This window comes from Lineus longissimus, chromosome 16 (genome assembly GCF_910592395.1).
Source record: "Lineus longissimus chromosome 16, tnLinLong1.2, whole genome shotgun sequence".
Taxonomy (NCBI): domain Eukaryota; kingdom Metazoa; phylum Nemertea; class Pilidiophora; order Heteronemertea; family Lineidae; genus Lineus; species Lineus longissimus.
In genome coordinates, this window is record NC_088323.1 from 8,069,479 (window position 1) to 8,213,657 (window position 144,179).

The 144,179-nt window shown below is 40.7% G+C and overlaps 8 protein-coding genes and 2 long non-coding RNA genes across 12 annotated transcripts; 5 read left to right on the forward strand and 5 right to left on the reverse strand.

The window, feature by feature from the left end:
* Positions 1-9,112: 9,112 nt before the first annotated feature.
* LOC135500829 (uncharacterized protein F54H12.2-like) lies at positions 9,113-9,787 on the reverse strand. Its single transcript, XM_064792488.1, has one exon. It carries the CDS (start codon positions 9,785-9,787, stop codon positions 9,113-9,115), a length of 675 nt encoding a protein of 224 aa, XP_064648558.1.
* A 22,491-nt stretch (positions 9,788-32,278) lies between these two features.
* On the reverse strand, positions 32,279-32,680 carry LOC135500831 (uncharacterized). Its single transcript, XM_064792490.1, has one exon. The coding sequence runs from the start codon at positions 32,678-32,680 to the stop codon at positions 32,279-32,281; it is 402 nt and encodes a 133-aa protein (XP_064648560.1).
* Positions 32,681-34,771: 2,091 nt separating this feature from the next.
* LOC135500890 (uncharacterized) lies at positions 34,772-36,858 on the forward strand. The gene is made up of 4 exons (XR_010449533.1): positions 34,772-34,815; positions 35,674-35,737; positions 36,038-36,103; positions 36,509-36,858. It is a non-coding gene; the product is annotated as an uncharacterized LOC135500890 (long non-coding RNA).
* A 413-nt stretch (positions 36,859-37,271) lies between these two features.
* On the forward strand, positions 37,272-38,335 carry LOC135500832 (P2X purinoceptor 7-like). The gene is made up of 2 exons (XM_064792491.1): positions 37,272-37,765; positions 38,152-38,335. Exons 1-2 carry the CDS (start codon positions 37,272-37,274, stop codon positions 38,333-38,335), a joined length of 678 nt encoding a protein of 225 aa, XP_064648561.1.
* An 8,927-nt stretch (positions 38,336-47,262) lies between these two features.
* On the forward strand, positions 47,263-50,907 carry LOC135500333 (uncharacterized). Of its 2 annotated transcripts, XR_010449419.1 has the most exons (6): positions 47,263-47,547; positions 47,647-47,706; positions 47,820-47,864; positions 48,188-48,278; positions 48,422-48,513; positions 48,795-50,907. It is a non-coding gene; the product is annotated as an uncharacterized LOC135500333 (long non-coding RNA). The 2 variants fall into 2 exon arrangements; XR_010449420.1 differs by lacking the exon at positions 47,820-47,864 and having other exon boundaries at positions 47,264-47,547.
* A 1,992-nt stretch (positions 50,908-52,899) lies between these two features.
* Positions 52,900-63,320, reverse strand: LOC135500895 (uncharacterized). The gene is made up of 4 exons (XM_064792606.1): positions 62,499-63,320; positions 60,424-60,513; positions 59,848-59,980; positions 52,900-59,217 (listed from the first exon to the last, which is right to left on the reverse strand). Exons 1-4 carry the CDS (start codon positions 63,247-63,249, stop codon positions 59,106-59,108), a joined length of 1,086 nt encoding a protein of 361 aa, XP_064648676.1. The 5' UTR covers positions 63,250-63,320; the 3' UTR covers positions 52,900-59,105.
* An 80-nt stretch (positions 63,321-63,400) lies between these two features.
* Positions 63,401-74,742, forward strand: LOC135500894 (cilia- and flagella- associated protein 210-like). The gene is made up of 9 exons (XM_064792605.1): positions 63,401-63,559; positions 64,793-65,010; positions 65,878-66,051; positions 67,142-67,347; positions 68,007-68,217; positions 69,133-69,218; positions 69,808-70,000; positions 70,559-70,723; positions 71,448-74,742. Exons 1-9 carry the CDS (start codon positions 63,517-63,519, stop codon positions 71,802-71,804), a joined length of 1,653 nt encoding a protein of 550 aa, XP_064648675.1. The 5' UTR covers positions 63,401-63,516; the 3' UTR covers positions 71,805-74,742.
* A 2,195-nt stretch (positions 74,743-76,937) lies between these two features.
* Positions 76,938-81,963, reverse strand: LOC135500248 (hydroxyacylglutathione hydrolase, mitochondrial-like). The gene is made up of 6 exons (XM_064791575.1): positions 81,891-81,963; positions 81,004-81,217; positions 80,243-80,360; positions 79,351-79,557; positions 78,889-79,070; positions 76,938-78,168 (listed from the first exon to the last, which is right to left on the reverse strand). Exons 2-6 carry the CDS (start codon positions 81,171-81,173, stop codon positions 78,078-78,080), a joined length of 768 nt encoding a protein of 255 aa, XP_064647645.1. The 5' UTR covers positions 81,174-81,217; positions 81,891-81,963; the 3' UTR covers positions 76,938-78,077.
* Positions 81,964-83,057: 1,094 nt separating this feature from the next.
* LOC135500105 (late secretory pathway protein AVL9 homolog) lies at positions 83,058-107,921 on the reverse strand. Of its 2 annotated transcripts, XM_064791310.1 has the most exons (14): positions 107,754-107,921; positions 106,464-106,584; positions 104,453-104,610; positions 103,561-103,717; positions 102,283-102,432; positions 100,178-101,484; positions 99,846-99,980; positions 98,522-98,660; positions 91,568-91,594; positions 88,675-88,755; positions 87,744-87,858; positions 87,435-87,488; positions 86,812-86,879; positions 83,058-86,174 (listed from the first exon to the last, which is right to left on the reverse strand). In XM_064791310.1, exons 1-14 carry the CDS (start codon positions 107,820-107,822, stop codon positions 86,083-86,085), a joined length of 2,673 nt encoding a protein of 890 aa, XP_064647380.1. In that variant the 5' UTR covers positions 107,823-107,921; the 3' UTR covers positions 83,058-86,082. The 2 variants fall into 2 exon arrangements, with proteins under 2 accessions (XP_064647380.1, XP_064647381.1); XM_064791311.1 differs by lacking the exon at positions 91,568-91,594.
* A 374-nt stretch (positions 107,922-108,295) lies between these two features.
* On the forward strand, positions 108,296-120,552 carry LOC135500834 (sugar transporter SWEET1-like). The gene is made up of 7 exons (XM_064792492.1): positions 108,296-108,318; positions 109,947-110,058; positions 116,951-117,028; positions 117,543-117,666; positions 118,283-118,441; positions 119,893-120,012; positions 120,439-120,552. The coding sequence occupies exons 2-7, from the start codon at positions 109,970-109,972 to the stop codon at positions 120,550-120,552; spliced, it is 684 nt and encodes a 227-aa protein (XP_064648562.1). The 5' UTR covers positions 108,296-108,318; positions 109,947-109,969.
* Positions 120,553-144,179: the final 23,627 nt, after the last annotated feature.

A 144,179-nucleotide genomic window follows, 5' to 3' on the forward strand; every position in this document is an offset into this window, starting at 1 on the left:
GTGTCTGTCTCTATTACCATTTTGGTCAAGGTAATCCTTTTTGTAATATGAATTAAAACATGATCTGCAGTTACCTCTATTTCCGTTTTTACCAAATTCACCATCACTTAGTAATTTAATTTCATAACATTTATTACATCCCTTGATTTTACTTGAACCACATTCTTTACAGTAATCAAGTAGTTTATTACGCCTGTTCTTTTCAAAATTAATTTCAGGTTTCTTTTCACAGCACTTAACACAATAAATTGTAGGTTGATTTTCCATGTTTTGATTCATCATATTATTCTGATTTATCATATTCTGATTTTCCATGTTTTGATTTTCCATGTTTTGATTTAACATAATCTGATTTAAGATAAACTGATTTATCATATTTTGATTTAACATAATCTGATTTATCATATTTTGATTTAACATATTATTTTGATGCAAATAATACAAAAACTTCTGAATATTTTGATTCATCATATTATCATGATTCATCATATTATTCTGATTCATCATACCATTTTGATTATCAAATATTGCTCCCTCCATTTCTTTCTTTATTTAGTAGGACATTTTTTTTTTAAATTACGTTTTTCGAACTTGTTCTTGTGACTTAAGTCACTTTAGAGACTTTATTTCATTTCAATGATTTGATATCAGAAACTGGTAACCATTCATTGAACTTATCACTGTAACCCTTCCACTTCACTAATCCGTATTTCTTGCCTTCACTGGTCTTGTACCTGAGGATTTTCTCGATCTTGTACTCTAGCTGGTCAGGATTAGGAACATAGCTCAATTCCTCTTCATAGAAATATCCTTGAATTTCTTCTTTGTCGTAATCCTCAAGCTTGTAGACGATAGGGTGAGTAAAGATGATCTGTTTGATTTGGAACACCTCCTCAGTGTAGTTGGGCATGTAACCTTTACCGAAAATGGACTTGTACTTTGAAATTCTTACACTGTCACCTACTTTGTACTTTGGATCACCAAATGTCTCTTTGAGGTGAAGACCGTAGAGATTGTACCACACTGTTCCTTCGTTTTCCATCTTTCTGGCGTCTACAGGTTTCATACCTATTGATGAGTGAAATGTGTTATTGTAGCCGCTGACCAGGTCATCCAGAACATCAATCCACTTGTCAGTCTCCTTAGCGGTGAAATAACGCCACATTTTTTCTTTAAGGGTTCTATTGAATCTCTCTACTACTGCTGCCTTCTTATCAGATTTTGTGGAGAACCATTCTATGTCATTTTCTGTTAAGAGTTCCTTGAAGTGTTTGTTGTAAAATTCTTTACCGTCATCAAACTGGATTTTCGTTGGTTTTGCTTCCTCAAATATCACTTTAAATGCATCTCTGATTTCTTCTCCCCTCTTACTCTTAACTGCTAGAGCCCAAGAAAAACGACTAAATAGATCTATGACTGTTAAAATGAATCTGAAACCCTTATTCGGACTTTGTCCTGAGAGCATAGCTCGATTCTTACTCTCGAATTTCTGCATGTCAACCAGATCAGCTTGCCACTGTTGATCGATGTACGATACCATTGTCTTCCTGAAGGTGAATTTCTTAATGGCCGGTTTGTGTAGTTGGTGAGTTGGTAGTGTTTCTAGAAATTCTTTCACTTCTTTTTGTTTAATAAGTTTTCCTGAGCTCTGCTCTCGTGACGAAGTCATATCTTCCTTGACCTGTTTCCAGATTTTACTCAAAGAACTGTAAGCCACGGGACTCTCAGGGTTGTAGTACAAATCCCTTAGATACTGCTGTGTGTCATCCTTTACATCCATTTAAATGAGTGAAGTATTTATTTACGAGCCACACAATATGTTAATTTCTGGTGTTACCAATTGTGGTAAGACATATTTTGCCCTTGACCTCTTAGAAAAGGAGTATCGGCACAAGTTCCAGAACATAGTCATTTTCTGTCCAACATATTTCAACAATAAGACATATGAAAGGAAATGGATTTACCAAGACAAGAACGTCTACATAGTTAATCCCGAAGCTGTGGCCAGTAATTTGGACCTTGAGCTTCAGTTTGCTACTCTGACCTTTGCTGGTTCTAACACATTATTCCTCATTGATGACTGTGCTAATTTGAGAGACACAAAAAGAAGGTGTTCGAGTTATGTAATCTTGCCTTTTCCGGCAGGCACTACAATCTCACTGTTTGGTTACTAGTTCAGAAGTACAATTCAGTTGTCAAGGACTACAGAGAGAACATAAGAATTTTAGTATTATTTTTTAATAAGGATGAATCAGCCATGAAAGATGCCTTAGAAGAAAACAGTGTTATTCCTAAGGAGAAAAGACAGTACTACATAGAAGAACTTAAGATGAAAAAAGGATCAAAACTGATCATTAGACTACAACATCCATTTGGATTTACTCTTTCCCATCAAAAATCTTAGTCCCGCTTCTGATCGAGCTATGCTCTCAGGACTGTGTCCGATCATCAGGACTGTGCCCGATCAGTGGTCTTAGTCTTTCTAACCCTAGTAAAATAATAAATTATTAACCCTAAACCACTAAGTCCTAGGATAATCCATAGGTACTCGTATTTCTTCATTTCATCACTAGGTTGGTAGTAATCACTTAATTGTGGTCGCTGAGGTAGTACAATAGTTCTTTCTGGATGTAAATGATTGTAAACAGTAAGTGCTGAATCAGTATTGTTAAAATCAATAGAAGCGTCTCTTTCTCTCTTTAATTCAAGATTAACAAAGTCAATAGTACTCTTTCTATGCTCCTCCCATTCTGTGGAGGCCTTCTGTAATTGCTCCTGAGCCAAATCATGTCTTTTCACTTCATCTTCATAACCGTTTTTGTCTAGTGACTTGAAAAGGTAACCGGATCCAGTGAATGCTAATCCATTGATTATTGCAGATCCAAATAACATACCAATGCCATCCATTTAATTCCAGTGAAAATGTTAATTCCAGTGAATTTAATGATGTGTCGCTGAGAGCATAGCTCGAGTTAATACCAATTGGTACTGTACATTATGACCATTAAGATCGATGATGTCACCTTTTTCATCAGTTAAGCGAATATTCAGCTTATTGAATCTTGGTTTACAGGGAATTGCTATTGGTTTCTCAAATGTGTATGCTATTAAATCTCCAAAATTAGCTTCCTTTATTGGTCTTGTGGTTAGCACATCAGATGCTTCACCATTACTTAATACACTATTAGATTCGATTATGTCACAGTGAAAAACAAAATGGTTAATTGGTCTAAAATTGATGGGTTTCTGGCGTACAACATCATTCTTACTTTTATTGTCTAAAGGGTAAGGCCATTCTGATTTCATGCCAAATAATTCATTACTTTTACCAAGAAAATAGATCTGATAATGCGCCTCATTTTTTCTCTTTAGGAAGTGTAAGATGGCCTTACCTGTTGGTTCTTCAAGGTCAAATCTGACAGCACCTCTACTCATACTATTTTCTTTCAACTTATCCGCAAATACTTTTGAAAAGCTCTGTAGGTCATAGAGACCATCTGGTAGCGTAATCTCTGCCACATCAAACCCCTTAACTTTGATTCGGTTATTCTCCCTGGCTGCACTTATGTTGTAGAATGTACAAGGTATTACTGCAAAAGTTAAAGTGATGCTACATGCATCCTGAATTTCAGTCTTGAGATTGACTGTTAAATCACTTGAACTCTGATCTGGATAGTCACTTGAATCTATGTTCATTACAGTAACCATTTAGTTAAGTAAATTTTCGTTTTCAAATTTACCTTTTATCAAATAAGTAAATTATTCTTACTTCATAATATTCCTGGGTAGGATTCCTTGATCGTAAAGGTACTCTAATGTTCCATTACTAATAGCTACAGTTCCGCCCAGTTTAAGAATTTCCTCTAGGTTGGCCTGACTTGGGGGACCAATATTGATTCTCAAGAACCTTTTCAGTAACATAGAGTAACCAATTGTTGTTGATGCCAACAGTAAACTTTGATACAGTGTATTTATGATATCTTTCTTTCCTGGTGTATCCATTTAATTACTTAGAAAATCACTAGTAAAACTCATTTATCTAGTATTCAGTGCTGGAGTGAACTTTGTTCTTGCAACACCTTAGTGTTGGAGTGAACTTTGTTCTTGCAGCACCTCAGTGCTGGAGTGAAGCAATCTGAGAATTCTGAATGTTAACCTGGGAGTCAGAAACCACGAATATGTGCATTTTGTATGGTCCCTTTCCAGATTTCTTTGTAATAGATAATTGAATACCATCTTTTGTGTTCTGGAGCTTCTTTCCTGATCCGTGTAGACGATTATCTTCAGAAGTTCTCAGGTCCAACCATAAACCATAGTGATTAGAATCACCATAGTATTTCTCCATGGTCATGTAACAGTCATAAGTTTTCTTCAAATCTTCAGACATAAAATGTTTCTTGATCTCCTCCCATTGATCCATCATTCTCATTCCTTCTGGGAACACCTGATTGGCAACACCCTCTATTGTGATCTGCACTTTACTTATGCTAGGGTTTTCAAACTTCTCTGAATCTCTAGCTCCATCTACATAGTCAGACACAAATAGTAATAATAATCCTTTAATAGACATTCTTGGAAAGTTGATGTTCTCATTAATTAGTGTTTCATTAGCAGTAACATTGACTGTCTTAAAATGGTCTACCCAATCATAAAATATTGAGAATCCAGAATTGTACTTGTTACTCAATTGACTAGCAATCATTTTGTTGGTTACGGTGTCATATTCAAAACAAATATTCTCTAGTTTGTAGCCCATACTTGATGTGGTTGCGGTAACTATGATCTCTTCCTTTGGTGCTAATGTGATTTCAATGATAACATCTTCTTGAATTGGAAACTTGTAAAATGGAGCATGATGGTGAAATAATTCAAAATCTAACGGTATTTTGTACTTCTTGTCAAACACTTTCTTTAATGTCTTTTCATTAGCTGTTTCTCCAGTGACATCAGCTTCAGCGACTCCTGATCTTAATTCTCTAAGATTTTTTGACTGAATACCCTGAAAAACTCTATCATTTCTTTCTTCTTCTGTAAACCACAGATCTTTAAATGTAGAATAATGACTGTATTCGTCAAGGTCAAATATCTGCTCTGTTCCCCACTTAACCACCATCTTTGAGATTAGGTTTCTACCAAGATTATTTACAACACTATTTTTAGAATCACCAGAAATGGTTACATCAGCAGACAGATAAAGAGATTTAGGTACAAAGAATGTATTCTCTCGCAATGCCGGTATTCTAACATACAGTGTTTCTTTGGGATTTGCAGATGAGGGGTTATGAGTAATGATATGATGCTGCCTCTCAGCTTTCAAACCAAGTGGAATCTTATGTGCCCTTTCGGTATTTAATAAATATCCTGTTGCCATTTTCTATTTATTTACTAGTAAAATTATGTTACATTTTCCAGGCAAAATTAAGGCCTCTAAAATTCATGGAGCGTGGCTTTATGCCACATATGGTAATTGATAAACTATTCTTTATTGTAATATTGTAATATCGGCTCTCATTAGCAATTCAGTCATGCGCATTTTGGTCCTTAACAACGATCCCTGTCAGGAGGATGGTTGCTATGCCTATGTAAACACCTTGGTGTGTTTTGTCATGATGATCGTTGGACACATGTTCGATTGCGACATCTTTCATTGTAACATCTAACTAAACAAGCTTGACATAGGCCAGACTCGAACCCGGGTATTCTGCGTGATAAGCATATGTTATCCCACTAGGCTATTGAACTTTCTATTTAGATCAATAACATTTATGCCTATTTAAAAGTAACATCTGTTTAAGGTAATAAGAGCGCCTATTGATTATGCGCGTCACAGCTGTCATGTGATATCTCATTCAGTGTGGCACATGCATGGGAATAGGGTCAATTTCTCTGCTATTTTTTAACGGATATTTGCAAATGAGGTATCCTTGGAAAGCTATTGACGTGTACTTTCTGTTGGAATACAGTAAGTCATGATTACATTAACCCATTGAGCTCTAGTATTCCCTTACCATTTCATTGACCATTTCATTGCAACGCTTCACTGGGAATCTCATGAATGATAGAATATATGTATTGTGGTGTCTGGTTCTTAGGGGTTTCTAAGCTATTTTGAGACAAAAAGGCCTGTAAGGGCTTTGGTCAAAATAGCTTCAAAATACCTATATTCCAGGCAAAATTAAGGCCTCTAAAATTCATGGAGCGTGGCTTTATGCCACATATGGTAATTGATAAACTATTCTTTATTGTAATATTGTAATATCGGCTCTCATTAGCAATTCAGTCATGCGCATTTTGGTCCTTAACAACGATCCCTGTCAGGAGGATGGTTGCTATGCCTATGTAAACACCTTGGTGTGTTTTGTCATGATGATCGTTGGACACATGTTCGATTGCGACATCTTTCATTGTAACATCTAACTAAACAAGCTTGACATAGGCCAGACTCGAACCCGGGTATTCTGCGTGATAAGCATATGTTATCCCACTAGGCTATTGAACTTTCTATTTAGATCAATAACATTTATGCCTATTTAAAAGTAACATCTGTTTAAGGTAATAAGAGCGCCTATTGATTATGCGCGTCACAGCTGTCATGTGATATCTCATTCAGTGTGGCACATGCATGGGAATAGGGTCAATTTCTCTGCTATTTTTTAACGGATATTTGCAAATGAGGTATCCTTGGAAAGCTATTGACGTGTACTTTCTGTTGGAATACAGTAAGTCATGATTACATTAACCCATTGAGCTCTAGTATTCCCTTACCATTTCATTGACCATTTCATTGCAACGCTTCACTGGGAATCTCATGAATGATAGAATATATGTATTGTGGTGTCTGGTTCTTAGGGGTTTCTAAGCTATTTTGAGACAAAAAGGCCTGTAAGGGCTTTGGTCAAAATAGCTTCAAAATACCTATATTCCAGGCAAAATTAAGGCCTCTAAAATTCATGGAGCGTGGCTTTATGCCACATATGGTAATTGATAAACTATTCTTTATTGTAATATTGTAATATCGGCTCTCATTAGCAATTCAGTCATGCGCATTTTGGTCCTTAACAACGATCCCTGTCAGGAGGATGGTTGCTATGCCTATGTAAACACCTTGGTGTGTTTTGTCATGGATGATCGTTGGACACATGTTCGATTGCGACATCTTTCATTGTAACATCTAACTAAACAAGCTTGACATAGGCCAGACTCGAACCCGGGTATTCTGCGTGGTAAGCATATGTTATCCCACTAGGCTATTGAACTTTCTATTTAGATCAATAACATTTATGCCTATTTAAAAGTAACATCTGTTTAAGGTAATAAGAGCGCCTATTGATTATGCGCGTCACAGCTGTCATGTGATATCTCATTCAGTGTGGCACATGCATGGGAATAGGGTCAATTTCTCTGCTATTTTTTAACGGATATTTGCAAATGAGGTATCCTTGGAAAGCTATTGACGTGTACTTTCTGTTGGAATACAGTAAGTCATGATTACATTAACCCATTGAGCTCTAGTATTCCCTTACCATTTCATTGACCATTTCATTGCAACGCTTCACTGGGAATCTCATGAATGATAGAATATATGTATTGTGGTGTCTGGTTCTTAGGGGTTTCTAAGCTATTTTGAGACAAAAAGGCCTGTAAGGGCTTTGGTCAAAATAGCTTCAAAATACCTATATTCCTACCACCACAATACATATATTCTTAGCTCCCAAGCAACGAGGTCTGTCCTCTTCGTCTCGCATGGTGGCCGGGTTCGTATAGCGCGGGAAGAGGAGGACAGGACAACTCTCTTGCGCCACCCTTTTCCTGATGGAAGGGTGGATATTTTGACATGCACATGAAGAAAGAATAACTCATATACGACGTATTTGTGATATGAAAAAAAACTTTCATTTCTGTTGTCTTTTCACATCGTTTTGTTAGATTTTTCTTCATGCATAACATTTTTATATGCTTAAAGACCCAGGCGCGTCCGACCTCGTGACAAAAATGCAGTTTTAGACATGCTTATGCATTTTTATTCTGTTTCCCTGATTGGGTTTTTGATGACGACAACACATGTACATTGTATGTGTGCCCGGGCTGAGAGTTTGCTTAACTCACTATATAGAGGAATACATCTTATTCTTAATGCTCTTGGTCTACGTACATGTTCACCGCTCGAGTATACGCGTTTTATTTTTATAATAGGGGACAATTTTAGCGTCTGATCGACTGCATCCTTTACAACAGCAAAGGTAAGAAACATTTCATTTTCTTCATCGGTCTTACTCTTTTGACATTTACATAAGTTGCATAGTAAGCAATGAAACCTATATCGGGGTTTCAGATGAGCTCTAAATAAACCGTTAAAAACCACACGCGTGCAACTATCTAATTCGTTAATAATTTATTTTTTTAGGAAATTGCTCATCAGTTCGTCAAAAAAAAATAAAAAATTACTCAATTTAAAAATCTATACTTGCTCGCGTATGGTCTTTACATGCATTCAGCCAACAAGTTCTACAAATAATATTCATTTTACAAGAAGAGATACACATTATTAATGGATACATGATGCGCTTGTTATATATGCTGTCAGTCTGCCCCATACAATATCTCTTTTAAGCTTTTTGCGATGTGGAAATGGAGGAAACTGGAATCGAACACTGCTTTATGATCAGCGGCAAATGTTTTTGTCACAAAATTGTTCACCATTTCATCGTTTTCGTTCGAACGATTCTTATCAAAACTGTTCACTATATCTCGCATGGTGTGGCTTCTACATTTTTGGAAAATATAGTAAATAACGTGTTGTCCACAAACTGTACTGAGTGGGTTTTGGATCATGCGTGTATTTCGCCTGTAATGTTTTCTTGTGCCTAGAAAATCGTAGAATGTTGATACAGCTGGCAAAAAGCCGTACGGATCATAATATTCGGGTATTTGATTTGGAGAAAAGTAAAAACCAATCCAATGTTTGCCTTGACCGGAAGCGATGTCCGTATTCACAACGTATGCACATGGTTTTCTGTCTCTTGGCTCTAACGGCAGTGTATCAGCCGCGCAAACTTCAACGAAGGTTGTTCGTGTTTCCAAATGTCGTTTGAGAAGACGATCGATTTCCTTATTATTCATTGAAGGTGACTGTGCGATTGTTGTCAATTTCCACAATAGCGTCGAATTCCATATAAACTACAATAGTTATACTCTTATCGGCTGGTTCTTTCAAACGAATGTCAAGACTTATGTTTCCTTCACGTACCAAGTTGAAATTGGAACCGTTTGAATCATCTGCTAACAGGTTGAAGACGTAGAGAGCGTATCCTTTCGGATAATCCTCGTTCGTGTTTATACCTATTCCCTGGTCAGTTCCCCAAACGTTAGTTCCGTGTAATACCGTGAAGTAACCGGGTAGGAACTGATCGTTGCCGTAATCGAGTTTGATCGTTTCAAACGGTACTGGCGTTCGGTTTTGTCGCAACGTATTACTCGACACATTGAAGTGTTGAAAGTTGAACGGGTTCTTGTCCAGCGTTCCGTTGAAAGCGTCGGACTCCACCAATCCTACGACGATTCTTCCCGGTAAACGACCCTGTAACAAGTTATTTTCTGACAAATCCGAACGGTTGGCGCCACGTGTATAAAACTTCATTTGAACCGATGTTACGGGATATTTGGCGGGTCCTTGCAAAAGACGTTCCTCATGGCTAAGGCGAACATGTTCGGCAATAGTTTTGATATTGATTTTCAAAATCGCTTCCTCCAAACTAATCGTGTACTCCTGGTTGTTATCCTTGGCCATTAAGACAAAACTGGGGTCTTGTCTCACCAATCTTACCGTCAGTTTTACTTGACTCAGAATTAATTTTTTCTGCGCAAAGAGTTCGTTGTGAATCTGCCCAAGGCATTCTACCGTTTTACTGCCTTTTGTCCACTTAAAGCGAAGTAATATGATAATGAGGTGATAGGAATGTAGGTATTTTGAAGCTATTTTGACAAAATCCCTTACAGGCCTTTTTACCTCAAATTAGCTTAGAAACCCCTAACAACCAGACACCTCATTATCATATTACTTAGGGAATACTACAGCTCAATGGGTTAATTCCCTAAAATAAATGGCCTTTTTACTGTCTTCATTATCCAAAATTCAAGGAAAAATTCAAGTAAATTAAATGTATTATCCAATAGCAAATCAACATAAAAGTAAATTCACCTATGACTTCTTTAATTTAGAAGTAACTGTTAACAGTAACAATTTCTTCAGACTACAAGAAACTAAGATAACACCTGGGTTTTTGAGCCTGAAAAATAAGAAAGACTGTCTGCGACTGGAAAAGAATCCATTATCGTTTTACCAGAACCAATTTAACATGGCTGTTTGGTTTGCTACTACCGGTTGTGGTATTTCAATAGATGATCACTTGAATCACAGTGATCCATTGATAAGGTCAATTTACAGATTTCATGTTTACTATCAAATATTGAAGATCATGAAGAATCTAGAGATACCAATTCCAGGTGAAAGTGATTTCAATGAGACAAACAATAACATTAACCGCAGGAAACTAGGAGGGTTATTGAGTGAATTTGGTTTAAAAGACGAATATGATTTCTCAGTGTTTGAAAGTAATGAGGGGTGGACTTCCTGGAGTGTACCGGATTACAACCCGAACATAACTGATCCCGGATATTACATTAATGATTCTAAAATAAATTTCTTCCTCATGCAAGTTCATGAAAATAGAATGCCACCAATGTTTAAATCTGATTGGGATGCTGGAATGGCTAATTTCAAATATCCAGATACCTTCATTAAGGATCATGTCAGGAGACACAAGAATGTATTTGATGTAATTACACAAAATGAATGTCAAACCTATCAACAATTCATGATATTTAAATCAAATGGTTTCTCTAATCCTGGAATAGAGAGGTTGAATGACACAATAAGAACATATGTTTACTGTATTCTGGGTGCTCAGGCGTTGACCAGAACACCAATAATTGGAGTAGCGGGTACAGAATTGGATGCTCAGAAGGAATTTAACAAACTATTAAAGGACTCGATTAATCAACATCCTGATATTCCCACTTCAATTCAAAGATACCAAAAAGCAGTGAGTGACACTCATACAAGACTAGATTATGTAATAGCACCAGGATTGTATGTCATAGGGTCAAATATGGTACTCGTTATTGGTAAGCTGGATAACTACAATAATAACATTTTAATAGCACCAAAAAATGCTAAACGGACATTAACCACAAAAAGACCTTACCACCACCACTGATGGAAGGAAATAGTTCTAAGAAAATAAGAGTTAAGAGTAGTGTTGATACTGTCAAGACGGACTTCGTCCTGAGAGCAGAGCTCGAGACCATGTCATACACCAAAGAGTAATGTTGAATCACCAAAAACAACTGAAACATCAAATAATACTCCTACTACTAAACGGGACACCAAAGTTGAGAGGGAGGATGATACTCATGAAACAATTAAATTCATGCTTTACTCAGTTGTTGGTACATTGATTGTTTTTATGGTTAGATAAATAAGTAATTATGGCTGAAGGAGGTGAAGATTATGAAATGGATGATTACGATACTTATTACGATCCTGATGTGGATGATCCTAATACAGGTGAAATCAATAGAAATTTTCAAGATGACGGCACAACATACAATACAGGTAATACAAACTTACTACTGAAACTTCATTCACTACAACTCCAGGTAGAGTAAGAGGTATTGATCCGCAACTAGAGCAAGAGAAGAGTTGGCTACTATTTAAAGAGGATAAACTTGCAAAAGCATTGGAAGATACAAAATGGAAATATGACAAGAACAAACTGAGTAATCTAGCATCACGTATTTATGTGTACAACGAAGATCCTTACTTCTGGCCAACAGATGAAGAACTCGCAAACTTTACAGAACCACAAAAGGAAAATATGAAACCAATCACTAATCCTTTTAATAATCAGACTAGCTTGATCATTCCTTTAACTAAGGGTGATAGTAAATTCTTTGCTGAAAGCACATTAAAGTATAAGTTTGGTACTAATTTTGTTAATTATTTAAAAGGTATGATTGCACCTGATGAGCCAGCACCTATGGAAGGACCTAGAATGGCACCTATGGAAGGCCAGGAATCAGTAAGTCAAACACAACCGGTATCAACTCAAGCTGTTGAAACACAGTCACTAATTAATGAGGTAAACAGTTCAAACCAACCAATAGTTCAACTGATAGATTCTAATGATGATGAACTTAAAACACTGGGTTTTACTGAAAACGCTTTGAGAGAACTTAGAGGGTTAAAACAGGCTGGTGATGATCTAGCTGCAGTAAAGAGAGATAAGGACATGCAAATAGAGGAATTAGAAAAAAAACTTCATAATTTAACAAGAGACTATGTAAAGTATGTAGAAGAAGGTTCTGAAGATACGGGGGAGTTGAAAAAGCAAATAGATGAACTAAATGACAAATTGTATGAGGAAATGTCAAAGGTATGGAGGTTAGACAATGACAGGGAGTCACAAACTAGAAGAATTAAACGTTTAATTGTTGATGTTCTAAAGAAACCAGATTCAACTATTCCTCTAAAGGACAGAATAAAGTTACTTTTTAAGACGTATGGTGTAACCATTAGCGCCATAATAACAGCTGTTGTAATGACATTTACAACTCTAGGTCTCAGTATCAGTAGTGCTTTAAGTGGTGCCACTAAATCTGTAAAACCAACTCCAGGACCAGACCCAACTCCAGGACCAGACCCAACTCCAGGACCTACACCAGAACCTGGGCCAGGACCAAAACCATCAATACCAGATAAAGTAAAAGAAGGTCTCAAGAAGTTTGCTGAATGGCTAAAAGAACTGGCCAAGAAATCAGCTGCGGCTTTACCGGGAATCATCGGTTCTATCGTATCATTTCTCCTGAAATCAATTGGTGCAGTTGTTGGCTTTCTAGCTGAACATCTGATCATAGCAGTTATTGCTATTGTGAGCTCAATAATCTGTGGTTTAATTGGGGGTGTTAAAGCCTTAAAATCACGTAAAGCCTTAAAATCACGTAAAAGGTCTTAGGTGACCTTCTATAAAAAAAACAATGTTTAAAAAAATAATTATCATGTAAATATGAATAAATACATCTCATTAAAAGATTATTATTCTAGTGAGTGGAACAATGAGAATCTTAAAGGATACATTCGTCCTAGGGTCATGGATCGAGCTATGCTCTCAGGACTGCGTCCGACTAGAAATTTTAGTGAAGAAAATGACAGCAAGAATTATGACAGTGGGAAATTTGATAAGCCTACTCGAGCTATGCTCTCAGGACGAAGTCTGACTGAGACACACAAAGTAGTCCTTCCAAAAATGAAAGAATATGACGTCAGTACCAACACTAATGCCAAATTCTGCCGTAATTGCAAACGTTGGACACTTTTTGAGTATCAAAAGAATTTAAATTTAGCCAGGAACGCCGCTAAAACTGTGAAGTATCAATTCTGCATTGTTTGTAATGCAACCAGTTATGATGATGATTTTAAGACTCTTGAGATCAATATTGACAACAAGATTCGTTATTTTGACATTATTCTTAGAAAGCTTGGATGGAGACGTTTGTCTGAATCGGTTCTCAAATATTTAAAAGACTTTGTGGAAGGGTATTTACAGTGCTACTTTTCAAGTCACAGAAAATGTCTTAGTAAGCAGAGATATGAAAGTACAGTCCACTTAGCTTTAAAAATGGGTATTAACACTCTCCCCTCTAAGTTACGGGAAAAGGGGTTACATGGCGAGGCCATACTTGTTGAATTTCACTGTGGGGAATATGACTGGTTTCTTGCCATTGAATTTATCAACAGGGTTATTGGTAAACCCCAATTAACAGATGAGAATATCACTGACCTTAGACTAGTGTACTATGCTTTCCTTAGATTTCTGCATTACTGTGGTGTGAAGGTCACAGTTAACTACAAGGTATTTTTACACCAAGCCTTTAAAACGCTGAAAATTGATTATGTAATATTTAGTCCTTTTTTAACCAACAAGGAGCGAGGTTATGATTTGGAGAGATTATGGTATGATTTCACTCAAAGTATTTTCTTCCAGAATTACAAGGTTGAGAAGGAATATGACCAGGAAATTGACAAGCAGTTTGACGTTTTATTGAGTGCTAGTGCAGGTCGAGACATTAACTGCATCAGTAGTATTAAGTTAGCACCAGCCTGACTTTGTCCTGAGAGCATAGCTCGAGCTAGTGTTAAGTGCAATAAACTTGTGAAAACAGCATTTTGCACTTAACACTCATTTTTCTATTATTTTAAATGAACAGTCAGCAAATGAATAGTCAGACATCATCTGTAATTGAACAACAAATGAAACATATTGGTGTTATCAATCAAAACCCAGTAGGACTTCGTCTTGAGAGCATAGCTCGAGTCGGTCGCAGTCCTGAGAGCATAGCTCGAGTCGGGGCTTCTAACCAACAGAACACTGGTAGTTACCAACAGAACAGTACTAACTTTCAACAGAACTGCACTACAAATCAACAAGTTTCAAACAAGCAGTTGAATAGTTCAAATTTAGTTACTCCTAGTCAAGGAATAGTCAATTCTAGTTGTCAACTAGGATCAACTAGCAATCAACAAGGTTCAAGTAGCAATCAACAAAATTTGAACTATTTGACTGATAGTGGCCTTAAAGCCAAACAAGACTTAGAAATTTTAGTTGCAACTGGGAAAAGCAAGTATTTACTTAATAAACAACTAACTTTAAATGACTAAGATAATATGACAGAAAAAGGAACTCTTAAAACACCACAGAATCTATCAGGCAAAGATGGCTGCCAGACTTAATGATTCTTTGGGTAAGACAGTACTTAAAGCTTACACTAAATTATCAAGGTGGTTATTACCAATAGATGACGAGGATGATCTTTACCATGACCTCAGAAATGATTACATCGTTACCAATGAACTTGACAAATGGCTTGGATGGGTTAGTATCAAAATGGGAGCACTAACTGCACTTGCTTCAACAACACTTATTACTTTAGGCCATTGTCATGAGGAATCATCAATGAATACATCGGGTATGACTGTCTCTGAATGTGACAAACCAATAGATGAAAGTCTAGATATCACAGGTAGTGATGATAAAGAAGACTAAATTAACCTGGTTATGAGAACATAGTTCGAATTAAATTCGGCCAAGATAAATGGAACTTGAAACTGTAACTGATACTACTCGAGCTATGCTCTCAGGACAAAGTCCGACTAAAGTTTCAGTGTCTAAGAAACCTCGATCAGAGAAACAATTAGCATGGTCTAGAGAACTGGGTAGAAGATCTCAGGAATTTAAGAGGACAAAAAAGGATAAGACGACATTTAAAGTACAGTACTCCTCCCCAAACAACAGAGTTGTGGAAAAAGAGGAAGAAGAAGTAGAGGAAGAAGAACCACAATCTCAAAATACTGATGTATCACTGCGTGAATCTACCAGTAATACCTATGTCTATGTAGGTTTAGGTGCAATTATTTTAGCAGCATTTATCATGTTTAAGAAACTTCCTAAAAAAGTAAGTAAAGAGCAGCGATCAGGCTTGAATCGAGCTATGCTCTCAGGACAAAGTCCGAATGAAGCAGTCATGAAGGGATCACTCATGAAGGAGTCAATTAACCCTCTTGTTAAACCTGTAGTTAAAGAGAAGAAATGTACTATTCCTTTAATGGAATGATCTCATCAGGTGGTCAGACTTCGTCTTCAGAGCATAGCTCGAGTCCGAGGTGCTTGTCTTCACCACAAGAGTTTAACTCTATTCGGACTTTGTCCTGAGAGTTTAACTCTATTCTTAACTCTAAAGAAACCTCTGTTCCTCTGAAATTAACTAGCTTACCATTCTCATCAGTGATTTCGAATTTTATGTGATTAGTACACTTATTTATCGTTTTCTTACAATTCGGTTCATATCGCTGCATTTTTATTTGGTCACCATCTTCTACAGGTATGATGCAGAAAATGTTAGATGGTTTATTGTTGTAGAGGGTCTTAGCTTTGTCAACCAAATTAGCTTGCAGGAATAGATATTTCCTGTAAAAGTTGAGTGGTCTTGTGGAGTGGTATTTTCCTTTCTTGTTGAATTTAGTTTGCTTAAAGCCAAACCACTCATTCACCATACCGGTTAAGTTTGAGGAGAATGTTTTGTCAGCTGGTGTATTATTTACAATACCATAAACTATGCTATTAAGGTAAAAGTATTTATCCTCTGTAAGTTCAAGGGTTATGTAATTATTGTTATCACAGTAAATTTTCACATGGTTTATTCTATTTTCTTTTATGTTTGTTTGCCATACCTCACAAAACTCACTTAAACTAAAATGTCGAGAGTATGGAAATGTGTATTGTCTGTTTTTTATTATTGTTCTAATAGAGGGGTTATCTAAAAAATTCTCACAAAATTCATCTGGCGTCGCATTGGGTGTATGGTTAATGTCTTCAAGGCACTGTTCTATTATGGTTGCATTCAGTTTTTTATTTCCTTTAAACTCTTTGTAAAGAAACATGAATACTTGGGCACTCGCTGGTAGAAAATCAACTGTCCACCATGAATTGTAAAAGGTTATCGATTTCAAAGTAATGGATTTTATGTCTAATTGGTCTGTTAAGTAGTACTCAAATTTGGCTTCATTACATTCTTGTTCACTGATTATGAAGTCCATTTCTATTTAATTCAAGAGATTTATTGAATTTAATAAATTTTAGTCTAATAAAATAGAATGACTGATAAGAATCAGAAAATACTTTGCACTACATGTGACAAGTACATATCATACAATAATATGGCCATTCACAGGAGAACCAAAGGTCACCTGACCAAATTAAATCCGGATTACGTCCCTATTGCTCAACCCCGAGCCCAATCACTGATCACTAAAAGTATGGATAAGAAACTTGCATTTGAGGAAAATGAGCTAGATGGCATAAAGAAAGTGAGTGGAGTAGAAGTAGTAAAACAATTTGGCAAGCCTGTAGTCACCATTAGTTTGAAGATTGACAGAGAAGCTAAACAAGTGTATGAATACAGAGAGAAATTAGAGGAGGTATTATTTCAACTCAATGATTACCATCACAAAATAAGCATATCAGTATTTGCTCAGTTTTATCGTCAAGGTGAAAGTGTAACCCGGACTACGTCCAGAGAGCATAGCTCGACACACCCCATACAGTCACCAATGGAAAGCATAATTTCAAGGAACCAGGCAATTTATGCCATAACCAACCAGTTAAACTACATTAAGACACAGATTGAGGAAAGGTACTTTCAAGGGTCTGGACTTACACTGAACAAAATAGAGTCTTGTAACATGACCATCTGTTCTTACAAGAGGTGTAAAGGTGGTCATTACACTAAATTACCATTTAAAACAAAAGCTGTAATCAATGTGGAGTCGAATGACAATAAATGTTTTCTCTGGTCTTTATTGGCCGCTAAATATCTAAAAGAAAATCCTGAGACGGACTTCGTCCTGAGAGCAGAGCTCGAGAGTACATTCAATATCACTACTGATATGCTAGAAATGACTTCGTCACGAGAACAGAGTTCGAAAACTACTGATATCAAAATCGAGCTATGCTCTCAGTACGGAGTACAAATAGACTCATTTCCTGTATGTATTCAAAAGGATATCCCTAAGATAGAGAGTGATAATAATCTCAAAATTAATGTGTTCAAGTTAGAGAACGAATGGGCTAAAAGCATTTATGCCGCAAAACTAGAACCTCTCTACCTGTCCAAGAATTATGACGATGATGATGTCATTGATCTGCTCTATTTCAAGGACCATTTCATGTACATAAGAGACATCAATCTTTTCTTCAGGTCACTCGCTCATAGAGTGTATCTTTGCAGGAGATGCATGAATTACTTTTAAAGGAAGTCTACACTAGACAATCATAAAAAGAAATGTGGAGAAGACGATTACTGTAAGATTAGTCTGCCTCCACCTAACAGTAAATGGTCACAGCTTAAATTTGAAAAACACTCATTTAAAAATAGAGTTCCCTTTGTAATCTATGCTGATTTCGAAGCGATAAGCACAACAGTCAATGATAACACAACTCAGACAGATACCACTGTTACCACTAAAAAACTATTCAAACAACATGCATCAACTGTTGGTGTTTATGTTCACTCAGACTACCCACAACTTTACAGTAGCCAGTATGTGTCTCACAGGGGTGCTGATGTTGTAGATGTGTTCTGTAACTGGTTAATCAGGCTGGAAGAACAATTCTCTTATTTATTGAACTGTAACTTTCCTCTAACAATGACGAAGTCCGACTGGCAGAGATATCAATTAGAAACACAATGTTATTACTGTAATCAACCTTTAGGGTATGACAAAGTCAAGGATCACGATCACTACAGTGGTAAATATCGAGGTGCTGCTCACAGCTCATGCAATTTGAATGAAAATAAAGCCATGTTCGTTCCAGTATTTTTTCACAATCTTAGTAATTATGATTCACACCTGTTTATCAAAGACTTAATGACTAAACTACCGAAGTACAAGAAACTGAAATTACTTGCCAAAACAGCAGAGGAATACATCTCATTTCAGTTCGGTTGTTTCAGGTTTTTGGACTCGTACAGATTCATGCAGTCCAGTTTAGACAACATAACCAAATCAATGCTGGATGATGACTTTAAAATTACGAGACAGAAGTTCCCAAATACCATTGATTTTAAACTATTGAGGAAGAAGGGTTCAGTACCTTACTCTTTTTACACATCACATGAAAGCTACAATGTCACTTACCTAGAAAAGTCTATGTTTTTTGACGAATTGAAAAATGAAATGGCACCTGATTCTGCCTATGATGAGGCTAAGGTAATATGGGATCATTTCAAGATCAGGAATCACGGTGAGTTCATTGACCTCTACCTCAAAACTGATGTGATCCTTTTAGCTGATTTATTTGAGAAATTCAGGGATGTCAATTTGAACTACTTTCAGATAGATCCATGTCACTGTTACTCGGCACCAGGCCTAACCTGGCAAGCTGGTTTGAAGTACACAGGAATAAACCTAGAACTACTGACTGATACCAACATCTTACTTACTTTTGAGAAAGCAATACGAGGTGGAATTTCGGGTGTTATGGGAACAAGACATGTCAAGGCAGATGAACACCACAAACTACTCTACGTAGACGCAAACAATCTTTACGGATGGTCAATGATGGAACCTCAACCCTATGGTAGTTTTGAAATGATAGATATTGATCCACTCGAGCTATGCTCTCAGGACAAAGTCCGACTTAACATGAATGTTATCAGTAAAGAGCAGATTATGGCAATTCCAAGTGATAGTGAAGTAGGCTACTTCTTAGAGGTGGATTTGGAGTATCCAGGAAATATTAAATTTAAGTCAAGGAACTTTCCATTCTGTCCCGAATCTCTCTTTATTGAAGATGATGAATTAAGTCCTTACCAGAGAGAGTTACTTGGCGATGATAAAAGATCAAATGTAGAGAAACTAATACTAACACAAAAGGATAAAACTAATTACATAGTGCATTACAGAATGCTACAATTTTACCTCAAGCACGGAATGGTACTTAAGAGGGTTCATTCGGTGATATGTTTTCAACAATCAAAGTGGTTAGCACCATACATTGATTTTAATACTAAAAGACGTATGGATTCTAAGACTGATTTTGAGAAAGACTATTTCAAGCTCATGAATAATGCTTTCTACGGAAAGACTTGTGAGAATGTAAGGAACAGGGTGGAAATAGAATTGGTAACGGACGGGGAGAGAGCCAGGAGTGTAATTGCCAATCCCAGGTTTTCATCGATATGCGTATTTGACGAACAGAATGCTGCTATTAGCATGAGGAAAACATCAATGAAATTCAACAAACCAATCTACATAGGAGATTCAGTACTTGAATTGTCTAAATTATTAATGTATGAATTCTATTATGAAGTTCTTCAACCGTACTTTGGTGAGAAAAATATTGAACTACTGTATCTAGATACAGATTCCTTTGTACTTAACATTAATACTGATGACTTAACTAAAGACTTAAAGGAGTTGAAACACTATTTTGACTTCAGTAATTATCCAAAAGATCATCCACTCTATGACACCAGTAAGAAGAAGGTGCCAGGTTATTTCAAGGATGAGTTAGGAGGAGTCGAGATGACTGAATTCATTGCCCTGAGAAGTAAGATGTATGCTTACAGGACAAAAGATTACGATTCTAAGAAATTAAAGGGTATTGCCAAGAATGTAGTAAAGAGAGATATCTCATTTGATGACTATGTTGATTGTCTTGAAAAGAGTATGTCATTTTACCACAAGATGAGACACTTAAGATCAGATAAACACCAAATCTATTTGGAAGAAGTTGACAAAAAAAGCCTCAGTCCTTTTGATGATAAGAGGTTCATACTTGGAGATGGAATAAGAACGTTACCATTTGGAATGTATTATGAAGGCTACATAGATTACAGCGATTCAAACTTCGCTTGAGTCGGACTTTGTCCTGAGAGCATAGCTCGAGTGCAAAATCTTTATTCGGACTTTGTCCTGAGAGCATAGCTCGATTAAACTAATGAATATGGTGGCGCTGATGGTAGTGGCACTGGCGGAAATTCACCCCTAACACCGAAGTCATGGTGATAGTGATAGTGATACACCACATTAGGATTAGGACTATTTAGTCCGACTTCGTCCTGAGAGCATAGCTCGAGTCGAACTTTGTTCTCGGGACTTTGTCCTAGTCGGACTTTGTCCTGAGAGCATAGTTCGAGTCCTGTTTGATTTACTGAACTTTTAGTTTTTCTAGCATCTCTGTCTGAGCTATCTTTTTTCCTTCTTCTAAAAAAGTCTTCTTTAAAGACTCTACATCAACAGCTGAACTTGCCTCCCTTTGTTTTTTCCTAATGGCATTTTTCATCGAAATGTATTTTTCCTTTTCTTTGAGTAATAAACCGAATTCCTCTGTAGATATGTGAGAATCGGTTAAGGCTTTACTGACCAAATCATTGATTGTGTTCAGTTTTGAAATTGCCAACATTCTGATATTCTCATGCTTTTCAATTTTTTTAAGTATGCTTTTCTTCTGCCAACTTAGAAATGAGGAAAAAAGGGCGCTACCAATGGTCACACCACCCAAAGCTAAACCTATCGGTGCGGTGATGACACCAGCTAATGCTGAAATACCAACTGAGCCAGCCGCAACGCTTACAAAATTAAGACTATGACTAATGCCAGTAATTACGCTAAATGCCTTTTTGTACTTTGAAAATATCTTTCTTCTAAATTCAATCTCGCTTTCTAAGAAACTCTTAACATCACATATTTGTTGTAGTCTGAAAGCCTGAGGGTTACTTTCTGTATGCTTTTCAGACCTTTCATAGTTTAATTGACTTTCAGAGTTTAAATTACTTAAATCTGGATAAACCTTGTTGTCTCCATCCATTTAATTAGTGGGAATAACTAGAATCAGTTGTTCTGTCATTTCTAGTGTTTAGTGTTGATCTTGCAGACACTACAGGTTTTTGAAGTACATTAAATTTTAAAGGTTTTTCTGACCCAGCAGGCCCAGCAGGTTTTAAAGGTTTTTCGGGACCAGGCTCCAACTTTGACTCTACTTCTGCCTCTAATTCTCTATGAAATCGTTCTAATCTTTCTTTCCAATTACGTGGTCGTTTTGTGTAACCCCAAGTTCTATTCATTTATTCAGAAGAAATAATATTAATATTATTTATTCAGATGAAGATAAAGATGAAAATTAATTAAGTAGAAGGATATCGTTAAATTCTGGATTATCCCAAAAATACTTGTTTGTTATCCTTCTCCACTCGTTTATCACGTTTTCATCTCGATAGTCAAACCAGTTTTCATTAAGCTTATTGACCATAAAGTTAAATGAGCGGTCCAATTGCTCTTTGAAAATACTCAAGTCTACTGTAGCACTCTTCTGCCTGTTTTGTGTTTTAGACATTGGTCGAATGTTAAACCAAGCAAAGCACAGTTCAGGTTTATCTTTGAATTCCTTGATTGGTAAGACATGATCCAACTCTTCTTCTACTATTGGAGATAGACTCCTCTGGTACTCTAACCACTGTGAGAAGAAACTGTCTGTACATCCTAGATTGAATGATGAATTACCAGTCAGACTTCGTCTTGAGAGCAGAGCTCGAGTCGGACTTCGTCCTGAGAGCAGAGCTCGAGTACACTCTCCCTTAGAAATGCGGTTAAGACCAACCCTAATTTTGTGTCTGTCTCTATTACCATTTTGGTCAAGGTAATCCTTTTTGTAATATGAATTAAAACATGATCTACATTTACCTCTATTTCCATTTTTACCAAATTCACCATCACTTAGTAATTTAACTTCTCCACATTTACCACATTTCTTGGTTAACGTACCACATAATTTACAATAATCCAGTAGTTTATTACGTCTGTTCTTTCCAAATTCACTTTCAGGTTTTGTTACATCGCACTTAACACATTTAAATGTAGGCCCTGAAACTACTGGTTGATACTGATTAACAGGATACTGATAAACAGGATACTGATTAACAGGATACTGATTAACAGGATACTGATTAACATTGACAGTACCATAATAGTTAACGTTAAATATCTGTCCTTCCATTTCTAGCTTGATTTAAAGGATAAAAAGATTTTAAATTAAGGATTTAGGCTTTTTATTCCTGAAATTGGTAACCATTCATTGAATTTATCACTGTATCCCTTCCACTTCACTAATCCGTATTTTTTACCTTTACTGGTCTTGCGCCTCAAGATTTTCTCTATCTTGTACTCTAGCTGGTCAGGATTAGGGACATAACTCAATTCCTCTTCATAGAAATATCCTTGAATTTCCTCTTTATGATAATCTTCAAGTTTGTAGACGATAGGGTGAGTGAAGATGATCTGTTTGATTTGGAATACTTCCTCAGTGAAGTTGGGCATGTAACCTTTACCGAAAATGGACTTGTACTTTGAAATTCTTACACTGTCACCTACTTTGTACTTTGGATCTCCAAAGGTTTCTTTAAGATGTAGGCCGTAAAGATTGTACCACACAGCTCCTTCGTTTTCCATCTTTCTGGCGTCTACAGGTTTCATACCTATTGATGAGTGAAATGTGTTGTTGTAGCCACTGACCAAGTCATCCAGTACGTCAATCCACTTGTCTGTCTCCTTAGCAGTGAAATAACGCCACATTTTTTCTTTAAGAGTCCTGTTGAATCTTTCTACTACCGCTGCCTTCTGATCAGATTTTGTAGAGAACCATTCTATGTCATTTTCTGTTAAGAGTTCCTTGAAGTGTTTGTTGTAGAATTCTGTACCGTCATCAAACTGGATTTTCTCTGGTATCACCACAACTGGTTTAGCTTCTCTAGAGCTTTGCTCCTTTGACGAAGTCCTGAAAATCACTTTAAATGCATCTCTGATTTCTTCTCCCCTCTTACTCTTAACTGCTAGAGCCCAAGCATAGCGACTGAATAGGTCAATTACTGTTAAAATGAATCTGAAACCTTTATTCTTACTCTCGAATTTCTGCATGTCAACCAGGTCGGCTTGCCACTGTTGATCGATGTACGATACCATTGTTTTCCTGAAGGTGAATTTCTTAATGGCCGGTTTGTGTAGTTGGTGAGTTGGTAGTGTTTCTAGAAATTCTTTAACTTCTTTTTGTTTAATAAGTTTACCATCTTCCTTGACCTGTTTCCACATCTTACTCAAAGAACTGTAAGCCACGGGACTCTCGGGGTTGTAGTACAAATCCCTTAGATACTGCTGTGTGTCATCCTTTACATCCATTTAAATGGGTGAAGTATTTATTTACGAGCCACATAACATGCTAATTTCTGGTGTCACCAATTGTGGTAAGACATATTTTGCCCTTGACCTCTTAGAAAAGGAGTATCGACACAAATTCCAAAACATAGTCATTTTCTGTCCAACATATTTCAACAATAAGACATATGACAGGAAATTGATTTACCAAGACAAGAGCGTCTACATAGTTAATCCCCAAGCGGTGGCCAGTAATTTGGACCTTGTGCTTCAATTTGCTACTCTGACCTTTGCTGGTTCTAACACATTATTCCTAATTGATGACTGTGCTAATTTGAGAGACACAAAAAAGAAGGTGTCCGAGTTATGTAATCTTGCCTTTTCTGGCAGGCACTACAATCTTACTGTTTGGTTACTAGTTCAGAAGTACAACTCTGTTGTCAAGGACTACAGAGAGAACATAAGAATTTTAGTATTATTTTTTAATAAGGATGAATCAGCCATTAAAGATGCCTTAGAAGAAAACAGTGTTATTCCTTAGGAGAAAAGACAGTACTACATAGAAGAACTTAAGATGAAAAAAGGATCAAAACTGATCATTAGACTACAACATCCATTTGGATTTACTCTTTCACATCAAAAATCTTAGTCCCGCTTCTCATCAATGGTCTTAGTCTTTCTAACCCTAGTAAAATAATAAATTATTAATCCTAAACCACTAAGTCCTAGGATAATCCATAGGTACTCGTATTTCTTCATTTCATCACTAGGTTGGTAATAATCACTTAATTGTGGTCTCTGAGTTAGTACTATAGTTCTATCGGGATGTAAATGATTGTAAACAGTCAGTGCTGAATCAGTATTGTTAAAATCAATAGAAGCGTCTCTTTCTCTCTTTAATTCAAGGTTAACAAAGTCAATAGTACTCTTTCTATGCTCCTCCCATTCGGTTGAAGCTTTTTGTAATTGCTCCTGAGCCAAATCATGTCTTTTCACTTCATCTTCATAACCGTTTTTATCTAGTGACTTGAAAAGGTAACCAGATCCAGTAAATGCTAATCCATTGATTATTGCAGATCCAAATAACATGCCAATGCCAGCCATTTAATTTCAACGAATTTAATTTCAATGATGTGTCGGACTTCGTCCTGAGAGCATAGCTCGAGTTAATACCAATTGGTACTGTACATCATGACCATTAAGATCGATGATGTCACCTTTTTCATCCGTTAAGCGAATATTCAGCTTATTGAATCTTGGTTTACAGGGAATTGCTATTGGTTTCTCAAAGGTGTATGCTATTAAATCCCCAAAATTTGCTTCTTTTATTGGTCTTGTGGTTAGCACATCAGATGTTTCACCATTACTTAATACACTATTAGATTCGATTATGTCACAGTGAAAAACAAATTGGTTAATTGGTCTAAAATTGATGGGTTTCTCGCTTACAACATCATCCTTACTTTTATTGTCTGAAGGGTAAGGCCATTCTGTTTTCATGCCAAATAACTCATTGCTTTTACCAATAAAATAGATCTGATAATGCTCCTCATTTTTTCTCTTTAGGAAGTGTAAGATGGCCTTACCTGTTGGTTCTTCAAGGTCAAATCTGACAGCACCTCTACTCATACTATTTTCTTTCAACTTATCCGCAAATACTTTTGAAAAGCTCTGTAGGTCATAGAGACCATCTGGTACCGTAATCTCTGCCACATCAAACCCCTTAACTTTGATTCGGTTATTCTCCCTGGCCGCACTGATGTTATAAAATGTACAAGGTATTACTGCAAAAGTTAAAGTGATGCTACATGCATCTTGAATTTCAGTCTTGAGATTGACTGTTAAATCACTTGAATTCTGATCCGGGTAGTCGCTGGAATCGATGTTCATTACAGTAACCATTTAGTTCAGTAAATTTTCGTTTTCAAATTTACCTTTTATCAAATAAGTAAATTATTCTTACTTCATAATATTTCTGGGTAGGATTCCTTGATCGTAAAGGTACTCTAATGTTCCATTACTAATAGCTACAGTTCCACCCAGTTTAATAATTTCCTCTAGGTCGGCCTGACTTGGGGGACCGATATTGATTTTCAAGAACCTTTTCAGTAACATAGAGTAACCAATTGTTGTTGATGCCAACAGTAAACTTTGATACAGTGTATTTATGATATCTTTCTTTCCAGGTGTATCCATTTAATTAGGATGAAAATCTAATGTTGTAGCGAACTTTGTTCTTGCAACACCTTAGTGTTGGAGTGAAGCAATCTGAGAATTCTGGATGTTTACCTGGGCATCAGAAACCACGAATATGTGCATTTTGTATGGTCCCTTTCCAGATTTCTTTGTAATAGATAATTGAATACCATCCATTGTGTTCTGGAGCTTCTTTCCTGATCCGTGTAGACGATTGTCTTCAGAAGTTCTCAGGTCCAACCATAAACCATAGTGATTAGAATCACCATAGTATTTCTCCATGGTCATGTTACAGTCATGAGTTTTCTTCAAATCTTCAGACATGAAGTGTTTCTTGATCTCCTCCCATTGATCCATCATTCTCATTCCTTCTGGGAACACCTGATTGGCAACACCCTCAATTGTGATTTGTACTTTACTTATGTTAGGGTTTTCAAACTTCTCTGAATCTCTAGCTCCATCTACATAGTCAGACACAAATAATAACAATAATCCTTTAATTGACATTCTTGGAAAGTTGATGTTCTCATTAATCAGTGTTTCATTAGCAGTAACATTAACTGTTTTAAAATGGTCAACCCAATCATAAAATATCGAGAAACCAGAGTTGTACTTATTGCTCAGTTGATTTGCAATCATCTTATTAGTAACCGTGTCGTATTCAAAACTGATATTTTCAAGTTTGTAGCCCATGCTAGCTGTGGTTGCTGTGACTATGATTTCCTCCTTTGGTGCTAAAGTTATTTCAATAATCACATCTTCTTGAATTGGAAACTTGTAAAATGGAGCATGATGGTGAAATAATTCAAAATCTAATGGTATTTTGTACTTCTTATCAAACACTTCCTTTAGTGTCCTTTCATTAGCTGTTTCACCAGTGACATCAGCTTCAGCTACTCCCGATCTTAATTCTCTAAGATTTTCTGATTGAATACCTTGAAAAACCCTGTCATTTCTTTCTTCTCCAGTTAGCCACAGATCTTTAAATGTAGAAAAATGGCTGTATTCGTCAAGGTCAAATATCTGCTCTGTTCCCCACTTAACCACCATCTTTGAGATTAGATTTCTACCAAGATTATTTACAACACTATTTTTAGAATCACCAGAAATGGTTACATCAGCAGACAAATAAAGAGATTTAGGTACAAAAAATGTATTCTCTCTCAGTGCCGGTATTCTAACATACAAAGTTTCTTTGGGATTAGCAGAAGAGGGATTATGAGTAATGATGTGATGCTGCCTCTCAGCTTTTAAACCGAGTGGAATTCTATGTGCTCTATCTGTATTTAATAAATATCCAGTGGCCATCTTGTATTTATTTACTCGTGAAATTAATAATAGTTCCAACAGCAGGCCTCTAAAAAACACTTGGCGCCACTGTAGTATTGCTCTTTACTGTGGCGCCACATGGTGTCAAACTGGTACATCATTCCACTTACTACACTGGTAAATCACACACACAACTGCGGTGTGTTGGCTTGATCATGCACATACACTATAGGTGGCATGCAGTCTCATTACCCATAATTCCTATCATCTTGGCAACGGACATGCGCAAACGATCACAGTTTGTTTTGATAGCAACGGGCAAACCAGTGTTTGCTCGTTGTACAATGACAACAATCTCAACTTCCTTGGCAACCGGCAAACACTTGTTTGCTCGTTGTACAATGACAACAACTCGTTGTCATGTTCATTACCCATAATTCCTGTCATGTTCATTACCCATAATTCCTGTCATCTTAGCAACGGACAATGTTTTGATAGCAACGGGCAAACCAGTGTTTGCTCGTTGTACAATGACAATCACAACAGGAAGTTGTCATCCTTGGCAACCGATTGTCAGCGACATCTTTCATTGTAACATGTAACTAAACAACCGACGCAGTAAACAAGCTTGACATAGGCCAGACTCGAACCCGGGTATTCTGCGTGGTAAGTTATCCCACTAGGTATGTTATCCCACTAGGCTATTAAACTTTCTATTCGATCAATAACATTTATGCCTATTTAAAAGTAACATCTGTTTAAGGTAATAAGAGCGCCTATTGATTATGCGCGTCACAGCTGTCATGTGATCTCTCATTCAGTGTGGCACATGCATGGGAATAGGGTCAATTTCTCTGCCATTTCTCAATGGATATTTGCAAATGAGGTATCCTTGGAAAGCTCTTGACCTGTACTTTCTGTTGGAATACAGTAAGTCATGATTACATTAACCCATTGAGCTGTAGTATTCCCTAAGTAATATATTAATGAGGTGGCTGGTTCTTAGGGGTTTTAAGCTAATTTGAGGCAAAAAGGCCTGTAAGGGATTTTGTCAAAATAGCTTCAAAATACCTACATTCCTATCACCTCATTATCATATTACTAAGCGAGCATTGGCGCCTTTGTTTGCACTTGTTCCTGTTTTCACGGTATTACCCTGTAGATCGGGGTTCGCTGTGTCCTTGTAATATCCACCAATTTGGAGCTGGTCACTTTTTGCTGCCTTCGAGAACGAGAGGGTGGACTCGAGATACGATCGATAGCCGTACATCTGATCGTGCCCCCCTACCTGTCTTCCATTGGCGTAAACTTGTTTGAAATAGCTTCCGATAAAATAATTGATGGGAAACACCAGCGATTTATCGGGAAATGGGTCCGCTGTCGTGAGTACCGCACCATCTTTGTCCAGTATCCTGAATTTCAGATACAAAAAGCTGTCTCCCAAATTCAAATATTCGTCTTCGGCGGCGTTGACCCTAAATTCAATTGGACCACCCTTGTCCAGGGAAGTGATAGGATGGAACTCTTTGAATGAACTGTCCTCTATACTCGTCTGTGTGGGCTTAACTTCAAAGAGTTCCAATTCGCTACGTCCGCAATAGTCCGTATCCAATAGCGACATGATAGCTCTTATATTTTAGCTGAAGAAAATGTTGCCTCCCTGTTGTTGTCGTCGGTTTTTACGCGATTTTCTCTTCCTTTTTCCTCCTTGGGACTCCTGGGCCCCCACATGGGTTTTTCCTTGTTTTTTGTGTCTTTTGGCCGTTAAACTCTGCCCAATTTCTTCATCTGTATTATCCGGCGCTAAGATATGACGCTTGATCCCGCCAACAACTTGTTTTTTAACGTTATGTCCGATTTCGTGTAAGCTTTCTTTTCCCCTTTCCTTCAGGGCGGTTTTAATATCTTTTTCACCGGACACCACGTCCGAATGCGCTTGAGCGCCCGATTTCAAGAGGCTCTTTCCAGCGCTTACGGCTACCTTTTTTATGGAAGGAACCACGACTTTTTTCAGCATCGGAACCACTGTTTTGAATATTGAGCTGAATATGCCTCCGAGTCCATGCCCATGCTGGTATAAGCTATCTCCTCGAAAAACGGGAAGCCCAGAACCCGTCTGATAGTGTCTTCGATATGCGTTTGAGTCCGGACGGTAAGGAACCAGCACCATGATGAATTTGTCCTCGAACGATTTTACAGGGTGAATGTTTGTTTCTTGTTTTTAAAAACACGATATTTTCCCCTCACAAACCCTTTAAGAGCTAGGTGCGTTTTTCCCACTTGGTTATGCGGTCCGATTGTTCTTCTTCTTCGTTTTCTTTATGACTTTTGTCAGGACTAGCTGTTGATTCCAATAGAGGACTCCATGATTTGTTTTGGGACCAATTGGGCACAGTTTGTACAGGCCTTTTTTTTTTACTCCCGAGTATAAGTGCTTTTTCCCTGGTTTTACTCAGACGTGACGAGCGTCGTTGCTTCGGTATTTCTGAATCCTTAAACAATTTTGGTGCACTTGTAGCTTTTTCTTGTGGACTCATGGCAAAAGATAGAGGTATTGGCAAGCCCATAACCGATGTTTCCTTCCTTTGGGCTGCTTTTTTCGCCTTCATCAACGGCGAAAAGACACCCTCTTCTGTGCTGATGCTCTCCTCCAAGGTGCGCCCGCGAGTGGAGATAACAATTTTGACTTCCTAATAGCGCTCTGAATTGTTGTCAATTTGGAACCGTCCTCATCAGCGACAAGTTTCGGTTTTTTTCTCTCTGATAGTAGTGGGGGTGTGTTGGTAGACGGTCTCTTCATTTCCGGTGTATAGGCTATCCATCCCGGCGGCACTCCGATCTTCAAGAAGGCATCTCTCAATTCGGTGACCCCCGGCGGGACAACGTAGTTCATGCTCTCCGGCTTCATTAGGAATTCAATGTTTCGTACGATATTTGTTTTGGGTAACTTTGTTCCCTCGATTATTAATTCGTAGCTGAACGGATCCCAGTCTATCGTTGAACGGTGATGTCTTACGTAATTTTTCATAATGTCCTTAATAAAGGGGTGGTGTAATTTCAAAGTGGGCGCGATCAGATCGAGTACATTCTTTTCCCCGTAATCCGCTACGCGATCGAATAAAGCTTTTGTCTCTCTTCTTCGAGCCTGACTGAAAAGTTTCATTTTTAAATCGACCGGTAGATTGGCATATTTTTTCGCCACTAACAGTCGATCCGATGAAGGCTCCTCCTCCTCCTCCTGCTCCTTGTCATATGCTGCCTCGTTGCTGATAGAGTTAAAGGCTTTCGTCGTTGATGAATCGTAACTGTTAGTCGGTATGTCTGCACCGACCATCGCACAACGACGCTTGTAGACTTCCAACGGAATTAAGATACATTCCTCGAATCCCCCTTTGTCCTGTTGTCCTGAATATCTGGCCATTTTGCTGGCTAAAGTTCTACTTCGAAAACGGAGGAAAGACTTATTTGCCGATTCCACCGATCAAACTGCCAATCGCCGAAACGGCCAGTGGAATCAAGGCGCTCAAGAATCCTCCTTTGATGCCTTCGGTCGCCAGTATGTCTTTGCGTTGCTGCAGGCTTGTTCGTGGGCGAAAGAGCTTCTGTACCATAGAGCTGTGTTTCTGCAATTTCCTGATCTTATCCGCTGAAATGCCGCTCACATTTCTATTACCCACGTTGTGGATGCATTCGAGCAAAGCGTCCATTTGCCCCGCGTTGGCGATTTCCAAGAGTTTTGCTTGATTCTTTTTGCTAGTTTTGCTCAAGAGCGATAAAAAATCGATATGACCGGCGGCAGTGGAATCGCGAGGGAGATTCCTCTGCCTATTATAAGACTGTCTCCTCCCCGTTCCTTTGCGTCTCCCCTTCTGTTTACTCCGAATTAATTGCTCCATGAGGTGTCTATTATTTGGTAGCATCTTAAACTATACTGGCACTGGTAATATATAATTGTACGAAACGATCTCTTTTGACTCAATGTTTATTGTTGTCTTCTCACACACCGCATCCAAACGAAGCCTATCACATTGTTCTTAGCGGGTTTTTTTTTGCCAAATTCGCTTACTATTGTTGTAAAATTTTCGTGGTACAAATATTCTTTGATAGTCTCCGAAAAGGTCTGTCCTGAAGCGAATCTCCTCCGGACTATTTTGAGTGCCGTCGACGAAAAGATATCCGTTCGGTTTTGAAGTTGCCTTTTCATAGATTTCCATGAAAAGCCGTTGGTTGGCCGGCATAATCCTGGAGCCGAGATGACGGGCTGTAGATTTATCTAATGGACTATGGAATAGCACGTAAATATGGGCGCAGCGTTGTAGAGTAATGCGTTCCGAGCCTTGGTAGAACATATTTTGCATCAGAATTATCCAGGAAAGTGAATTATGATGACATTTTCTTGTCGCCATATCGGAAATAGCTTTGCTCTTCGAGACATCCTCCATTAAATCGTCGTAGATATGCAATCCGAACTTCTGCTCTCCGTTGTGCTGTTGCGTGTGAATGTAATCGTCCATATTTTCGGGTAGTCCTTGAACTAGCATTATTCGCTTTCTCGTCGTGTCACTTTCAATTTCAGCCACGGTTTTACTTCGCTGCCCATAGAAGAGATATATGTAGTCGAATGGTCTTTCGAAGATACGACTGGCATTTTCGATCAAGCGCATAGTAAATTCTGTTTTCCCGCTCAAGGGCGCCCCTTGAATTATGGCCCCAAAGGGCAAAGCAATTCTGCCGTCGAAACTTAGCCTTTCTTCCATCATGATAAAGAGGGCATCTCGTGTAACTGGTTTTTTTAACAGTATACGATGAGATGATGTGGACATCCGTCTCAATAAGTTTCTTTCACAGTCAAATTAATATGAAACGCGAGCAAGCTCTGATGATGATCGAAGATGGCTTGGCAATCTCTCACCGCCTTCAGGCCTCCTTCCTTCGTGTCGATGAGTGACCCCTCCTCTGTTATGTAAGGGAAGTCACTTGTCCTTTGTCCACTTATTCGTCAAAACTCGACGGCCAGCCTCTGTAGTGTACGAAGAATTGGAGCTTTCCCTTGCGTTTCCGGCGTTTTAAAATATCGGCGTGATAGGTTTGCTCATCCGTTGGCATCTCAATTTTCTGCATCTGATGTTCATAAAACGAGCCTTTGATCAGTTCTTGCTGTAAGTCATGCAGCTTATAGGTGGGTGGCTCTGTCGCTCTGCGATGTGCGACAACAAAATTCTCTTCTGTCCATTTGGCAGTCGATCCTTTCTCAAACAGGCTGGTGGGAATTCGAGCGATACGAACTACGTCCCCGATTTGGAAACGAAAAATGGCTTTTTTCGGAAATTCCTTTCTGTACAGTTTGTCCCATAAATACTCTTCGTGTTCAATCTTCACATCCTTGGGTTTCATACCGATTACTCTGTGAACGCTTGCATTGTAAGCAGCCAGCAAATCGGGCAGTGCTTCCAACCATCGGTGTGTATTGCGTTGCGTGAACAAACGAAACATTCTGTCTTTCAACGTTCGATTGAATCTCTCCACTAGGGCCGCTTTGGGATGACTGTAGACGGAAAATAGTTTAATCCCACGCTTTTTTAAAAGGCTTTGTACAACACCATTGTAAAACTCACCGCCTTGATCCACTTGAATAAGTCGCGGTTGGCGTTTTAGTCTTCTGAAAATATCCTCCAGGGTCGAAGCTACCTCGCGGCCAGTTTTTGTTTTCAAGGGTGCCGCAAAAGCAAACCGTGAAAATACATCGATTCCGGTCAACAGATATTTATAATTCGAATTGCGAGCGGCTATTTTATCGAGCGAAACTAAGTCTAATTGCCACTGATCATCGATTCCCCTTGCAATAGTCTTTCTGCGCGGGAAACGCCATCTCACCTTTCGATGTAAGGTATAAGTGTCTTGTCCCCTGGACCAATCTTTAACATGATTTCTTGTAATCCAGGGTCGACGTTTTTCGCTTCCCTATAAAGTCTCTCTAGCGAGGAAAAGCCGCCGGCGAATTTGCGGGCTCCGTGTAAATTTCCGTCAAGAAAAGATTAATACGATCTTTTTTGTCTTTGTTCGTTTCACCCATTATCACTCTTTTAAATAGTGTAAAAAACTTATCGATGGATCTCTAGTCACTGCTTACGATAATGACCGCCTCATCTTCATTGTTCTCGTTTTCACTACCGCTAGAAGCACTTGTGTCTGCCACGCTGTCCGAATCAGGTTCCGACTTAAAAGGATATGTTTTTTGCGCTCCTTTTTTGCTCCTAGCTTCTTCCTCGGTGTTTCCTCGATCGGGAATACGGGAAAGGCCAAGTAACGCCACCGTTAATCTCAACGCGTTCACATGTTCAAAAACCCAGCCCGAACCTTCGTGTAGATAGGACTCGCATTTCGAAATGATTTCTTGAAAATCTGTCTGTAACAAGTCTTTTAATTGGCTCTTATAGAAAACTTGTTTTGTATTGGTGCAAAACCAGGGTTCCGATGTGCGTTTCTCATATTGTCCCTCGATAATGGATCCATCATCTGCCACGACATCGACTTCTTTGCTGAATAGAACTTGAACCTCAAATTGATACTTAAGAGCGTTCTTCGCGTCAGTTAGACTATCAAATTCCTGAGAAATGTGTTTATGAATAAGTCCGTTTGCCTCCCTGTGCAAAAACTTCAACAAATCATTTGCAACGTGTATATTTGTGTGTTCCCATTGCGTTCCCAGATTGCCTCGGAATGATTTTTTTAAACGAAATTCTGCTTCGAGCGCCATTATCAGAGAGAGAAAGAGGTCCTAAAATAGACCTCGAAAATCACTAATTTTCAAGCCGTCCTGCCGCAAACGGGTATCGTCTCCGTCAACCTCTATCACTTTAATTCCTTTTTGTGTTTGCAGATGGCCTGGTGATCACTTCGGGCAACTATTTCTGACTTTGTATGCAACAGACCTGCAAATAGGGCATTCGTTTTCGTGCAATGCTTTCATTAGATCTCCGTGGCAGCGCTCTGGACGCAAGGGCCCAACGCGCCGCGTAGCGGCAAAAAAGCGAAGCTGGCGAAACATTTATAACGGGTCACCGTCACTTATTATTGGACTTATAGCGCATTTACGGGGTTGCAACTATTTTGCTTTATAGTGTCACCAGGAAAGAAAAGCATGCGACCTAACGCCGATCTATTTGTATAAAGTGATAATTGGAAGGTATATAGTAGGAAATATCAATAAAATAATCATTCCATGTTGTCTTTTGAGGGCATTTTTGATTGTAAAAAATATATGTGTACGTCACCGTAGTCTCTGCAATGATAATTTTATCAGAGCAGTCTCGCGCAAGTAGAAGTTCTTTACCTATTAGTTCTTCACTTGTTAGTCTCAACGTCTGACGCAAAGCCAGACGTTTTTCATTACGATTTCACTACGATATTTGACAAGAAGGAGCAGTGCGCGAGATATGCTAATGAGCAGACTTCCCTCGCTTGAGTTTCTGAAGAATGTTCCATATCGCGCAAAGCTCATCACTACTGATTATGACAGGCGTGCAACGGTAGGTATCTGCTCCCCAACTTCCACCCTAATACGGTACAATAAGTTACCATTTGATGGGAATGGGACAATGCCCTCACTGTGTATGGAGTCATAGGGATAAGAAGACATTATTCATTAGTGTTGGTACAATTGTTTTTGCCCAAAAAGCATGCGCATTCAAAAACAAAATATGCAAGGTATCACGTACATGACCATGACGACGTGCAGAAAGTGCACTGGCCAGTGCATACCCTATGGCTATGTACTAGTAAACATGGTAAACATGAACAACATCATTATTCATCGGCAGTTCATTTTACTCCGAGCTTTTCCTGAAACATATAGCCATGATGATTAGGCCTACCATGTACCATGACCAATAACAGCACTAGATCATGTAGATGTCAACAAGTTCACATGAACCGTATAATCCCGCATGGCGCATGTGGGGCATGCGTCTAAACCAAAGCCCCAAAATCACTTGTTTTGGTCTATTTCACTTGTGTTTCCCCCGTCTCCCAGTCCATAATACATTTACAGTTTACAATCCCCGATCATGGCCCAACAAAAGGTCATCGGTTGACTAAAGGAACACAACTGTTCAATGGATTTATAGTTGAATGCGATCAAACTACGTCTTTTCAATCGTGGATTGTAAATTTAACCCCATGGGCCTAGGGAAGGCCCTATAACAATACTTTCGACACAGTTATTATCTCCGCTGCCTCCACCATGTTACACACAGTGCTCACTGCTGATTCTAAAATGCGCCACCTAGTCAAAACAGGACATATGTTCTTCTAGGAATAGATCTCTTTCCAATATTTCGTCATTCCGCTATCGTCATCACCTCATCATACTTTCATTGACATTACAGGCACAGATCCACAGAGCACTCTTCAAATCATCTACACAGTGGTTATCCAACTAGGATTATAAAGGTAATTTCTTAGCCCCGCACAGTGGGTTTCAGTCTTGATAAAGGGGCACTATTGCTAGCAGCTAGGTAGGCAAGATAAAGTTAGACGAAGTAGCCGATAGGGGTCTCTCACCCCTCAAAGTCCGTCACAACTATTCAAGCTTGTACAAGGAATACATGCAGCGCTGACTCTAACAAGACCCAATGGGAATGTCGCACAGTCATCTGTCAAAAACAAGACCTATGTTGCAGTATGATCTCTTGCCAATATTTAATAATTGCACTATCGTCATCACCTCATCATACTTCATTGACATTACAGGCACACATTGACATAGACCACTGTTGCAGTCAACGACACAGTCGCTATCCAAGTAGCATTATAGAGGTAATTATCATTATCATACCTCATTAGCATGTGAATCAATCACGTCGCGTCCTTTGCGATCACGGCAAAGCCTCATGGAATAATGTCTTTCACCGTTGAATAATTTTTCATATTCCATGCCTACAACTTCAATTTCTTCATATTCCATGGCTAGAAGTTCAATACTAATATAATATCCAAGATAAAGTTACAAGAAGTAGTCAATAGGGGTCTCTCACCTCTCACTGTATGTCCACACTATTCACGCTTGTACGAGGAATACATTCAATGCTGAATCTAACAACACCCAGTGCCCTTACTCTGTATATTAGTCACTGGAAGATGGCCCATTTCACTCCTTGCTTCTACTTCACCTATAGTCTCATTGCAAACGCCTCAGTTCTATGATATCACATTCACTTTCAGCTGTCATGCAACGCAACAACTGTGCTATCTGCCATCGCACATCAACGAAGAAGTGCAGCCGCCCACATTCCACCTCACGTCTGTCCGACTAGCTGCAATCCTCGAGGGCGCCCCACTGTACCACGATTTCACTACGATGTTTGACAAGAAGGAGCAGTGCGCGAGATAGGCTAATGAGCAGACTTCCCTCGCTTGAGTTTCGGAAGAATGTTCCATATCGCGCTAAGCTGACCACTGCTGACCATGACAGGCGTGCATTGGACTGGTACAGGTTGGAACTGAACATTGAATATGCTGGTGGTGACGCTTTCTGATGAGAAGTTGGTCGTGACTGATGCAGTATCCTTGGACTTGTCCACAGCATCGTTCAATCATTGCTCTCTGAGCTGCCTTGATTCTGTACTTACCCAAATACTAAGACCAAATGCCTGTTGACTGTGCTTTAAAGGATAGCTCCTGGAATAAATCACTATAGCGATAATCGGGAAAACTAACACACCTGCATATTCCGTATATCATTATTATTCCAATATAGGACTGTATATCGCACAAAAATTTGCGTTTGTACCAATAAAGGTGTTTTTAATCCACTAAACACAGAGTTCATGGAGGGCGCCATTTTCTCACTTTTTTCGCGATCTCTCCTCCAAAACCGGAGAATCGTGACGTCACGGGTGCAATTCACCGCATGTCAGTACAATAGGATTCGTACAATAGCCGTCAGCTGATTGATATTTTGAGATCGTTTTATTGTATTGTAATCATGTCGGATTCGAATGATGAAAACTATGTTGACAGCAGTGACACTTCGATGAGCAGCGGGAGTTATGAAGATTTGGATATAGGGGGAAATGTAAGTGTACAGGGCTACCAGTTTGAGCCGGAATATGAAGAGGGGGAGCTTGCCGCTATGGCTCAAGCTGTTGAAGATGCAGCTGGACCCGATATTGATGGCCGAAATGAGGACGTGGATGGGGTCGCCGATGAGGACCGGACCACCCTCAATGTTGAGGAGTGGTGCAAATGCACACACTGTGATATTATGGCTACACATATTGAGTGCATGTGCTGCCATGATCAGGATGTAGTGGCAGCCAAGTTTGAGGACCCAGACAGTGGGGACGTTTTGATGGAATGCATCACAGACCACCAGGACTTCGTCCCCGTCTGCCTGAACAGGGCAGTGATCGAAACAACCATGGCCCGGCTACATCACGCCTATATCGAGAGGAGGGATGACAACACTCCGACAAACAAGTAAGGGGCTCAGAGTCATGGGCTGTAGCAAAATTAAAGTCAAAAGAAATGAACAATTTTATTTTTTCCCATAACAGGCCAAAAAAATTTAATTTCTCTTTGCTTCAACAAAATTTGGCAATGGCATAACATTCACAGTTAAGTCATTCTTCTCGAGGATTGCTAGAGAATAACTTCTTCTCTAACCCCCACCCCATCACTTTTTACATGGGGGCCTCAGTAATGAGAAGCAACTGGCATAAGATAAGAACTGATTTTATGTGAATAACAAGCAATTTTATTGAACATTCATGGTAAATGTAAATATAATACTAGTGTACAAGATGAACTGAATAGGTTCCTGATAAAAAAATAAATATTATTGGAGTTGAATTTTCTTCTTTCAGGTGCCTCAGGCATGGGGCCTACCGTCAAATGATCTTTTGGGCCCATGGGTTCCTCGGCCGGAAAGTTCGTCGTGTCATCCCAAGTTGTGTGGTGAAGCGTATTCGGGAGGTATTCCCAGCTGCAGATGGCCAATATGTTGGCTTTCTTGAAGCCAATATGGATGACCTTGACCAGTCAGACTGAATTTCTTCACGCTCACTATTTATTTGGTATCCTAGTCCAAAAACTGCTGACACATTTTATCTAAAGAAGAGGATATAGTGCAATCAAGGACATTTTTCAATTGACTCCCAGTCCAGAAGACGGTTACCTCAGAAATATTTCACTTTTAGAATACTATGCACTGTAATCTATCCTGGATGGCATCCCCTTACTGTAATTGATCTCTAACCCGGGCCAACCATGAGACAAGGGCCTGTAAAAAAACTTTAGAAAAATGCATTTAAATATTTTTTATAAATCTATTTATGAAAGGGTCCAAACAAGAAGTGGCCCCAGAAAGTTATACACTTGATGTTATACAAATTCAATAAAGCATTCTTATTCAAAGTTTAACAAAAGAGACTAAATCATTTCATTATTTGATGGCCTGAAAGACCAATAAAATATGTTTTTTAGCTTCAAAAATTCCCCCCAACCCAACCCACCCTACATGTCATGTCTGTTCAATTCCCACCTTCGTTCATTTGATGAACCTAGAGTATCGGAGCGACTCTTCAAGATCAGGTCTTTCAACAGAGGTTATTCTCTGTGGAAGGATTGGCTCCAACACCGGTGTGGGTTTTGTGCCAGACATGACATGTTCAACCACAGTTGTCATCATTTTTGGGAGGTAAGCATAATCCTTCTGCTCTTTTACATTTTTTGCAACCCAATGGTCCCGTCCCTTGGGACAACTGTGGTAATAACGTGGCTTCCCTGACTTGTTGGTGATCTGTTTGCGCTCAGAATGTTCATTGTGATCCAATGCAACTAGCTGGGTCCTTGCAACCATGCCCTTGTAAGAAAAATGCCTGCTCTTTGGCATGTATTTTATCATCTCTGAATGATACACTTCTAGTATTCCTGTGTGGCAGAAACTACTCAGTTTACCAACATCTGCCAGTAATCTCTTGTCATTGACAACAGTTGCCAATGCTTTTAGTGAAGGAGAGTCTGGTTCAAGCCATTTCTTTTTTCTAGACTCTTCGTCTGTGAGGGGGGCATGGTTACAAGCATGAAACATGGTTTTGTCCCCCCATTCATGGATATCCTGGACATGATACAGGATGGATGTCCATATCTCTTTCAACAACACAGGGTCACCCTCACAAGACGCAGCTGAAAACCAGAGGTGAACAATGATAGCCTTGATCCATGGACCAAGAGGGCGACAAGCGGCTTTCTTGACAGCTTTGTTCAGTTTTTTTGAAATGCTTTTGGCAAAGTGCCAGACGTCATACTGATGGTTAATTTCTTTGTAATTAGTTCGCATCATCTTTGAAATCTGGGGGTGGCGGTCAGTAGCCAAAACTCCAACTGTAATTTTAGAATGTTTTAAGCTGTCAAGGCAGTCGATGAGGCCCTCTTTCTCCATGTTGCAGCTCTTCAAATCAGGTCTAACCTGTTTCAAACTGAAATCAATCACCTTCTCATTGGCGGCCCCCATAACGGTATACGTACCATACTTGGCACTGTGTCCAGGTGAGTCACACCGTCCATCGCCAATGACAGTAATTGACCTGTCCTGCAGGGCCTGAACAAGCTTGGACCTGTGCTCTCTCCAAGCTTCATCTACCACAGGAAAGAGGTACAAATTCTGTTTGCCATGAAACGTTGATTTTGTAATAAAGCGGATGTTCATTAGTTTGGCAAATTTCATTACAGAGGTGAAAGTATTTCCAGTGAAGAGAATTGAGGCAGCCAATGAAATGTTCCCAACTGGAGCCTTGTTGCAAACAGGCTGGGAATGCCAGTAGAAGACATGGTGGTTTTTGCAAACCAAACGAAATGTGACTAAAGAGCCACGCTGAATTTGATTCTTACAAATAGTTCCAAACTTCTGGCCACAGTCTGGACAAGTGCCATAAGATAGGAATATATCTAATAGTTTACCCTCGTACACAATGAATTTCTCCTGCTCAATGTAATCACCAGCACTATTGGAAAATTGGTCCTCGTCTAATATATCAAAGTGTTTTGCACAATCATCCACCTTCCTCGCTGTGGTAGGAAGCTCGAAGTCAGAGTCGTCACTGGTAACATCAGACTCTGAGGTAGCAGCTAGTGCATCGTCTACATGTAAATTACTTCCTCCTCCAGGCAGAAGCTGGAACAGAATTTTTGGTTTTAGTTAGAGACAATATCAAGAGCAAAGCGATCACTCACATTCGGGGGGGGGGGGGGGGGTATTCATGAACACATTTAGCTCCATTATACCGTAATGTACATGTACCAGAAAATAATGCTTGTATAACAAGCCAACCACCTACACATACATCACATGCACACTGTTTGTTGGTAATGGTAAGTAAATTCCTATTCCTCAAAGCTAGGAAGCAGCATTGGTGACAATGAGCGTCTTTGAAAATAACTAACCTGGCATGATTGTAGCACATCTGCTGAGCTGATATCAGGACTGAGCTGAGGAGGTTGCAAGTCTGCTTCTCTTGTACCTTCACTGCTTGATCTTGGTCGGAGAGTGGAATCTTGATCCGGTTGATTAGCCTGAAAAGTGGGAAATGTCACATTACTACTAGTACATCAAAGCTTTTGAATGTTTTTATTACTGAACACGTATACTTTAAACCATTATTTGAATCAATAAATGGATTGTTTTTTTCTTTAGTAATAGTATATTCATCATTTGGGGTACAGTAGGACATTCTGCATTTGCCTCATTGTATGCTGTATGCTTACTGCTAATGTATACAGTACTTTTAATAGGTAAACATGATTCATTTCATGAATTACCATGGTTATTGTATTTCTATTGTTACATCCAAATCTTTAGAAGTTAGGATTCATTTTACAATTACCTTACTATAGGAATGATCATGCTGTATGACCTCCACTGAGCCATACAACATGCCATCTATCCTCTGCATGAATGCCATATCCCAGTCTGTTTGGGTATCAACATCATGCTTCACTGGTGGTGTGGTGGGGATGACATCGGCATCTGGTGGCGTGGGTGGCTCGGTATCATTTTTTCTCCTTTTCTTCCCAACCGTTGGGGTGTTGCTGACTTCACTTGCTTTGCTGGGGCTGTCTTGAAGTAATGACTGTACAATCTGGAAGTAGAGCAGGACTATTAGTAAATCAATGTAAATACACAGTAAGAGTATATACTTGAGTGGCTGATGGAGCGGTGAGGGTAGCCCGCAACATGCCAAGCCCCATGTCTGTCGGGGTATGATTCATATAACTAAGGCACACAGGCTATGCCACAGACTCAAAAGTAGGGGTGCTGTGGTACTGGTTGTGGCTTTTATATTATTATAGTGCTTTTGGCAAGGAAAAGGTCGGTTTAGATTTCCATGGTTTTGCTGGTCATGCTGGGCTGAGCCTAGAGTCGAGAGACTGCATATTCTGAAGGTCTAGGGCTTACTCTACTGCCTTCGTTTAGAGCTAGGCCTAGGTCATATTCGTTTTAGGCCTAGGCCGTAGGCGTATGGCTCGGCCTTCCTATATTATAGTCCTAGGGCTACTACACCACTAGGCTACTTACATTTTTTTGGGTAAGCCTTTGAATTCTGTCAACACTTCTTGGTCGTTTTGGAGTTCTAACCTTGACTGATGATGCAGGAGTCGAAATCAAGGCACTCCCACTTGCACCGTTGGCGGAATTCGATGATGAGGACGGGGTGGGCGAGGGCACGGGGAACTGGCCAGGCTTGCAAAGGGTGGGCACTGCGTCAGCTCTAATCCAAGTTTTCGGGGTCTTCCTTCCAAATGCTTTGGCCTTCAGCTCACCTTCAGATTCAAAACAGTCTTTCTCGAAGTGTAGCTCGCAAACTCGGTCATTCTTTGTGAATGTTTTCTTTCTTTTGTCTAGGTCAGCCCGCCGAATCGCATGCAACCATTTCCTAGAAAGTTCTTCATCTTTCAGTGGCCACTGTTTGAATCGAATTCCACTCGTCACACCGGACATATTCCCACATCCTGGGACCATGCACCGAGGCATTTTGCATTCAAGCAATCAATATATTACGCGAATGTCCAAATAAAACGAAATTAGAATGATTTGTACAGTACATGCACATGCAGTAAATAGTACAAAATAAAACAACAATAAAACATGCAATAGTTGCACAATTATAGGTCGAGGAGATACTATGAATGATTTAAGACAGAAATAGTGAAATCAGTGAGGCAATGCAGCAGATCTAAGTTGGAAAAAATCAAAGACGAATCTTGCAGATGATGTTGTTTTGGCTGATCAAGGATTTTCCAGATTTTCACTACACGTGAAGAAACGGATATTGACATGGATTCACACACTGCGCACGCGCGAAAAGCGGTGACAAGCCCATAATATGCACGATCGGGGCTTCGGAATTTCAGCCAATCACTGCCATTGCACACACCGCGTCATCACCGAGGGAAATTTGACTCAAAATGGCGTCGTCCATGTCAGTAAAAAAGGCACTATTAATATCAATTTTTCTTCCTGAACTATTATATTTCTTCCACTTTCAAAAGGTTTGTGGTAAAGAGGAATACTCATTTAATATATTTCCATTGTTTCGTTCAAAAAGGCTGCCAACGATTTATTCCAGGAGCTATCCTTTAAGAGAGACTGGCGCCATGCCTAGAGATATGACTGACCCCTATTGGCAAATTTGTATGACTTTATCTTGCCTACCTAGCTGCTGCCTATAGTCTCCCTTTAACTGCGGAACACTTCAGAGTCGATAAAATGCCATGTTCCACCTTTTAATGTGTTCAGACCGCCATTTTCAAAATAATCAAGTCAGGACACTGCCTTCTAGTCTCATAATAAATTTTGCTTTCCTCAATAATAACATTTCTTCTTCTTCAATGCTTTCATCATTCCAAACTTCTCCTCTGACTTTTACAGGGGTACAGTCATGGCAATCAAAACCCAAATACTGAAACCAAATGCCTGTTGACTGTGCTTTAAGAGAGACTGGCGCCATGCCTAGTCTCTCTTAAAGCACAGTCAACAGACACCAACCCCCTCAGACTCAGAAACCACAAACGCCCAACCCTTCCTGCTACCTTAATACTTCTGGTTTGCACCAACAGCCCAGAACTGCATGCGACAATTTGTGAATGTAACGGAGAAGATTTCTCCGCTGTATGTAAGCTTACTCGTTATAAAACCTCAAAGAGCGTTCTCGGCTGGTATTTTCGTCAATTATGTACGGATTCTGCCATCCCTGATGGCTTGAAATAAGCGTTTCTGACATTTGCGTTGTTCTTCTGCAGTCATATTCGTATTATTCGTGCCACAGCGCAATATCTCCGAATCTCCCAGATAATGCGTCAAATTTCGTCCGATGTACACGTGTCGACGAGATGCTAACAGCCACTCTTCGAGATTTCGAAAGCCCATATTACCTAAATTGAGCGAAGAGATATTAATAACACGCCGCATGATGTTTGAATATAAAGCTTTGATGAAATCCGACGGATTTAGGCGTCTGGTGTGCAAAAAGGACATTCGATTGCTTCTTGTTGGTTCAAATGCAATTTTCTCTGAACTTCACCGTAGGCTCTTAAAAAGTTTCGAAATTCACGCAATTTGAGTGAAATTCGGCGGCACTTGTCCAAGCTTTGTATTTCTAGCCTATTCCTTCTGGTGAAATTAACAAGCAGTCCTACTGCACGGAGCGAATAGTAATATTCTTCGTCTGAATGGTGTTGGCGCGAAAAAGCATCTGTTAACTGTTCACTCATGCACAGCATCTCTTGGGCTTGTTCTGAAGTCAGATCGATGCGGTTTTCCGCGTCGAAGTTAATAAGCGATATTTTTTGCAACCGTGCGTTGATGGGTGCTGATATGCGGAGGGTGACGCGAACACTAAACCGATACGTGTAAACGTTAATTTCTTCTCCCTCTGTGATAGAGCTCTGACGTTCCATCTGTCGCTTAAAAATGATTCTGTCCTGGTTTTTTTATGATTTGTGCTATTTACAAGGCCAACGGGTAATCTAGCTCTCGTCTGCCTTTCATCTAGTGGCGCCGCTGGCGTCGAATGTGTAATGTCACAATGACTTTACCGAATTTAAAATCGATTAGATTTCCCATATCGTCGCAAATGTTAATTTCTATGAATTGAAAAAACTTTGCACTCAGGGGTCTGTAGCGTATTCTTTCAAACGATTTGGAGAGATATTTGCCGTGTTCTTCCAGGCGTGTGGGTATCGTTCGTAGCAAGGGGACAAAAACATTTCCCACTTGTGCTGGCTTTACTAAATTCGAGTAAAAGAATAGTGCATACTTCGAGGACATCAAATCACATTTTCGTTCCGCTACAACGCGATAAAAACGCGACAGAGGGGGTAAATTCACGGCTGCCTGATCTCCTTGTAAACTAGACGTATCATCATCATCATCATCATCATCCATACTTTCGTCTGACCTGCCAAAATCATCGCTTGTAAAAGTGCGATCGGTGTTCCCTCCTTCGGAACTTTTTTTGCCCACAAGAGGGCCCGCCGTCACTGGGTTTCCTTGGCCGAATGTTCCCCCAATACTGTCTTTGCCAACAGTGTGTACTGGTGTCGTTTTCTTAGCCTCAGAATTACTCTTGGGTATAATAATTTTTCCATCGACGTGAAAATATTTCGCCTTCGCAAAACCGAGCACTTCTGCCAAGTAAGTGTCCATCAAAATGGCTTCGCCGTGTCTCAGTTTTATGGCTACGTGTTGGCCCCGCGTGAGAAGAAAATCACCGCTCCACTGAACTGGTTTCTGTCTATTTAGCGCCGTTATCAAATCTTCAATTGACGAGACCCATTTTTCGCTCTGCGCGCAGGCATCAAGCAATACGGGCGCTTTGTCGGGTTCGTTTAAATCTGCCAGCGCTATCTGGTAAGTACACCTCGCTCGACCAAGAATGTGCGTGGTAGACCTCCGCGATGCCACATTCGTATGCAAAAGGCGACATCGTGAAATCGAGCGGCTTCGCCAAAGGAATCCTAAAATTCGAACTAGTGTTGGGCCGTATTTGAGGGGCACACGATATACGTATCTTGTTCCTGCTCCTCCATTTGGTCACGATTAAAGTAAGCTATCCTTGAAATATTCTTAGTAAATGGTAGGCGTCTAGCTATTGTCTCAGTTAGATTTTGACGTAGTTAGACCCTTCCTCTGGCACGAAACAGAATATATCTTGCATGGCGCGATAGGCGACAAGATCTATTTGTAAACCCGAAAGAAGGATAGAGTAACTCTTCTCTTGTGTTTTCTTTCTTTCATCAGGAGATGTGTTCTTTCTTATCAATTGTTTGCTTACTAATGATTGCAACGAAAACAATAAAAGATCAGGTAGTGCAAAAGCTCTTTGCATCGTCTTCCAACAGGGACAGTCGACTCTACATAGGGGGCAGAGATTCCCAAAATGACAGACACGTTCTAATACATCTTTGATCGAAGTCAAGGCAAAATCTGGACATCGGCAACTCTTATTTCGCCTACTAATATAATGCATGTCTGATGCCGCAGTAGACTTTAGTGAACGGCTCCACCCCAAATCATGGGGCTTCTTTTTCAAAACATCAGAGGAGAATTGTGCTCTCATAGTGACAACAACACAACTGTACTTTGAGCGTTACATTTGGATGGTCCGTTTTTATCACAAGCTCATTTCACGGCTTCTTAATTTCTCGTAGAATAGCCGCCAGTTGATCCAAAACCGCCTTGGCCGCGCGGGGTTGAGGGCAATTCATCTTAGGATTCTCGAATACGTGGTATAAGGGCTCTTTCGCAAATAAGTTGGGCCACACGATCGCCGTGTCGAATACGAAATTCGTTTTGCGGATGATGATTGAATAGCAAAATACCCAAATTGCCTCTAAAATCGGAATCGATTACACCTGCGCCTACGGCTATCATATAGTTTAAGGCTAGACCTGAGCAAGGTGCGATTCGACCATAACACGCTCTCGGAAGAACGAGTTGTAAATCTGTGCGGACAAGTTGCGAGCAACCGGCCAAAATCGTGTAGTCATGGGCGCTAGCCAGGTCAAAACCCACTGAATGTGCCGTCGCCCTTTCCGGAGCAGAAGCTAAGTCACTCAATTTGTGAAAAATGAGTGTTTCAACTTCATCATCATCATTTTTTTCATCCACAATCTTTGGTCTATAGAATAAAAGTTGGTCGTCTGACATGATGACGAAATGCGCACCAACAAAATCAGTCGTATTGAAAGCAACGATCGGCGATGCCAACGCGTTGGTTAAATTCTATCGTGTCACATCATGGTTAAGAGAAAAACCACAACAGAAAACACCATTTTGCTCCTAATAGCCTTGTGACGAGAATATGCTGGGCCTACTCAAATGATTTTCTCCACGAAGTAGAACAAATTTGCTATTGAAAAACAAATTACTCTTCGTGCCAAGTTGACACAATATCTTCCCATTGTTATTTCGTGGACGAGATGTAAGACCAACTCATTATCTGATTGCAGAACTAAATGTTCTATAAACTACTTTGCACAGTTTACTTAGTTGATGAGTTCAAGATCACTTTGATAAAACACAGCGCGCTAGTTAGTATGTCAATGAGCCAAATCAAGCTCTTGTTTAAATGATTTTTTGGCGTCATTTCAAAAAGGTAGAATGTACTAGTGAGAGGCTGATTAACCGGCATGTTAAATTAGGCCTTTTTCCAGCCGTTCTTGGAGCGATAACAATTGTTTTTGTTCTAGCAACAAAGAAAAAACTCTTATGAACTCATTCTCTTGGCATCATTTCTAATACGCACAATCTAATGAGAGCTATTGGGTGACCGAAAGGTGAAGTTAAAGTGCCTAATTGTTTTATAATGAATCCTGAACAGGAAAAAAGTCATTTTCGCACTTACTGGCTGTTATTTCGGCCGAGTTTTATCAAATCTGAGCTTGGATCTGTGATGAAATATTAAGCGCCCTATATAATCAGCGGGAGATTGTTCTTGAGAATAATTTCAAAAGTGTCTGGAGGTGCCTTTATCAGTTCGAAGGGCTTTAGGTCAAGGATTTCGTTTGTAAATCAATACGAAAATATTCTATTATGATCTCGTGACTCCTTGCGTGGCAAACTACACTTCTAGCCCCCAGGATTGGTCAAAAATGGAATATTCCAACCTTTATTAAGAGCTGTGAGGGCAAAATTTCCCCCATTTCGCATGTGCGGGCAACTTACGCACACACATTTTGCTGAGAAGCAATCGGGATAAAAGGTAGGCCTAATAACTGTTAATTTTCCGTTTAGTTAGCAGCTCGACTAAAAGTCTTCAGAAACAGACTTAGTAACATCCGTCCATTATTTTCTCTTTCAGAGGGATGGTTTATACACAAGCGCCCCAAAGCCGAGAAACATTATGTTATCGTGAATCAAGGTAGGACCTTCATTTTTATAGTTCTGTCGGCTCAGTATGATTTTGATTCAACAATAATAATCATCTCTCCTTTGGGAAATGAAATAACATGCGACCCCATATTTCTCTTCCAGCGCCATGCAGATATAAACAGCCCTTGCTGCCCGCCCGATTAACAGGTAGGCCTATTTGGTTACTCACAAGGACACACAAAAATATTGTCTCTACTAAACGAAAGGCTTTTATTTGTTTTTCAACTCATCATATCATTTCTATTTAATTTTCCAGAATAACATCTCAACAAAATAGACAAGCGCTAAGGCTGATTATTTATACAATGCGACAAGGACACGCTGTACTTAGTCTGTCTGATTACATCAATTCCTGATGATGTGGTGTAAAAAGCAAAGAGCACGTCGTTGGAACAAAAGCGTGTGATACATGATCGTAAGCGATATTCTCTGACAGCAAACTAACGTCAACCCTCGTTTTCTCTTTCCAGACAGCTCGACCTGATGTTTTCACAAATCTTTCAACGGATGAAGCATGAGTGTACAGGAATATTCAAAAGGGAATTACATGTAGGAGTATTTGTAAGTACATATATATTCATTCATAAAAAGTATAACAACAGCAACTGTATGCACGTGAACGCGGTACAATACTTATAATATATAGTTCCATAAAAAATTCTCTGACAGCAAACTAACGTCAACCCTCATTTTTCTCTTTCCAGACAGCTCGACCTGATGTTTTCACAAAATCATTCAACGGATGAAGCATGAGTGTACAGGAATATTCAAAAGGGAATTACATGTAGGAGTATTTGTAAGTACATATATATTCATTCATAAAAAGTATAACAAAAGCAACTGTATGCACGTGAACGCGGTACAATACTTAGTTCCATAAAACAGGTTATATTTCACTTTGGCCTTATAGAGCCTTCATTTTTGAAAAATATTTCCAGACAGTAAAAGCGCTTATGTTACACGAGGTTTACTGACATTTCCTACTGGGTTAGTAAAAAATTACACATTACTTTACATGATCGTAGGCGATATTCTCTGACAGCAAACTAACGTCAACCCTCGTTTTTCTCTTTCCAGACAGCTCGACCTGATGTTTTCTCATACACATACAGTATAGCCTCAATATATCATTCAACGTTTGGAGCGTGACTGTGTACTACAACTGTTTCATTCACTAGTGTTTATGACTTCAGGAATTCTAAAGGGAATTACATGTAAGACTGAGTATGTGTAAGTACAGTATATAATCATTCATAAAAAGTATATACAACAACAACTGTAAGCCCGTGCACGCGCTGGAAAAAACTTAAGTTTCTTCCATAACCTCCATAAAGCTGAATGAATGATACAATAGTTAGTTCCATCAAACAGGTTATATTTCACTTTGACCTTATAGAGTCTTCATTTTTTGAAAAATACAAGTTTGAAATATATCACTTTTCCAAAAAATATTTCCACACAGTTAAAGACGGTTATGTTACGCGACGTTTTACTGACATTTCTTACCGGGTTAGTAAGAAATTACACATTACTTTGCATCTGCGAAAAAATATAGGCGCTTGGCTCGGCTTGAAAGCGAAAATTTCAAGAAACTTTATGAACACATTTTGATAGAAATACATTCTTGTTTGACACCACGGCCGCCAAGACGAAAGCTTAAATTAAACGGGAGAATTGTTAATATTCAAGGTAATTTTCCAAGCAGTGCGTTAACTTCTTGTTTTAGACAACGCGACGTACAGTCGCTACCATATTTTGTCGCTTTTTACCTTTACAAAAAATATTTGGCAAAGAAATACGAAAATAAAACAACCGCGCGCAGCTTAAAACAAACTAACTCTTCGATAAGAAAACCACATTTGTAACGAAACACTTTAAAAGAAGCTTGCTGGAGCTGACACGCCTTTGAACAATTAAACGTCTCTTTAAATAGCCCCTTCACGCTATCAAAAATAAACAACAGAAAGAGAATTGTTATTCCTTCTTTCAGAAAAATGCCTCAGTGCATCATCTGTCAACTACGGGCAGAGGGATTCAATACTCAAACTTTCTGCCCCTTTGATGTCCTACGACAAAATGGGGCGATTTTAGTTCATCTATTGCAATATGACGATTTTGGTTTCAAAGAATACTTTGAATACACGTGCACAAAATTCAGACCATCGAGAGGATAGGTAGGGATAGAAATAACATGACTCTTCGTATCAAGTTCGCGCGATATTCCCCACGAGGGATCGATTCAATGTGGCCCTCGTCAAATGCAAGCGCACTGGAGCTGTACGCGTGCGAGACGGTCTCTGTCGAACAGGGGGCGGTTTCACACCCGTGCCCACAGACATTGTTCTTTTCATTCCGACTGGACATTTTGGTATGATCATGGGGCGGAAGATTTAACCTATAGTCATAACATTTGTATTTTTCCCGCCGTCGTTGAAGCGGATTTCGAAAAACCAGTGACAATATAAGTTCGAAACGAGGGTACAAAACCATACATAATAAAAAGCGGAGACTGTATCGCCCACTTACTTATCCTTCCGTGCGGTAACATGCATTTGACAGTAATTCCTGCTCCCAATAATAGGCGGTGCCGTAAATTTTAAAGGATCACTGCCGGGATCACTGCCGGGATCACTGCTGCTGTTGTTGTATATATTTTTGTAAATTAATTACATAGCCTGTACTTTGAACATCATGTCTCCAAAACGTTATGAAATTTACGAAATTTATCGGCCATGTATCTGCAAAAAGTAAACGAGCAGAGGCGTTAGTGTATGTGTATTACTATGTATCATCGTGTCTTCCTATTGTATCATCCTGGTGTATATGTCTATATGTTCATGCTGTAAAGGGCCGGTGGCCTAAAAATCAGTTGAAATAAATTGAATTGAATTGTATTGATAGACAAACCACAGGGGTGCCGCTAAGTGAAGACACGTTTTGAAATTAAGAAAGTGTTCGCTGCTAAAATTCCCTTTTTCTCAGTTGTTTATAAGATCATGTTAAAAGATTGCCACTAAGAGTTCCCACTCTAGAGAAGGAGCAACGAAATGAAAAGGGAAAACGAACATGCATGATGCGCTTCAATATGTCATGTTCAATATTGCTCTGTCGCTATTTCTCTTCTGGATTTGAAAATGTGTACTTGGAAATTAGAAATAAAAATGTTTTTCCATATCACAAATACGTCGTATATGAGTTGTTCTTTCTTCATGTGCGTGTCAAAATATCCACCCTTCCATCAGGAAAAGGGTGACGCAAGAGAGTTGTCCTGTCCTCCTCTTCCAGCGCTATACGAACCCAGCTCGGTAACCTGTATGGGAATTAAGACATCCGTCTTGGTCATTCATCGGTAAACGTGTGGATGTGTGTGGGAATAAAGGCCAGTGGGTTTAAAGGGGAAAGGAAAATAGAAAATATGAAGCAATGAATCGGTTATGACACTGCTTTCAATGGTCGCTCAAACAATGATCTGAAACAGAGGCGAAATAATCTGTTTGAAACGAAGTAAGCCACAAAGTTCATAGCTGAGTCGAACACGATGAGAAGTAAACCTGTCTTCCGAGCGTAATTGTAAAAGAGGATTATCATCGGGGAATGGAGCGCCAGCAAAAAGAACTACGGCCCTGTCTAGACCAGGCAATGTTTCACAAATTGTAAACAAGGTTACAAGAGAGATGACAGTCATTGTGGCCTGCATCTGGCCGCGCTCTGGGCGTTCTTTGTTCGCCATTTTGAGTCGTTTGGTCATGGGTTTTTTGACGGAAATGATAAGAATGATGTTCATGGTATATATGAGTATCATAGGAACGAGGACTGTTGCTAGTATGTAATTCATTTGGCGAAAAACATCGGAATCTTCTCGAGACTTCAACTGCTGTTCTATTACCCCGTTGCACTGGTTTGGCCTCCAGAAAAGATGTAGGTGGTAAAACATGGGACGAGGGATGGCCGAACATAACGCCACGAGAATAATCAAGAACACGATTATTCCAACATTACCCTTGGTACAGCGTCTCCTGGCCCACAACGGGAAATTCAAAAATCGCTCAAAGGTAATTAAAACGATTAACCAACGACGAATAGTAAAAGGGTTCCGTAGCATACGCCAGAGCTGACGCTAACAGGTGGTCAGAGAGAGCGAAAATTGCAGTAGTAACAGTGTGTTTCTTTGTGGTAACTCTTCCATTCCAGTCTTCATCTGTCATCATGAAAGGAATGTTTAAGTTCAATAAATTAGAAAATTGTTCATCCATTTTGATAAGCCTATTACAGAACACGTCTACAACATCAACGCCCCTGTGTGTATTCACTAGTGTAGAGTTTTAGATAGTCAGAGTGAACAAAAACTCCAACTGCTGTTGCGACCGATCTGTTTGAATAGCTTTTTGGTTGCTTCATTAACAGGGTTAACATTATTAACTGTCGAACTTTGTTCTCTTGACGAAGTCATAGGGTTAACAACAGGGATACTTATTGATTCAAAATCAGCATAGATCACAAAAGGAACTCTGTTCTTGAATGAGTGTTTTTCAAACTTAAGTTGAGACCATTTACTATTCGGTGTTGGTAGACGACTGATCTTGCAGTAGTCATGTTCGCCACATTTCTTTTTATGATTGTCTAATGTTGATATCCGGTAAAAGTAATTCATACATCTCCTGCAAAGATACACTTTATGAGAGACTGACCTGAAGAAAAGATTGATGTCTCTTATGTAAGTTACATGAAATAATTCACGAGATCCGATGTTTTGATTGGTTGATTTATGGTGCACCACAATTCCTATTTATGCCGTGGCATAATTCAGAATTTTGTCCACTCGAGATCCGATGTTTTGATTGGTTGATTTATGGTGCAACACATTTCCGATTTACTTCCGTCCTCCATAAATGACACTGCCACAATTCCTATTTATGCCGCGGCATTTTCACGAGATCCAAGGTTTTGATTGGTCGATTTATGGTGCACCACAATTCCGATTTATGCCGTGGCATAATTCTGAATTCTGTCCACTCGCGCCAGCCACAGACGGATAGAATTTTGTTTATTCAGTGGTAGGCCTATGGCTGGAGTAGCTCAATAAATTTCCGTGGAAGAAAAAGAAACCAGACAAACCTGAGTGATGGTCCCTACACCACTGGGAGGCGTGTGGGGCCCATAAATAGAAAATAGTCATGTAGGCTATAATACAGTTTATCATTTATTCAAACAAATTACAACATTGATATGTGTACAAACAACTAATAAATAATAATACGATTTAACACAACAGTCTAGTTTATTATCATCCTTTTCACTTTTCAAGTGAGGTGAGAGGGCCTTTAAAAAAATATTTTTGGTCAATTAAGAACAATATGCAACATATGCTAACCGCTAGCGTATTTGGCACCAAGTCAATATTAACACACGGTCAGCATGCTGTCTCTAGACTTTATGTCGGGGTGTTTTCCTTCATTCAAAAAATAAAGTGCACATCAAAATCAACCAAAACGGACAGTTTCCGCAGAAGGGGAATTTCACCAGGAATAAAATTTATGAATAATGAAACAATTCTGATTTGCAACAGCTGCAAAATTAGTAATTGCATATGGAAATTACAAAAAAGATTAAAATTGAATGCAGGCATAAAAGAAATGCAGGCGGGGATGACTAAATAACGTTTTTTAAATGGGGCCTACATGCGATACATGTACATAAAATATCTTGATAGAGGGGTTACATGATTCTCAATGTAAAGTGTCTTTCGACCATGTTTTGGACGCAAGGTTCTTGATTTAAAAACACGCCCACTTCTCGACACTCGGCATAAAATCTAATGAAATGGTCCAGGGACCATGTCCCCCCCCTCGGGTAATGTTAATGCATGTCATTTGCAGTGGATGGGGAGAACAGTTTTGGTCATTGATATCAATTTTGCGATCTTGGAGAAAGAGGTGTGGTAGTGCGCAACTTGTATGGAGAATTTAAAGATTTCATTGAATTTTTAAGAGGGCCACCTGGCGGCCATGTTGTTAACGAGATTCAGGGTTATTGTAGAGTGTACAATAACATGTTACATTGAAATTGGTTGACATCTGTTCAACAGTTTAGGAGTAACCCGACTTCGTTGAAATTTCAAGATGGCGGCCATATGTGTCATCGGATTTGACTGAAAAATTTGGATATTGTTAAGAATACATAGATACATAATCACATGAAATTTGGTTGCAATCCGATCATTAGTTTTAGAGTAATATGACTTTGTTTAAGTTTAAAGATGGCGACCTGGCGCCATATTTGTCATCGGATTAGACTGAAAATTAGGGACATTGTCAAGAGCGCAAAGATACATAATCACATGAAATTTGCTTGCAATCAGACCATTAGTTTCGGAGTAATAGGACTTTGTTCAATTTTCAAGATGGCTGCCTTGCAGCAATATTGGTTGACAGATTTGACTGAAAATTAAGGATATTGTAAAGAGTGCAAAGATACCTAACCTCATGAAATTTGGTGGCAATCCGATCATTCGTTTCGGAGTAATAGGACTTTGTTTAATTTTAAAGATGGCCGTCTGGGAGCCATATTAGTTGATGGATTTGAAATCAGGGATGTTGTAGAAAGTTCATAGATATACAATCACCTGAAATTTTGTAGCAATCCAATTATTAGTTTCAGAGTAATAGGACATCGTTTAATTTTCAAGATGGCCGCTAGACATTTCCTCAAGTTTAGAACCTTCTCGCTCAAATAGAAACGAAACGTGCCACCTCTCGGTGATTCCGCGAACTTTGACCTCTGTGACCTTGAAAAGTAGGTCAAATCAAAAACTGGTATGACATGTGATGTTTATTTGCTCGGAGTATCTACCAAAGAAATTTCATGAAAATCCCACCAAAATCACGGGTCCTATTGCATGTTTAATGTTTTTGCATTAAGCCCCCTGGTGGCCAAACCAAAGAATAATTTTGGAATTAAATTTGGTGTGAATTGCCCAAGGGCCCAAGGGTACATGTGTACCTCAAACGGTTATGAAATGTGCCACGCTAACATAGGGCACCGGTGGCGGCCACGTAATTGCATACATGTAGGCTCACCGGGTGAGCAAAAAATGAAAACTGTTTTTCGTTTGTTCTAACATTTGAAATATTTTCCCTCTAGCCAAACCAGGTCATAATTAATTGACAGCTTTTTATGAAAATCTGGTTTTATAGATTTATTATGGGGAAAACTAGCTTCAAAAACAACTTGAAGATGGAGATCCTTTCTTCTTGTATATTCCAAATTCTTCAAAATACGGCATTTATATAATGGATAGTTACAGTCACAGATTGGCAAGTCCAAATCTGGTGTTCACAGGCTGGAGTCCAAGACCTGAATACCATATACAATGGGTGATTTCAAAGATGGTTTTGGTTTTAGTGTTGGGTGTTAGTGCCCCTAAAAACTATGTCTGGATACGACCAATTCAAGGTTTTAGTTTAACACCAACACCTGGTTTTATCTAAACACCTAAAACCTGGGCTGAAACTAAGAAGAGGTTTTTTTTCCCCAGGTAAAACTAACACCAAGATGGACAGAGATAAAACCTTGGAAAAACCAAACATGCACGTTGTTACTGTAGTTTCACTATTGTAACCGCTTCCGATCTATATAAATTTGGTCGTCTTCTTTCACATCATTATTCCCATCAGCGTTCAAAATACCAGCAACTACTTCTTGAAATGGTACGAACAACATGATTTTTTTTTTCTTAACACCAACACCAACTTTGAAATCCACTCGGTGTTAATGCCTAAGGTGTTAGTTTTATTGGTAATACAAAATGCACTACAAATCTTCCAAAAATAACACCGAGCTGGGATTAAGATCAGACCTTGGTGTTCCAACTGGTTTCAGTGTGAAAATAAAACCTTATTTGAAATAGGATAATGCTAAAACTGAGTGTCAAAACTAACACCAGAACTGATTTCATTTCTGGTGTTGTGGAGAGTTTTAGCTTTAGTCCCGGTGTTAGTTTTTGACACTAAAACCATCCCTTAGTTTTAAGCTAAAACCGGACATAATGCTAAAATCAACTAACACCGACTTTGAAATAGGATGAAACTAAAACCCACTTCATTTCAATGCTGGTTTAATCAAGGGTTTTAGTGTTCCACTTAGTTTTAAAACTAAATCTAAAAAACTGACTTTGAAATCACCCAATGTCTAACTTCACCGAGACAACTTCTGGCTTTACAACACAGATTTATAACCATGACAAATACAATGAGCAAACCAGGACAAAGTGGAACTTGTTCCTGTAGATAAAATAGCTTAATCTGTCAAGACATATTAATAATAATGCTAATTCATTGTCCGGATTAGGCTTAGTAAATACAATATCTGTCCTAATCTAAATTAGGTCTAAACTAATTATATATGTCAGACATATTGGAGACTGAGATCACACATTCTACATGGTTTTTCAAGTTATCAAATATTACGAATGTTCCACCATAAAAGATTTCAATTTCCAATTTTCATGATCGCTCATTTACATCTTAATTTAAACTAATACATAACAAAAAAAGTTATATATTCTGGTACCACGGAAATTTGTCATATAACCAGATTCGACTGTACTAAGAAGCTTGGAGGAGAACCTAACAAATGACGTCATCTACGTTTTCAAAAAATCTAACATTGACATGTTACAAATTGTATGTATAAAATACTATCGCCTTTTCACAGAAAATATTCTCCAATACAATGTATCATACTGAACTGCCTTGAAGCAATGTATGCAAGCATCGGTAGGCCTACAATCATGATTTTCCTTAAAGGAGTATGCCGTTTGTAATTACTTGTGGTCCAGTAAAATAGAAATCCACTAATACACAATGCCGTAGTGCAGTTATTATGACTACATATTTGTTTAAACTTGGTATGAATAGTACAGTAGAACCTCTCTATTAAGGACACCCTCGGGACTGGCAAATGCTGTCCTTAATAGAGAGGTGTCCTGATTAGAGAGGTCTAATTGAATGGAAAGTACCAATTTGGGACCAAACCTAGTGTCCTTAATAGAGAGGTTGTCCTTAATACAGAGGTATCCGCTAAGAGAGGTTCCACTGTATTTGTATATCTGTCTTCACAATGACAATGTTGAAATTTATACTTAGTACGTAAGGCGTAGCCCTTTAAGAATCATACATGCAAGCATTGTCGGTCGACAAATGGGTCCTAGGTTCACCACCCTGGAACAGAGCCAGAAGCACTTTTCTACCAAATTGTAACTGAATGTTCTGGTGATCTGGCACTGTTCGTTGATGATTTCACAGAGTGACCAGTCTGCAATTTTTCTGAAATTGAGATAACAGCGCCATCTGAGTTGTACTAGCCATGTCTACTTACACACCAGTTATCATGGTGATTTTCAAAGCCAATGTCAATTCTATAACTCTTTACCCTCTATTTATGCATTTCGTGTCATTATACTCTTTCATATGTATAAATGCACAGAGTCATTCAAACCACATCTGCAGATTCTTCGAGTGGAGTTTTCTCAAATGAAAAATTTGCCGATTGATCACTTCATGAAATCAGCGACATATTTGTGTCCCCATTTGAAGTACATGTCCTATCCAAATGTCTGGACATAGGCCTTGACCAGTCCATGTCAGATTGATAGTGTTCCATCATGTGTACATACATGTACATGAACATGTGCCTTAACTGTGCCCTCATAGTCATCATGATTGTGGGAGAAAAACACAGCAACATTGCAATATAATATCAATGCGTACAGATGCCCACTCCTGCGGCATTGTGGATGGTCTGGATACAAGTACATTTGTATCAAATTATTTAAAGAGTAAGTAGAAAGCATTTAAAATTGTTTGAAATACAGTTAACCCAGGAGACATTAACACTTAACACGATATCACAACTGACCAAATTTCTGTGCCGAAATATTGCCACATGGCCTATATCAGAGATTTAAATCGGCCGTTCAAGGGGCAAATATCTTGGCGCCAAAAACAGACATCGGCCATGTTTTGGAAAATGATGTCATACCATGTAAAATCCAAGAAGGACGTCCTCGTGTTGCCAACGGGTCGGGTACTTGCGAATTTTACGCAACTCAGCGCAAAAGACGTAACATACAAGTTTGTGACGTCATACGAGGTAAATAGCGGCCTCCATGGACCAGTGCGATTTTTCGACGGGAATGGCCAGCCAAACGTCAATGGACCCATAGAAGTCATATACGACCTGATATCCGCACAGAAGTTTCTGGGTGGTTTTAAATGTTCGCTGTGACGACAGAAATGAAAAGCAGTGTGGCTCTATCTACTTACTCTTTAAGTACCATTTTGTTGCTCAGACTGCCCGCCATCGACTGAAATCAAAGCATAACATTATGCGGTACCATTCAGTCCAGAGACATTGAAAATGCCCTCAAAAGCAATAGACTATATACAGCTGTTTCATTGCATGCAAGAACTCAGTAAGCACATTGCCCAGTGCATTAGACCATCAGATGATCACAACATTCATTGGCACCAATCTTTTTACATGCAAAATGGATCCATTTTTCTTGAAATAAGCAAATTGTAGGATACCAGATTCTTGCACACACACACCAATTTCAAATTGAGAGTGATCAATTTCACCCTCTCGTCCAAACCTGTAAACATGCAAACGCAAAATGCATCCAAAATTTACAACAAACTATTCCATTGCAATATTAAGGAATTCCTACGGCTTAGTATATATCCATCGTTATCAATACCAACAAGACTACTAAGTACTAACAGAAATCGACAAGCGTGGTTGCCTTACCCCTTATTGGTACCAAGTACTATCCTGAAGTCCGGACTGTCCTGGGGTCAGGACTATCCTGGAATCAGGTTTATCCCAGAGTCAGGACTATCCTGAAATCGGGATTATCCCAGAGTCAGGACTATCCTGGAATCAGGACTATCCCAGAGTCAGGACTATCCTGAAATCGGGATTATCCCAGAGTCAGGACTATCCTGGAATCAGGACTATCCCAGAGTCAGGACTATCCCCTGGAGTCAGGACTATCCTGGAGCAAGGACTATCCTGAAGTCAGGACTATCCAACACTTCTCTACTTGACTAAGGACTAAGTACATTTACATCACATAGTCAGGACTATCCTGGAGTCAGGACTATCCAATGGCAACGCTTCTCTACTTGACTAACTACTAAGTACATTTACATCCTAAAGTCAGGACTATCCTAGAGTCAGGCCTGTCTTTGATTTTAGTTAGGACTATACTGGAGTCCGACGGTGAGGTATCCATCCATCATAAACATCCACCAGACTAAGTACTAGGTATCCTGAAGTCAGGATTATCTATCCACTGGACAATCCTAGTCCTACATTTGTACTGTAGAGTTAGACTATCAGGTATTTATCGCTCGTCCACCAGACTGTTGCAAGAAACATTGCAAATCCATTTAGGACGGACATGATGTAACCAAAGTGATACGAGTGGCTGGACGTCGACCTGCAAGCAAATCAGATCAATGATTAGAAGGGCCTCAAGAACCGAGACAATAGGTACGGTAAACCATGCACTCATCCGACTTGACAGAACCGGCAGTTATTGTCTGTTACAAATCTGTTATACATGCATCATCAAACGCTGACAACTCCTCGAGACCTGGAAGACCAGTCGGTTGATACATCCTGATGGCCTGGTGGTCAAGCCCCCCCCGTGAACAGAAGGTTGATGGTGCAACCCCTGTTGGTAGCTCTTTTCGATGAGACCAGTTGAGTTGGTTAGCCGTCAGCTAGCTACTTAAGGGTAGAAACTGCCTTCTCACCAGGGACCTTGAAGTAAAAGAGTCTCACAAGCCAAATCTAACTGGCCCTTTCATGATGGGTGACATCATGATATCAATGAACAAACTATTTCATACAGTGAGTATCTGGCTCATCAGAGTCTGAAGTCTGCAGGGTTTATCCAAAGTATTCATTTCTCGTGGCATCCAACAAAATCTACTGGACACAAAGTTATTTCTACCGCTAGTCTTCCCCGAATTACCTCCTTGAACCCCCCCCCCCCCCCCCCCATAATACAAATCTGCAAAATAAATTTCCTCACACAGACTTGGAATGATATTGCTAAACTTACTTGATTGGTCTTGGCGATAGTGGAGATGGTGGAACAATGCCAGGCTCCAAGCTGTCAAAATACGTCACCATCCAAGCGAAGCAACCACAGCAGCTGCCAACCAGGGCGGCAGATAATAGACAGCCAATAAATCCTGCAAACAGATGAACGAGATAAAAGTGATGCCTTTTATGCAGTTTCTTTTTGGTCATGTGGGTATCCAACAGGCCTCTTCAGTGCCATTTATTGACTGCAGAGTCACGCCTTTTAACGACGTTTGGGAGGTTTTCTCGCCTGCCGCAGTTAGGACACAATTTGACAATAGCGTTTTTTCAGTTTGGCCCCGACTACCGAATTCCGAAAGTAAAGCTGGATAGAATTTAGAAAATTGTGCACAGGAAGGGTTAAACCTGGGGCCTCAACTACAAAAGCAGACTATGCACAGAGCACTAGTCATTCACTCCTTCAGCTACAGGTAGAGAGGATCTCCTAGTGCATTAGGTAATGAATTATTCCACTTTGCATTAATAGAAGGCTACTGGATGAGTGATCAATGTACATGTCCAAGTTAAAAAATACTTGAGTCAATGTACTCACCAAGTAACAAAATGCCCTTTTTCTCCTTAAAGTAAACAGTATAGTCATCTTCGAACTGGTCAATCCTGACAGAAAATAAGTGGGGGAAGACTGAAAAGAAAAGTGCTATCATCATTATCGTTGTCATTAGGCACTGGCCATGTATTTACTTCACCTTTAGTATCATGAAATAATGAAATGGTCCAGGGACCATGTGCTCACCTGTGTCGAAGGGGAGGCTATGGAGTCAGTGATTCTGACATTGGTAAAGCTGTATATATCATTTTATGGTCAGACCAGCAATTGTCAATGATCCCTGTATGGTGCACATGATGTGCATTTGTAAATACAAGGTCTAATTTGGTGTGGTAATCAGTTGTTGACCTTTGGCCCCCTATTGGCCAAACCGTAAATCGTATGACGCCACGATTCAGTCTCTGAGTAAAGGTCACCCAAGGGTATATATGTACCAAGTTTGAGTTCAATAGCCTCAGCGGTTACAAAACGTGCCACCATTGACTAACAGCGGTGCCGTCGGCGAACTTTGACCTATCTTACCTTGAAAATTAGGTCAAATCAAAAACCCGGAGGATATGTGATGTCCCATTAGTAGAAGTACCTACCATATTTTTTTCAAATTTTTCGGACCAGTAATAAGGGAGAAAACGCATTTCTTCATTTTTCACCTTTGGCCCCCTGGTGGCCAAACCGTGAAACATATGAGACTGCGTTTTGGTCTCTGAGTAGTGGTCACCAAGGGGTACATCTGTACTAAGTTTCAGTTCAGTGGCTTTAGCGGTAACAAAACGTGCCACCCATGTCTAACGACGACGGACGACGACGGACGCTGCGTGATGGTAAAGGCTCACAGGTGAGCCAAAAAGTGTCATGGCTCTTGTCCGACAATGTAGTGTTAGTGTTGACAAATGAAAAGTGGTGGACCTGGTACATGTTACGGAAATCGATTGAAAATTGCTTTCAACTAATTAAAAGACAACTTCTCAGCAATTTCATATACAGGTACATGCCAATTGTGTGGTCTGAACAACCATCGGGGTCAGGTGAGTAACGTTGGACTTTGAATATTTGCCACAGGATTCCTTAGACCTCTACTTCGTGTACTTACTCCATCATAAAGTTATTTGGACAACTAAATTTTCACAAATGACATATGTCACGTTGCAATGAAGTGGTGATAAAAGGACCTGTGCGGTCCAAGCATCAGAATTGACAAGTAATCCTAAAGCTTTGTATTTTTGCCAGATGATTCCTTTGGTACTTCACGACGTTATTTCACATCAACTTCAGTGATGATGTGACATCGCGATGAAATAGTGTTCAGAGGACCTTTGACGTGCAGCTAGAAAAATGACAGAAAATGATCCTACAAATTACAATGACACCTACCATGATTATACATGTAAATGGCAGAGCTCCCAGCACAAAGCGAGAGACCTGGGCTTACATACAGGGAAAAGTTCCACCTATCATAAAACCCCGTGTTTTTTCAAGACCCATGTCTTCGCCGTGTGTCAAAAAACCCGGGGCGCACTTACACCTATCAGTGGTGTTAGATAATGGTTAATAGCCCCGGCGACAGATGCGCTGTAGGTAAGGAGCTCTCCTGTGTTTCTTTCCCATTGGAGGGGAATTTCGCGCGTGCAATACCGAGGCAACTACACCGCGCCATCTGTCGCCGGGTCATAGAACTTTCAATTGCCGGGGCTATTCAGATTCCACCTATCAAAAAAACCTGTGTTGAACACGGGTCTAAATTAGCCCCCGATTAGCCCCATCGAGCTCGATGGGGCTAATAGACACGGGGATTTGACACACGGGTCTATTTAGACACGGCAATTCATAGGTGTAAGCGCAAAAGACACGGGGATTTGATAGGTGGATATATATACATACATACATACTATAGATACAATAGGCCCTTTGCCAGATACCTGTACAACCTACGGTCGGACCACAAACCGTGAAGATCTAAATGTAAAGATGGTTTGTTGGTTCGACCTAGGCGGTACCACTACCAGCGTATCTGGAAAACGGCCTTTACAATTGATACAGAAGTCCCAACAATGTCAACTTACAAATAGTAAAATGCAGTAACGATATGGTAAACAGGATGAATATGAGCGCAATCCAGCTTTTCATTGACATATAATCTTCATGTATAGTGTAATCAGCATTGTCGTACAAATCCCATTGTTCCACGCCATCATCTGTGTCGATCATGGTTTCCCTTTCAAACATGTCATCATCCACTACACAGCGATCCGTCCTGGCAATGACAGTAACTTCAGCAGCTGTCAATGTCTCACGTTGGTCAAACACAACGCCTGCTTTGTCTTTGTTCATGCTGGGCAGGTGCCGACCCGTGAGCATGACTGTGTTCACAGGTCCGACGTCTTGATTTCTGGCACTTCCATTTCCATGACCAAGTTCAAGATTGATATTTTGGCTGCCTGCTTCGAGCCAAACTAATGACCCGTCAGTCCCTTGGGGTTCAGCCAGGGGGGTTTCAGTACGTAACCCCTCACCGTCAACAACAATACTACATGGTGAAAAAGACACAATTTTTTTCGACTGCAAGACTTGTGCCCGAGCCGGCCGAGTCCGACATTGTCGAGGGTCCTGGACGTTCACTTTGTTGTTCAAATGATGATGATCATCATCATGATCATGATGATGCAGAGGGGAAATTTGAGCCCGATGTTGATTGCCTAAAGATTTAATGAGTTTTGAGCTATAATGTTGCTCTTCCAGTTTCCCTTCAAAAGCACGACTGGAGGGTGTATGGGTTAAAGCCGCAATCCGCTTTGACCTTCGCCTGCTTTGCATTTTCCAGTTTTATTCGTGATATTTCGGAGAATTCTTGACATTTTTCAAAACAATCGTTGGCGCCACCTATTGGGGACGGAACCGGAATGACGACATTGATGTTTTACGTTGGCTTGACAACATGAAGCCAGTACAGTAAATACACTACAGTACATACATGACATACTGTGTGTATGTGTGTGTACACTGACAGATTTCGATGCTTTTAATTTTACTGGAGCACAGAGAGTGAACTATTTCTCATCAAACCTCCGAAATATAGAAAAAATGTCGGCCATTCAACACGGTAGACGTAAAGGTCAACCGAGGTGTAAGTATGGCAAATAATTGATGATTTTGAGGCCTTGATTTTAGCCAAAATAAAAAGTAAGGGCAAACCTATTTCGCCTGTGACTATACATAGCCTATAGTCAGTGTTGTGAAGGCCTAGCCTAAAATGTATGGTCAGTCATCATGACAATGATGATACTGAATAAGATCTGAACCATGGCCTGGGCAATTCCGGTCTCATAGACCATATCAGATAGTCGGCTACCGGGAAACATTTCCTAACAGACATTTTTGACTTGCGGCTATGGACAGAAGTCAATCATCTATTGTGCGCATGCATTAACTCCGTGTTTACAAACCTTGCCTATAGGCCTAAGCTGGGTCAGTAATAACTAAATTAGTCTAGACTGGCTTCTTCTTTTGACGAAATGCATGCTGCATGCGGTATGCAGGCTGGGGATTTTCTCAGAAGTAGATATTATATATAGGCCTAGGCTATATACATCATACTTCATTAAAATATTAAAATTTATGACTCCACCCTTCGTATCGTCTTCATTTTAGGTAAGCCACGGCGAGCTGAATTGCACGCGGCGAACCTATAAATAGACTCCTGGTGTAAACACGGAGTTAACGCATGCGCACAATAGATGATGACTTCTGTCCATAGCCGCAAGTCATTTTTGTATCTTCTTGACTTGACAGTGCATGAGCCATGTCCATGATGCATGTACGCACGATTAGGCCTATTCATGCGATTAGGCCTATTCATCCGTCAACATTAATTTAATAGCATTCCGCGAAGTTACTATTTATAGCTCACAAGGTCATTTGCATAAGATATTGATGACGTTTTAGTCAAGTGACAGTCGGACATCGACACTTTATTTCTACGCATTTGAGCTTATTTAAAAGTCAATTATCTTTGACCCTGCATTGTTTTTAGCATGAATGATACCATAGAGTCAGAGAGAGAAATATTCAGAACAATTATGTAGTATTTCCAACACTCGGACATGTGCCAGATTGAATCTAACTGCCCTAGTTAGAAAGCCTGAATCCATTACGAAACCGCATGTTTGTCCGACATTGCCTGTAATTCAGCGATGGGGAAATAGAGGGCAGCAGCTGCAGTGACGTCATCTTGGCGGAATGCTATTCAGACAAGGCAAATACCCAGGCATAATGGCATGGCATTGGCCACTGTGTCTGACAACATTGGCCTCTCAATTTATTCTATTCAATAGGCCTATATTGTTTATTTTAAATTCAGCTGCCCCAGAACAAAGGCCGAATGATGCGAATGAGCTCTCCATGCAGGCTGATATCAGGAAAGTGACAATCTTATCTAAGAACGACTGGAACCGGATCCAATACCAACTCAATCGCAAACAGATTGAGGCAGAAAGACTAAGACAGAAGAAAGCAGACGAAGATGCTAAGATCAACTCATGTAAAGAAATTGTCAAGAACTGGACAAACACGTTAGCGGTAAGGATTTTCAGATTTGTTTAGTTTGTGGTTGGAAAGTGCGTCGGCCAGTCCATTGATGATGATCATTAGCATGGAGGAATTTCGTAGTCACTGCATCTGCCAAAAAACTGCACGCACAGATTATATTAAACTTCGATCTTGGTGAATTTAGATGGTACTTTTGCCATCAAAACTCACCTAGAATTGAGTTTTCTGGAGCAGAATGAATTTAGTGGTCAAGTTGATCATGGTGACATACGCGAGACACTCTATGCCATCCAAATTCAGTTATTCACCTGGAATTGAGTTTGTTTTTTAAGTGAGTTGTGTGTGATAACTTTGCTCATTAACTAAGTGTTCTCGAATCTTTCACAATATTTCAGTGCGTGATTTGTATTGTGCATGTAGGAGGAAACCAGGGCACCTGGAGGAAACCTCCTCAAACCTAGGCTGTCAATGAAATGTGTCCTCTCTATCACAGGAGTTTGAGTAGTCTCGAACCAACAGGAAAGCGAATCCTAACTTCAGAGGTGATATGCATGCTATAGCCTAGCACCATTAAAATGACCGGTGGGTGCGCATGAAAATACAGTGGAACCACCCTAATAAGGACACCCACGGGACTGATAACTGATGTCCTTATTAGAGAGGTGTCCTGATTAGAGAGGTAAACTTGAATGGAAACAACTCATTTGGGACCGAAACTAGTGTCCTTTATAGAGAGGTTTTCCTTAATAGAGAGGTGTCCGCTAAGGGAGGTTCCACTGTACTGCTCATTCCTCCAGCAGTGCTGTCTGTATGGTTCCGACGATGTAGCATCCTCGTCAAACTTTTGATTGAATATCACTCGCTTAACTACTCAATCGAGTCGTCTTCCAATTTTAGGGTCAAAGACAGAAAAAGCTCGAGGCTCGCAAACTACGTCTTGAGAAAGAAGAAGAAGAGAAGAAGGCCATCGATATTGAAGAAGCCAAGTATCAGGCACAGAAACGAAAGGAAGCGATCGAGAAGGCTAAGACACAGCAGTACTACCAGTCAGATAGAGTGAAACAGTTCCATGTGAGTACTTGTAATGGTGGACCAGAGGCAGAGTGGTTAGAATGCCTGGCTTCTAACCAGGAGGTCTCCTAGGTTTGACACTCGGATGAATTAGCACTTTTTCGTCGTTGTGTCCTTCAAGGGCAAGTCACTTGATGTTGACCCAACTTGCTTCTCTCCACCCAGGGGTGTAATTTAACCTGCTATAGACCAGCATCCAATCCAGGGGGGGGGGGTAATACTCCTAGTACATGAAGTTAAAATGCTACATGGAAACCTGGAAAAACTCCAACCAAATGAAATTTTTGTGTCCCTGCTGTTATTGACTTATGAAATCTTCCAATATTTACAAAATCTCTCTTTATTTGGTCTTACCACCTGCAGTGTATAAGTGAATGCTGCAGTCTTGTTCCTCATGACTACATTCATTTGCATACTTGGTAGAGCCAAATGATGAATGTCCATTCCTCTATCATATCTAAACTCGTACAAAGAAATACAAATCATAGCATGTAGGCGTACTTGCATGCTAGATTTGCTAAGTTACCTGCTCGATCATCAGCCTTGCTCTCATCAATACATGCACATTTCAATGAGATACGTTACACCCTGTACTGGCCAGAGACCTCTATTAGCCAGCGTGTACATTCTGTGTACATTTTAATGAATATAGGTTGGTGAAAAAAGTACACCAAGGGTGCTTTAATTCCCACCGAATTTTATATGTGTTATGAAGAGGCTTTTCTCGAAATAATAGTAAAAATTCAAAACATTCCAATATCGATTGCCTGAGGAAAATTGATTTGTGTACAGCATTGCCATCAAATCGTCACTCGCGGACTGATATAGGCCTATTAGAATACAAGTTCTAAACTGGCCAGTGAGACAATATTTCCTTAAATTAATTATCAAAAAGTATATCCCTGTTATGGCCTGGCTCTGTAGATTAAGAATCCACCAAAGATTGAAGAATAAATCCACTTTCACCCATCACAGTCATGTATTTACCACAGCTTCACAGTTCAGTACGGACTATGTGTCAGTGCCACACTTCCGCCTGTGGATGAATACATGTCTCTTCCCTACAATGTTCACTTTGTTTTGCTTCCAGGGAGCGCTGCTGCTTACCGAAGTGCTGAAGGAGCGAGAGGCTCAACTGGAGCTCGCTCGTCTCAAGAGTAAACACACCGAAGGCAAAGACAAGGAATGGGTGGAGCAACAACAGAGGGAATTTGAAGAAGCTATTCGACAAGATCAGCTTGAAGCCTCCAAGAGAAATCGGGAGAGACAAGATATTGCTCTCTTCCAGACTGCTCAGTGAGTTTTCTAATCGGCAGATTTTCGATTTACGTCCGAAATTAGGAGTGGCTTGGTTTAGTGGTTGTAAAGGGTCTCAGGGGTGATGGGTTCAGTTTTTCATCAATAGTTTTTTTCCTTTGACGTGGCTCTGAGAGTCCTTGTGCCTGGTGTCTTGCTAGGTCAAGCAATAGATCCCATTGCATTGCTTTCATCATCATCATCATCATCATTGGTTTTAGAGCCTCCTTAGGCTCGTCATGCGTATCAATTTATGGCAAAAAATGTGTGCGATTTAATGGGTGCAGACGGGCTTTCATAACTTTCTCGATAAGACAATAATGTTTCTGAGTATATACACGGCGCCTGAATCAGTTCTTTATTATACTATCCTATAGTCAAACCTAGATTCATCCTTTTGCTAGTGCCTATCCAATCTGGCATTAAAGGTGGATGGTGTTGAGGCACTGACTATGCTTGCTGGGAGGCTATTCCAATCATTCACAATTCTTCTATCAGGTATCAACAATAATACTGGTAATCAAAAAACAAAAATGAAATACTATAGCGTCAGTTTTAAACGTAGCAAAGAAAATCATGTTGCTGATTGCAAAAGATGAACCGATCATCTGTCACTATCAGCATCCCATTATCATTTCTGCTTTGTTGTTTCACTCCAGAATCAAGACGCACATCAAACAGAATGATGAGGACGTGAAGAATGACAGGTCAGAAGGCGAAGAGTTACAGCGTCTGGCCGTGCAGCATCACATGGAGAAACGCCGCCTCGAGGCCATCAGACGCGACGAGCGTCAACAATTGATGAATGACAACGTGAAGCAGATTGCTGATGTTGAGAGGATGAAAGAAATACAGAAACTCCAAGAGGAGGTATGTGGTTAACCTCTTGAATCCCAACGACCGAAAGGTCAGTCTCTGTGATATTTTTATTCCCTTGAGCTGGGACGCTAGTTTATTGCTTGTTTTAGCGTGTTTGATGTACAGTAGGGTCAGTTAGAGCATGCCTGGGTAGATGACGCCTCAGTACCGGACTTTGGCGGTTGTATGCAAGCGCTATACATCGTGAAAGTCAGACCCAATTTCGCAACCACATGACCACCCTTGGATCCCGGATTTTTTCAATTTTTGGAATTTAAGAGGTTGACTGTGACCTTCAAAGCGGTACACCGTTCATTAGATATTAGAAACTCGTCATTAGATTTGACAATTTCAAATTGTGAAGTTGAATTTTAACAATGCCGTTGTATAGACAGATATACAAAAAATAGATACCAAGTTTCATCAGATTTGTATGCATAATAACTGCATTGTGTATATAACTACAATGCTTTTTCGTGGATCACCAGTAATTACAAACAGCCTGACCCCTTTCATGCCTTTAACCCTTAAGCGGCCAACCGCCCTTTTAGGCACATTTTTTTAAATATTGGGCACAGTCAATCGCAGTATGTACAGACACTAGAACCCTTAAATGCCAACCGCGTGTTTTTCAATTTCTCGCGCCGACGTTCGTAGCTCAACTGGTAACGGCTCAACGGAATCAATCAGGCATGACAAACATTTTGTATCTAGTTGCTGACGTATTGCTAACAGCCTAAAGGATATCAGCGTTCCAATGGGCAGTGCTAATTTTTACTGGGGTATACGTTATTAAAATGACGTCAAAACTCAGACCGAATTGGTGTCATGTCTCAGGAACAACAATACTCTAATGACAGTCAGCACCATGTTGTGGCGGCCGTAGTTTTGCTGTTTCCTTATTGGTTTTTTGTTTGTTTACTCCAGGAAGAAGATGAGGAATGCAACATCTTTGCGCGTGCGAAGAGGAAAATGATGAAGCTTAGGGCCGAGAAAGAAAGACAGTTACACAAGTGAGTTCATGTGACACAGACCAAAATATTTACACCGGTCAAAGTGGAGGAACTTTTACCCCCAAAATTGTAAGGTGCTCCCTACTAGAAAGATAAATTTAACGTATAAAAAAAAAGAGAAGCCAGAATATACATATGGCCTTCAAAAGTGTTAAAATAACAAAATAATAATGCAATACCTTGTTTATGTCCTTGCTAACCAATTCCACCCCTCAGGATGCATGCTATCCCAAAACTGTCACTAAGTAATATGACCAAAATCCCGGCGAATACACGGTCTAAATCAGGCCTGCTACATTGTATGTATTGCTTGGTGCTTTTCTTTTAGATGTTCCCACTATACCCTTTTAAAGTTGTAATATGTTTTAAACTTGGAAATATTCAGCTATGATAGTTTGTGATTCTGTGAAATCCCAATTTTGGACAAAACTTTGACTTAGTGTTTTGACCACCCTGTAGTGTAACAGAATTAGAGTTTATTTTTCATTGTGTTTTATTTTTCGCAAGTTTTGCCACAAGCAAAAAAGCATGTGAAAACTTCCCTGTTTACGAGGGTACCACTGAAGTTTATGCATGCCTTGCATTCCAGCGAGAAACAGGAACGCCTTGAGAGAATTCGCCATAAACTTGGTGCCCAGATGAAGGAGAGACTTGATGATGAGGATGAACGCATTCTGGCTGCTGTGGCAGAAAGTGAAGCCAAGAGGACACGTGAGGAGGCGGAGAACCAAACAAAGCATGACGGCATGCGACAATCCATCGCAAAGCATAGAATTGAACAGGTAAGGCCCCACACACAATTGTCATGTGTGTGGCTTTTTTAACAGGCAAATTTTTTAACCGTTTTGCTCTAGTTGTTGTTTTGGCACAAATGACAGCTTGCGTGAAAACAGTTGATTTTTATTTTATTTTACATTTCATTTTGTTACGCCGTGAGCAGTTTAAAAAAAATCATGAGGATTCATTTGAAATCAGTCATTTGGCAGTGTTTTCCAATCATACTTGGGAGTGTTTTCCAGACATACGTGGCAGGGTTTCTTAGCCATACTTGGCAGTGTTTTCCAGACATACGTGGCAGGGTTTCTTAGCCATACTTGGCAGTGTTTTCCAGTCCACTTGAGTCATACCTGGCAGGGTTTCAATAGTTTTACAGTCATACTTGGCAGTGTTTTCCACTCTCGTCATACTTGGCAGTGGAATTCAGTCATCCTGCTAACAAAGTCAGTGGTTGTGGAAGTAAAAAACAGTGGTCGTCTAGAAATATTTTGTTTGACTTACTACCCATTGTCTAGCCTCTATCTCGACCGTTTAAATAACTTGCTCGAAATCGATGTTTTCAGTTGAAGCTGCAAGAAGAGGAGGCTGCAGCGAACCGCATGAAGGAAATTGAGATGCTGGCGGTGCGTAAGGAGGCTGATCGAATCTTCAAGGCCAATGAGGAAGAAAAGAGGAAGAGGAAATTCGAGGAGGATCAAAAACTCATGGGATTCCATTTTAAACAGATCGTAAGTAATCATAGGAGTCGGGTCATGTGTGTTCTTTGAATTCATGTCTGTACATTTGAATTTCTATTACCACAGTATTAGCAGTGCTAAGAGACAAGTAGTGTTAAGAATCAAGTGGCACTAAGAAACACATCAGAGAAGCGAAATCCTGAACTTTGTGCACTCTGACTCTGAGGCAAGTGCAGGTTCTGGGCCATCTCATCTTTCCTGACTGCACCATCCCATGATCATGCCTCGAGGAAAACAGCGCTCCCTTGTCTAAAAGACGTGATATAATTCTTACTTATATGTGAAGAACACAATATGTGAAGTTCCATCCAATTGGCTGCATGCAGTAAGGAAGAAAAATGATGTAAGAAAGTTGGAGTGGTGTCTTCTCCTTATAACAAGCCAAAGGGCATTTCTAAATGGACGTGCAAGGCCTGACACTGACACTAGAATCATAGCTGTCAATGTCTACCTGTGCTTGGTGTTGACTTCTTTCGGACTTGCTATTTTCCTCAGCTATCCCGAATCAAAATGTATCTCTCAGACTCCAGATGTAAAGAAGATGATCACACGTTGGTAAGTTGTCCGCAATTGTGCGCCCAAACCTCGAAGAACATTGCTAGTCCAGGCTGTTCCTGGAGCAAACTCTCAAGTCAGCGATCTCTTCAGCAGATCATTGTTGTTGAGATCTAAATATTTAGAAATTTATCAAATGCATTCTGCTGTTTGCTTCCAGGATGAAATTAAGGACAAGGAACAGAAGTCCCATGAAGAGGATCTTGCCCAGGCGAATGTCAACATGGGGCTTATTGAGTTGGAGGAGAGGCAGTTCCAGGAGTATGCCGGCAAGGTGATCGGCCACTGTGACAAGGCTGGCCGCAACACTTACGCCTTGAAGAAGGCAGCTAGGGAGGGAGCCGGTGGAGGCTTGGGCCCTGTCTTCCCTGGTAAAGGCGGCATCCGTCCGAGCTACATGGTCCAGGATAAATCTGGTGTACAGATGCCGCATTATCAAAGAGATACAACCGAGGAGACAAAGAAGAATATTTACGGCGACGGACAAACAAATAAACGTCTTGGCTTTGTCTGGTAACTTCGAGGACAGGCTGTTTTACTGTGATATTTATGGGACTTTTAATCGAAACCAGAAGCAGTGCCTCTTATTTTCCAAGACGCATCTGTTGATTGAGAGTGGGAGCCTTGCTAAGTTTTTGCAGAATGTGCGAAATACTTTGGTCAACTTTAGAATATTCAAAGAGGTAACATTTCTTGCTTAAAATTTGTTTAAGTCAATAAAATTTTATACGCCCATTTACTATATTGTGATGTGGGGTGTCTTATCCGTCCATGACCATTGACCTTGTTCTTGTCCATGTAATAATCAAAATTCAGGGCCACTCATCTGTATACCTGGGTCGGTTTGATGCAGTCTGCAATGCTCTCTGTTGATGTCAAGTCTCTTGGCTTTCGTGGCGGTAGTTTTCGAGCTTAAAGGAGGAGTTGCCGAGCCAGCTGAAATATAATTTTGAGAATTCCTTTATGTCCTTGGATGTATTAAAAATGTACCCAAATTATACCACTGCTTGCCAATACGCAGGCAATCGAAAGCGTTCACCTCTGTAGATTCCCATGCCGACCACCATGATTTGTCCCTGCAGTGATTTGACCTGTGTGGCTAAATTAGGTGCGAGTTCTCCCCTGTCTGACATCATGGAATTGGATCCCAAAGTGGCACCCGTTGTCACTCCATTGTTCCTCCATTACACCCAGGGATCACTTGTATACACCTGCGAAAGCACAATCGTGCCAGCCGGACAATAGTTTACACTAAACTCCTCCTTTGATGCGACAGTTTAAATGAGCCAGATAAAATAACGGCCTTCCTCGATATCTATCTATCTATCTGTATAGATGGCGCTGTGGATGTAATATTTATAAGATATTTGTGACTAGCTCCAGCTGAAGGATCTGCATGTGGCATTTTGGGAAATGGAAGAAAAAGATAATTCAAAAAGATGATATTACGACTTTCCTTAGGATTCAACTTTTTCTAGATGTGTTTCGAGAACACTGAACCCTTGTATTGTAATACAGCATATAAGTTGCTCCTTCAAATGGTTTTCCTTATAAAACTAACTTATCTTTGGACGAGTTTTTTTTCTGCTTTATGACGTCCATATCTCAGTCAATGCTCCTTCGAATGGTTTTCCTAATAAAACTAACTTATCTTTGGACAAGTTTATTTTCTGCTTTATGTCCATATCTCAGTCAATCCTCAATAGATAGTCATGTACCATATGTCATTTTTAAAGAATTTTTTTATAAGGAATCGTCATTTCATACTCGTAATGATAACTTATTGTCAATGTTTTGGCGCATGTGTCCCCTCCAGCCAGAGCCTGTCGTATTTTCTGATATACATGAACATTCTAAAGATGATGATCAGACATCTGGAAACATGTATTTTATCTCGCTATGTCAGGGTATCCAACACTTAATAGCGAATACATGTAGACTTTGTGAATAAATAATTCCTTATTCAGCGTGCATTGTCAGGACACACACTTTGCTGGTTTTATGTATATAAAATGAGGCAAAGATACCTGTATTGCGCTAACTTGTGAAAATCTGGGATTTTGATGTGCATGTACTCCAAGTTGTCTCAAGGGTTCACAATCAAATTAGCAAAATGCACAGAGTACCATCAGTGCATTACTAGTGTAATGGGTGCGGTTGCTCAATCCGCATCAGCAGTATTAACGTCAGCGTTAAACGGCGATCTACTGGGCCATGTTCCGTAAAGAGACACCCACTAGCCCTTTAAGGGCAAGAATCTTTTGTATATATCTTTTTCTATGTATATTCCAATAACCAAGTGTGATGTGCTCTACAGGGTGAACCGACAAAAATGAAACGCCAAGAATTCTTAATAATTGGAGTCATCTGATTTTTGCCAATTGGCATAGAAATTGATCAGTAACTAGTATCTTGCATGTATCTTATAAAAAACAGTAAAACAATGCATGTCAGTGAAATAGGAGATGCCAAAAGTAGCAGCTAGATGTAGGGTTTTTGTGCTCATCTCTAGAACCCTGAGAGCTGAATGAGGACTTTTGCGCAATCCATGTTGATGGTGCAGCGAGTTGCGTCCCTTGTCAAGGCCCATAAAGAGTTGTAACAGACAATGCGAGTTGTAACGACAATGCGAATTGTAACGACAATGCGAGTTGTAACGCCAATGCGAGTTGTAACGCCAATGCGAGTTGTAACGACAATGCGAGTTGTAACGCCAATGCGAGTTGTAACGCCAATGCGAGTTGTAACGACAATGCGAGTTGTAACGACAATGCGAATTGTAACGACAATGCGAGTTGTAACGACAATGCGAGTTGTAACGCCAATGCGAGTTGTAACGACAATGCGAGTTGTAACGCCAATGCGAGTTGTAACGCCAATGCGAATTGTAACGACAATGCGAGTTGTAACGCCAATGCGAGTTGTAACGACAATGCGAGTTGTAACGACAATGCGAGTTGTAACGACAATGCAAATTGTAACGACAGTGCGAATTGTAACGACATTGCGAGTTGTAACGCCAATGCGAGTTGTAACGACAATGCGAATTGTAACGCCAATGCGAGTTGTAACGCCAATGCGAGTTGTAACGCCAATGCGAGTTGTAACGCCAATGCGAGTTGTAACGCCAATGCGAGTTGTAACGCCAATGCGAGTTGTAACGACAATGCCAACAGCTATAAGTATAACGGTCAACAGTAACCTTGCCAACAAAGAAGAAAGAAAACAGATGCAGCATAACAACACTTCAAATGACATGGTCACGCACAGCATTTTGCCATTGTCGTTTATTCTTTGTTGGTACCGGAGCACTGAAAGGTTATGTGACTCACTGCGCCTCCTATGGGTTCAACTCACTACTACTACACTGAGGTCGAATGTCCAGCATGTTTGTACATGGACATGTATATAGATAGAGAGTGAGAAATAAAGATCGAATGCTAGCATGACAAGAAGTGAAGTGTTATTAGTTCTGTGAAAGTCAACGATGCGCGAGCTTGAATTATGCAGGAGCGGTCGGAGTGGTGCAGTGGAAAAAACAGCGCATGTCACCTCTGACGTCCAAGGTTCGATTCCCAGTCAGTCCCGGTATACGCAAGTGATATAGAAAGGACGACTCCCACCGGCAGTGCAGGTACCCTCAGGAGTCTGGTTTCCTCCTACTTACATAAAAAATTGCCCCATGTTGTTTATTACATGTAGCTAATTATATCCTTTTTGACACTCGGCTCTCAACTCCATATTTAGAATAGAATCCTCGCCCAAAAAGAGGGCAGCTTTTTCCAGGTGTCGGGGGTCGTGCTCATTAACCCCAGGTGTGTGTCCCGCCCAAGAATGACGACAGCATGTCATTCAAGCGCACACCCTAATTAGCCGTAATCACCCTTGACAACCACACCAGTCAAGACCGGGACATCACCACCACCATTGGTGACGTCACAGGGATAACCGACGACGACTCACCAACAGAGTTGAGACGTCAAGACGTAAGGACAATCCAACGATACTTTTTCTGAATTGACGCTACGTCAGTCACAACGGTCTTACCATTGGACAAGGCAGCACACAAAACCTACGTTCACTAACCCCAGGTGTGAGTGTGCAGACACCACTGAGATTGCAACTGATCAACTTTTTATATGATAAAAACATTTGTTCCATATGAAATGCATTAGCCACTTGAATCATCTACAAGGTGCCAACATCTTGCACCACAAAAAGTCCCAGTCTGTCTTCATTGCCAGTGACCGCAATGTCTGGCCAATGTATTAAAGAGAGGTCATATGCAACTGCCAACTTTTTATCTTCTGCTCAACAGAGATAGCGTATGGCATCCTCGGCGGAACGGTGCGTCATTCTGGCTGGAAAGATATAAACCAAACAAAACAAAGCCCAAAGTAGCAACATGCAACCTGAAATCTGCTCAGAACATTGGAACTGCGCTGGTCTTCATATCTGCTGTCACAGTGAGCAGATACAACACCCCTAAATCTTATGATTATTCGTTCTTCTGTTCCTGAACAAAACAGAATCAAGACACGTGAGGGGACACTTCTGTTATACTCGCCGTCATCAGATCCTTCCACTGTCAGGTGGTGATCACATGTTGTTGCACGACGGTGGGCCAAGTGTTTTAGAGGAGGAGTTGTGGGAGATAATGGGTGATATGAATAAAGACTAGCAAATGCTTTTACTCCGGTTTTGTTAAGGAAGGCCTAGTGTAAAATGTACATGGAGATTTAGATAAAAGCATTTGCTAGTCTTTATTCATATCACCCAATGTCTCACCGCCAGCAAATGAACTATAATAATTTCAACCTGCTTTTTATCAAAATTTCAATGAACATAAACATTACCTTAAATTAAACCTACAAGACTTGTTTTGTCCTCTAAGGGGCTGGGTGATTTCGGAGTAAAAACCTTACTAATAATTCAAACATGGAGCATGGGCAATCCTTCTAGGTCAATTTGCATGCCTCTGGGACCTGCAGCAGGCCAAAACAGCCACTACCATAGAGAACTGGTATATGAGAAAGGTTTAAATATCAATACTGCTATCCCAGCATTATCTCCTACAACTCCTCTTTTAATCAGATATCCAGCACGAACCTACTGGCATGCCAACTTAATATCAGCGGTGAATATCAGTCCTAAAGTCTCCTGGATATACGCACAACGACGGTAGATCAGCATGACCTACTGGATAGTCATGTCATGACTATCCACATCATCAAGGTGTCACACTGACACAGTGCAGAAAATCAAGAAACATTGATAGCTCAATTGGTAGAGCAGTGGACTGGCAATCCAAAACCCAGTCAAGGCAATTTTTCTGTACGAATTTCATGATCAAGGGTGATTGTAACAATGTCAATTCCATCAGCTCTGTGTCTCAATCACAACGATAAGAAATTGAAAAGAAAACCCATATAATTTAAATATATTCATATAATTCCTATCAATCATCATCAATCAAACAGGTCAGAGTCCATAATTATGTGGTTACTGTAGACAATGTCATTATCAGAATAGCACATATCTTAGCACTTTGCTTACAAGATTTTCTACGGATGTTCCATAGCCCAAATCACGACCTGTAATAAATAAGTGCTCATTCATATGGTAGGTACCCAAACTTTTCTGGTTTCTGTTTCAATTCAGTTCGACCTCTCTTATCATGACACCTCTCCAAGGACAGCACTCGTCAGTCCAGAAGGTGTCCTTAATAGAGAGGTTTTGGCCTGCCTGGTTTCTCACAAAACACAGTTAAAGCGAGTCAAGGACACCTCACTATTACGTGATACTGTAAACCTGGAATTGCTGGCAAAGCAATCAGCAATAGACAACCTGCGTAAATAAAGTTCGGCCATTATGAAAAGACCCTTTTCACAGGCAACGTATGTTTACCATGGAATAAAAGTACAAATATACAAGCTTATTCAAACAATTTACTTGAAGCTGTCCATGTCTTCCAATGTTCATGATATTTGAATGCTTTTGGTGACGATTTGATTTAAAACATGACTTTTATGTCATGGTCAACTTACACTGCCTGTGAAAACGCATTTTCAAAATGGCCGCAATTTACTTTCGCAAGCTGCCTTTAGACTGAAGATTGTGCTTGCTACCATAATTCAATGGGTAATGTATTCAAGTAGACAGGGTTTGATAGTGCATTTGTGAAAATCTCCAAAATAAATGCTTGCAAACATTTCATGGTTTACCGTTTTCATGTCCAGTCTCAAGGGTTTTTAAAGAGAGCATTCAACTTTGTATTGTTTCATGCCAAAAACGGAGTGTCAAGGAGAGGGATGAACTGCCCCCAACTGCTTATGTACAGTGTGTTTCAAAAAAAAGAAACCAAGATTAATTTGTTAATTTCTTGGACATGGCTAAAAATTTTGAAAATGGACAACCACCATTTAATATTACCTTATGATGTCCTCTTTCTTGTGACACCAAGAAATCCAATTTACTGTCACAGATGACTGAGCACAAAGCAGTTCAATCAACCATGTCAGAACTGATGCTGCACCAGATTTACCGCAGCGTAACTCCGACAAGAAGAAAGACCAGTGTGTCCTTAGCAAAAGTTTTATTCAATGACTGAACACCTGGTCCAAGAAATGAACAAATTAATCTTGGTTTACTTTTTTTTAAACACCCTGTATAGTACTAGTATTTGGTTCATGCTGAAAACTGAGCAATATTCACCCAGGAAATAAATATCATGACTGTCTTTTCCGGTAGCACTGACACATTGTGAGAGAAAAGTCTCTGATTTTATGTTTCATGCCTTGAAGCTGTCCTTCTCTTTTCTCAATGCACCCATGACACTGATCGGCTGTGATTGCTTGGTGTGTTGTTGCACTGACTCTTCACTGAAAGGGAAGAGGAACAGTTACAGAAACCTCACCCTAAACACAGATGAAGTGGTGACACTCCTGTTCAAGTATTCAACTTGAAACTACTACCGAACTGGAGGTATTGGTTGTCTCACTAAAACCGCTAGAGTGGAGCTAAAATGGAGACTCCATCTGAGCTGTGTTTTGTCAGACAATCAATACCGACAGTGAGGTAAGATAAGAGATAAGAGTCATGAATTTATATAGCGCTCCTCAGTGATGAGACTGTTAAAGCGCTGGCCCGAAATGTTCCTTGAAGAGAAATGTTTTTAGTGATTTTTTGAAAGGCAGAAAGTCAATGGTGTTGGCAAGTTCATGAGGTATCAATTTCTATTCTGAAACATCTCAAATAAGATAATGAATAATGTGTTGTTAAATGCCTTTGGACTGCTTCAAAATTTTGCACCAACCCAAGCGGCAAGAATTCATAAAGACTAGTCTTTATTCATTCTTGCAAGCGGTTGTGGTTGCCTAAAAGTAAAGTGTGGTTTATTCTAAATCCAGGTGTTTTAGAATGTTGAACTTTTGTTCTTCTGCCCAGCGCTAATAATACATTGCATCAGCCCAAGGCATGTACCCATGTACTGTCTACACTTTTGAAATAAATCAAATTATGTCTAAAACAATTGCTCTGCACAGTGATGTTGCTGTGAGATATTCTGTCAGCAAGCGGAGACCACAAGGCTAGGTACCTACCAAACTCTCATAAACGGATTAAAAGACATTTCCTCAGCAATCGTGGAAGGAATAGTTGGCTCATTCTTGGCTCTCTTCTCCACTGCCCAAGCCATCCTGTCTTGTACCGCTTTATTTTGTGGTTCGACGTGGAGTGCATACTTGAGGTTGTTTACGGTGTATTCGTGACCACAAAACACTTGCTGAAAAGGAGTAATCGAGGTAAAAATGGATCATCGATGAATTGCAAAAGAACATAGAGCTGTACTGAATGTACTTTTTATTTCGTGTCTTCTTTGGATCCAGGGGTGCTAGCACTTGTCCAACACTTGGATCAAAATCATTCAAACCGAAGGCGGAATTTTAGAATTTTAAAAAAGCTTTGTAAAAGTCATAAAGGGGACATATTCTAACCACGAAGCCTGTGAAAATAGCAAAACCACAGTGGTAGACCGCCGCAGTGGAATCAGTATTTAAACTCACTGTATTCTTTGGCAGCTGACTGAGTGTCTCCATCAGAGCTTTGTACATCTGTTCGGGGGAACCTTCAAAGAATCGTCCACAGCCTGCCTGGAATAACGTATCTCCTGTGAATACAGCAGGCTCCTCACCTGCTCCCTTCACGAAATAGCAGATGTGACCGGACGTGTGGCAAGGCGTGAACAAACACTGAATGTCGAGGCTGCCCACCTGGAAAAAATACAGAAGTGGAAATGAAATCATGTGTTCTGGAATTCTAAAATACTGAGATTCATAATGGGACTATAGTACAGGCAGGAGCAGAGGGGCTAATTTGGCCATCTTCAAGTGACTAGTTCATACACAGTAAGGGCCCTGGGCCCTCATGTCAGACTCAGCACTAAATATATTCCTCGTACAGGCGTGAATCATTTCAACTTATTGTGAGATGTGAAAGACCCCTATTGGCGACTTTGTGTAACTTTATCTTGCCTGCCTAGCTGCTGCCTATATTGTCCCTTTAACACTATATAATAGTGTAAATGCACTATGCACCAACGCAGCCTCCTTTTGAATTCAGCAGTTATGGTTCGGTAACCAAAACAGCAAGGGTGGAACAAAGATGTTAGCCAACATTTCAGCTCGGTGAGACAACGAATACTTCCTGTCCGTATCAAGTCCTTAAATTTATCTTACTTGTCTTAATATAGGGCCTGCTGCACTTTGGCAATCAAAATTGGTGCGATAGTCAGAGTGAATCTCTCTGAGCATTCATTACAGCCACTGCACCCTCGCCAGGTAGAATCCCCCCGCCCCTCCCTGGGGAGCGTCCAATGCAGTGCTGAGACTGAGAGCTCTAATTTTTATGCCACTTTTCCTAAATGACACATTTCATTTATAATTGATGGACACAAACCTTCAATTGATCACCATGGTTGACTTTATGGTTGAGAGCGCCAATTCGATCATCACCCCCACAAACATCCAAGTCCGTAAACAACTTGACTAAGTTCTCATTCCCGCCGGCGTGGTCCCTGAAAATATACAAACAGTTGCAGATATAGGGGGCGCCCTTCTCCCTCATAAGTCATATTTGTCGGGCCGCAAAAAGACTTCAGGGCACCTCACCCGAAGAACAAAATTACCTCCGATTTTATCACGCAGATGCCTCAGTTGCCTGGAAAATGCATAATGGCAATACTAGTAATAGGACTAATTATTTTTGGGAGGGGACCCCATGTTTCCAGTCACAGCTTTTGCGCTCTCTTGGTGGGGCCATGTCCCAACTTCATTCACCAAGTGCTGCATCACCCTCAGATGAAACTCCTATCAAGCTATTAAATGCATTACTTCTGATTTTAAAGCAATTAACTTCTGATTTCATCCCGCAGATGCCTGGAAAATGCATACTCATACTGGCACTAATATTTATTTTTGGGAGGGGGACCCCTTGTTTCCAAAGTCACAGCGTTTGTGCTCTCTGTATTGTCTTTCTACCTTCTTGATATTACATAAGAAGCAAAAGACCTGCCTTTTACATCATTTAATAGCGTTCTCGTCAATGCGTCACTATCGAAGTGCCACCGTGTACACCTTTGCAGTAAGTTGGTAAAAAAATCCTGGTTAGAATGCCAAGTGATGCCAAATGATGACGATATATTGTTTACTATTCATTACCAATGATGATGGGTTGTCAAGACTGTTGTCAACTTGACACCCTCCTCCTTGACGGCCGCCTGAATCTTCTCTGGCTCGACCGGGTCAACCGCTGCACACTCCTTGCTCGTCTCGTCAATCAGCAGATACATGTAGTTGTCTTGGAGAGCTGGGAGCAACCGGATCTTCATGTCTGGTAGCTGGGTTACAGTTGGCTTAGAATGAAATTGATGAGCTGCAAATATAGGATTGTTCATTATTTTTATAATGTGTGAAATAAAAATGTTAATCATAAATCCGACTTCTTATATCAATAAGCGCAACTGCGAGGCTATCCATGTTTTCAATGCTGACCACAATTTCAATAATGATTCGTCGCCGTGCACCATCAGTGCATTGAGTGACCTTAGCAGTTAATTCGGCTGTCTGATGTCACAGAATCAGCCACTGCCACCTTTGCATGTCGTCGCTCTTGCCCTGCCCCCCCCTCCTTGACCCCAGAGTGGGAATCATCGAAGACTATTTCGGTACAGGTAGGTTACTGTCATCTACTCTTTATAATATAATAAATATATATTGCCAGTAGTGGCGTAAAAATTTCTTAATTCTATCTACTTTCTTTTGAAATGCGAGTTTGTTGTCAAGTTGCTCCGGTACCTAAAAGTTGCAATTTTATAAACCGTGAAATAACATGGGCGGGGTTTTACAGCACAATGTAGTTTAGTATCCACTGTCCTAAAATAGTACGCCCAACGTACCAATTTCCGCCTCTGCCCTCTATGGTTCCGATTGCCGGATCACTAATTTCTCACTAATTTCAGATTCCAAACGACCAAAATCACAATGCCTTAGACGTACTGAACTACTTGTTAATCTATAACAGCTAAATATATCAATTTATCACAAACCTGTCTTAAACCAGCAGGAAACTGAAGAATAAACGGGAGCAAAACTGAGACTCTTGCAAATTCTAAACAACAGCATTTTTACCTCCTCTTCAGAAGAGTTGGGTAAACGATGAAACCCGAAATGAAATCGTCGAAACGAAATGAAATGGCCAAAAACGAATCGCAGCCGAGCAATTTTGAAGATTTTACGACATTCATTTCGTTTTTTGGTTTCATCCAGCTTTCATCAGTTACATCTCAAATAGCACTGCATGATTTGGCTAATGGCACACGTTGCCATGACAGATGAATCGAAAGTGACATCTCTCATCTCGGACATCGCCATGAATCAAAGACGATGTCATCGACCCAAGGAAAAAACGTTGCAGCACTGTGCTGAATACGTAATAATGTCAGAGGTCAGGTCTGAAGTCACGGGTCAGGTCCAATATCAGCTAGAGGTTGGGTCTAGCTCAGGTTGATGTCAGAGGTCAGGTCTAATCCAGTGTCAGAGGTCAGGTCTGAAGTCATGGGTCAGGACCAATATCAGAGGTCAGGTCTGAATTACTATCCGATGTCAGAGGTCAGGTCAATATCAGACTCAGGTCGGGTCAATGTCAGAGGTCAGGTCAGGACATTTCTTTACAATTTACTTGACAGTTTTTCATCATCATCATCATCATTGGTTTTAGAGCCACATGGCCAATTTGACCTTAGGCTCGTCATGTGTAACAAATTATAACAATCGCATGCGTTTTAATGGCTGCAGACGGGAACTCCTAACTTTCTCGATATGACAATAATGTTTCTAATTATATACTCCCATTTTGACAAGTAAACAAGTTGCAGCAATCAGAAAAAGCTCCTTGTACATGTAGCTCTTTCACATCTGTCAACGTTGATTTTTATCCTATTTTGTCACAGGGTGGCTGAACAAGTGTCTGAGAGCGAAACAACTATGGAGTGACACGACCACAATCCTTCATCTCCATACAGTTGGCAGTGGACAGTCGTAGTAATGTCTAGCCAGATGTCCTTCCTCAAGGGCAGAACTCCTTCAGTTGTTTGAACCATGACATCGTTGGAGATCTTCTGTGATCTTCAAAAATAGGGACTTGTCCAATGCTACAGAGACAGGAGTGAAAAACGACTCATGATAAATTGATTTAATTTGTTTTATATGCGGTGTTTTATTTAATCATCCTGCTTGCTTCTCTTCCAACAACAGGTACATGTAGGTGATACACTAAAACAAAACTTACATATTGCAATAGCTCTCATGATTGCATGCCACTAACCCATCATTTAGGTCATTGAAATAGTAAGACATGATTATAACAAAATAGTATTTAAACTGGCTTTAACAAAGGGGCCATTCATTTAATACGTACGCATTTGAGGGGGAGAGGCGGGGGTTGTAAATTTAGTTCCACTTTGCTTACGGGTGTATGCAGGTGTTAGGGGATTGAAAAAATTATTTAAAATCTATTTATTTGCCATCACATGTGACTAAGTACGAAAAATATGTTTACAGTTTTATAGTTTTTAAGAGCACACCTTATATGGGAGAGGGGGTACCAAACATCTGAAAATTCTGCGTACGTACCAAATGAATGGCCTGGACCACATCAATAGCACTCCAGCAATCAGTTACAGTGCTGATTACCTGAGTCTCTACTACCCAAAAACAGTGATCAAGTCAACATTTCACGATATGCTATCTCCTTAAACCCGAGTTAATCTCACTTACCAAATAAAAACGCTAAGATTATGCATTGAAATCTAATAAGCTGTATAAAATATACCCCGGTATAAGCTTACATTTATCAAATCTTGCTCGTATTCAGCAATCCCAATAAAACATAAAGGGATTGAGACTGAGCTGTTTAATGAGCTGTAGCATTGATTGGATGCCTGTTATACCGTAAACAGTTGAAATATTTGTGTCGATTTGAATGCCGTTTTTATCATATACCCGAGCACATAATAGTTGTACTTCCACCTATCAAATCCCCGTGTCTTTTGCGCTTACACCTATGAATTGCCGTGTCTAAATAGACCCGTGTGTCAAATCCCAGTGTCTATTAGCCCCATCGAGCTCGATGGGGCTAATCGGGGGCTAATTTAGACCCGTGTTCAACACGGGTTTTTTGATAGGTGGAATCTGAATAGCCCCGGCAATTGAAAGTTCTAAGACCCGGCGACAGATGGCGCGGTGTAGTTGCCTCGGTATTGCACACGCGAAATTCCCCTCCAACAGGAAAGAAACACAGGAGAGCTCCCTACCTACAGCGCACCTGTCGCCGGGGCTATTAACCATTATCTAACACTACTGATAGGTGTAAGTGCGCCCCGGGTTTTTTGACACCCGGCGAAGACACGGGTCTTGAAAAAACACAGGGTTTTATGGGTGGAACTACGACTATAGATCTGATATCAAAGAGCTAACCTTGCTGATTTTAACGGAAAAGAACACTCAACTTGACAAATGCAATGCACAGCTTGTCCCCTCATGAGCGACTGTAACTGTTGGTGATTGGTCTTGGGTCCAAAAATCCCCTCGACCTATGGTTTCGCTGCTTTCCTGGCCAAGGTCAAATCACCTACGGAAATCACACTCGGGTGGTTTTATCATTGTACCAGACTTGTGATCAACACTATGATACATGGGACTCAGACTGGGGCTATCACAGTGTATCTAACAAAGCATTCAAACAAAGCTACTGCACTTTCCTTTTTGCATAAAAACGTTCTCCGAGATAAATAATGTTATGATAATCAACAAATACATTTTGGGTGTAGAAATTTGCTCACAAATGCGTAGCCCATATATGTCAGGGAACAAAATCCACGCCAATCGGCGATCAATCTAGCAATGTTTGTCGCATCATTCCATCATTGCGCATATGCACAGGTCCCTGTTAGACAGTGCGTTGACAACATCACAATATGTCATCAGCAATGTTGGTGACGTCTCTCCATTGAATGCATCATCATTTGGCTGGCAGAGGAGTATCTGAAGCAATCTGGAACCTTTTTTTAGCAGTGTCATTTTACAGATGCAGATCCGTATCAACTCTTTTTTCGTGTCGAGTAAACGGCACTATTAAGTCTAAAATCAAATTAGTACATGTACGGTACATGTACTTTTAGTATATTTTGTTTTTACCCTGATCAGATACTGCTGTTTTACAATACAGATGTGTAAAAAGAACTCCGTGAATCTTAATCTATCTTGATAGGCTAATCAAGGCCTGCCTACGAGTTTCACAATAGAGTTTTTGAATAAGGGTATCGAAGGGATAACAGGCCTAGCTAAAATATTCAACTCATTATTTTCCAACACATCTGATACAGAAAGAAATGTTCATGTCTTCTGTCCACTTTTCAATCTACAAGCACTTTCCCATTATCACTTCATTCAGGGGGATTAATAAGTAACGTTTATCAATACACATTCCGATCAAGATCTAAACTGACTAGTTATAATTATTGGACAGAATTGAGGTATTCTATGACCTATCAACCTGTCTTTGGCACATAAACGTAATAGTACGGGGAACCTGTACAACAAAACCTGCCAATAGGGGGCCCTGCAGGCAAGTGGACCATGGTTGTAATGAGAAAGCCATTTCCTGGGTCAATGATTATTCAATATTTCATCCCTGAATTACTCTTCATGGGGAAATAGCACCAAAAATGTTGTTTTATTGGTCCTTAATTCTATTTCGATGAGTTTAAGGGAGAAAATCAACAAAACTTAATTTTTAATTGAAAATGCACTGGACGTGTACCTTTTAATACTAGTGCTTCCATCTGGATTTTTAGTTCTACAGGTTCCTCATTTGCAATTGTACAACTTCATATTTAGCAGTATACTCCATTTTTGTTCGACCCGATACACTCACGATTTAAGTTTCCGTCGATGACAGTGCTTGCTGAGAAGTCTTCAGATTAATGAGTACATTTAATGTTTTACGCTGCCACCAGATGGCAGGGCGATGCACTAAGCTAACATCACATTTAACTTTGTCCATTTGTCCGTTAATTAGCACCCACAGAGTTTTTCATAACTACATCCATGCCATTTAGGGTGATTGTGTGGCCATCCCTGGCCGATTATGAATGTGAGAATACGCAGTGACTTCAAGGTACGGGTTGCTGACTAGTATCACAGGTCCCACACGGTCCTGTAGGGGCTCCATCGGGACGGTCAGTTCTCATCTTCAGCTTGGTCAGGTTTGGGTTTGTTCCATGAGCTCAGCCAGCCAGATATCGCCCCCTTGGCCGAGGAAAGGGCACCACCTACAGAGGAGAAAAGAAATTATTCCGACATCGCGGGTGCCACTGCAATGGCTTATAAATTTAATATTTCCTCTTCATCTCCTACAATCAGAAATCAATGTATTAAACTGCCTGGTGGTTTAATGTTGTAACGTCAATCCTATTGTTGTTATCTTCACGCTTCGTTATTTTGGGTTTTTTTACACATTACCTGATGCATGTACATTTTTTGTTAATTTCATTATGTTTCAAGAAATGTGTCCCACTTGTTCTCAAGTGACAAGAGACTAAATTTAGAGTAAAGAAAGACATACAGAAGCAGTAACCAGAAAATGAACTTTATAAATTACCAAGCACTCCCAAAAATTTGTTTTTTCATTCACATTTTGGACGAAAATTTGCAAAAAGTAGGGTTTTGCTCCCCACAGAGGGATCTTCTGCCCCCTCTCCCCAAAACCAATGAGTCAAATACGGCCATAAGTGCAGAATAGCTGCAGCTCTAACGTAAGATACTGCCAGAGAGTGGAGCTTGAATCATGAATGTACAGGCCATCGCGCCAATGGCAAGAGTATAATAATCTGAAGCGCTCTAAGCCATTTAAAAACTGAATTGGATTCAGCCCTATAGAAGTCTCATCATCAATTATCATGTGCTTACCCACAACTCGGCCAGTTGAATGCACAGCAGCGTTAATTTTTCTGCCTTTTTCAGTGTTCTGCATAGACCTGGAAAGAAGATACACAGAGATGCAGTCAAAACAGCTCTTTTTCACATGTCATTTGAATAGTTTTATGCCACACCAGATTTTGTGACAGCAATCATTCGTGTATATGCACCACGGGATACAAAATCAGGACATTTTGTGGCAATTTCATCCAATTGTTGTGCTGATTTGTGGTGCCAAGTTCTCGAAATGATATGAGTAGAACCTCTCTATTAAGGACACCCTTGGGACTGAAAAGTGTTGTTCTTAACAGAGGTGTCCTGATTAGAGAGGTCAAATTGAAGGGAAACAACCAATTTGGGACCAAAACTAGTGTCCTTAATAGAGAGGTTGTCCTTAATAGAGAGGTGTCCGCTAAGGGAGGTTCCACTGCATTGGAAAAAGGGGGTGTCTTGATTTGATCCCCCAAGGGATAGAATCAAAAAATCAAATCATACTAAACTTTAATAGGTCACCGGGAGGGACATTTGTACAAAGGTTGTAGAGCATAGTCCTTGCGATATTATTTTGAGCTCAACCAAGGTGATTTCCAAATCAGACAAAGTAGAACACTTACGCATTCCATTTTAATCTCATGTCAGCCATACTCATTTGCCCACGGAATGGGTGACTGAAAAATATAAACGAAATTCATAAGTTACGTATTAATCCAGAAAAAGCAAATGTTTCAGCAACTCGAACGTATTGAGAGGGTTTCATTACTGACCTCCAAATTTTCACCGAAAAGTTCGCAGGGATCTAGGTGGGGAGATTGAACCAGACTCAACCATCAGACCTTGACCTCATTTCTATCTGAAGGTTAAGGTCATTCAATACAATTTTGCTGCGGAAACCGTCTTTTTAAGTCTTTTAACGTTTCGCTTACCCGGGTTCACACTGCTTGATGCCATCGTGGCCAGAATACTGCCAGACTTTGTAGTTGTGCGTTGTTTTCCAAGCTCGCATGAAATGAGGGTTAAAATCCTCTTCAATTTTCTCATCTGAAATATCAACAGTTTTAACATCATTTTTCTTCTTCGCAAGCTCTATACTTCTGTCTCAAGCAGGTCGCTACTTCCTTGGCAAGCTCACATTAATTCTTACCAGAGGACATTATAAGTTGCTTGAGCATTTTTAAAATGAGAATATAACCCTTTAACAATTTTTTTCCAGCATCTCCCTTAAGATTTCAAGGGATTCCTATAGTGTATAGACTTTTGGCAAAATAGTAGGATCATATCACAGAATAACCCCAAAAAAATTGCAAGAAAACGTTTTATGGTGTTATTCTCTAGATATTGGTCCAGAGAACAACATATCAAAAGTTGGCAGCAATTGGGCCTCCGCAAAGGGTATCAATATGACGTCAAACAAAATGGCCGCCATTTGACCAAAATTCCCAATATTTCACATATCGTTTGACATAAACAGTAGTGAACCACTTCAAACGTGCAACATACCGTAGAAAATATTGTCTTAGAAGTCATGAAATTGATATGTGGGTCCTGGAGTTATGTGATGACGTCAGGACGTCATCAATGACATCATGATTGAAAATTTGCAATCTGATGGTAAATTCAAATTTAAAAGAGATACGAAAAGTCGAAAATGAAGTACTACAAGTGAGACAAGCTCATTCAAGCAATTTACCTTATAAAGTTGTCCATGTCTTCTATTCCAATGTTCATGATATTTTGATTGTTTTTGGTGACAATTTGCTTTGAAACATGACTTTTATGTCAAGGTAAACTTACGCTGCCTGTGAAAAGGGCCTTCAAAATGGCCGTAATTTATTTTCACAAACCGTTTATGCTTACCATCTTGCTCTGCTGAAGCAAGTAGTGCCATCAGGTACAAACGGAACTGAACCCGAATCCACTCCTCCCCGCCTTCCCAACCTGAAAATCAAATGAAATACAAATGTAAAGTTCTAATATATTGCTATTATACTGTAAGGTAAAGTGATACACTTATAGCCACGGTACAAATATAGCCCTTATTGTGAAGTAAACAACTGGCAGTACACACTAAACGCTACACAACAACGTTCTACGGGTTTGTAATGCTGCTGTGTCTGAAGGTAAGACTTGTTTTGAATGATGTGGTGTCAGATCTGCAAAAGTAATGTCGGTATGTCCATACGGCTTGACGCAGTAGCACACTTTGTCAAGATGATGTCACACCAACATTTTGTGTAATCGGACCGTGCGTCATTACACTTTGGACCAAAATAGCGGTCTACCTTATTGATGTGGTAAGAGCACACAAAGGCAATAATTGTACCACTTTACCTTACAACTGTACTGTCTCAAGCTGCTTTACATTCATTTCCCAGCCTAATTTAGAAAACTATTGTACAATTGAAGGAGCCCACATTATAACACTAACCTTGACTATTTGTGCTGGGTGAAAGTACCGAGTGGCACCAGCCGAGCCTTGAACCCATGACCTTCTGATCACAAGCCGGACGCTCTACCACGCTTTTCCAAATCAATCAATATTATGAAAACAATCCATGTTGCAAGCAATGCTTAGATAACTGTTAACTACCTGGATGGCAACCTTGTTCCCGAGGTGTTGGCAACCACAACAATTATACCCCATGCAATACAACTTAGCAATCATTGAAGAAATCAACAATACATCACCACTGACACCAGTGGAAGTGGAACATTAGTGTTTCAGCTAAAGCAGAATTGCAGGGCATGGCACCCTGACCTCGCCAGGGGGCACCCTGTTGCCCTTTTTTCAAAAAGAAAATGCCTTTTTTAAAGTTTTTATGATTAGTAGAAGAGTTCTGACAGCTAATAAAGGCATACATGTGTTTTAAAATTTACAATTGGCTCCATAAAATCTATTTTGTGCCATAAAACTATAAAAATTTTCGGTTTTTCAATTAAAAGCCGATGAAAACGCTCTTTTTTGGCTGAAAATTGCTCCTGCCTTTTCAGAGTCCGGAGTTGCCTGCCGTTTTGAAATCCTGGCTGAAACACTAAACACAAAGCACTTTTCGTAATCAAGGTCTTTATCTGTGACAATGGTACATGTATTAGGTAACATGTGAGACTGTATTGAGCTGACCATAAAAAGCTCCAGCAGAAGTTGAAAACCAGGTCTGAATGACCATCAAGGGGCAGATCATGATGTAAGAGGTTATCTCTTTGACAGCCACGGCAGTAAACCGACATTTTCAGAAGTCAACTGTTGACCGCCAGGGGTGTGCTTCAATTCATCGAAGCCGTCAGATTGTTCCAAATAGATCTGCCATATTTTTGATATTGACAGTCTTTGATGTGGAGTAGAATGGGTACGGCTTGGCCGTTAGTAGAATGAAGCAGCTAATGAGCATCAGAAGTGTGCTCAATGTCCGGTCAAAACATTTAAGAGTATGAACCAATTGTTTGAGAGAATTTTATTTCGAAGGGAAGGATTAGGAATGTACGTAAGATAAGAGAGTAATAGTAGTCGTGAGCCCGTTCTCCAGGTTTTTCAAAAAGTTGGTAGTTTGAATAATGGAAAAAAGTGCTAGATCTTGGAAAGCACCATTTTTGGCTCTGGCGGTCAAGAGTTGAAATGAAATGAGTATGATTGGAATGCAGAAGCATGAGCTGGCTTGGGAGTCATGGAGGAGGAAGATGGCGTATAAGATATTAGAAACTCCACGCCCCAAAATTAATACAGCTGTATGGAAGCATAAGACCAAGAAGGGGAGCATGCTGTGCCTTTAGTCCAAATTTTAGTTGATTCCATTCAGTCCCTTTAAGGGTTGACCATACGTAGGTACCACCATTTTGGCTAGAACTTAAAATCCTAAAGCAACTAGAACGCTTTCAAAACGTAGTGAATGCTAATTTCAAGGGCAGGACGCTGTTCTTTGTTTTCCAGAGAACAGCCTCCAGGATTTAAATGAGCATTCAATTCATTTTGAAAGAGTTCGAATTGCTTTAGGATTTGGAGGTCTAGCCAAAATGGTGGTACCTGTGGTCAACCCTTTAAGCACTGTAACGTTGAAGGTCCTATTATCTACACTGGTCCTATGCACACAATCTGACTGACGGGATATTTGAAATGGAATAGTCGAGCCCTTGTCCAGGCATTTTGCGTAGGTGTATGAGGTTTACATACAATGACACATAGCACAGGAACACCCCCACAAAAAAACTTTGGACTCCGTCTGAAGGTCTACTCAGGACCAGCATGTTTTTGCTGTTGCATAGCAAAGTCACACCAAATAATCACCAATTTCATCAGAAATGTCCTCAAGATGTATGCCAAGAATAGGAATCCTGAGGCAATAATACTAATAGGACTTTCGACATAGCAAACTCAATCTGGTATAGTACAGACTTAACTTGAGCAAAGTCATTATGACCTCATCGCACTGACCACTGGGGTCGAGAGGTTGTGTGGTCATAGCAACTGGATAAAGACATTTAAGAAGACCTAGGAACGGATCCAGGATTCAGAGAAGGACGGAGGCCCCGACACTTCAATTCAAAATCCTGGTCACAAATTTCGAAGAATTTTAAAAATTTTACTTTTTTTGGTCAATTCAAGTAATTTTTCTGTAATGAAACGGGGCACCCCACAGGCCTGCTGTAATCCCCTAGGATCCGTCCCTGGAACGTGTCAATATCACAACATTGTACAGATAACGAAACACAGGATATAAACGGAATAATGACGCGTGATACACCAAAGACCACATACCAACAGACATCCTAGAAAGTTGCCCAGCTGGAATATATAAGGCCATGAGAAAAACTAGTTATTCAAAAGCTCTTTTCAAACGACTCTAGATTTTTAATGAAACGGCCAGGGGCCATTGTGCTCACCGTATAGATATTTGGTGCTTTGGAATTCATCCAGGTTAAGAAACATTGTACATGTATAGTATATAGGTCAAACCAAAGTCGGTATGACATGTGATGTATCGTCGCTTGGAGTAAGTACCATTATGGTAACCATAAGAATATCATCAAAAACAAGTCACTAATAAACGAGATATTGCACTTTTTACCAATTTTAGTTTTGGCCTCTTGGTGGCCAAGTTGAGTACCAGATCAGATCGAAATTCGGTGTCCAAGGTGACATGACGTAGGGAGTCATGTGCACCAAATTTCAAGTTCATAGCTATAGTGGTTAAGAAACGTGCCATAGTTACACTCAAACGACCAATCTCATATGATATGTGATGAATCCCTGCTAGGAGAACCTACCATAAAAATGTTATTGAAAACGAATCACTAATAAGCGAGATATCACACTTTCTAGGTTTTCATTTTTGGCCCCCTGGTGACCAAGTCGAGAATCAAACCGGACTGAAATTCAGGGTCAGAGGTCAGCTGACCTAGAGGGTCCTTTGTACAAAGTCTCAAGTTCATAGCCTTAGGGGTTAACAAACGTGCCACAGTTACGCTAAAATGGCCAATTTAAGCCGTTTGACCTCTGCGACCTTGACAAGAACGTCAAATCAAAAACCCGTATCATATGTGATGTATCCTTGCTAAGAGTATCTACCATAACATTTTTACCAAAAACTAATCAGTAATAAACGAGATATGGCACTATTCAAATTTTTTGTTTTGGCCCCCTGGTGGCCCAGTTAAGAATCAGACCAGACCGAAAATCAGTGTCACAGGTCATCTGACCTAGGGAGTCATGTGTACCAGGTTTAAAGTTCATAGCTTTAGTGGTTAAGAAACGTGCCATAGTTACACACAAACGGCCAATTCACACCATTTGACCTCTGTGACCTTGAAAATAAGGTCAAATCAAAAACCGTAGGATATGTGATGTATCCTTGCTCTGAGTATCTACCATAAAAATAGAATTGAAAACAAGTCACTATTAAGCGAGATATTGCACTTTTTACTTTTTTTTAGTTTTGGCCCCCTGGTGGCCAAGTCGAGAATCAGATCAGACTGAAATTCGGTGTCAGAGGTTAAATGATGTAGGGAATCAGGTGCACCAAATTTCAAGTTCATAGCTTTATTGGTTAAGAAACGTGCCCCAGTTACACTCAAACGGCAAATTTACGCCATTTGACCTCTGTGACCTTGAAAAGAAGGTCAAATCAAAAACACGTATGATATGTGATATACCCTTGCTAGGAAAACCTACCATAAAAATTTCATCAAAAACAAATCACTAATAAGCGAGATATCACACTTTTTAGATTTCCACTTTTGGCCCCCTGGTGGCAAAGTTAGGAATCAGATCGAACCAAAATTCAGCACCAGAGGCTATGTGATATAGGGGGTTATATGTACCAAGTTTCAAGTTCATAGCTTTAGTGGTTAAGAAACGTGCCATAGTTTACACTCCAATGGCCAATTTACGCCATATGACCTCTGTGACCTTGAAAACAAGGTCAAATTAAAAACCCGTACAATATAAAATGTATATTTGCTATGAGTACCTACAACAAAAGTTTTATCGAAAACAAGTCACTTATAAGCGAGATATCACACTTTTTAGATTTCCACTTTTGGCCCCCTGGTGGCAAAGTTAGGAATCAGATCGAACCAAAATTCAGCACCAGAGGCTATGTGATATAGGGGGTTATACGTACCAAGTTCCAAGTTCATAGCTTTAGTGGTTAAGAAACGTGCCATAGTTCACACTCTAATGGCCAATTTACGCCATATGACCTCTGTGACCTTGAAAACAAGGTCAAATTAAAAACCCGTATAATATAAAATGTATATTTGCTATGAGTACCTACAACAAAAGTTTTATCGAAAACAAGTCACTAACAAGCGAGATATCACACTTTTTAGATATCGACATTTGGCCCCCTGGTGGCTAAACAGAGAATCAGATCGGACCGAAAATCAGTGTCAGAGGTCAGCTGACCTAGGGCATTCTGTGTACAAAGTTTCAAGTTCATAGCTCTAGCAGTTTAGAAACGTGCCACTGTTAGGATACGACGACGACGATGACGACGACGACGACGACGACGACGACGGACACAGCGCTATCATATAGACTCCCCTTACGGTGAGCCAAAAAAACTGGATCATCAGGTTATTAGGGAGCTAATATAAAAGACAAACATTGTTGGAAAGATCCTAAACTACATGGTCAAATCCAAATCCATCAAGGCCACACCCACTAAAGGTGCCAGACTTCATTTACTAGATAAAGCATTACTAGGCATCGTACCGGTTTAGGTCAGACTCGCAAGCTAAGGGTCATGGGTTGGGTTCAACCACCAGTCTCCTGGCTACTCAGCAGATCCTTGATACCTGGAGTGACGGTGCTGAGGAAACCTATACCATTGACAGCTTTTGAGAGCCCCTGAAGGGGGTAACGCCGTTCGTAATTACTTGTGGTCAAGTTAAATAGAAATCCACCAATACACAATGCCGTAGTGCAGTTATTGTGAATACAAATGTGTTTAAACTTGGTATTCATAGTAGATTCACAATGGCAATGTTGAAATTCATATTTAGTACCTATTTCCGCAATTGGACATTTTTAAATTCAATTACAAATTCAAATTTCTTAAATGGAAGCTATGGGAATAAATTGATGCAGCAAAATCAAATATTTTTTTAAACAAATACATACCAAGTTACATGACAAACAAATACTCTACACCAAGGATATCATGAATATTCCTAGATAGTGCAGAAAATTGCATTTGAGACAAGACCACAATTGATTTTTTAAGCCTTTTAGCAGTTAAATTGTCAATGTTTGACCGCGACGCATCAAAGAACGCGTGGTGTTGTGAATCTGAAATTTAGATTATGTTATTCCGGACAGTCGGGCAAGTAAATGGTGAAAAATAAAATGGTGATTGACTACGGAAATTTTTTTTTAATCGACAAATTAGACAGACTTTGATATTTCCACTCTTTTCAGCCAACTGGCAGAAAAAACTCAAAACACGCCCCCTATTACCCAATTAGCAAAATTCGAAATTAATTTTTTCATCAAATAATTTCTTTATATCTGTAGACTTGCCACAGCAAATATTTTTTCAATACCTCTCCAAATATGTACTTGAGAATAAATGAAATGGCCAGGGCCATTGTGCTCACCTCATGTGGAGGAAAGATGGATAAAGAGCATGGTATTGTGTCATGTAGTGTTAGGTTTGATGTAGGTCCAAGCAATTACAATTTCCCCAAAATGGCCAATTTACAGTACATTCGACCTCTGTGACCTTGAAAAGTAGGTCAAATCAAAGAAGACCCGGGTGACACATTGAATGGTTGTTAGAATTAGATGTACCTATGATATAAAATTGGTGCCAATCGGGCAAGTCATTACTAGGAATAATGGCATTTTGAAGAATTTAGGATTTGGCCCCCTCCCTGGAGGCCAACGGCAAATCAGATCGCACCAAACTTCGGTACCTGAGATCACCTGACCAAGGGGTACATGTGTACTTAATTTGTGATCAATAGTCATTGCAGTTAAGAAACGTGCCATAGTTACGGCCTGACGGCGAATTTACACCATTTGACCTCTGTGACCTTGACAAGAAGGTCAAATTAAAAACCTGTGTGACATATACTGTATGGTGGTTAGATGTACCCATGATATCAAATTGGTGGCAATCAGGCAAGAAGTTAAGGAATAATCACATTTTTAAGGTTTTGGGATTTTGCCCCCTGGTGGTAAAGTGGTGAATCATATTGGACCAAACTTCGGTCCCTGAGATCACCTGACTAAGGGGTAAATGTGTACCAAATTTGGTATCAATAGTCATTGCAGTTAAGAAACGTGCCATCGTTACATCCTAACGGCCAATTTACACCATTTGACCTCTGTGACCTTGAAAAGGAGGTCAAATCAAAAACCCGGAGGATATATGATGCACCTTTGCTAGAAGTACCTACCATATTTTTTTCAAAATTTCCCGACTACTATTAAGGGAGATATTGCATATTTTCACTTTTAATGTTTGGCCCCCTGGTGGCCAAACGATGAAACGAATCGGACCGAAACTTGGTCTCCAAGGTGTCATTACATAAGGGTACATGTGTACCAAGTTTCAACTCAATAGCTCTAACAGTTACGAAACGTGCCCTGCTAACGGACGACGGACGACGACGGACGACGACGACGACGACGACGACGACGACGACGACGACGACGACGGACGACGGACGCCACGGTATGGGATAAGCTCACCTCTGCTCAGAGGTGAGCTAAAAACATGCACTCGTCTAATAGATAGGCCTCGACCCTCCAACCTATGAATATTCATTAGTGGTCTTGTCTCATTTAATAAGCAGTTTGCGGGGGTAGCCATGTTTGTTCAAATCTCCCGGGCGAATGACGTCATGGATGCAGTGGGGTTTTTTCATCAAGGCGAGTACTACTCGTTTCCACTAAGTTTCCAGACCTTTTTCTGCCCCGGTACCTTGGCTCAAATGCATAGGGAACTAGACCTGCTCGTTCTTCTGCTGATGCACGGTTGTAATCGAAGGATTCATCGCCGGACGTCAACAAAGAACCCGAAGAAATCGAAGAAGAGACAAGACCACTAATGAATATTCATAGGTTGGAGGGTCGAGGCCTATCAATTAGACGAGTGCATGTTTTTTACTCTCAAGTACATATTTGGAGAGGTATTGAAAAAATATTTGCTGTGGCAAGTCTACAGATATAAAGAAATTATTTGATGAAAAAATTTATTTCGAATTTTGCTAATTGGGTAATAGGGGGCGTGTTTTGAGTTTTTTCTGCCAGTTGGCTGAAAACAGTGGAAATATCAAAGTCTGTCTAATTTGTCGATTATAAAAAAATTTCCGTGGTCAATCACCAATTTCCATCGCACCAGTTACTCGCAAGACTAACCCGTATATCATATCCGAATTTCAGTTTCACTACTTGACGCGTTCTTTGATGCGTCGCGGTCAAACATTGACAATTTAACTGCTAAAAGGCTTAAAAAATCAATTGTGGTCTTGTCTCTATTTACACTACATTTTGGGTCAATATAGTGAAAAATTTGAATGTGCTCAAATCACTCTAATTCATTTAGAATATTGTATTGCTGATGATTTAAGGTCAAAACAAGCTAAAATAATGAGAAAAAAACTTAATTTGACCCAAATAAGAGTCAACCTAACCCCGGTCTAAGTTCGGTTTCATTTTTACAAGTCTTGTTGTGTTGCCATTCATTTTGTAATTTCTTTGAAACTACTTAGGCCTTGATTCTGAAAGTTGTGCCCTAAGTAGCAAAGATATTCCTAAATCACATCCTAAATTTTCAGCTCCATAGCTTGCTTATTCTGGCCAGGGCAGGTCTTTGAATTTGGTGCTGTTGGCTGCAAAATCATGACTTTTTGTCGATTTTGTCCTCTTTCGTCGCTTTGGCACAGTTGTACCACTCTTTGAAATGTCTCTCATTTCTCCAAAAATGTCCAGATATGACTTTCCTTTGTTGGAGAGTTGTGGGATGTCATATACATTAGTTTGAAAAAAATCTCAAAATGTTAACCCCTGAAATGTACCTTCATTGAGACAAGACCACTAATGAATATTCATAGGTTGGAGGGTCGAGGCCTATCAATTAGACGAGTGCATGTTTTTTACTCTCAAGTACATATTTGGAGAGGTATTGAAAAAATATTTGCTGTGGCAAGTCTACAGATATAAAGAAATTATTTGATGAAAAAATTTATTTCGAATTTTGCTAATTGGGTAATAGGGGGCGTGTTTTGAGTTTTTTCTGCCAGTTGGCTGAAAACAGTGGAAATATCAAAGTCTGTCTAATTTGTCGATTATAAAAAAATTTCCGTGGTCAATCACCAATTTCCATCGCACCAGTTACTCGCAAGACTAACCCGTATATCATATCCGAATTTCAGTTTCACTACTTGACGCGTTCTTTGATGCGTCGCGGTCAAACATTGACAATTTAACTGCTAAAAGGCTTAAAAAATCAATTGTGGTCTTGTCTCAGAACTGTCATCCGTCATTCCAAGCATTCGCCATTGTTCGAACAGCTGATTGTCACAATGGCTGCATCCATGACGTCATTGGCTCTCCGTTTGGAGGAGAGATCAGATTAAAATCCACCAAGATGGCGGCATACTTGATTCAAAAATAAGCATTTAAAATCATCCATTTCACTCATTAATGTTTGTTTATTTATAAAACCAAGAGCCACAGTTGTTGTTAAGAATACGCAGTTTACGTAGATGTTAAGGTTGTAACTGTTGGTCGTATGGGGAATAATTCCCATAGCTTCCCTTTAACGAACGGCGTAGGCCTTTAAAGGCCTAAGCTGTTTGTTAAAAATTTTGAAATTTGTATTTGAATTTGAAAATTTCCAATTGTGTAAGTATCTACTGAATAAAAATTTCAACATTGCCATTGTGTAGACGGATATACAAATACTATATACTGGGACAGACTGAAAGATGGTGTTATTGGTGGTAGTGGGTGGGTGTGTGTGTGTATGTTCTGTTGTTAATAAAGAGTAAAATATATTTAAAAAAAACAACAAATACATGTACTATATAATTATACAAAGTCTCAGCGAAGTTGAATGCATGATCACTGCACTACAGCATTGTGTTAACTGCATTTCTATTTTCCAGGACCACAATTACATGTAACAGCATACCCCTTTAAAGACAGACCAACGTCGGTATAAAGTGGTAAAGAAAAACAGCCATTACTTTTGCAACCTACCTGTTCCATCCAAGAAAAGATCTTCGCCGTCCTCCAAAACGTTTTTGACAATATAATCGGCAAATCTCAAGTCAGCCGTGGTTAGGTTCAGTTGACGTTTCAATTCATTATCATGGATGTCAATCTTAGTATCATCCTCCTGTCATATGGAAATAAACAAATGAACCCATCATCTCATCATTAAAGGAAGACTTTTTTTATGAAAACCCAACAGAAGACCAATATCAGAAGTTGCAATAGCGTATTCTAAGTAGATTAGAGCCACACTGCTTTTCATTACTGTAGTCACAGCGAGAATTTAAAACGACCCAGAAACGTCTGAGCGGATATCAGGTCGTATATGACTTCTATGGGCCCATTGACGTTTTGCTGGCCATTCCCGCCCCAAAAAACTGCACTGGTCCATGGAGGCCACCATTTACATCGTATGACTTCACAAAATTGTATGTTACGTTATATTGACCGCTATTGCGCCGAGGTGCGTAAATTTTGCAAGTTGGACTTGGAGGGTCCCCTGAATAGGCCATATTTTGCTTCTGGATATTTCTCATTCATTCTTGGCACATGAGTAGATGGACTCAAAAAATGATAACCCGAACAGTTCATCCAGATTGGTCAAGAAATAAACTGCACAGAGCAGAAAATGTCTGAATTCAATGCACTATGTTAATGTACACAAATGCATACCCAAAAAATTCATTTTGTTACCATGGTTACTGAAATGAAAAGATCCTGTTTGGTTTTGAGGCAAGGATCAATGAAAACCACACTACAAAGAAATCTGACCTGTAGTTTGCCCTCCAGACCCCCAAACGATGCGGACATAAGATTTACGAATGGACTATAGTTTAACCGATTTTTAGAGTAAATCACAATAAAACTGGTTTGGAGTGTCTGCCTGTCCCTGTCATTATCCTGGGGTTATAATGTTTTCAAAAAAAGTCTGCACTCACTGAGTTTTCAGACATAATCAATAGGATGCCAACATTGCAATTCGAAGGAAGAAGTGCAAACAAGAGGCCCAAGGGCCTGGCCCTCAACTGTCATTTTGTCCATACCAGATATGGTACCAGTATAATACAAGATGGTAGACAAACTATACATGAGTGCAACGTGCCAAAAAGCAACCTCATCGGAGGCAGTTGGATGTGAAAGTGATGCGATCATAAGGTTTATTGCACTACATCTAGCAGTTAAACATTGCTTTTAGTTTTAATTTAAGTTTTAAGTTTATCAGATGGAAGCATTGCTATTCATCAAATCAACAGACACAAAATCGATCCCGCCATGACTTTTTGTCCACGAACTCGACGAACCGACTTACCCCTATGACGACATCGGTTAGATGGCGCTTCTGCTTGAACAGGATATTAGTCGCACCAATTAGGAAGCTTCGTATATTCACGTCCTCGAGAAGATCGTAATACTGGAGAGGAAGATATGGATGGCATATGGAACCCTGAAGAATCAAAGTAGACACATTATAAAGGAGCAGCTTGGGCTGGAAAAGGTTTTGGAGGTACAGTAGAACCTCCCTTAGTGGACACCTCTCTATTTGTTCCAGGGACAAAATTTCCAAGTTTGATTTGCGCAAAATTGTTTTTAACTTGTCGATGAAATTAGAACCAGAGGTAACGTTATTTGTGTATTACTGACCTTTGTAAATACAGATAATGGAAAGCCAGATGCATCTATTTCTAAAGTAGTTGGACTGTATGGCCGCTGTACACACGACATGTTCTCTCCATCCACGCTCATCTTTGATGGCGACCGTTTCCCGCTCAGAGGAGACAGCAACTTATTTTTCAGGAAAGCGCCGGCAGATCTGATATGTCCCGACGAAGAACCCTGCGAACTTAAACTATTCAGACTATCGCTATGAGATAATCCCGTCATGCCATTTTTAAAGGCATCAGTATTACCTAGAGGCACGTAAAACTCCGAATAGAATTCGATAACATTTTTCTCGTATTTGTCTACAGATTCTTTTACTTGAGAATGATCAGCGACGCTCGACTCTGATACACCGCCAACAGGCCGTTGCTCCGACACACTTCGCATCACCGTAGCCTCTTTCGAGAGACCAACACTCGTGTCCAATTCTTCCTCGATCTCAAGTAATAACTTGTCTTCCTCCCATGAAAAGCAATCCTCCCGGTCAATTTCCTTAAGACTTTCAGGCGAATCCAGATCCTCGATCTCAGTGGATGTGGGGCCGACACCAGACACTGGTGCTAACTGTGCACAAGCTGTCTCTTGCACTGGTTCAACTTTCGTGATGTCTTCAATAAATTCCAAAGGGTGATTACTCCTCTCGTGTGGCGAGCTCAACCCACCCTCACCATTGTCAAAGGAGGCAAGTTGCACTGACTCTACGTGTGTCACAGCATCAATATCAACACTAAGATCATAAACAGCATGCCGCTTACCAATTTCCTTATCCTTGCCATCCGAATTCGACACACTGTTCATTGGTTTGGGTTGTTCACAGATAACATTCTGACTGTCAATGCTACTGATGCTACCAACACTTGCCTGACGCTGATATGCTACTGTCGCTACGGCATCACCCCGATGTAAACTATCCTGACTGCTCTTATGAACGAGAGCTTCCTTAGAGCGTGGCGCATCCACCTTCGCCACATCTTTTAAGGCACATTTCACTGGCGACAACCGAGATTGGACATCAGAGTTCGACACATCAGTAATGCTTGTTAAGTCGGTATCAAACGGTGAACTCTCGCGTGACGATGATGATGCGTGTGCACCCCTGAGCACATCATCTCTTGGAATGTGCGACTTGATAATATCTGGCGTATCAACAAAAACCGGTATGGAACCCGAGCCTTGCTCCCTGTAACTTAATTCTAAGTACTCGTCCGAATCTGCCCCAACAAGGTGAAATTCTGTAAGTCTTCGATTAGAGTACCCTGCTGCTTCTTTCAGGCCATGTTCGATCATACCTGGAATTAAAAGTGAGGATTAGATGAATTTACAATTTTTGCTCAAGCCAACCACCCTGAGGCATGAAACCAACGGTACGAACCTCCATGTAATTCTTCAACTGGTCAGCTGCAGCCTCAACCACTTCAGATGACTTGGAAACCCGCAAATGCCTGAACATTCTGCCTTTGATTTTCAACAATCTTCACATTTCACCTGACAGCAAGAGATGGCCATTAGGTGTCAATGTGCATGTTATGATGAGTATTCATAAGTCATCATGCCTATTTCCTCTATTGCTGAGACAATAAGTGAGTAGGTGATTGTTGAGAACAGCAATGAGTAAATGAGTAGGATGTTGTTGATAGCAGCAACAGGTGGAAGATCAACACCTTCCTCTCAAATAGGACATTGAGGCCACATTTTTTTATTTGTTGGATGATGAATCCCCCTAGGGTTATTTTCCCCGAAGTGGAGAAAAAAAGTCCCGACGATCGTTTCTGACAGACTTTTTTTTCTCTCCTGACCATGAAATAGAGAAAAATGAAAAAATATTTTTCCCGCAGCCAATTTCAACCAATTTTTTGGTCCCCTTGTCCCCCTGAGACTAAAATTTTTAAAAATACGCATGTTTTTATTTCATTTCCCCCACCCCACATTGATTTTGAGTCTGATGGATTTTTTTAAATTCCCGCCCCACATAGGTTTTGTGATTGAAGAAATATATTCATTTAAGTTATTTTTTATTCCCACCCCATCCACATAGATTTGGGATTTGAAGTTTTGTAATCAAACTTATTAAAAAAGTGTTTCCTTACCTGGGAATAATGAGAGCAAGGCCAGAAGGATGTTGTTGAGAGCAGCAACAGGAGTGAGGAAGACTAACACCTTCCTCTCAAGTAGGATCAATTTGAACAGCATCACAATCTTATGACGGAACTGCACAATCAAGTCTCTCGCTGACATGCCTGAAAGTACAGAAGTATTAGATTCAGCATCACCTACCGAGGCCATTTTGATAACTTCCAAAGGAAAAAAGACACAAAGGTTTTAAATGCAGTACAGGGTGATCAAGGAGCTTATTGGTGGATCATGCTGCACTGGACAGAAAAGACACAGGTTATGGTCCAACAGTTTCAGTAAAACGCAATGATATTACTTGACAGGCCAACTGAGGGTCTATGTCTGACTTCTTTGCCACGGTTAAACTTTCCTGGAAAGAGACCAATTTTGTCCCATATTACCAATCGTTTTAGTTATCATGTCATTTGGACATAGAAGTCAGTGCCAGTGGTGCTATGCATTTGTTTTTTCTTGGCCACACAGAATCACCCTATCGAATCAGTTGCAACCTCTCCGACCATCTCCCGCCTCTTCGAGTAATGCCCAACCACCTCTCCAAGCAAATCCAGCCTCGGACCGAAAGCAGAGTCTTCGTAAGAACCGTTCATCCAACCTACAGCTTTCTCACTTTGACGAGGCTATACCAGGACACCCAACTAGGAGTAATGATCAGGCTTTCAAGCCAATGTTGCAACTCTGGCTTCAGGATTTGAGCTGGCAGGTTACAGTTGAAATTTATTATTCGATTTTTCCCATACTGGCTAAAACCGTGGAACCAGAGATGCAAGATCGGTTTGAAAGCCTCAACATAGCCTTGTCACAGTGAGAAAACAATAAGTAAATACAAGGGCCTTGTATTGTTTAGAGACGTAGTCAGTCTGTGGCTGGATTTGATCGGAGAGGTTGGTGGCAAGTTTTCGGTGAGGCGGGAGATGCTCGCAAAGGTTGCGGCAGATTCCACTGGGTGAGAATGCACTTTACACCAACACAATTCACCTTCCATGCTGCATCACACAAGAAAATTTTATAGCGTAGTCAACTCAGAGTCGAGGGTGAATTTCATTGTGAACTTGACAACTGACAATTAAGATCAAATATTTTCTTCGAGAGATAAAGTATGCAAGAACGGGAAACCAAATGGCATCGAAGTCAGGCATTGTCAGGAATTACCGGGATTCTAAATTGTTAACTGCCTTCAAGGTCTGGTGTCATCGAGTCATGGCATTATTTTGGTATCAAATTCTTTAACTTACCTAGAAATGCCTGTGAGCCCTTGATCATACTCGGACTGACAGAAGCATTCAGATTAATGTACGTCTGCTCCAGCAGTTCAACTTTGCTAAAATCTCGCTCATCAAAGTATGCATGGGTGATCAGCTCTAGCTTGGCTTGGATGAGACCGTACAGAGGCTGAAAGGGAATCCAAAAAGAAATTAACATTGATGTCGAAGGCGAGTGTATCTTTGTTCGCTGGGTTCTATGTTCCCAAGGATATGAAAAGGGTCCCGCTGTTCATTCTCCCAGTAAAATTTCCCATACTCATGTGTTTTGGCCCGCATAAAACCTTTTTTAACCCACCCTTTTTATGAATTGACCACTCAGAAGCATAATTCCCGTTGGGGGAAAAACCCTGACCCTGGTAAAACCCCTTTCACTCACCCTAACCACCTCGGGCTTCCGACCCTTATCAACCCTTATTTGCTCACAAGGAGAAATGATGACATAGTCCAACTCTGTTGTGTCATGGAATCTTCTATCACTTTAGATTTTCTTGGGTTTGGAGATGATGTCATCTTAGCCATTCAAAGATGGTCGTCAAGGACATCTTCATTAATTGAGCCAGCTGTCATATTCACTATCGATAGACATCTCATTAAGCGTACAGGCCTGTAACTCCCTTTGGTACATGGGAGGTTGTGGGGGGGGGGGGGAGTGAAACGCCTCTTTCGTTCTCCATCAAACCCTACAGTTTTTGAGTGAATATCTGACCAGTGTTCAAGTTAAAACAAATCAATATAAATCAAACGTCAGAAACTGATGGCATCAATTGAACTCATAACGTGTGCAAAAGTTCGCAGGGGGGATGATTTATCCCAATGGTGCCTAGCTGCAGCAGCCTGTAGATGAGGATGACTATGTACATACCAGCTTGCTGATGACACAAACACTCTTCTGAACAGAGCTCCTTGTCACATCAGCCGTGCGCTTGATGAGATCTTTGGCAGCCATCTGTCTGTAGCATGATATCCCAAACACAGTATCCCGTGAACCATCTTTTGACCGCAGATGGAAGTAGATTGTGTCTGAAATTGCAAACAAAATACAAATTCAATGTATTTGTTATCATCATGTCTAATTTTCAACTGAGGTTCATTGAAATGAATTGATAGAGTCAAACAAAAATTTAACCCTTTCAGGACTGAATATTTTTTTCCTAAACCTCCGCTCTGGACTGGATATTTTTCAAGTTTTTTTGTCCAAAATCGAAAGTTTCTGAAAGCAAAATATCGGCTAGGCAAGAATCGCTATGAAGTTGGCATGTATAGAAAAGGTATTCCCCAGGATGTCGGGAATCCCCTCCGAGCAGTTAAAAAATGGGGATCGGCATTAGAAATGACTGGAAAACCGATGTAGTGAAAAGATTGTCGATCTCGCAATTTTGCGAGACTCGACCTGAAAGGGTTAAAGAACTCTGTTAATAAAAGAGCACCCTTTCCCCTTTAAAAATGCTATATATACTATGGTACATGCAACACATCCACAAGCTATCACTGTCTGACAGTGACAAAGAGAAATGAAATGGCCAGGGCCATTGTGCTCACCTCATGTGGAGGAAAGATGGATAAAGAGCATGGTATTGTGTCATGTAGTGTTAGGTTTGATGTAGGTCCAAGCAATTACAATTTCCCCAAAATGGCCAATTTACAGTACATTCGACCTCTGTGACCTTGAAAAGTAGGTCAAATCAAAGAAGACCCGGGTGACACATTGAATGGTTGTTAGAATTAGATGTACCTATGATATAAAATTGGTGCCAATCGGGCAAGTCATTACTAGGAATAATGGCATTTTGAAGAATTTAGGATTTGGCCCCCTCCCTGGAGGCCAAACGGCAAATCAGATCGCACCAAACTTCGGTACCTGAGATCACCTGACCAAGGGGTACATGTGTACTTAATTTGTGATCAATAGTCATTGCAGTTAAGAAACGTGCCATAGTTACGGCCTGACGGCGAATTTACACCATTTGACCTCTGTGACCTTGACAAGAAGGTCAAATTAAAAACCTGTGTGACATATACTGTATGGTGGTTAGATGTACCCATGATATCAAATTGGTGGCAATCAGGCAAGAAGTTAAGGAATAATCACATTTTTAAGGTTTTGGGATTTTGCCCCCTGGTGGTAAAGTGGTGAATCATATTGGACCAAACTTCGGTCCCTGAGATCACCTGACTAAGGGGTAAATGTGTACCAAATTTGGTATCAATAGTCATTGCAGTTTAGAAACGTGCCATCGTTACATCCTAACGGCCAATTTACACCATTTGACCTCTGTGACCTTGAAAAGGAGGTCAAATCAAAAACCCGGAGGATATATGATGCACCTTTGCTAGAAGTACCTACCATATTTTTTTCAAAATTTCCCGACTACTATTAAGGGAGATATTGCATATTTTCACTTTTAATGTTTGGCCCCCTGGTGGCCAAACCATGAAACGAATCGGACCGAAACTTGGTCTCCAAGGTGTCATTACATAAGGGTACATGTGTACCAAGTTTCAACTCAATAGCTCTAACAGTTACGAAACGTGCCCTGCTAACGGACGACGGACGACGACGACGACGACGACGACGACGACGACGACGACGACGGACGACGGACGCCACGGTATGGGATAAGCTCACCTCTGCTAAGAGGTGAGCTAAAAAGTGTAAAATAGGTTTAGATCCCTTTGGCATTGTGATCGCTTTGCACAGCAAACCTGAAGTAGAATTACACCAAATTCTAAATTTGAAGATCATTAGATAATGGTCATAATATTTTTTTAAAGAATAAATCAATTATATTTTGGAGCAAGGGTGTTCGATACCGGTAGGCACGGACAATCAACAACTACATGTATTTCTTTATGTGACCCAGAACAGTCCATACCTTTGTCATAATTATGAGCTCCATCAGGCAATGCCAATGACGGTAAATGTTTCCACTCCTCAGGTAGGTCATGGCTGTCAACTTCCTTCCCTTCACACAGAGGTGGATAGGAATATTCCAACTTAAAATAAAGAATATACAATTTTCAAAGAGGAACGAAATAACGTTAGTCTGTTACCTTTAAGTTTATCGCATCTCCCTTACTTTTTTCATGCAATCAAATCGATCCAGTCCTGTCTCGTTGGCTTCAATTCACCATAGATTTAATCTAATTTTTTTCAAAATGGCATTCGGCCAACACTAGTACTTGAGAACTTCTCAAAACTGAAGTATAGACGAAACTTGTCACTTTTCATATCAATGTTGTCTTTGTATCGCTAGCTAAATAGTTTTATAAAAATCAAAGAATTTGAAGCTACCGTTCGCTTTAGAACAGAACATTTGTAATGTCTATGTTCTGCTGATCGAAACTGTTCAAGCTCCAGTTGTGCAGGATTGGCTTGGGTCAACAAGTAACCCGAGAGAGCTGTGTCCCATCGCACGTGTTTCGAAACAGGCGGTGGCCTTGATGTTGAAACCATGCGTTAACTTAGAGGGTTCGTAATTACTGGTGGTCCAATTAAATAGAAATCCACTGATACACAATGCTGCAGTGCAGTTATTGTGAATACAAATTTGTTTAAACTTGGTATTAGTATTTGTGTCAGTCTACACAACAGCAGTGTTGAAATTTATATTCAGTGCGTATTCTGCAATTGGACATCTTTAAATTCAATTACAAATTCAAAATTTTTCACGAACGGCATAGGCCTAATAAATTGCCCGACTCTTTATTGAAATATTGTGATAGTAACGTCATTGCGCCATATTGACATTATTTCACCACTTCTGCGTTGTATCGCCATTTACGTCAGGACGTTAATTCCCTTCAAAGAGTGGCTGCATATAATGCACAATCTTCTCATGGTGTTGCGATACAATATCACGCAACGTTACATGGGATGTCGGTTAAAATTTACAATTCCTGGTCGGAAATGATGTAGTTTGAGTTCGATCACATTCACTTCAACTGTAAATCCATTGAACAGTCGTGAGTCACAGTGGCGCTTCTTTAGTCAACCGATTCCCTTTTTTGGGGCTGCGGACGGGGATCGTAAACTCGTTCCGGGATGTCAAGACTCAAGTGAGTGACACGAGTCGACGAGACGAGTTATTGCATGATGATTGATTCAATGATTGATTGAACAAGCCAATAGGCCTATATAAAAGCCATCGATAAAAATCACAAACCTGGCAACCCTTTTTGTGATGAAAGCCAATGACACAGACATGGAGGATGGAACTGTCACTGTCAGACATCTCCAGTCTTTTTAAAGGAAGTATACTTGACTAAATATTATCAATCATGAAGGAATTCAGCTGAAAATTTTAAGATATCAGTCAATCAGAAATCTTCCATTCTTCATGATTATTTCCTTAATGGAGAAATAGTAACGGTCAATTCTATTGGCTGAGCGGACCCAAAGCTCCGATTTTGTGCCAATCAAGTTGCACTTTATAAAATATTGTTGTACTGAAGAAAACGTTGTAGTCATAATTTATCAAGTCAAACTTACGTCTTCAAAATCGACTAATTCGAAATATTGATAGTTGTTTTAGTTGACATATATTATAATCATTGTATGTAATATACATAAATGCAGAAATATATCTTAGTTAGATTTAAAAAAAGCTTAGGCCAAAAAGAGATGAGGAAATGAATTTTTTAACACATCTTCGATATGGACACGTTGTGACGTTTGCTGGAAAATCATGCAATACAACAACCTGTACAACAAAGAGAGAGATTTCATGGGTAAACTCAAACATTTTTAGCTGAAAATGGCATGATAACCCTAAGTTAACCCATCATTAGGAGTAAACGAACTCCTAGTTGTTAAATTGTGCATTTTTCACACTTACTGACTTCAACAGATGGCCGGCTGCAATGCGATCATAGGCCTAATGCATGAGTGCATGGCCTATGGTCATTATGTAATGTTCTATGTATTGTGTGTGTGTGTGGGGGGGGGGGGCATTTCCTACATGGCATTCACTACATAACATGACTTGAATAATTTCCCACTTGGACCTTGACCAGAAATGGGCTATCTACATACATGATCTATACGACAATCAAGATGTACAGACCGGGGGAGCTGGCTGTACGTACCCATAAGTCTTTGCGGTAGTCTCGCGCGTACCGGATATAACCTATCAAGCTTTTCTCCTTCAGAGAAATACTGCGTTGCGCTCAACTGCCAATTATGCATTAGTCTGGTGGACACGAGGTTGGCCTTAAACTTGCTTGAAATCGAAAATTTGGACAACACACGTGTACTACAGCGCAAACGGCAGCATGACATATAGAAACATGTGGTCTGATTCTATTTTTACTTGTCATTTAGTGATCACGCGTCCAACCTCGTATGCAGGGTAATGTGGCTTTCTCATTGGTCGAACGTTAATTTTGTTCACAGCCTTATAAGGCACTTGAGCGCAACGCAGTATTTCTCTGAAGGAGAAAAGCTTGATGGGTTATATCCGGTACGCGCGAGACTACCGCAAAGACTTATGGGTACGTACAGCCAGCTCCCCCGGTCTGTACATCTTGATTGTAGTATTTAGGGCCCATGCAGGAGCTTTTTGCCAGTCTTCTTTGACTTTGTCCCCATTCCTGGTGGTGGTGCTAAAGATAGGAATGGCCTACCCAACTGTCTACTGTGTGCATGATTTTACCACTGTCGGCTGGTTAAGGATCTGGTTCGACAATTCGTACTCGGAACCTTTCGTCATGTTCGTCGGTCGTTTGATCCCGCCGACACGTGCTGGGTGAGTATTCCTCCAATCCAAGGCCAGGGTTTGTTTACAAGCAGAGGTGTACAATGCTGTACAAAAAAGTACACTGATGTACACAAAACTCCCTTATTTGGAGGAATTCAGTAACCTAATTTCGTTTGAGTGATGAAAACATGTTTCCAGCCATATGCCTAGCATAGAAAATTTGGTCACATGGCACATCGTGAGACCAAATATTCTCAACTTTTTGGAATTTTTTTCCTATTTACATCAAGTCTACAAATACAACAGATAATTTAGAACCATTGATGTGATCATGAGTTGGATATATGTTTTCATTGCTCAAGTATAGTTACTAAGTTAGGCTATTTAATTCCTCCAAATAAGTGAGTTTTGTGTACATCAGTGTGCTTTTTTGTACAGCATTGTATACCTCTGTTTGTAAACAATCCCTTGCCTTGGGTTGGAATATTGCAGATGCTTGGCTTGTCATTCGAGTCTAGAACAACTGGATTTAGAATGAACAGCACTGTACAGTGTTAATGCACTCTGCGCCATTCCGATGAAGCCTCGTCTTGAATTCAGCGGTTGGTTAAGCAAGAGTTAAATTTGTATTCATTATATTTTTTATGTATTTATTTGCAGCATGAATGACGAGGTGCTAGTTAATGAAAATGAAGATGGATTATGCGTATCTGACGGACACAGTTGCTACATTAGCAACGTTGTGTTCTATCCTACAGCTTTCAATCGGCATGTAAGTATTTCCTTCTAATAAGAACCTTGAAAGCGGCTAATGGGCCTCTCACTGATATTGAGTACCCCCAAAAAAAACAAATGAGGGTGGTTTCGGATTTCCAGATTAAGATGCCGGGTCAAAATACATTTATATTGAATTGTTTCTGACCGCCAGAGAAAAGAGTTTGTCAATGTTAAATTGTCAAATCTGCTTTGACCTCCGAGGTAGTCAAACTAATAAATGATGTGGTAAATCTAGTTACATCGTTACCCTAAAAAAATTAGATTTTGTTGTAAAACTGAAAGACTAGTTTTTAGCTCAGCTGACAAAGTCAGCGGAGCTAGTAGTATAGCTGTTCAAATGGTGTCCGTCCTGCAATCCATCCATCTAGGGACCCATCTGTGGACAAATTGGACATTTCTGACCGGGAAGGCCTAGCCACTTCGTTGACGGTGCTAAATTAGGAGTTGCCCAAGGTGAACTCAAAAAACGAAAAATCGGCGCGATCCGACCTGTATTGAGAGAATGAGGTCATTTCGCGTTTAGATTTCTTTCCCTTTTTACCTCGGTCCACAGAGCAAATATTGTTTTCAAATGTGGCTGAATATTTTTAAATATTTTTTCATTTTTTACTTTTAATGGAATTAATATAGTTTTCACCGCCAGTTGGCGCTGCAGGCACATTGCCTGAATTTTGGCGATTTCAAATTTGGCGGTGGCTTAACTTTTTTGCAAGCAGTGCCGCTGATTGGCCGATCGATAGAAGAGATGCCACCATTTAAAAATGGCGGTAGTCGCTGCTTCAATGAAGGTGAGTGAACTTTCTCATGTTCAATCGGTTGATACTCTTTTAATCAACATGACCATGTACCTGAAATTTGTTTAGGTACTGAAAAGAGTCTATATAATTCAGATTTATCAATAGTTTTTTATAATATTCCGGAAATTTTGTGCACAAATTAGCGGAAGTTGGTGCTCGTCTCATGTCATTTTAGAGCGAGAAATTTGTTTCCGTCGATCTCTACCACTGAAAAATCGCTTGCATAGCTTCGAATTTTTGTGAAAATAAGTATCTGAACTTGGTTTCAAATAGTCTAGAGAGTTACCTTTGTGGTGATACATATGGTATGTGATAAATATTTGTGGAATTTGTGAAATTCGGTTTTCAAACGTGCCGATGATGCAAGCGATCTCGCGTGAATTTTGCAAGTCCTGATATGTCGACCGGGTGTCAAAAATCACTCGCCTAAATTCAATTCAAAGATCGAAAATGATATCTGAACTTAGTTTCAAATAGCCTACGCAATTATCATTTCGGTGATATATAATACATGCATGTAATAATTGATTGATCTACCTAAAACGCGCAATTAAAACGGCGAAAGATCGTGATAAACACTCTGGTGGCGGTCGCACTAAATAACGACCGGTAGGGCCCGGCGTGTGGCGGAGAAAAAAAGGTAGCGCCCGGAGGTTGGAACGGGATTTTTATGCACTTTTAACTGTATATATATGTTGTTTAGATGTATTTCTAACAGTTCTGTAACTTTTATGACCAAGCTTGCACCCAAAGTTGGTAAAATTGATGCTTGTTTATGGACTGCGCTAGCAACCGGAGAATTCGCCGTCGGCCATTTTGTGACGGTCCCTGAGTTGTTGTGGTTGGCAATTTTGCAACAAATCTCACCATTTACGTTTGTTTACAATTATTTTGAAAGTCACATTATGACATCGTAGTATGAATTCCACTGCAGTTTCCTTACGCAGCAATGCTCATGTTTTTGGTTGGCAATCCTGTACTGTCTGTACACTGCGCTGTGCAGGCTTAGAGTATAACTCAACAGGCCCTCATGATTCATTTGATGGACACCTTATTTGATAGTACCTCATCATTAAGTCCACAAGATCCTGTTCTGTCACATGTTGTAGACGATAGACAATTTTCAAAATGTAGTACACCACTCGCTCACGGCTCACATCATGTGGGCACGGTTGGCTGTTGAGTGTTATGGTTCAGTCTGTGAGACTAATTTAAAGAGGTTACACTTTTATTTTGAATTGGAAAACAACCCCCAGGACTGACTTTTCACTGAGTGATAAGTCACTAAGTGTGCCCTTCGAAGGTTAATTCTCTTTCTGGATTTGCTTCCATAGATGCCTTATTCAGGATATCATCTGACCGATGCCTGATCAAGCACAGACTGTATCCGGTGGTGTACATTTCCTCGTCTATGTCACCCTTTATTCAGTCAGTGTTAATTTCTCTTCTCTTTTTTAGCTCACCTCTTAGCAGAGGTGAGCTTATCCCATACCGTGGCGTCCGTCGTCCGTCGTTGTCGTCGTCGTCGTCCGTCGTCCGTTAGCAGGGCACGTTTCGTAACTGTTAGAGCTATTGAGTTGAAACTTGGTACACATGTACCCTTATGTAATGACACCTTGGAGACCAAGTTTCGGTCTGATTCGTTTCATGGTTTGGCCACCAGGGGGCCAAACGTTAAAAGTGAAAATATGCAATATCTCCCTTAATAGTAGTCGGGAAATTTTGAAAAAAATATGGTTGGTATCATGTAGGAGCCAGTTTTCGCGGGTCTTATCACTAAGTGCAGATTTACTAGCTTCCAGCGATTCCATACACGCAAAAGCTTATTTATTACGAAATTTGAGATCAATAACGAAATATCTGGGGTGCTGCGTGGATGTTTTAAGCGTGAATTAATCTTGAAATCGCTCACTGAAAGATCGATGCAGACCAAAACAAATCCGAATCGGCTCCCCCATTTTCGCGGGTATTGCGCATGCGCGACTGATTGTTGTGTTTCTGTGTAGTGCATGATCCTAGGTATTGACCCAGTGTTTTGCTTGCCTGTTTAGGACGCATTTTGGGCGCTTTCTTTGCGGAACGAAATGAAAATCAAAAATCAGAAAATTTCTTCTCTGGAAACGAAGTGACGCGCGAGAAAACGGGAAAAAACGGGTTTTCGCGAAATTGGGGATGACTCGAAATTGGGGAGCAGCACCATACTTCTAGCAAAGGTGCATCATATATCCTCCGGGTTTTTGATTTGACCTCCTTTTCAAGGTCACAGAGGTCAAAGTTTGCTGATTCACTGAACAGTAGCATGTTTCCTATCTATTTTAGCTAGAAGGTTTTAAACCAGTGTGGACATGTATCTGGGGATTGTCTATTCCACCCCTAAAATTTCGGCCGTTCGGACATCACATATGGCCGCCAGGCAGCCATCTTGAAAAATAAACACAGTACTATTACTCCGAAACTAATGATCGCATTGCAACCAAATTTGATCTGGATGTATATCTATGTACTCTCTACTAAATCCTTGATTTTTTATCAAATGTGATAGCCAATATGGGTGCCAGGCGGGCATCTTGAAAAATTCTTAGTTTGGCCACCCGGGGGCCGCCAGGCAGCCATCTTGAAAAATAAACACAGTACTCATCTTATGAACCGAAGGAACAATACATTGTTATGGGTGATTTTAACATGAAATCAATAGGTGAAGGTGAAAACTATAATGCAAAGTTAGAAACCTTTATGTTTCAAGCATATAACTTCAGACAAAACGTGTCCAAAAACACCACCAGCTATCAGTCCAAATGGGACCTTGTATTCACCAATCCTACTCCATCTGCCACTATTGACTTGGTCGATATAATAGACAATTACTGGTCAGATCACAAAATTGTCTACTCTGCTTTGTCATACCTGTAGTCACCTCAATTAAATTCAACTTGCGCATTATTTTATCTCTCATGTAATTTCATTGTAAAACATTACTTCATTTCTTTCTTACATTTAAAACCATGCTAATGCTTCATCCAAGTTCCCTTCAGAAGAGGTGAGCACAATGGCCCTGGCCATTTCATTTACAGATTAACTGTTGTTGGTTATTGCAAGAGGAGTCGTTGGCACATTTCAAGTCCAGGAAAGCACTTGCTGTTCCCACATTCAGAGTAAGGTGTGCTTACTCGTTTTACTGCTTTCCATTCCTGGAGAGCGTTATCAAATATCTGCCGCAAGGCAACAAATATCTGCCGCAAGGCGCTTCAAATATCTGCCGAAAGGCATCAAATATCTGCCGCACCATATAAAGTTCATTTTGTTAACCAACTCTTTATCTTCTTTGTTGCCTCATAATAACGGTACCGACACACCCTTGCCTTCACCTATCCATTTCAGCTGAGCGCCAGGCCCTTGGGCCTCTTGTTGTCACACATATGCGATAGATCACAGTTAAATTAGCCCAAATAAGGGAAAGCAGGGTTGTGTCACAAATTATCTATTGTTACACATGCACACATAGGTTAACACATCTGTTTTAAAGTTGGATATATCTAAAACACCCTAGTGAGAATATTTCATTTTCATAATGGATTTAGCATCGTTCTCACCACAGAGGTTTGTGTGAGACAACCATTTACTGCTAGGGTTGGTGCAAAATGCAAAAAGCTTTTAAAACCACATTATTCAATATTTGATTTGAGATGTTTTAGAATAGAAATTGATACCTCACTGTTGGTATTGATTGTCTCACTCTCACCCAAACCGCTCGGGTGAAGGTAAAATATTGACCAAAACCTCGGCTACGTCTCGGTGTCGGTCTACATTTTAGCTCCACCCTCGCGATTTGGGTTAGAAAACCAATATCTCCACTTCGGTATCAATTCCTTAAACCACACTGACTCTGTTGCGGGGGTTGTGTTTGTCGTTTTCATTGGAGGCGTTGAGAGGCGCTCTGCCTTGCAACCGGTATACCAGGTCCATGAACTGCGTACTACTGGCCCACAGTAATGCGTGCTGCTAAATTCTCCCCGAGTTCCATCGTTCAGCCACAGTAATATGATATCTATGACGTCTTAGAGAACTATAATTAAGTGCTGAAACTTGGTCAGCTCGACTCTGGAATGGTGAAATTTGAGCGACTTCAACAGGCAGACGGTGCATTGAAAACTTCCGAAAACTATTCTATACCGAGCTACTTACTCTCAAGTTACTCCTCATGTATGTATCCATTATTGTTCTCCAAATCGGATCACAAATAGTCATTAATAAAAGTGCACAAAAAACCCAACGAGCACCACTGATGTAACAAAATGCCGAAAAGCTATATCATCTTGAAAGATCAGACGTGAACACAGCCTGCGGTGTGGAGTTTACTACAAGTACTGAAAGAGAGTGTGCAGTATCTATATTTGGTTAAATAGCAAGCCAGTTGCTAACCTGATTAGGTAATCTAGTTGTCAAAAACATAAATGGCTATATCTTCAAAATCGATGGAGCAAATTGCATGGGGTTTTCTGTATTGTATAAATTGTTAGGTGCACTTTTGAAAGCATCTTACAGCAGGAAATGGCAAGATACCTGGAGTTCTGGCCTTTAAAGCCAGGTTGGTAGACCAGGCCGCCCGGTCTATTCTGGTGTGGGCCAGGGGTACAGTACCATTCAAGTAGTGATAGGGTAATGGTTTTCAATGATGTATTAAATGTACATCATGTACAATGTACACAGGTGAACACCAAATGTAAAGAGTAAAGCTGGTGGCGTTCCATCCTGATGCATCAAAATGTCAATTAATCAACTTTTCTCATAAGAGATAAGAGCTCGAGCTGTACCAGGCCTACCCCTGTGTTTGTGTAGACTTGCTAACTAAACAGTACAACCTCTCTAATGCGGACACCCATGGGACTGGGCGTTGGTGCCTCTACAAGCGTAGATCGTAGGCCGCCATCCCGAAAATTTCCAGTGACTCGCCCGCCAAGTTGCCATCCTTAACCGCCTTGCCGGATTTTTCACCCGCCAAGCCAAATAAAATTCACATATCTTCTCGTTTGATCCCGTTGTACCCTGTATATCAATTGAAAGAGACTGCTGATTTTACGCCAACAGCTATTATCATCCACCCGTGGCACACCTTCAAGCACTCTTTTTATCATAATTAAAAACAACCACCCCCACTCTGCCGCTAGCCGATCGTACAGGTGCGCTTTTGTCCACTCCCTTGACCTCGTTGCCAAGGATACGGGTGATTGTGATTGGCTGACCGTCGTCTGCCGGAACACGAGGATAGTAATGGTAGTAGGCCCTACTGGCAGTACTGCCGTACCGGGTAATTGAGATGGCTGGCAGTCGGGTTGCGGTGGGATAATGATCGTTGAGTGACGGCGGATTGTTTATATGCGATATTTACGGCTGTGTTTGTGTAACTATTGGCTTTGATTTAAGCATGGCGGAGGTGAATTTAAAGAGGGCGGCTGCAAATTTAACAGGGCGGGCTAATTTTAGACGGGGCGCATTTTCATTGCTCAAATTTAAACGGGGCGCTAGCGCCCTGTTTAAATGGCCTGGCGAGAACACTGAGACAGCGTACATCATTATAGTAATACTTGTTATTAGAGCACAAGGGGATAAACAACTCAATGGACTGCAATTAATGTTACAATATACAGTAGCTTGACAATGTGATGCACAGTGAAGATAATTAAACAATAAACAGACATTAAATTCACTCCACTCCAATTAACTGAACTTAGTGTCTAATTATGTTCATCAATTATGCAAACTTCTCACCTGTTAGGTCTAATCGACTGCCTAAGTGAACACGGGAAGCCATTGTTTTTGTTTACTGTCCGTAATTGTGAGGTGATTGAACTAAAAAGTCACCATGGCCGTGTCCGCAATTCCGAGTAGAGAGGTGTCCGCCCTACCGAGGTTTTGGTTAAAGCAAATGACTTAGAAAAAAATCGGGACTTAACGAACATGTCCGTAATGCGGAGGTGTCCGCCTGGCAGAGGTGTCCGCAAGGGGAGGCTCTACTGTACCTGGCTATGAAGAAGAAATCAGATATTGCATCTCTCTATGCGTTGAACTTATGGAGTTAGTTTCGTTTTTCAGAACCATATGCAAGCAAATTGTTCAAAAAGGTAGTTCCTCTGACGTCCAGTTCTTTCCATTTCTGGCCATGTTCTCAAGGTGAGTGTACATGTGGTTTGGAAAAGATGCAGGAGTAGAGAAGGTTGATTCTGAAAAACCTTGGTTACAATGAACTCATTTTCATAAAGGATTATGTGTTAAACTCATTTTGACCTCAGAGGTTTTGACGAGATAACAATTTAAAAACCTCTTGGTTTGGTATAAAAAGTGTCGATAGCAAAGCCGATTCTTGGTGGTTTATCTGATTATCCGATTGGTATTCCGATAAAAAATGAATTCGGCCTCCTCGTCCTTACGCTAGTGTCAAATCGTCGGAGCCAATCAGATTGCTGGGTTAGGGGTTAGGGGGTAGCCGGGTTAGGGTTAGGGTCAGCTTTAGGGTTAGGGTTAGACATAGAGTATATCATACATGCAATACCTGTCTGACGATTTGGCACGCGACAGACCTCTGATGCTTGGGTCTATTTCTTGTCCCGAGGATCGAACTAGCGATTTGGACAATGTTACCAGGTCAAACCAAACTGTAAGGCTGAGTTGTCATTCTTCATTTCAGTTGCTCAGTCTGGCTGAAATATGGTTTTTTAAAAGAGGATACAGCGCTGATAGTTGTCAATATATTTGGGATGTGTTTACAGTTCTGTTATATGACTGTATATTACTCATACACCAACCAAAAAGTAAGTACAAGAGGGCCGGTACACATTGTTACATCCTCTTCTTATTTTGCATTCTGCTGTTTGCGAGTTTTGTTGCACACTACTATGGTTGGATGCCAAGTGGCCAAGAGACTGCCTTTGATGTGGGAGGAGGTTGCAAGCACGTGCTCTCAGTCTCAGCGACGTAGAACCTCTCAGTGACGTCGTTGTCATTGTTTTGGTGGGCTGGAGTGACGTCCTTGCCCTAATATCATAATGTCATGTGGTCTTCTGGGTTTTCTTTCAAGCCAAGACAACCACTCCTGTGATATGTCCACTCAAAAAAACACACCAGTGTGCAGTGGTCTTCATATTTACATCAAAGGCCTTGGCAAATAAAGTTGTCCACGCTCACTTATGATATGAAGTGTCCATGTCTGGCATTGAACCTTTTGTAGCAGAGGATGTTTGGATTTTGAGGACAACACCTATGTACATCCATCCTTGCCTGAACTGCTGCCGGTCTACCTTAGAATCCTTGCATTGTGAATCAAAGTATCATTTGAAACACATGCTTTTATGAATGAAATTACCAAAAATAATGGGTTTTGTTATGCAAATTTATGTAGCCTAATTTATAATGTCTTTTTATTTTCAGAGTTCATTACATCGACAGATGTTGATAGGAGTATTAGCCATTTTTCCCATTTTAATGCATATACGCTCACTCACTGACCCCGAGTTAGCTAAACGACGCCTAGGTTTATACTGCTGTTCTATGAGTGTGGTGTCCTATGGTTCACCACTATCATCCGTTGTAAGTATAAAGCCATTTTTGTAATTTTTCATGGCAGTCAAACCAAAATTAGTTCATATCACTAGCTACAGGGTGGCACAGAATTATTTTCCCTTGCACAATAGAATTCTATTGTGTATCCATTGTGTAAGGGAAAATAATTTTGGGCCACCTTGTAGAAGACTCACTGACAACACTCATGCTAGTATGACGATTACTTTAACTTATATTCCTGAAGAAGTTTTTTATCACTAAGCAGAGGAGGATTACCTGTAGTCATGATTTTTGTTATCCAATGAAACGATAAAAAAGTTAGTTTTTACATGATCAATGTTAAAGGGGGACTATAGGCAGGAGCAGAGGGGCTAATTTGGCCATCTTCAGGTGACACAGTAAGGGTCCTGGGTCATGTCATATTCAGCACTAAATATATTCCATGTACAAGCGTGAATCATTTCGACATACTGTTAGATGTGAGAGACCCCTTTTGGCGACTTCATGTAACTGTATCTTGCCTGCCTAGCTACTGCCTATAGTCCACCTTTAAATCATCACCTTGACGTTTCAAATGGTTACACCATTCTTCTTCAGAAGTTAGACGTCTGACCGCTAGATGTCATATCGGCTAGACTCCGATCCCACACGTGACTTAGTCTGTAGCCCCCTTTGTCTCAATTCATGTTGGTGGGTTTTATGAATCCAAATCGCCTCCATCACCCATCTCGTAAAAATCATGTTGGCCCTCTCCCTACCATTTTGCTTTGTTCCCATTCTGTGTTGATCTATGGATTTTGTCAGTGCTCCACAGCTGACAGAGGACATGCCGACCAGCTGACCTCTGGTTGTTTGATTTGATTTCAGTCATTTCCACCCTGTGGAATCAGCTGCAACCGCTGTGGGCATCTCCCGCCTCTCAGTGTCATGGCCAACCACCTCTCAAAGCATATCCAGCATCCAACTGAAAACCGCCTCTCACATCTTTGAGGAGTTGTATTAAAATGTTTTACCTCTCACTGTACATTCACATGCAGTTCATGCAGTTTGAGGAATGCTCCAATTTCCAAAAAAGCCAAATAGACATGTATTGGCCTGCATACAGATAACCATGACCCCAAAACCTTTTGATAAAAGCTGGAATATTTTGAAGGGAAAGCTAAAGACCCTTCAAAGAATGGGCTTGGCCTTAAAGGGGGACTTTAGGCAGGAGCAGAAGGGCTAATTTGGTCATCTTCAGGTGACTAATATATCAGGGCACTGGGTCATGTCTGATTCAGCACTAAATATATTCCTCGTACAAGTGTGAATCATTTCGACGTACTGTGAAATGTGAGAGACCCCTATTGACGATTTTGTGTAACTTTATCTTACCTGCCTAGCTGCTGCCTATATTGTCCCTTTTTAAAAACTTTTGTTCTGTGGCATTTGCCTGGTTTTGACATCGCATGAGTTCATCAGGTTTGCTTCTCTTTCAGTCTGAGGTAATAAGGACCAAAAATTCAGGTGTGATGTCATTCCCGTTGGTGATAGCTAATGTGATAGTTGGAGTTGAGTGGTCGTTGTACGGTGTGTTACGACAAGACAGATTCCTTCAGGTAGGTGACACAGATTCATTTCATTTCACAGACATGAAAATTACCACCAAGCGCGTGGCCTAGTATAATGTTCTGATGTTCAAAAAGTTAGAGTCGGCTGGGCTGTTGCCTAAGTCACGAAAAACAGCTCATCCGGCCAGAGCTTATCCCGGATTCTGTTGCATTAACATCTAGGAGTTGACTCCCAAGGATAGGATGCTGGTCTATCGCAGGTCAACTTCCCAGGCAAGTCTGGTACCCTTCTACACCTTGGTGGAGAGAAGCAAGTAGGGTGAAGTGCCTTGCCCAAGGACACAAAGATGAAACAGTGCTGAACGATCTGAGCGCCGAACCTACAGCCTCCTGGTTATAATGTTTATGTTTAGAGTCAGCAATTTGTGTTAAGTTTGTTGTGTCCCCTCTGATCAATCAACGCTATATTTTCAGGTGCCAAATATGATCGGGACAGTTTTGGGATTTTTGCAACTATTGCTGTTCTTCCGTTTCCCGATGAAGAGAGCACGTGTCATCCATAAGCCAGGATCTTTACAGAACGTATAACCAGACGCCCACCCATGATTCTTCAACATGTTTAAGTAAAGTGCATCTCAATATATTTTTGAATCCTTTATGCTCAAATTATTGCATTTGTATTAGAATTTGTATGTATTTTTGTCGATGAAAAGGGAAATTCCGCAGTTTACATGCACTCATTTATAAAGCACATGGACCGCATGTTTATTTGAAACTCTCAAAACCAGGTACTTCATACCAATCACACAGCTTCTCAGCTGCTGACAAATCAAGGAAATGAACAAAGATTCCTCTATTGTGATTGGTGAGCGATTACTTTGACAATCAACAAATCAACAAATCATCATTTCCTGTTCCTTAAAAAGGCATAGCTTGACCTTTCACATACAACTGAATTGATGTGATGTCGCCAAGTTATCTTATGTTGCCTCTACCTGTAAGTGATGATTCTAGTCCGACACCTTGTTCATGTACAGTAGAACCTCTCTATTAAGGACACCGGCGGGTGAAAAGTGCTGTCCCTTATAGAGAGGTGTCCTGATTAGAGAGGTCAAATTGAATGAAAGCAACCAATTTGGGACTAAAACAAGTGTCCATGATAGAGAGGTTGTCCTTATTAGAGATGTGTCCGGTAAGAGAGGTTCTACTGTATTTTGTAATCATATATTGATACAGTAGACTGGTGACGTTATCAAGAGGTAATTCGAGGTTAAGGCAAAGGCATAACCTATGAGCAGTAACATAGACATGTAAATGAGGAACTTGTGTATAGTGTCGAAGTGCGGAATTATGCTTTTTGGCATGGGGAACAGCACTGTATAGGTTTTTAGCTCTTAGGGGACCAACTGTACCAGTGTTAGTGCAATCCGCAGCAAGGGTCATTTCTTTGTGGTCTTGGCTTTTTTTCTTGTGACGATTAAAGTTCTTGCTTGAGTGGCATTTTCAGAGGGGTTTTACAAACTGGTTAAAGTTTGATAAATGGGCATTCTGCAATGCACTTTAACGTTACTTCATATAGATGCCTTCAATATTCCATTTATTTCAATTCAGATATAATGTCAGTTTTTGGGTGTCACTGTGCAGTATTAGTGTCTCATGTTTCAATTGCTGGGGCAAATGATTTACTGTTTGTAGGCAAATATGTTCATGAATTAGAAGAGCCAAGTTTACTGCAAAAGGTATACTTGGCGAAACAAAAACCAGTGGGGTGAAACTGAAACCAACCAGAGTGGAATTAGTTCGGGGAGTTTACCAAAATGGTTGAAGTCAGGGGGAAAAGCATGGTGAACTGTAAAATCTTGTGAAAGTTGGCAGTTTTTTAATGTAGATGCAAATATCAATTTTCCAAACGAAAAATACTTTAAAAAGAATGTAAATACCAACCACTTCACGATGGTAGAGCGAAATTTTCATTTGACACCGTCATGGCGCAATTTGCTACGATGCATGACCCATTTACATGGTGTTACATGTGCGTCATTGCAACAAATGACAGTTGAATATTTTTTAAAACTGACTATTTCATTCATGAACATAATCGGTATGGTAACCATGTGCCTTTAACTCGAGTGTCCGGTGAGCTGATACAATAGCGCAGTGTCTGGTCATGTTACAACTACAGGGATACTGGTTTTAACCATGTCTTCACCTCTGGTAGTGTCTGTCATATCACTATTTCTCGTGTCCTTATTTTTCAACATATGTTTTCTTTTTTGATGAGCTTATACAATACCGCAGTAAAGCGTCTGTCCTGTTACATTTACGGTGATACTTGTTTTAGCCCAGCTGACGAAAGTCAGCACAGCTGGTGAAATAACTATTCAGAATGGTGTGTCTCCTTCCATCCGTCAACATGCGTGCACGCACGTTTTGTAACTAAGACCTAGGCACTTCAATTCCGGAAATGACGAAGAACAGCCAAGGAAATTCCCCTGACAGAAAATTTAGCACGGTTCAACTTAAATTCTTCTCACCAGGGGGGCTAGAAGCGTAAATTACAAATTCTTTGTCACTTTATTCAAATAGATAGAGGCTTGAAATGAAATTGAGGAAGTCCGCATGCAAGTTAGGTTTTGATATAAAATTGGAATCGTTTTGATTGATACTATTGGGGTATCTGCGTTGACCTACTTCTAACTTGATTTGAATTTCGCGCTCTTGTAACTCCGAAGGTTATGGGTTTGATCCCACTTCAGGGCAAAATGTTTTTTTCATAAATGTTTTTCCTTTTTCAATTGTATTACATTATCTTACTCTTTTTTGGCTCACTGTAGGGGAGTCTTTACAACGCTGCAGTGTCCGTCGTCGTTGTCCCTCGTCGTCGTCGTCGTCCGTCGTCGTCTGTATCCTGTTTCAAAAACAGTGGCACGTTTCTTAACTACCATGGCTTTGTACACATAACCCCCCAGGTCAGGTGACCTCTGCCTCTGACTTTCGGTTCGATCCGATTCTGCAAAAGTTAAACCTAAAAAGTGCGATATCTCGTTTTCGCTAAGTTTTTTATGGCCGAGCCTCGACTTGGCCACCAGGGGGGCTAAAAGCTAATACCTAAAAAATGCAATATATTTCTTATAAGTGACTCGTTTTTGCAGAAATTTTTGTGGTAGGTACTCCAGGCAAGGATATAATTATCACATATCATATGCGTTTTTGATTTGACCTAATTTTCTAGGTCACAGAGGCCAAATGGCATAAATTGGCTGTTTGAGTGTAACTGTGGCATGTTTCTTAAGGGGGGACATGGGTCGGAAAATATGATTTTTTATTTCTGGATGGAATTGAATGAAATTTGCAGGGTGTACTCATGGGCCATCCCTGATTCCAAAAATACCACCAAATTTGGCCCACCTCCCTTGGTTGCTAGGTTACGGTGGCCATCTTGAATTTGGACCCCCCAAACTACGCCACATACCTTTTTTTTTTTAATTGTTTGGGACCCCTGCAAATAGTTCAGTATGGTGTAGAAAGACCTGCTGTATGCAATCAGCTAGTTTACAGGGACTATTTGGAAGTTTGTACCTCATTTCCAGCCTAAAATCCAAGGAGCAAATTTTTTGGGGGGGTAGTGCCACCTATTAGGCCTTATATACTGAAACCCGGGAAAATCAAACCAAGCTATCATAGCTGATTGCATAGTAGACATTCCAAAGAACATATCCTGAAAGTTTCATGAGCCCCAGTCAAGAAAGAAAAAAATGGTATGTGGTATAGTTTTGCTATGTGTGCCTTTTACCTTAGTTCTGAGTAATTCGCGTTCAAAGTTCGAATTTACGTTTTTGAAGTTCTTTCACTTTCAAAGTTCATGTAATTCTGTGAAACAGTCATAAACAATCCTCTAACTTATGTACAGTCTAGAAACAACCTTAGAACAATGCCCCTGCATAATTTTCTCTCACAAAAATGTTTTGGTCAATGTCTTTCTAACCTGATAAACTTAGAAATGTTCGCTAATTCAACAATAACATTGATAAAATTGCATTTGCCAAAGAAATATATAATACATATGTACAGCCACCTGGAGTATTGTCAGTCACAGTTTCATCTATCTAGAACTTCCCAGATTGATACGTCACACCCTCGCCTCTAGCCAGATGAGCAGTTTGCCTCTGTTCCGCACGTCTTAGCTCCTTCCTCCTGACTTTCACAGACTCTGAATGCTTCTTGTCACATTTCGTCATCCTCTTCTCATCTTCCCTATGAGCATGAACTTGAGTATGCTCGCCTGGACTGAGACCAATATTGTCCAGCACATCCAAATCTGCAGTGTTTCCTTTATTGAAAGCAACTACAGTTGATGCTGCAGCTGCCTCAACTGTCTTCAATGACCAGTGCTTCGTTTTTGGAACTCGTTTCCATAGTGTGGAATGAATGCACTCATTGGCATTTGATGTTTTGCCCCTCTTGCACCTGTTGAGGAGTTCCGGAGTCGACAGCCTCTCATATATGGGCAGTAGCACATCTTGGACAGCAGGGAACATTTTGGGTTTTGGACAAGGGGGTGGATCTTCCCCATTGGCAAGAGCTTTTTTGTATTTGCACCAGGAATTTACTCCATCTGGGCAATAGTCATGCATCTGGTTTGCATCACACGAGATGGTATGGTGAAGTCCAGCCATTATCTCTTGTCGCATGCCTTCGGTATCATCTGGATTATTCTGGATTGCCCAGCCATAGTATGACGAGAGTTGCTTCACTAAGTCCTTAGTGAGCTTTCCCCTCCCACCGATAGGAGCCTTGGCAGCTTTCTGCCTTTCGATCTGGTTGTTCAGTGCCGTTGTCATTCTCTTCTTGACATGGTTTACACATTCTTCCTTCCTTATTGCCACCCTTGGCCCATATACTTCGAGTTGATTCAGTTTATCAAAGGAAGAACTATCCCCATCACCCAGGAACGTAGTGTACTGTAGTCCATTTTTAGCTCACCTCTTAGCAGAGGTGAGCTTATCCCATACCGTGGCGTCCGTCGTCCGTCGTCGTCGTCGTCGTCGTCGTCCGTCGTCCGTTAGCAGGGCACGTTTCGTAACTGTTAGAGCTATTGAGTTTAAACTTGGTACACACGTACCCTTATGTAATGACACCTGGGAGACCAAATTTCGGTCCGATTTGTTTCATGGTTTGGCCACCAGGGGGCCAAACGTTAAAAGTGAAAATATGCAATATCTCCCTTAATAGTAGTCATGAAATTTTGAAAAAAATATGGTAGGTACTTCTAGCAAAGGTGCATCATATATCCTCCGGGTTTTTGATTTGACCTCCTTTTCAAGGTCACAGAGGTCAAATGGTGTAAATTGGCCGTTAGGATGTAACGATGGCACGTTTCTAAACTGCAATGACTATTGATACCAAATTTGGTACACATTTACCCCTTAGTCAGGTGATCTCAGGGACCGAAGTTTGGTCCAATATGATTCACCACTTGACCAGCAGGAGGCAAAATCCAAAAACCTTAAAAATGTGATTATTCCTTAACTTCTTGCCCGATTGCCACCAATTTGATATCATGGGTACATCTAACCACCATACAGTATATGTCACACAGGTTTTTAATTTGACCTACTTGTCAAGGTCACAGAGGTCAAATGGCGTAAATTCGCCGTCGGGCCGTAACTATGGCACGTTTCTTAACTGCAATGACTATTGATCACAAATTAAGTACACATGTACCCCTTGGTCAGGTGATCTCAGGTACCGAAGTTTGGTGCGATCTGATTTGCCGTTTGGCCTCCAGGGAGGGGGTCAAATCCTAAATTCTTCAAAATGCCATTATTCCTAGTAATGACTTGCCCGATTGGCACCAATTTTATATCATAGGTACATCTAATTCTAACAACCATTCAATGTGTCACCCGGGTCTTCTTTGATTTGACCTACTTTTCAAGGTCACAGAGGTCGAATGTACTGTAAATTGGCCATTTTGGGGAAATTGTAATTGCTTGGACCTACATCAAACCTAACACTACATGACACAAGACCATGCTCTTTATCCATCTTTCCTCCACATGAGGTGAGCACAATGGCCCTGGCCATTTCATTTTCTACAGAGCGTTTCCAGAGAATCTGGGCAGCTTCGCTTTCCATTGAATGTGACGTACAAGCAATATTTTTGTCGCAATCTGGTTGATGCTTCTGCCACCATTCCTCATACTCATCAGAGTCTGGTTTTGGCCCAATGGCACAGGCTTTACAGTAGTTGGACAGAACAACATAGTCCACAACTAGACCAGAACATAATTCTATAACAAAACCTGTACCAATGTGCGATGCCATGCGCCTTCCTCTGGTCATCCAGGATCCGTCAAAAGAGACATCGATGTCATAATTCAGGCATCCGCGCTTTGGCCCCAACCCAAAAACATCGAAATAAAGTTGCTTCACAATCTCCACAGCCCTATCTATACACTCTCGTGAGGCTCCCTCGGCAGCTGCTAACAGTCTCGGCTGATACCCCTGGTATGTCTTCAGATGCATAGGTGTGGGCATGTTGACAGTGGCAGCAAAACGTTCAAATCCTGAAAACCCTATGCTTGCCTCCCGAGTTGCCTGTGTTGTGCGTAAATTCACATCAAATGCAACATTGTTCGCGTAGGTGTCTCCAAGTCGTGCAGATGTGTATGTGAAACCGTACTTGGTTCCATTGGGAAGATCCTTTTTACAGTCCTCGCAATAAATTGACCACCGAGTGGAGAGCCCGAGTTTTTTATGTTCCCGTATGATGACGCAAGAGGGTTCAAACCTACACAGTGGGCAAATCAGATTACTAGTCTGTATGAGGCGAGTAATGCACGCAGGATCCACCAATCTGTACGACCCAATATCATCAGCACTAAACCTCTTGATGTCTGGTTTTTTGGGGGGCGGTATGATTTTATTTCCGAAATAACCCTTGATCTTTCTCCGCGACGCAGACAAACGCTGGACATCCTCCCATGTCACGTCCTCATCTATGTCATCTATACCATCATCATCTTGAGGTGGAGGTGCCGGTCCAGTGATCACAGTGGGATCACTGACACTGTCGACATTGTCATCCCCTTGCGGATCCTCAACCACATCCATGCTGAGTGCATGTTCCGACTCATAGTCATTGTCACTACTACCCTGATCTAAATCTGAGCTAGAATCTAAATCTGGCATCCTTGCAAGCCCAGGTGAAGACAAAGACACAGGTGCAGCTGAGTGTACAGACATGACAGAAGCACATGAAGCAGTAGACGGGACGGATACAGAGATAGAAGCACAAGCACAAGCATTGTTATTCTCATCATAATCAGAGTGAGAGTCACTAACACCAAGCTGCAAGCGAGATCGTTTTTTACAGCAAAACCTTTCGTTTTGGTGTACCTGCGCTTTTTACCAAATGAATTACTCGCTGTCCATTTGTATTTCCGTTTGGAAGGCATTCTTTCGTCGAAAATGCCAAGAAATTATGAAAAACTGATGAAAACATGTGAAAAACTAAGTGAAATGTCAAATGAACTGTCAGACAGAACACGTGCAGGAAGTAAGTTGTGCGCATGCGCGTGCGTGTCCCTTTACATGAGCAGCCAATCAGCGCCACCGCACACTTCGGATTCTACGTCGGAGCCAATCAGATCACTCGGAACATTCCGGAACGCTAATGAATTCATATTTGGGCAAAGAACGCCTCCAGGTTTGGGGTTTTCCCGTGAAAGACGTCATAGATACTCTATTTATGATAGGGGATTCCAATAGTTGAGGTCAAGACCTTTCTGGTGATGGGTGGAACATTCATCAAGTCGCACTCGGTCGAGTTGAAAACATCGATGAAAATGTGTAAATAAACGACAATTTTTCCTACAAAAGATGCTTTCTTCTCAAAAACAAATAAAGAAGGTTTCCTAAAATGCTTTTTTTATTGGGAAAGAGGGTTATTTCGTCCAAAAATCTCTTTGAACATGATAGATTCCAAATCCGACTAAATCTCATTTTTGATATCGCACAAAAATCGCGACTTTTTTGCAAATAAGCTCCGACCCGTGTCCTGCCTTAAATGCTGAAGCATTGAACTTGACATTTAGTACACATTACTCCCTCTGACACCGAATTTCGGTCCGATCTGATTTTCAACTTTGCCACCAGGGGGCCAAAACTGGAAAAAGTACAAAGTGCAATATCACGCTTATTAGTGACTTGTTTTAAATGATATTTAGTGACTTGTTTTCGATGATATTTTTATGGTAGGTAATCCAAGCAACGATACATCACATGTCATACCGTCTTATGTTTGACCTATATACTATTCATGTAGCATGTTTCTTAACCATGATGAATTCCTAACCACCAAATATCTAGACGGTGAGCACAATGGCCCTAGGCCGTTTTATTTAATTTGGTAGGCGGCCATCTTGGAAATCATATTTTGCTATTTTAAATCCTTTGGCCTCTTGTTGCCTCTGGCAAGCTAAAACAATACTGCAGTTTTTAATACACAACAAGGGGGCTGCACCGACATCTTCTTCATTGAATAGCACGGAAGACTTCTTTGTGGCTCAAAGTTTATTTCAGAAGGCAGAATGGCAGCACTTCTGCCCTTGGTGAGGGTTCTGACTCAGGCAGTCGGCACTAAACGGGACCGAAGTCTTGGATAGGCTAGGCAACCTTGAGTGAGCCAGAACTGACTGATATGCATTGAAAAATCACTGGTATATATACAGAAATTGGGCCCAGCCTAACGTTCCCTGAGTCGAGCCTGCACCAAAGCTATACATGAGGTTGTAAATCATACATAAACTACATATTCTAAATCATGAAATCAAAGAAATATTTCCCCCATCCCAAGGTTATGTAACGGCAACAGGTGTCCTTCGATGAGGTCTTCTGCACTGCCATAGTCCAATAGTTCTTTCCCTGCCGGAAGACATGCTTTCTTTACAACTGCGGGAATCAAGGGTTGTCGGATATCTGCTACAGCCACCTCATATGAACATTGAGATCCTCTGAAATATGTTGACCATGAGTGTGGAAATGTTATTTCTACGAGAGCTACTTCAACTTCGCCGGGTATTAAACTCACGTCTGTAGGTTTCGGCAATCGAATCACAAATTTATTCGCTTTATTGGCAGGAAATCCTGCGGGTACGGGTGTATTCGACGGGCAGACTACGAATCCGACATAGGTCACATTATGCGGGTCCACTCGAGAGGTCATAATTCTAGATGCTCAGCTTTGAGGTGTTCATTATACTAGTTGTAATCACATGGGGCTTTTGCATTAGACCTTTTAGCCGTTTGGAGAAAGAAATTATGAAACAAACAAAAAACCACGAGATACTCGCGGATAAAGAAGCACATGCTTTTATTATTCTTTCAAAGCACCCTTCGATCTTACAGCGTTGATGGCCAGCCGTGGACCAGTTGATAGTATAAGTACGCGGCGCGGGATATTTCTAAATGGACAAGAAAACACTCGAGCTTTTGTAACGAGTCACGACAAACGATTTGGAACAAATTCCGGCGAACGTTGCACCTCGATTATTGTACTTTAGTCGACTGCGGCTCGCTTTGAGTTGGACTATACAGAAATATTTCCTTTATCGCCCGGAAAGTGCAAAAATCTAGAATATCCTCCCCGTCGTGTCGGTCCATGCCCCAAGACCGAGCGTTATCTCCGAATACTCTTTCTAAAACATTGATACAGGGGCTTTCCGGGTCGCATGCCCGACAGAGATGACATTTTCGTAAGACCTCCGAAATGATTTTAGGCCTGGCCAGAGTACAAGTACAGACCGACGACGATGCAGCAACCGGTCGGTAATGGAGCCGAGGTGCAGGTCTAATTCTTCGCCATTTTCGGGTATCCATGGCGGGTCCCGCATGGAGATATTTGCTCTCGAGAATGACTGTCTGAATGTCAGTTCTACTTTGAATTTTTCATTGCAGACTAGCGTCCATATCGCCCACACAGAAATTAAGTGTGCCTGCTTCTGATAGGCTATAGTGTGTTCGAACACTGACAGGAATAAGATTAGCTTCCTCTAAATCGAAATAAACATAGTCTTTTTCAGCTGACAATTCTTCTCGGATTTTGGTTAGGATGTCATGATACTCGCTCTGAACATGAGGATCCAATTTGGCCCATTGGGCCAAAGCGTACAAGTATAGGTAATAATCATAAGTAGCACCATTAGCCAATGTTAGTTCACAATTGTAAAGGAACAGATCTCGGGCTGTAGTTTTGCGATCAATCAGAAAGATCTTGGCTGCGTTGCCCCCGGCATGATGAGGGGATATGTCCCCATTTGCAGTAAAATACGCCATTTGCCGGTTCTCGAACACGCACACTATACTTGTATTAGAATGCTTGGAAGGGGAGAGGAGTCACATAACAGAAAGTGTATGTCTCAGCTATTCTCCAGCAACGTTTCAAACTAGACAATGAATTGAAAGTACACCTTTCTGTCGTCTTTCGCAAGCAATACGTACAGTACATTTAATATTAAAAACCAGTCGAACTGAATCCCTTCTCAGCCCTATTGGTTGGCTCTAAATCACGCCTCTGTTCCCAGTAATACGCAACCGCGGGACTGAGTTGACATCTTCCTCATTGACTAGCGCGGAAGACTTCTTTCTGGTACAACGTTTATTTAGAAGGCAGAATGGCAGCACTTCTGACCTTGGGGAGGGTTCTGACTCAGGCAGTCGGCACTAAACGGGACCGAAGTCTTGGATAGGCAAGGCAACCTTGAGTGAGACAGAACTGACTGACTTGCAGTAGTAGTAGTTAAGTGTTTATTGCTAGACCCTTTTGAATATTACATTCCTTTCAGGCGTCTACACGATAATATGATTACAAGAGATAAGATGCGAGATTACAATGATTGGTTACATGTTGTTGGAATTTTTTAAAACAATTACATTTAACAGTTTAAGAAGAACGAAAATAACAAAAGTGACAAATATTTACAATAGCATAAAATAATGGGGTGACATGATGGTACAGTGATATTAGTTATTACACATGATGAGTGTTTAGAGGGCCGAAGCCCTGAGAATTAGAGTACAATAATTACAAGAAGGCAGGTAAGTAGAGTTTATAAGTGCAAAGTCTTAACAATTGGTGTGGAGTAGAGCGCATTCCTTTTGCTAATTGGCATTTTAGCTTTGGCCAAGTCAATAAGATTTCGGATGCTAGGTGCACAATTGTCATTGTTAATGTACTTAGTTGCCAGTGTTTCGATACGAGACCTTGTAGTAGGGTCAATATATGGTTTGACCCCCAACAAATTGCAACAAAACGTTTTTTAATGGTTTTGGGTACTATTGATAGTCCAAAACAACATACTAAAAGTCTAGAGAAATCTGGGCCCCGGAAAGCTGTTTTTTTCAAGATGGCGTCCAAGATGGCCGCCGTAACCCTTAAGTGACCATATCTCCTTTATTATTCATGCTAGAGTCATGATTTTGATGTCTATACCCAGGTTTGAGGGGTCAAGGAACACATTAAGACCATCAGAAATAACATGAAATGATTGGTTCAGCAAGAAATCCAAAATGGCGTCCAAGATGGCCGCCGCAATGAGAAAATGTCTGTATCTCCCTTAATATTCACCCAATAGTCTTGATTTTGGTGTCTTTCCATAGGTTTAAGGGGTCAAGGAAACCAATAAGAGTATCAAAAATTATATTATAGTTCACATTGAAATGGCTGCCAAGATGGCCATCTCAGCAATTGAGTGTTCATGATATATTCACGCAAATGGAGGCATGTTTGTGGTGTCAATCTCTCCAGGTTTTAGGGATGAAAAAGATGTTAGAGCCATATAGAAATTACATGCTATGGTTTGGTCATTTAGAAATGTAAGCATGGATCTAAAAGACACATTTTATCATGGGTCAATTGGTTTATTTATCGTCCTCTTCCTCGTTTTCCTCCGTTAATGTCTGGTTATATGGATTGTTGCACATGTCTAGCTGGCACGGTCCACAAGCTGGCGTACATGGTAGATTGTATCCTCTACAGCTGCATCTTTGACTGCTGCAGGCTGTAGTGCAGTTGCAGTGAACCATCTTGAGAAGGTTATCAGGAGCTGCATTCATGTCACTTTCGACTGGAACAAACTGACCACCTTCAAGTTTCCAGCCCCACTCACAAGCGTCCATATCCTTGTCTTGTCCCATCCAAACCATTGTTTGATAGTACACTCTCATGCTATGAAATTTTGTTGCAGCTGCAGTTGGAGGTAGGCGCTCAGGCGTGACAAACGATTGGGAAGATACCACTTTCTTACTGAACATTCTGTACCTTAATGATGCAAGGGAGTCAGTTGCCTTGCCTCCACAGATTACCGCCATTGCTTGACAGCCCTTGCCCTCGATCAGAGCTGCAGTCTGTTTTGGTTGAACAAATGTATTTGCACAGGCCTTGAGTGTGGTGTCGCCTTTAACAACCTTCTGAAAAACGGCCTTTTTACCAACGCCGAAGATTCTTGATGTTGAGTCACATCCACTGTACGCATGTATGAAGAGTAATTGAGAACACAACTCGTCCCCCAGAATTGTCTTTAGCTGGTTGATATGGTATGGCGCACTCGCATTTGCTTTGTCTGATCGGAAATACAGGTCCTTGTCGGTAGCTTTTGCGTAAAAGAGAAGCAGAACCAGAAGATCAGTATCTTCTCCAATCAGTGTTGTAGAACGAGTTACAGAGGACTGAACAGCAGCTTTAACAATTTCAACATCGGCATCTCCTGGTGCATTGATCACGTCACAGCCTTTCTCACGAATTTTCTGACTTATCAGATCAATCATTTTCTGCTTGTTGCAGTCCCTAGAAAGAAAGTCCTCTTTCTTTCCAGAAAAGACAGTATCCTGGGTGAAGCTAACAACTGGATGCACGTTCTTGCCTCGCCTTTGATGCGTGTTGTCCTTGATAGCCGGACCATCCAAATACCCATCAAATACAACCGTTGCAATGGAATAACGACGAACAGTGAAGTCAGCATAAGATTGAGCGATTGAGCCATATGTTTCTCCTCGATTCCATGGCAAGCGCTGCAGTAAGGACCCTCCATCCAGGACGTAATGTTCTGTTTCAGGTGGAGGTTTCTCAGAGGATGCGGATGTTTCCTGGGGTTGAACTTTGGCATGGTCTGCAATAGCATGGGCAAGCTGGGGCTTGTCAGGTTTGCGAAGTACTTTTCTTGCGTCAAAAAGAGCTGGAGGAAAGGGACTGAGTTCATATTGCATAACGTCTTCCAGTGACAGAGAACCTGTCTTTGAAACAACCAGAAAGCGTTGAAATAACAAACCAGGCTCAATGGCTCTATCAGTAGATACCTTCACTGACGTAATGGTACCAAGTGTCCTTGCTTTATCCTTTCGCTTAAAACCTATTGAGAACACTGGCTGGCCTATCATTGTTTCTATAATTTTCTCTCCGACTGATCTAAACTCATGAACATTCACATCTGCGTCTGCCACAACTCCGTTGATGATGTTTCTCAATGTTGGATCTTGGGCAAAGGGGGAGCAACTGGATAACTTTGTGTTCAACTTGAGTAAATCAGATGCATCTCTTTTCATTCTTGATTGTGTAGCTTCCTTGTGTTGTTCACTTGTGGTGTAGGATAGCTCAGTGAATTCCTGCATGGCATAGTTGTACTCCGATGTGATTGGGGTTGACATTGTCCATAATGCGCGCTGTTCCTCTGTCATGCCACTTCCACGTGTAAGACCTCCAGGAGTCTTTAGCGATCTCATCAAGCTTTGCTCTATCACAAGGTCAGCACTGAGACCCGCCCAGAACTTATTGGTGCGACGGATGACATGGCAGCCATGTTCAAACTGCAAAAATAAATCTGGGTGCCGAGACTGGAGTTGGTTCATTTCTTGGACATAGTAGTATGCTGTTTTCAGATAGTTGAAATGTCCTGCGGCAGCAAATATAGGCAAGCAGTCCGAAACTGCCCGAAGGTGCATCTGCCAAGAGCCCGTTCGATCTGCTTTGATCAGAGACCTTGCAACCTGAATTATTGTTTGATAGTTCAACCACAGTTGACTGGTCTTTGACCTCGAAGAAAGCTGGGCTTTCTTCCTTTCAATTGCTTCTGCCATACTAGAAAGAGCGTCAGATATCGCAGCACCATCCAATGTGGTCTCACCATTTACCAATGATGAGTACATTTCTTCAGCTTCATCCACGAGGAGACTTAGTTCTGGCTGTTCCTCAAGCACTTCAGAGATTATCATTTCGTTGAGACACTTGTTTACTAGTAGATGACCGCGGAAAGCCCGTTGGACAGATTTGCCAGTCATCATATGCACCACTGCATTTTCCCCATAAACCTCCTCCAGAATCGTTTTCAGGCCCGTTCCTGCCATGAGGGTACCAATTGCTCCAAGTACGTTCATGAAGGTGTGGAAGCACCCAAGCATAAGTACAGTTGATTTCAGATGACTAGTCTCTGGTGCATTTGCAATAATCTCAGCAGCTTTCCAGTACAACGGCTGATCGAATGTGATCACTGGTGGGACATGATGCTTGAAGGCGATGTTGTGGACAAATTCCAATGTTGACAGGAGGCATGTTTTGTCCCCAGAGTACATGTCGATCATGGGCAGATACACAATCGATGACTTACCGGGATGTTCTTTACCTCTGTAAAGGATATGCATCATACCTTGCCAATTCGGCAGATTCTCTTTGAAACTACATGAAAGTTCCCACAAGATGTCAATCCTTTTGTCACAATCAGGCAATGGGGGGAGTTCTTGAAATACAATATCACGGCGGGTTTTGTTAGCAAAGCGGTAATCTATGATGGGAATCCTTGTCTTCTCAGTGACGTTGATTTGCGATATCTTTTTCCTCGAGATCACCCGAGTGGCTTTCCGTCCTGGCGTCAATGCAGCGATTATACCCATTCCGTGAAAGGTCCCTTTTCCATCCAATGTCAAAAGATTGTGATCTACGTTATCAGCTGCAAATAGCAATGTCATACCAAGTAGGTCTATCTCCTCCGAAATAATGGTGTCGGGAGCGACAGAATCAGCAGCATTAAGTTCAAATCTTTGGACTTCCCCATATGAAGAACAAAACCCCATTTCATGAAGACTGTCAATCAGAAATCTTGACCGATACATATGATGTCCCTGTACAGCAAGACCTAACTGCACTGGTGCGATTACAGCTCGAGGCCGTATTGCCTGAACGATAGCTTGACCAATGCTGGCCACTTTGCGATTCGTATCTTTTCCGACAAACAAGGCAGATAACAACGAGCGCAGGGTTTCTGGCAAGAAATTAAGAGCAGCAGCTAGTTTAAGACTATCTGCACTTGGGTACTGATCAGTCACAGATTCAACATTGGTTTTGACATCACTTTTAATTAGCCGCGCTGCCGTGTCTATAATGTGTCTTTTCTGTGATTCTTCGTCTTCCCCTTGCCTATTGATGTTAAAGTATGACCTCAAAATTTGAGATGTTCTCTCCTTCATTGTAACAATGTCATGAAGGCCTTCGCCTTCAGCAATATAGATAGAGTCACCATATCGTTTCTGTAATTGTCCCTTCAGATAGAAAGAACTGTAAGGTTCACTATCAGAATTGGCTAAAAACTCCTTCATTTTAGCCCTGAGATCTGACACGGTTAATTGTTCCTCATCGTTCTGTTCAAGATAATGACACATCTGTATAAACGCCTGGCCCATGTCCTCATCCTTCGGTCTTCCAGATTTTCTACGCTTTGGATGACTCGGACCGCTTTCAGTAGCAGCAGCATACTGCAAGGGTTTGTTCAGTCCTGTTCTGAAGTTGTTACAACACGAACGATGGTAAATACAGTCTGCAGCATGCAGGTCACCACCGTAATATTCAATCCGACCTTTCACAATGAACGACCAATCGTCTCGGCGACTCTCACAACTTTCAGATATAGTCTTTGTAAAAATGTCTGTTTTAACGTGACTGTAGTTGGACGTATCAGTTGCCACTCGAATTCCACAAAAAAGACAATCATTTTTACTGTCAAAAATACCTTCAGATGCACGAGCACTTCGTTTCCTTTTTACATGAGATTTGCCTCTTTCTTTCTTCTTTTGTAGCCTAATGTCTTCTGGGTTGACAAAGCGTTTACGACAATCAATGTGTACTTGTTGCCCTTCTTCTGCATTGATGTTACTGCCTCTACTGGTACTAGCAGCATTTATGCTAGCAGCTCCCTTTTCACCAAGTTTGGCACATTTTTTGCGGTCTGTCGCTTCTTGGTTACAAATAGGGCAGAGGTCTAGGTCTGCACAATCAATACCTGCAAGAAAAGCAGGAGACTTACTGAAGTGCAAATCATCAGGCCTGCTAACATACTTAATTTCCTAGTAAAACATTTCATTGCCAGGTGTCAGTATCTTATCAGTTACTAGTACTAATTATGACTCATCCAGCATGATGACCTCCTGCTCATTTTAGTACACCTATGCTATGTAGGCCATGTACACCATGTAGGCTTTGTTTAGTGTATGGCTTCCCATTGCATCTTGAAATACATCCTTGGCTTAATAATGGTAGTCTACAAACCATTAATCTTGATAAAAAGAAGTATGATTTATTCACACTTACCTGACATGTTAAGTCTTATGCTTGACTTATTTGGGATGCAGAACAAGTTAACTTTTTAAGTTGAAGATGTTCATTTTGAGAAAACCAGCATGGTCAAGAAAGATGGAAGATCTTTTTTTTTAAAAACAGGAATAGATGGCAGCACCGCTCGAGGGTATGGAGTGCTTTAACAGTTTCTTTTGGCATGTTAAGCTGCTGGTAGGCAGTGATTAAAATGATTGGGTACAAGATTTGATGACTTTCATTTGGGTTAGGTTTGGGCGAACCCCAATGCCATTTTCAGAATTATACCGTGCATGAAACAATCACATTCTTTTCAGAATTAGGTATGAAACAATTAGGCATACATTCTCTTATTTTAGATAGTTCCATTGGTTTCCTTAACCTCCAAAACCTAGGGACAGACACAAAAATCATGACTCTATCATAGATAATAAGGGAGATACAGACATTTTCTCGTTGCGGCGGCCATCTTGGACGCCATTTTGGATTTCTTGCTGAACCAATCATTTCATGTTATTTCTGATGGTCTTAATGTGTTCCTTGACCCCTCAAACCTGGGTATAGACATCAAAATCATGACTCTAGCATGAATAATAAAGGAGATATGGTCACTTAAGGGTTACGGCGGCCATCTTGGACGCCATCTTGAAAAAAACAGCTTTCCGGGGCCCAGATTTCTCTAGACTTTTAGTATGTTGTTTTGGACTATCAATAGTACCCAAAACCATTAAAAAACGTTTTGTTGCAATTTGTTGTGGGTTAAGCTGTTTTTTTCATAAATTGACCCTACTATTGGTGATTCGCAGGTTATGCAGTCTTGGACGTGCTTCCCGTTAATAGATTTCGGAATACCGTACGCGATTTTGTACGCACGAGTTCTGAGAGCGTCGAGTTTTTGGAATTGATTGTCATTAAGGAGCATTAGAGCCAAGGGGGCGTATTCCATTAGCGGGCGGATCATAGTCTTGTAAATACTGATTGACACACTTGGGGGAGCGCACGGGTAATCCAATGTGCCGGCGACGGCTTTTAGCATAGATATTCGCTTACTGGTGCGATCATGCATTTTTTTGAAATGTTTTGACATGTTCAGCTTGTTATCGATTATCAAACCGAGATTGTTAGCGGATGTGGAAGCGGCTATCCTTTGTCCTTCAACTGTTATGAATGCGGGGTAGTGGAGACGTTTCTTAGACATTGCGAGGAACTGGGTTTTATCCGCATTGTAGGTTGTTCTCCACTTGTCACTCCACGTTGCTGTGTTGTCATTCTGTGCTTGAATTAGCCGTTGCGTGATGTGTTGGCAGCGGTGTGCCGACCGAGTTGACAGATCGTCGGCGTACTGTTCCTGACCATTTTTGTCAGACGGGGCGGGTGGCGGTGGAATGTCATTTACCCATAAAAGGAAGAGTGTTGGCGACAGAACACTGCCTTGGGGCGTACCAGCGGGGAGGAGCAGGGGGTCGCTCAGGGACGAGCCGACCTTATTGCGTGTGGATCGATCCGATAAGAAGCTTTGCATCAGCCGTATAGTTCCAAGTGAGAGTTTTGAGTTAGAGCGGAGTTTATAGAGAAGACCGTGGTGCCAGACTTTGTCGAACGCCTTCTCAAAATCGTAGAAGGCTGCCATTACAACGCGTCCCTGATTATAGCTGTGGCTCGTTAGCTGGATAAAGCGAGTTATGGCATCTGCAGTACTTCGTCCTTTGCGGTACCCCGATTGGTGTTCGTTGAGTTTATCGTTAGCCTCGAGATGATCCCGTAGGCGGTTATTGACTATTCGTTCGAATGTTTTCCCGAGGGCAGGAAGCAGCGTGATGGGACGATGGTTTTTGGGGTTCGTGTGATCTTTATTAGGTTTCGGCAGTAGTATCGTAGTTCCTTGTTTGAAGGCATGCGGGAAGTATTGGGTGTCCAGGCACGGTTCGTAGATGTTTGCGAGGTAGCGGAGTGCACAGAGCGGTAGATTTTTAATGTGAGAATAATATAGTCCGTCAGCGCCAGGGGCCGTGTTTCTTGTGTGCTTTATCGTGGTAAGAATGTCCTCTGGGGTGACCGCTGTGCTAAATTCTGTAATACGAGTGTCTCTTTGATCATTGAGCAGGTTTACGAAATTTTGGACTTCGCGATTTGTTGACTCGGAACCGGGCCTGGCTTTGGGACACTGTGAATGTCTTTGTAAAGATCGTAGAAGCAGGAGGTTTGTTCATCTGAGGTCGTGTATGTTTTCCCGTTAAATGAAAGCGGACATGACGCAGAGGCTTGGCCAGACTTCATGAATTTACGGACGGTTGGCTAGAACGTTTGCGGGGTCTTGTTAGATATGTTGTTCCAAAGGTTGGAGGCATAGTCCTGACAATGTGTGGTTATATCCTTGTGAATGTTTAGCTTGTTGATGGGTGACTTTTTCCGGCGGCTCGGGGCACGACTAAACGATCTCATGATTCGGCGTTTGTCTTTTATAAGTTTGATGATACACGGCGGGAGGGGGCATCTGTCGTTCGGTTTAGTGCGTAGTAAATGGCGTATTTCGGCTGCTTGCATGATTTTGGTTAGTGTTCGTATCCCTGAGTCGAGTGAGTTGGCATTCTTTGTTGGGCGTGGGAGATCGTTTATCTTATCGGCGATTTCGTTTCGGTATCCTTTCCAGTCAGCTTTGTCGAAGCGCGGTTTCGGGGTACTGCTCTTGTTGGTATTAAGGTTTGTCATGGCAATGGTTGCGATGATTGGCCTGTGATCGCTCGTTATGGGTTCCAGCACTTGAAAGTTCGATATGCGAGGAAGAGTCTGATGGGTACCCATGACGTAGTCTATGACTGAGGGATGCACGGGATTTACCGCATTTTGCGAGTAGCGCGTGGGTATGCCGGGGTTGGCACTGTACACAATATTGTTCACATAGAGTTTGTTGAGTCTTTCTCCATTAGGATTCGTAACTACATCGCCAAAGTTCAGATGGCGGGCATTTAGATCGCCGATTAGAACAGTGTTCGGATAGTTCGAAAGTTCGGTATGGAGGAAATCGTGCGGAAGTGAGTCTTGCGGTGCGTATAGTGAGATAATCCGTAGCGGTTTGTTTCTGTTGACGTGTACATTGACTGAGATACATTCCTTCGGGTAGTTTGCTGGTTTGTGCGTTATTTCCTCAGAGGTAAGATCGGATTTTACGAATAGCGAGGTGCCACGTGTTTGGCCCAGTGTGCAATGTACATGGTATGCCTTGTATCCATTGAACTTTATCGGGTATTTGGCGTCTCTTACTCTTAGTGTCTCTTGGAGGTTTAGGATATCCGGTTTTTGTTCATGGAGCAATAGTTCTATATCCGTTTTTGCGGTGGTATACGATTGACAGTTAGCGTGGAGAACTTTAATTCCTTTGCGAGTGTTCATAGTGTATAGAGAGAAGTAGTCCGATATAGACTTGCAGTGAAAACTCACTGATATATATACAGTAATTGGGCCCAGCCTAGGTTCCCTGAGTCGAGCCTGCACCAAAGCCATACATGATGATGTAAATCATACATAAACTACATATTCTAAATCACGAAATCAGATAAATAATTCCCCCCATCCCAAGGTTATGTAACTACAACAGGTGGATATCGATAACCGGATTCCCATCAGCTTGTTGGCAGGAATATCCCAGTGCACTGTTCTATCAACAGGCCTGTGAATTCCTGTCAACCAGAGTTGGAATGCTGTAGCTGATACAACCTCCATGATTACCAATACCCTAATTATAGTATGCCCATGACTCATGAATCTGCTGAATTATTTAGTATATATGATTGCACTAGTAATATGTGTAATGTTACCCGTTGGTATCACCAGAGAGGACTAGCGTAGGGTAAAATCAAGATTTGGGCAATTCTCATTCCCTTCTTCACATAAAACCTTTTGCGAGACGATCGCATCAAAATTCCAATTGTTCTGCGATAATCTATGTCAACGACTGCATGAAGAACTTCCACTCCTTCGAAAAACACCAGACCGCTCCGACTCATGATCTGAGCATAATATCCTCTCGGAAGTTCCAACGATAATCCGGTACAAATCCGGACATACCGTCCATTTTTCTCCAGGATTGAATCGTTTGCAGCATAGACATCGTAACCGGCCGATCCCTCTGTCCCGCGACTAGGTAAATGTGCATCTTCGTTTCGTAGTGTAAATTTCACTACTAGATCAGCGCAACAAGCCATGATGTCAAGCTCTTCTCAAGACAAAATTTCTTCGCAGAAAAGACAAAATACTCAACAGAATGCGCTTTGTTTTGTTATGTTTGTACTCTTTCGAAAACTATTGCCACAAGACTGTTTTTAGATCGAGTTCTCTGTTTACATTTAGTAGGGCAATGTTGACTCCAATTCCGCACAGGGTACTCCCTGTTCTGCCCATTTTGCTATTTCATGGCCGTGGCAATGACGCGGAGCACACCAGCAAGCTAACACACAGTTTTTCAATGTGTACGCCAGCCGATCCCTGCCTCTAGCAATCATATAAGCGATGTATTGTTGGATGATGCGCTCACGTTCACAGGTGCGTGCATCCGAAATGGATTGGCCCAATATTGTGCCGCTCGAAGTTTTAAGACGAGCCGTTTGTCAGCTCGATTCAATTGTTGAAATGCTCGAGATTTACGAACTTTTCTTTTCGTTCCGTTCAGAAAATGACCCAAGTCCGGCCGTCGTAATAACAACAAAATATTTCTGCCGATGTAGAAATGTCGGTGGCTCACCAATAGCCAACGCTTGAGATTACCTACATCTTGAACATGCACGACCCGGACACTTCCGTAACCGCTTGCTGTAGACATGATAGGTTCGACAGTCAAAGAGTCAATGGAATTTTAAAGGTCTAGTTTAGAAAAGAGAATTATCACAATGGAGCTTTCTAAGTTCTCTGACTGTGTTTGATAGGGTAACATCGACTCTAATTCGGGAGTAGATGACGGTCCCTTGCCCACTTGATCAATATACGCCCATGGCATAAGAAACTGGTGCAATTACAAACGAGGACACAGTTTTCTAACATACAAGCCAGTCGGTCTCTACCCCTAGAGCCCATGAAGGAGATGAATTTCCTGACGACCCGATGTTGTTCTCGATTCGTAGCTGCTCGCGCTTGATACGGGTTAAGTGTGCTGGGTAAATTGTCCTCACAAGTTGAATGGGAGGAGCCTGGGTTTTTTTCGAATATTTTTTCTTGCGCTCGGCGCAATTCTTCTTCGGTTTGCGGGAAAATGTATTGAATTTCTGATGGTAAGCCACTCCTAAACAGCTCTTTACCTAAAGATTTGTCGTTTTGTTTGAACTGGCATTTCCGCTCGGCACAGCCAAAGCACTCACCCTTCCCTTCTCCAGAGAACCATCTCTCTGCCTTGACAATGGGTCTATAAAGGTTTACAGAGTCTTTTCTTAGCTTTAGGACCTCCTTTTCGAAAGCGGAGTTATCGGGCTTGATATATTTCAAGTCTTCTTCCCCACGCTTAACAAACCGTTCCGCCGTATCGCAGAAACTTGTCACTAACCTGCGAGCATCGGACAAAGATTTGCGGATGTTTTTTCCTACTTCCAGCTCAGCAAATTGTAACTGCTTTCTGTGCGTCAGGACATCAGCCCTGAGAAGGCGTTTCGCATATTCATTGACACGTGAAAAGACTTTCCGTTGGTTTTTTTTCTCCACACAGACTTCGAGAAACAGATCAAAACCCCAGGTAAAGAAATTTTCGAATAGCTGTCGCTGCCTAGGGTTGTTCTTGAAGGTAGTAGCTAAGTTTGAAAAAATGTAATCAAAAAATGATGCTAAATTTCGCTCCGGTAAAGTGAGCGAACATCGCGTCCATCCGGCGCTGCAACCGTCGCCAGAAAAGCCCAAGAGATTGAGGATCATCCTCATCAACGACTGATGCAGCTATGAGCATCGCTCGACATTCAGGGGGGTTGATTTCAACATCTTTACGCAATTCGTTTTCCTCGGACGCATCCGGATCGATTTCCATGAAACTGTTTTCGTCAGAAGACACCTGATACATGTATCCGCATCCTTTATCTTCAACAAGATTCTTCGTCTTTTTCTTCTTCTTTCCCTTTTTCTCTTTGACGAGCTGAAACAAAAGAACAAACAAATAAAAATCTTGACTTTGATCGTGTGGTCGCACTCGAAAAGTTTCTTTCTACATGTATTATCTCCCGATATTTTTTTAATACGGCCCTTGGCTGAAAAATCGAGATTGAAATTAAAATGCACAGAACGACAAAGGTCTAAAAAAGTATCAATCAGACTTGTGTATCGAAAACCATCAGGACGTGCAAAGACAAGCGATGGATCTGCACCTTATTTCTGTTGGTCTCCTGTCCAGTGAATTAAAATACAAAATGTATCAACTTTAGGGAAAGGACAAGCGATGGATCTTTTCAATCTATCTGTTGTTCATCTGTCTAGAAAAAAGCAAAATGTATCAACGGTACCTCATGATTTTCTTCTCCTTCTTCCCGGTGAGGTGTAGGCGAATCTGGAAGAACTCTCTGCGGGGCTGCGTGATCATTGTCTGCATCATCGACCTGTTCGGCAAGCAGGAGATGACGTACGGGAGGATCGACTTCAACACACGCCTAATTTCAGAGACTAAGCTTACCATCTCAGAAACAGATAATCAGATTTTATATGTCAACAATAAGCATCCTGGCAAGCAAAAAACAATGAGCGTTGGATCTTCACAATTTTCCTATTGTTCACTAGTGAAGTAAATAAATATCTTTACTGTACCTCATAATTATCCTCTTCTTCCCAATGCAAAACTGTTGTTTTTGCTATGGGTGACAGACACATCATCGGCCTGGTTTGCTCTGCAAGGATTTCCTCTAAGACATCATTCGAGACAACCTCTGGAAGCGGAATCTCTGCAGTTTGACTCGAGCCCTCGTTCAGCGAGTAACCTCCGTTGTTGTTAGTACGATTAATGTGTTGTTTCGGCTCTTCGACTGTTGACAGGGCCTTTAGTTCAGTCAGGAGTTTCAGCAGTGGATTCTCAATCGTTGATATATCGTGTTCGTCCTTCACCGGTGTTGCACAGCGACTATCAAGACTTAATCGGTCCGCGACTGGCGACAAGGGTTGACCCATACTCGCAAAACACAATTGGGCGGGAGAATCGGTTTCCAGGACTAAACTAGCAATATCCTTTATGGTCAGTAGATAAAAACAAGCCCGGTCCCACGTTTTAGCAGAGAAAATATATTCCACTGCATCCAAACTCCCAGCATGCGGTAAAACTAAACGCGAATCCCGTGGCCGCACATGAGAATTTCTCCTCCTCTGAATCCAAAAAGTTTAACACCAGTCTTAACCACCTAAAACAGTCTTGGGCTGGACGTTCATCTGTTTTTGAATTTGCTGAGGTAGCGACAGCGTTATAAGCGTCCACACTAAATTGCACAAGATCAAGAAAGACACCACTTGTAGACTCTTTCGTTGAAAAAACCTGAGCTAGAGCAGGTGTTTTGAGTAATTGGTGTGCAAATTTAGCCAGTATGCTGCTAAAGTTTAAGTCTGGTTGATTCACCAGTCCAGAGCAAAC

What these genes read in the sequence shown, in the direction of transcription:
- LOC135500829 (XM_064792488.1), bottom strand. Translation starts at nt 9,787, where the DNA reads ATGGCCAAGGATAACAACCAGGAGTACACGATTAGTTTGGAGGAAGCG.
- LOC135500831 (XM_064792490.1), bottom strand. Translation starts at nt 32,680, where the DNA reads ATGAAACCCAAGGATGTGAAGATTGAACACGAAGAGTATTTATGGGAC.
- LOC135500832 (XM_064792491.1), top strand. Translation starts at nt 37,272, where the DNA reads ATGTCGGATTCGAATGATGAAAACTATGTTGACAGCAGTGACACTTCG. An exon ending in GACAACACTCCGACAAACAA is followed by an intron (nt 37,766 to 38,151) that starts GTAAGGGGCTCA and finishes TTCTTCTTTCAG; the next exon opens with GTGCCTCAGGCATGGGGCCT.
- LOC135500895 (XM_064792606.1), bottom strand. Translation starts at nt 63,249, where the DNA reads ATGCAAAGCAGGCGAAGGTCAAAGCGGATTGCGGCTTTAACCCATACA. An exon ending in GTTACTGCATTTTACTATTT is followed by an intron (nt 60,514 to 62,498) that starts GTAAGTTGACAT and finishes TTTTCTTTTCAG; the next exon opens with TCTTCCCCCACTTATTTTCT. An exon ending in AAAGGGCATTTTGTTACTTG is followed by an intron (nt 59,981 to 60,423) that starts GTGAGTACATTG and finishes ATCTGTTTGCAG; the next exon opens with GATTTATTGGCTGTCTATTA.
- LOC135500894 (XM_064792605.1), top strand. Translation starts at nt 63,517, where the DNA reads ATGTCGGCCATTCAACACGGTAGACGTAAAGGTCAACCGAGGT. An exon ending in ATAGAGTGAAACAGTTCCAT is followed by an intron (nt 66,052 to 67,141) that starts GTGAGTACTTGT and finishes TTTTGCTTCCAG; the next exon opens with GGAGCGCTGCTGCTTACCGA. An exon ending in GCTCTCTTCCAGACTGCTCA is followed by an intron (nt 67,348 to 68,006) that starts GTGAGTTTTCTA and finishes GTTTCACTCCAG; the next exon opens with AATCAAGACGCACATCAAAC.
- LOC135500248 (XM_064791575.1), bottom strand. Translation starts at nt 81,173, where the DNA reads ATGAAGATCCGGTTGCTCCCAGCTCTCCAAGACAACTACATGTATCTG. An exon ending in TTGACAACCCATCATCATTG is followed by an intron (nt 80,361 to 81,003) that starts GTAATGAATAGT and finishes GTATATTTTCAG; the next exon opens with GGACCACGCCGGCGGGAATG. An exon ending in AATCCGTTTATGAGAGTTTG is followed by an intron (nt 78,169 to 78,888) that starts GTAGGTACCTAG and finishes CTTCCCTTTCAG; the next exon opens with TGAAGAGTCAGTGCAACAAC.
- LOC135500105 (XM_064791310.1), bottom strand. Translation starts at nt 107,822, where the DNA reads ATGTCTGACAGTGACAGTTCCATCCTCCATGTCTGTGTCATTGGCTTT. An exon ending in ATCACAAAAAGGGTTGCCAG is followed by an intron (nt 106,585 to 107,753) that starts GTTTGTGATTTT and finishes CTTTATTTTAAG; the next exon opens with TTGGAATATTCCTATCCACC. An exon ending in AGCTCATAATTATGACAAAG is followed by an intron (nt 104,611 to 106,463) that starts GTATGGACTGTT and finishes TTGCAATTTCAG; the next exon opens with ACACAATCTACTTCCATCTG.
- LOC135500834 (XM_064792492.1), top strand. Translation starts at nt 109,970, where the DNA reads ATGAAAATGAAGATGGATTATGCGTATCTGACGGACACAGTTGCTACA. An exon ending in TTTCTGGCCATGTTCTCAAG is followed by an intron (nt 117,029 to 117,542) that starts GTGAGTGTACAT and finishes TCTTCATTTCAG; the next exon opens with TTGCTCAGTCTGGCTGAAAT. An exon ending in GTTCACCACTATCATCCGTT is followed by an intron (nt 118,442 to 119,892) that starts GTAAGTATAAAG and finishes CTTCTCTTTCAG; the next exon opens with TCTGAGGTAATAAGGACCAA.